This window comes from Rhinolophus sinicus, linkage group LG09 (assembly GCF_036562045.2).
Source record: "Rhinolophus sinicus isolate RSC01 linkage group LG09, ASM3656204v1, whole genome shotgun sequence".
Taxonomy (NCBI): Eukaryota; Metazoa; Chordata; class Mammalia; order Chiroptera; family Rhinolophidae; genus Rhinolophus; species Rhinolophus sinicus.
Genome location: NC_133758.1, coordinates 54,253,415 through 54,397,593, shown reverse-complemented (window position 1 = coordinate 54,397,593; position 144,179 = coordinate 54,253,415). Strand labels below are relative to the sequence as shown.

The 144,179-nt window shown below is 38.7% G+C and overlaps 1 protein-coding gene across 3 annotated transcripts; it reads left to right on the top strand.

Annotated features, from left to right (window-relative positions):
• Positions 1-33,173: 33,173 nt before the first annotated feature.
• On the top strand, positions 33,174-123,920 carry PTPN2 (protein tyrosine phosphatase non-receptor type 2). 3 transcript variants are annotated; one of them, XM_019711366.2, is made up of 10 exons: positions 33,175-33,350; positions 59,178-59,268; positions 80,694-80,794; positions 92,066-92,164; positions 95,051-95,188; positions 102,893-103,102; positions 104,040-104,192; positions 110,281-110,462; positions 115,674-115,775; positions 123,552-123,920. In XM_019711366.2, exons 1-10 carry the CDS (start codon positions 33,282-33,284, stop codon positions 123,571-123,573), a joined length of 1,167 nt encoding a protein of 388 aa, XP_019566925.1. In that variant the 5' UTR covers positions 33,175-33,281; the 3' UTR covers positions 123,574-123,920. The 3 variants fall into 3 exon arrangements, with proteins under 3 accessions (XP_019566924.1, XP_019566925.1, XP_074196506.1); XM_019711365.2 differs by lacking the exon at positions 123,552-123,920 and having other exon boundaries at positions 33,174-33,350; positions 115,674-116,029; XM_074340405.1 differs by lacking the exons at positions 33,175-33,350; positions 59,178-59,268; positions 80,694-80,794; positions 123,552-123,920 and adding an exon at positions 80,817-80,869 and having other exon boundaries at positions 115,674-116,029.
• The last annotated feature ends 20,259 nt before the right edge of the window (positions 123,921-144,179 follow it).

Here is a 144,179-nt window from a genome sequence, read left to right as displayed (position 1 = left end):
AAAAGGAAGGTGACCTTGCCTGAAATAATCAGCTCTTTGCTATAACTTCCTTGTCCTGCCTTCTTCTGCCTATAAAGTCTTCCATTTTGCACATCTCTTCAGAACTCTTTTCTATTTGTTAGATGGGATGCTGCTCGATTCATGAATCATTGAATAAAGTCGATTAGATCTTTAAAGTTGAATTTTGTTTTTTAACAGATTTGGTGGCAATGGTGAGATCCAAAGGACACTGCTAATGGTTTTAGGGACTGAGTCCCTGGACTGGATGGCTGAATGCCAATTAGCTTTTGACACAGTCAAAGAAAAATTCATGTCAGCTCCAGCTCTAGTCTTACCCAATCCCAGAAAGCCATTCAAGTTATATGTGCATGAGAAAATGGGAATAGGGTTAAGAGTCCTTGTCCAGATACTGGGAGACTCACCACAACCTATAGCCTACTTCTCCAAGAGACTTGATCAAAGGATATAAGGATGGCCACTTTTCCTGTGGGCAGTTGCAATTACCTGTGACATCCTGCAGGAGGCAGAAAAATTGATTCTAGGTCATTGAGTGATGGTATTTGTACCACACCAAGTCCTGGCCCTGTTGGAGCAGAAAGGAGGGTATTGGCTAACTTCTGGGCTCATGGGCTGATATCAAGCCATCTTACCAGACAATCCTTATGTGGTCCTGCAGACCACCATGACATTAAACCTGGCCACCCTGCTTCCAGCTACAGATGCAGACCTTTTTCTGGCATATGATTGTCTGGAAATTCTAGACTTAGTCTATTCCAGCCAACCAGACCTGTTTGATCTGCCACTACCAGACCTGGAATGGGAACTCTACACCAATGGGAGCAGCTGCATGTACAATGGACAGCGTAAAGCTGTATACACTGTAGTGACGCTGGACAAGGTAACAGAATCCCGTGCCCTTCCTGCTGGCATCTCTGCACAATAAGCCAAATTAATTGCTCTTATAAGGGCCCTAGAACTGTCCTAGGACAGAGGAGCAAACATATATGCTGACTCTAAATATGCTTTTATACTGTCTATGCTCACGGCACCATATGGAAAGAAAGAGGACTCTTTATCTCAGGAAATAAAGAGATTAAATATGCCAGAGAAATACTGGCCTTGCTCAAAACCTTGAACCTGCCTCACCAAATTACCATTATAAATTGCCCAGGGCATCAGAAGGGTGACACTCAGATCATTCAAGGAAACCAGGCAGCCGATAAAGCAGTGAAACAAGCTGCTTGAGACACCCCAATGTTAGGGGCTCTAATAACCCATGTAAACCTATCAGAATTTAGGCCTCAATATTCAGAAGAAAAGGAGGAACATGCTCAGGAATGGGGATTTACAAATACTGACCCCAACTTAATGTGGAAAATTAACACTCATGGCCTACTATTACTTTCTGAGGCCTTGGTATGCCCCATTTTTTTTTTTTTTTTTTTTTTTTTAAGGAGGGCACAGCTCATAGTGGCTCATGTGGTGATTGAACCGACAATGTTGGTGTTATGAGCACCATGCTCTAACCAGCTGAGCTAACTGGCCACCCTGCTATATCCCTTTGTAAAACATTTACATGAAGGAACTCACAGTGGCAGAGATGCACTAACGGATTTGATTCGGCCTCACTTGAAAGGACCACGTTTGTTTAAGTCTGTTCAGCGAATTACTCAAGGATGACAATTATGTGCTAAAAATAATCCAAAAACCCTACTGAAAAAGGGGTGCAATATGTCCAGGGCTTAGAGGTCTCCTGACAAAACTTTCTCCAGAGTTCTTTTTAAGCCTGATTGTCTCGTTTTACTTTTCCTCTAAGTTATACACCATTGGCAAGAAATAGGCTGAGTACGAGCCTCAATCACATCCAGCGTCAGTGGTTAAGACAGAGTAAGTGGCTCCTAAATTAATCAGGAAATTAACAGACTTACCTGTAATGTCAGGGGTCACCCACAGTTCCACCCCTGTGATGAGCATGGCCTTTTTCTTCTTGGGAGATTGTCAGGTGGGGTCTCTTCTGGGGTTTCTAGTCCTGCCCCCTGAATAAGATAGTCCCGCCCCCTGCATAAGAACGCAGGATATGGCGGGGCAAAAAAGGAACACCCACGGAGCCATAGGTAGGGGAGTCATACCACTATAGTCTTACTGGTCGCTGGGTTGGAGACCCAGGAAGCTGGAGCCACACGATCTGCAACCTGCCATCCGCTTGTCTCCGCCAACCAACCTCACTTGCTAGCTGCAATCCGCTTCTCTGCAATCCGCAATCCACACTCCGCCGCGCCACATCTCGCCACCACCATATCATGCTGCTTAGCCACGGCAGTTATATCAGTGGCTAATGGCTAACCGGTAACAACCGATGGCTAACTAGTCACAGCTGATGACCATCTACTACCTGAACCAGCACCTTTCTAAGTGAAGCCGAGAGCCTGGAAACTGCTCTCTGCAGCTCTGTCCCCACAGAAATGCTGGGACCCTCAGGCCCATTAGTCGATCACAGCCATTTGTGGGGAAGTAATTGATCCCTGCTCCCTTCAGAATAGGGGGCATCCCTCCTCCAGTGCCCTTTTAGTTTGCACATGGGGCACGGCTGCTTTGGAGGATTAGGATACTCCTTACTCCAATGGTCTGAGCGTCCACATCCAAAGTGGGCTCCCTTACCTGGTGTTCCTCTTCTGGGGCTGCTAGGTTGGCCCTGAGGTGACTTTGACCTTGGGCTGTCTATATCTGCAGCCAAAATTCTGGCTTGTCTCAGGCCTTGTTATTCTTGTCTTGGTTGTTAAAGACATTTAAATAAATTCCCTGGCCTTTTTAGGATCTGAGCTTCTTTATCAGGGATGTAACAGGGGGCCAGAACTATTATAATACCTTGAATGGTTAGGGAAAATATTAAGCTAAGCTTCCTTGTATTGGCCTATATCTGACACTGAGAAGGGAACATGAACCTTAGCAGTAACAAAACTTAGTTCTTAGATTTAGTTTTCCTGAGTAATCAAAGACCTAATTAAGATAATATAAAATATAGAAGATTATTTTGATAACATATATAATCTTTGTTTATTAGAAAATAAAACATTTTTATAATATTAGTAGTACAGACCAATAGTCTAACAAACTTTGTCTTACTTACCAGAGAGAGAAAACTTAACTCTAATTTTATACCAGCTTACTTTTGATATTCAAGTTTATTTACTTAATTAATCCATAATCTTTAGAACCTTAATTTTTACTGATAACCAAAAGCAAGCAATTTAGCATTTCTATTATCTAATCCAGGAATATATTTTGTAAACTTCAAAAGCGTAGGCTTTTGCAATAAAATATAAGATATATTTATTAACAGATCTTAATCTATATTTTCACGGTCCTGTGACAAGAAGCCAGAAATAAATGAACTTAGACCTATCTAATAATTAATATTTCAGCATTTCATTATTTTGAAATTCATAGATATTTAATAAATTTTATTATTTAACACAACTTAGCAAAACTGAAATCTTAAGTTACCAACAGAAGCTTGGAGACTAAGTCTAAGCATCCACATTATATAATTATTACTGAAAAGTTTTATCTAAAACTTATTTTAGTTACTTCTTATTAGTTCTTTTTTTGTTGTTTTTAAGATTTTATTGGGGAAGGAGAACAGGACTTTATTGGGGGACAGTGTGTACTTCCAGGCCTTTTTTCCAAGTCAAGTTGTTGTCCTTTCAATCTTAGTTGTGGAGGGTGCCGTTCAGCTTCAAGTTGTTGTCCTTTCAGTCTTAGTTGTGGAGGGCGCAGCTCAGCTCCAGGTCCTGTTGCTATTATTAGTTGCAGGGGGCGCAGCCCACCATCCCTTATGGGAGTTGAGGAGTCGAACCGGCAACCTTCTGGTTGAGAGCCCAGTGGCCCATGTGGGAATCGCAACCGGAAGCTTTGGCATTAGGAGCAGGGAGCTCCAACATGCCTGAGCCACCAGGCCGGCCTGACTTAAGATCTTTTAATTGCCCCTAATAGGACAGTTTCAAAGAGGCTGGAACAAAAGTGTGAACAAAATCTGGCTTGAGAGACTAGCTGTTTGTGTTTCTTTTTTAAAGTGCCTCTTTTTTTTTTTTTTTTTTTTTTTTTTAAGAGAGAGCAAGAAAAGGTTTATTGAAAGTCAGGCAGAGAGAGAGGGAGAAGAATTTGGATGGGGAATGAGTCACTGAAAAAAACTATAGGGAGTAGCCAGTGGGGAAGGGGACTGTGTGTCTTTGATTTGTGTGCCTGTCCAATGAGCAGTTCTTTGATTTGCGCCTGGTGAGACCTAGTCTTTAGTCCTGGGCCGCTACCAGGTCATCCTGTCACAGAAGACTTTTTAAAAGTGGTGGACGCCCTAGAGGTGTTTACATGTCTGTCCCATGCCCACTCAGACTGCAGCCAAGGTGACTCACCTGTTCCCCAAGAAATAAATAGAAAGGAGCCTCACACCGAGTTTAGCAATGGGATTCCCCAACTAACAAAGAGGTCGGACTTTCGATTCCACCGGAAAGTAGCCTGGAAACATCAATTTCCAACTCTCAAGGGAGGGGATCCCCAAGAGGGTCTGGAGAGCTGCCGAGGGAAACCCATGGTGGTGGAGAGAAGGAGGTAGAGTTCACCTCCTGGGTTTTGGTACCAAAGTGTCCTGGTATAGAATTACCCCTGGTCATTTGCAAAATTGAAAGAATTCACGAGACTCTACAAAGGGAGAGAGCAAGAAAATGTTTATTGAAAGTCAGGCAGAGAGAGAGAGAGAGAGAGAGAGAGAGAGAGAGAGAGAGAGATTTCTGTTTGCAAGAGAAATAATGGCAAAAGGAGTTTGCCAGGGTAGAGTCTGTTAGGGATAGCTGCAGAGGGTTTCTGTTTAGCTGGGGTTTTGTTTTTCCATGCAGGATGTAGGGTGCTTGTCAGCTTGTCAGCTGGGGTCTGCTATCACAATTGTCTTCTCCTGGGAACTGTCCAGTTCCTATCTATGATGGGTGTTTGTTAGCTTCCAGGGGATTGCCATTGTGATTGAGAACTGTTCTGTTCCCACCTATGATGGATATAATGTGCTTGTCAGCTCGCAGGTGCAGTGCTAGCCAAGGGAGTCAGAACCAAGCAGTTAACTTTTAAGCTCGTTCCTACTAGCTCACAAGCTCTCTCCTGTTAATTCTTTGCCTGTCCCATCCTGCCAGCTCACAAGCCCGCTCCTATTAACTCTTTACTTGTCTCATCACTTCCTTCATGCATTACTCTGATTTTATGGAAATAAAATGAACATATGACTGGGGAATGTAAGGGTGAAACTTGGAAAATTAATGACTTAGTTAGGCTTAGTTAGCTTACAGCTTGATTCATCTCATAGCTTTCTGTTCACCTGTTTTCTCTTTGTTTTTCCCCCATCACTGTTCAATTTAATGATTCTGCTTCGTTCTCTTTCTTAAGACTATACATACCTTGTCGATCTAATTAATCAGCAGAGCAATAACCTGGAAAGAACAACTTCTCAATTCTCAGGCGCCTGGACACTGAGATCCATGGTTACAACTCCCTTGCAGTTTTTGCTAATGACGCATAAAACACTCCAGCTATGAGTGCTGAGTTCAAGATAACATTATGAAGCAGAGCAGGCCCCAGGAGGAGATTTCTCAACTGTCAGCAATGAAACTTACATGACTGACTCACACTTTTCTTCATTCTTTCCCCACCTGCCTGCCTGACTATAAAACCTCTTGATTATTCTCAGTTCAGGGAAGATGGTTTTTCTTGAACAGTAGTCTGCCATCTTTCCTAGCTGCCAGTGTCTAGAATGAAGAAAATGCCTTTTCTCCTCACAACTCTTATCGCTCGAGTTTTGAGTTTCATGCAACAAGTGGCACTGAATGTATGTTCGCTAACAGACCTACTAGAAGGCATTCATGAATTAGGAATTGCTTCCTTTGGCAGGCCCATATCTTCCTGGTTAGGAATAGATACAAATGGTAATATGATCTCTTGGAGACATTGCAGATTCTATCTCTAAGGTGGTAGCTGCCCAGCAAAGATCTTTAGACTCTGTGACCAAAGTTGTTGATAACAGAATATCCCTTGATTATCTTTAGCTGAGCAAAGAGGTGTCTGTGCTATGGCCAACACCATCTGCTGTACTTGGATCAACACTTCTGGAGAAGTCAAAACTCAGTTACACCGGGGCCGGCCCGGTGGATCAGGTGGTTGGAACTCCATGCTCCTAATGCTGAAGGGTGTCGGTTCGATTCCCACATGGGCCAGTGGGCTCTCAACCACAAGGTTGCCGGTTTGATTCCTTGACTCCCGCAAGGGATGGTGGGCTCTGCCCCCTGCAACCAAGATTGAACACAGCACCTTGAGCTGAGCTGCCACTGAGCTCCCAGATGTCTCAGTTGTTTGGAGCGCATCCTCTCAACCAGAAAGGTGCCAGTTTGATTCCTCGACTCCTACAATGGATGGTCGGCTGCGCCCCCTGCAACTAACAACAGCAACTGGACCTGGAGACGAGCTGCGCCCTCCACAACTAAGATTGAAAAGACAGCAACTTGACTTAGAAAAAGTCCTGGAAGTACACACTGTTCCCCAATAAAGTTCTGTTCCCCTTCCCCAATAAAATCTTAAAAACAAACACAAAAAAAAACCACTCCGTTACATAAGATCATTGAGCAAGCCATTTAGCTTAAAAAGAATGACTCCTTCAATGAGATCTTTCTTTGATTGGTTTGCATCCTGGGTACTATGGTTCCAAAGTGCACTCCAAATATTGAAAGTTATCTTGCTTATAATTATCATAATAATCTCCCTGGCATTGTTGTATTCTCTCAAAAAGCTTTAAATGTTTATAGCCATTTACTGCCAAGCAAATGATCTCCCTAAGACTGGAACATCAAAAAGGGAACAAACAGAATTACTGATTTAAGAATTATGAACCTGGAACCATGTCCTTGTGAATGTCACAGAGATTAAGCAAAAATATCATGTCACACTGAGCATCAACAGAGCTACAGAGCAGTAGCTAAAAGTGACACTATTGCCTTAATTTTTTAATCACATCTCTCAGTTAAGCTGAGAGGTATGATCAAAAGAGTGGAATTGATATGGGCCAACAAGTAGTCCCCCCACTGAAACACTTTAAGTTTTCTTTCCTATAGAAATTTTAAGTTTCCATCTCCTTAAAGTTTCCTTTTTCCCCGTCCTTTAGATAATTACCCTAAAACTTGTGATTTACACTTGATTGTAATCATTGAAGTCTAATGTTCTTCCCAATCTGTTCTGGGCCCAGCTCCTGGACAATTGTCACCTGAATAACCGGTTAAGTGTCCACAGACTCCATAGAGCAGATGGATGTCCCATCACATAGCCACCTCACATGAATAGCTTCGAGCTCTGCTCTTTAAGAAATGTATTAATTGAAATTTATTTTTCCTCATTCAGGGCCTTGGGGATACAGAGGCTACCCCAGCAAGATTACCAATCCTAACCAGAGAATCCAACACGGTCTTCCAGGCAAGTCTCGAGACCTCTTCCTCTCATCTAAGATCAGACAGGGTGAGAGTTCCGTGAATTCCCCAGTAGGTAGGGACAGCTCTATGCCCCTGCCCAGCAGGAAGCAGACACAGAGGAAAAGACCTTCTGTCCCTCAACTTCCCATAGAGATTTTATGGGGATCCTGTCTCTCAAGGGGAAAACAAGGCAGTTAGAGATAGTCATCGGGTCTCTGCATTCTTGCATGTCCAACACAACTGACAGGATGTGACCACCCAAAAGATTTCCCTTCTCCACCTAGAACTTTCCCTTTTCATGGTAATTATCTACCCCTATGAAGAAACAAATGGGTACAAAATACCTAACTAGATTAAACCGGTCACTCACACCTGCGCAGTAAAGACACAATGACCTTCATTATACCTTCATTATAATATCATGTGTATGCCCAGGAGTTCATTAATATCATTATAACAGACTGAATTCTGGGAAGGAACATGTGCAGTTTAAAACGATGGGGTAATAGCCTCTTGTCAATCACAGATGTCAATCAAGTAACCCCATGTCCAGAAAGGAAAAGCCAATTCTAGAAAAAAAAAGGGATAAAAACTCCAAGTCCTCTCCAGTCAGTGTATCTTGAGCCTTGCCTTTGCTCGGGGCCAGCTCCAAACGCTTTGGAATGTACTTTTTCTCTTAATAATGCCACCTTGGGCCCTTGAGCCCCTTGGGCCTTTGAGCCTTGGAGTCTTTTGAACCCATCCTTTTGCTCAGCCTGCTCCAAACTCTTTGGATTGTACTTTCTCTTCGAATAATGGCCCTTGAGCCATTCTCTACTGCTCAGGTCCACTCTTATTTCTTTGGAGTGTACTATTATTACCTGAGAGCGGGCCTTCCTCGGCGCGGTGTCCAGGTTCTTTGTGCCTTGAGCAAAGAAATGATTGACACATGGTAATAAAGTGGTGAAAGAGTAGTTTATTAGAAGAGATAGTACACTCCAAAGAGTTTGGAGTGGACCCCGAGCAAAGGCAAGGCTCAAAAGGCACTGACTGGAAAGGGGAGGAGCTAAGATGGCAGAATAGAGGGGAGCTCTGCCAACTGCCTCCCAGGATCACACCAAAATTACAAATACTTTATACAACATTCAACCTCGGAATTCATTTGAACACTAGCTGAACAGAACCTCTAAACTAAGGATTTAAAGAAGGGGACACCACGTGGAGACTAGTAGGAGGACGGAGACATGAGGCAGGCTGACTCCAGGCCCACGGAGCAAGGACAAATCCTGCAAGAGGCTCCTCAGTGGCGGAGGCTTCCCCTGTTGGGCGAGGAACCCTCCGCCCCCATGTCGGGCTCCCCAGCCCAGAGTCCCTTTACCGGGAAGGAGAGTTCCACGACAGCTGGCAGTAGAAATCAGTGAGGACTCTCTTTGTTCAACTTGGTGGGGCTGAGAGCAACTAGAGAACCAGTCACCCTCCTGTGGAGCCAGCACACGGACTCGCTGGCTGGTGAGCACTCACCCGGTCCCTGGCAGAGGGAGTGACTCCGTGCGTGGGGGCCCAGGAATCCGCAGGGAAGGACTGAACTGAGCACCTGTGGCATGAGAGCTGGAGGTTTTGGGACCATTGTTCCCCCTGTGTGGAGCTTACACGTGAGTGGTATATAGGAGGGTGCCATCTTTTCAGGGTTAAGCCCTCCCATAGAGGTCAGGTTCAGGACCACATTGGTCTGGTGTGCGCGCATGCTGACTTGGGTCCAGGCTCTGCAGATGGCTTGTGTAGCAGTGCCAGGGTGGTGATTGTCTGTTGGGCTGCTCTGCCTGACCCACGGGCTGCTGATTGGGACAGGTAGAGACTGAGAGTTTTCCTGAGTGTTGGGCTGGGAACTGCGTGGCAGTGATCTGGCCAAGGCATTTGTGGTGACTTTGGGCAGGCTGGTTGCCTATGCAGGAGTGCATGCTGCTTGGACTTGGTGGGGGCCACTGACCACACCCAGTGGTGTCTTGGGGGCCTGCCCCGCCCATCTAGAACTGCGCTGCTGGGGACACCCTGGGCCCTGGTTCCTGGTCCCCACCTTCATAGGCCATAGCGGGTTTTTGCAGCAGCGGACACCCCGCAGCAAACTGTGGGGTGGGAATTTTTGGTGGTGAGCACACCCCCAGAGCCCACGGCAGCCAATTATGGGCAGCTCACTATAAGCCTGAGAGGGAGGCCAGTGCAGGAGGTGCTGGGTCCTTCCCCTCAACACAATTGGTGCAGAGTCGCCTGGAGACTCTCTATTGTTGAGCAAGTGGCCTGCAGATTAAAGTGGGCAGAGAACCTTTCTTTTTCTTTTTCTTATTTCTTTTTTGTTTTCTATTTTTTATTTTCTTTCTTTTGTTGTTGTTATTGTTGCTGTTGTTGTTTTTGGTTTTCTTTTTTCTTTTCTTGTAGTCCATCTCTTTTTTCTTACCCCCTCCCCTTTTTTATTATTGTTACTGTTTTTCCCTTTTTCATTTTATCCTTTTTTTCTTTTCTTTTCTTTCTCTTTCATCTTTTCTGTTCCTATTCGTTTTCTTTCATCTGTTTTCTTTTTGTTGTAGTTGTTTCCCAGGTTTGTTTATCTTGTTATTCTTTGGTTACTGTTTTTCGGTCTTGTTCTGCTGTTTTTGCCTCTTTTGTATATTGTTGTTTCTCCTGTCTGATAATTGTTTATCACGTTTTGGCAGGGGTGTATTTCTTTGTTGCTGTTGTTGGTTTGCCCAGCTTTGTTTTTGTTTTGAAAAGTGGACAAGGGCCTAGCACTGATTCAGGAGCTGAGACTACACCAAATTTGTAGAAACCACTGACCACAGCCTTTACCCATCTGTAACACCACCTCGCCCACCTACAGCTGCATTGTCAGGGTCACTCTGGGTGTCTGGGTGACTGAATCCACCCCCACAAACTGAAAAAGGTACAACAGCAGGTGGTCCGCAGAGTCCTGGGGTCATCTTCATGGTATTCAGCAACCCCAAACCTACACCACAGCCACCTGGGAGCAGCTCTTGGGAATTTGTGAGATTGAGGTGGAGGCTAGCTGTAGTGCCCTTGGGATGCTATACAAAGGGGTCACAGGCCACATATTGGTATAAGACCTGGATCTGCATTAACGTCTTAAAAACCACCAATCATGTCTCATAACTCATTTGAACTCCATCCTGCACAGCTAGTGCCACATTGCCGAGGTTACCCTGAACTCTGGGTCAAATAGCCAGGCACATGCTCCTAAAGAGCCTCTTTCAATAGTTGGACCTTACGGGCAACTGTAGGGTGGCAACAGGCCTAGGGGACTCTGGTTCTTTTGCTAAACTGCCTCAGGACCAATATTGGTGGCAGCCAGCCTCAATTCACAGAGATCACCCCTACATGACTCCAAGACCAGCACGGGCAGCATCCAATGGCATACAGCTCTGAGACACCTGTCAGGTAGCTACACCCCAGTAACAGACAGCGCTTAAACAGTCCTGGGTGGGAGCCTCGCCCAAGAGACACCGGAACCAATACACCCAGAAGCCAGTGACAGACCAAAGCAGAGTACTACCTGGTTGAACCTATAAGTGCACTCTCAAAGGAAATTTTCCACAGGCACAACAACCTGCAGGGGCCAAGCCTCCTCTGAGGGGATCAACCTTTACACAGCAGCTCATACACTGTGAGCAGTGCTAATTCTCCAGCTAATCAGCCTGAGGGTCAATCCCACCTCCAGACAAGCAATTAAAGATCAACTACAACAGCAACACCTTTGGAATACACAAGACAGAAGAATAGAGAGACTGTGCAATACAAATATAGAGGACACATACTACATGAGACCACCCAGCACTGACTGAGATGTAGGTGATCTACCTAATACATCGAAGCAACCACAAAGCGACAGCCAGAATAAGGAAACAAAGAAACATATCTCAAATTAAAGATCAGAAGAAACCTCTAGAAATGGAACTAAATGAAACAGAGGTATCCAATCTATCAGAGACAAAGTTTAGAACACTGATGATAAGAATGTTTAAGGAACTTAGTGAGGACATAAAGAAAGATAGAGAAATCATAAAAAGCAACCAATTAGAACTAAAGAATACAATAACTAAAAAGAAGAACACACTAAAAGACATCACCAGTAGAGTAGATAAAGCAGAGGATCGGATCAGCGATTTAGAGGACAACATAGCAGAAATCACAAAATCGGAACAACAAAAAGAAAAAAGATAAAAAGCAATGAAAATAGTTTAAGAGACTTGTGCGACAACATCAAGCACAACAACGAGCAATGTTCACATCATAGGAATACCAGAAGGAGAAAAAAAGGAACAAGGTATTGAGAACATATTTGAGGAAATAATGACCGAAAACTTCCTCACCCTGGTGAAGGAAATCAACATACAAGCCCAGGAAGTGCAGAGAGTTCCAAACAAGATGAACCCAAACAGGCCCACACCAAAACACATTATAGTTAAAATGGCAAAGGTTAAAGACAAAGAGAAAATCCTAAAAGCAGCAAGAGAAAGACAGCGGGTTACATACAAGAGGACTCCTATAAGACTATCAACTGATTTTTCTACAGAAACTCTGCAGGCCAGAAGGGAGTGGCAGGAAATATTCAAAGTGATGGAAAATGAAGGCCTACAACCAAGATTGCTCTACCCAGCAAAGCTATCACTTAAAATTGAAGGAGAGATAAATAGCTTCTCAGAAAAGAATAAGCTAAAGGAATTCATTACCACCAAACCAGCATTGCAGGAAGTGTTAAAAGGGCTTTTCTAAACAGAAGAAAGGGGAAAACAAACTAACAAACGAAGACCAGAAATATGAATAACAAAATGGCAATAAATATGTACCTATCAATAATCACTTTCAATGTGAATGGGCTAATCAAAAGACATAGAGTGGTGGAGTGGATAAGAAAACAGGACCCATGCACAAGCTGTTTACAAGAGACTCATCTCAGATCAAAAGACACACACAGATTGAAAGTAAAGGATGGAATAAGATATTTCACACAAATGAAATTGAGGAAAAAGATGGGGTAGCAATACTTATTTTAGACAAAATAGATTTTAAAATGAAGACTACAATAAAAGGCAAAGAAGGACACTAGATAACTATAAAAGGATCGATCCAACAAGAGGACATAACCCTGGTAAACATCTATGCACTCAACATAGGAGCTCCTAAATATATAAAACAGGTTATGACTGACATAAAGTCAGAGATCAACAGTAGCACGATCATAGTAGGGGACTTCAACACCCCATTGTCACCAATGGACAGATCCTCCAGACAGAAAATCAACACGGAAACAGTGGCCTTAATTGACATTTTAGACTAGTTGGATATAACTGATATTTTTAGAGCATGTCACCCCAAAGCTGCAGAATATACATTCTTCTCAAGTGCACATGGAACATTTTCCAAGATAGACCACATGCTGGGCCACAAAACAAGCTCAATAAATTTAAGAATCACATCAAGCGTCTTCTCTGACCACAATGCTATGAAACTAGAAATCAATTATAAGAAGAAATCCAGAAAACACACAAACACATGGAGGCTGAATAACATGTTACTAAATAGCAAGTGGGTCAATAATGAGATCAAGGAAGAACTAAAAAGATACCTCGAGATAAATGAAAATGAAAGCACAACTACCTAAAATCTATAGGATGCAGCGAAAGCAGTCCTAAGAGGGAAATTCATAGCAATGCAGGCCTATCTCAAGAAACAAGAAAAATCTCAAATCAACAGGGTATCTTTACATCTAAGGGAACTGGAAAAAGAACAGCAAAATAAGCCCAAAGGGAGTACAAGGAAGGGGATAATAAAGATCAGAGCAGAAATAAATTAAATAGAGACCCCCCCCAAAAAAAAAAAACAACCCATAACAATATAAAAGATCAATGAATCCAAGAGCTGGTTTTTCAAGAAGATAAACAAAATTGACAAATCCTTAGCCAGACTCACCAAGAAAAAGAGAGAGAGGACCCAAATTAATAAAATCGGAAATGAAAGAGAAGTGAGAGCAGATAACATAGAAATACAGAAAATTTTAAGAAAATACTATGAGCAACTATATGCCAAGAAATTAGACAATCTGTAAGAAATGGAAATTTTTTCTAGAAGTATATAATCTTCCAAGACTGAGTCAAGAAGAAACAGAAACTCTGAACAGACCACAGTTCTGTTCTATCAAAGACATTGAATCAGTAATCAACAGGCTCCCAACAAGCAAAAGTCCTGGACCAGAAGTCTTCACTGGTGAATTTTATAAAACATTCAAAAAAGAATTAGCAGCTATTTTCCTCAAATTATTCCAAAAAATCCAGGAAGAGGGAAGGCTCCCAAACACATTTTATGATGCCACTGTTACTCTGATCCCAAACCCAGACAAAGACATTACAAAAAAAGAAAACTACAGGCCAATATCCCTAATGAACATAGACACAAAAATCCTCAACAAAATACTAGCAAACCGGATTCAGCAACACATTAAAAAGATCATATATCACAAACAAGTGGGATTCACTCCTGGTATATAAGTTTGGTTCAATATCCACAAATCAATTAATGTGATACACCACATTAACAAAATGAAAAATAAAAATCATATGATCATATCAATAGACTCAGAAAAAGCATTTGACAAAAATCCAGCAGCCATTTTTGATGAAAACTCTTAGCAAAGTGGAAATAGAAGGATCACATCTCAACATAATAAAGGCCATATATGACAAACCCCACAGTTAACATCTTACTCACCGAGGAAAGGCTTAAAATCAGGAAAAAGACAAGCCTGCCCACTTTCACCACTTTTATTCAACCCAGTACTGGAAGTTCTACCCACAGCAATCAGACAAGAAAAAGAAATGAAAGGTATCCAAATTGGAAAGGAGGAAGTAAAATTGTCTTTATATGCAGATGACATGATACTATATAGAGAGAACCCCAAAGACTCCATCAAAAAACATTTTTCCCCCTTTTTCTGCCCCCCCCCCACTCTGGTTCAAGCCGTTGTTTCTCAATCTAGTTGTGTAGGACATAGCTCCCTGACCCATGCTGGTATTATGAGCCTTGCCCTCCCACCTGGCTGAGGTAGTCGGTCACCGGTCATTGGTTGGCCGCTCACAGCAGTTCACTGCATCTCTCACTGGCTGCCGGCTGCTCACACTGGCCAAAAAACTATTAGAACTGATAAATGAATATAGTAAAGTAGCAGGATACAAAATTAATATTCAGAAATCAGTTGCATTTGTATACACTAATAATAAACTATGAGGAGAAATGAAGAAATCAATCCCATTTATAATTACTTCAAAAACAATAAAATACCCAGAAATAAATTTAACCAAAGATGTAAAAGACCTGTACTCAGAAAATTATAAGACACTGAAAAAAAAATCAAAGAAGATACAAATAAATGGAAACACATACCATATTCATGGATAGGAAGAAATAATATAGTTAAAATGACAATACCTACAGCAATATATAGATTCAATGAAATTCCTATGAAACTACCAATAACATTTTTCTCAAAAATAGAACATATAATCCTAAAATTTATGTGGAACCATAAAAGACCCCAAATATCCATGGTAATCTTGAGAAATAGGAACAAAGTGGGAGGTATCATGCTACACGTCATCAAGTCATATTAAAAGGCTATAGTAATCAAAACAGTATGATACTGGCATAAAGACAGACACATAGATCAATGGAACAGAATAGAGAGCCCAGAAATAAATCCATTCAACTATGGTCATTTAATCTATGACAAGGGAAGCAAGAATCTACATTGGCGTAAAGACAGTCTGTTTAATAAATGGTGTTGGGAAAACTGGACTGACACATGCAAAAAAATGAAACTGGACCACCATCCTTATGCTAAATATGAGAACAAATTTAAAATGAATTAAAGACTTAAATGTAAGACCTGAAACCATAAAACTCCTAGAAGAAAATATAGGGAGTAAATTTGCAGACATTACTCTGAGTAATATTTTTACTGATATATCCCCTCGGGCAAGGGAAGTAAAAGAAAAAAACAAATATATGGGATTACATCAAACTTAAGAGTTTTTTCACAATAAAGGAAGCCATCAATAAAACAAAAAGGCAGCAAACTGAATGGGAGAAGATAATTGTCAAAGATACATCTGATAAGGGGTTAATATCCAAATTATAAAACACTCATTCAGCTCAACACCAAAAAAACAAGCAACCCAATTAAAAAATGGGCAGAGAACGTGAAAAGACATTTCTCTAAAGAAGACATTTAGATGGCCAACAGACATGAAAAATATGCTCAACCTCGCTAATCATTAGCGAAATACAAATAAAAACCACAATGAGATACCACCTCACTCCAGTGAGGATGGCTATCATCAGTAAATCAACAAACAAGTGCTGGTGAAGTTGTGGAGAAAAGGAGACCCTGGTGCCCTGTTGGTGGGATTGCAGATTGGTGCAGCCACTATCAAAATCAGTATGGAGGCCATCTCAAAAAACTGAAAATGGAACTACCTTATGACCCAGGAATTCCACTCTTAGGTATCTGTCCAGAGAAATCCAAGATGCTAATTCGAAAAAATATATGCACCCCTATATTTATTGCAGCACTATTTACAAAAGCTAAAACTTGGAAACAACTGAAATACCCATTGGTAGATGATTGGATTAAGAAACTGTCGTACATTTATACAACGGAGTGTTACTCAGCTATAAAGAAGAATGAAATCTTACCATCTGCAATGATATGGATGGAGCTAGAGAACTGTGGGGACAGAGCCCCAGAAAGTAGTTTACAGGCTCTCGGCCTCACGTGGAGGAGTGCTGGCTCGGGTAGTAGATGGCCGTCAGCTGTAGCCAGTTAGCCAATTAGCCGCTAATATAACTGCTGCGGCTACGAAGGAGAGCCGAGGAGAGTAGAGGAGAGTGAAAGAGAGTCGTCGGTGGGTTGCAGACAAAACGGACAGCAGGTCGCACGTCCAGTGAACCCAGCCTCCAGTGAGACCGTAGTGGTATGACTCCCCTACCTATGGCTCCGTGGGTGTTCCTTTTTGGCCTCACCATATCCTGCGTTATGTGGGGAGCGGGACCAGAGACCCTGCAGGCCTCCCCGCACGACAAATGGCGCAGCGAGCAGGGTATGGCGCTGGCCAAGGCTCTCCGAGGGATGGTAGAGCAGTTTGTGCGTGTGAAAACGCAGTCTCAGGAAGCCCATGAGGAGCCGCGCCAGAGAGGGGGAGCACAGTCTGCCTGGGAGAGACGTGACCCCTCGGTGAATTGGTGGTCCTCTCGAGCCTCCGGATGGCATACCGCCCTGTTGGCCATAGCAGGCATTACCGGCTTTTTGGTGGGCTGCTGCTGTAGGCTCCGAGGGCTGTGGACATCTTACATCGAGGCCTCCACCCACTCAGACACCTGGCACGGTGAGCAAGATTCCGACCAGGTAGGAATGGCGTCTGACTCTGGGCAGGAGGATGTATGGCCCCCACACAGTGTGTGGTGTCCGGTGGCCACTGTTCTCAAGGGTTGGACCCCCAAGGAGGGGTGGGAGGACATGGACGGCTCTCCGGCCAGCGTGGAGAGGGCCCTGCAGGCTCTGGCTGAGCAGTTGCCAGAGGAGGAGAAGGCTACAGCCGGCCATGTGGGCTGGATGTTCCTCAAGGCCTTGAGTCTCAACACGGAAAATGTGCTTAATGAAGTGGCCCGGGTGCCTGACCAGGTGTCCCGGTTGGAAGCGCTGGAAGCCCGGGTCCGCCTGTTAGAACAGGGGCCCCACAGTGGAGACTCTGAGGCAGAGGCGGAGGAAGCAAGTGGAGACAATGTAGCTCCCAACCCCCAAGCCCGGCCAATCTTGAAGCAAAGGGTAAAACGTGAGCAACCTTTGGGCCCCAGGGGCGTTGCTGCCGGCAACCCAGCTGTGACTGAGTTCACTACCTACACCCCATACACTCCCACTGAGTTGCAGGAGCTGGGGAGGCAGTACAGACAGCGCCCTGGAGAGCCAGTCTCGGCTTGGCTGTTACGTTTATGGGATGAGGGAGCAGACAGCATTCTCTGCTCCCCAGGCGAGATGGAAAAGCTAGCCTTCGTGACAGTGCATCCATCCCTGCAACAAAGGTTACAAAACTGCCTTAGGTTGGCCAACAACCAAGGCAACCATTCTCTAATGGCGTGGCTCACGGCTGCGGTACGCACCGTATGGGAACAGGCTGGCGAGCTGCCAGACACTGTGAGTCAATGGCAGTCATATACAGAACTTACGCAAATAATCCGTGAAATGGGTATGAGACATGCTATTTTTAACCTCAACATGCAGGGCCCAGATGACGAGCTTTTTACTGCCAGCATGAGAGATCTGGTTTTGGACACTGCACCTGTGAGTGCTTTTGGATCCTTGGTTGCTATTCTTACACCGTATGTAGGGCGACGGATCCATGAAGTTACAACTGCCATGGCCACCCTAGGGGATGTTGAAAGCCGGAGGCGAAGGAAGTTAAGACAGGAGGTCCGCACAGTTGAGACCTGGAAGCCCAAACCAAAAGTAAAGGGGCGAGGTCGTGGGCCACAGAGAGTAACATGCGCACAGATGTGGCGTGATCTCGTGGCAGCAGGGGTCGATAGGAAGAAAATAGACCAGCAACCCAACGCACTCCTGCTTGAACTTTGGAAACAGTTGCGTCCGGAACAACAATTCCGGAGAAACATAAAGGAGGAGTCTGGCAAAGCGCGACCCGTGTCCCTCCAGGACTTCATGCAGCCGCTTGAGGCCGACTCCTTGCAGCTTGATTAGGGGTGGGGCCAAGGTACCCGGTCAGAGGGGACGAGCAGGGACCGGAGGCCCCACGTGGAACTGTCCATACATTGGTCCCCTTCGAATGTACAGAGGGTTTTGGCTCTAGTTGACACTGGTGCTGACTGCAGTCTCGTTTATGGGAACCCAGAACTGTTCCCCGGACCAGCAGTCTGCATTGATGGCTACGGGGGAAAAACTGTGACTGTGAAAGCCGTTTCCTTACCACTGGGTATAGGAAGGCTCCCTCCTCGTACCTACAAGGTTTATGTCTCCCCCGTTCCGGAATATATTCTAGGGGTGGACGTGCTACATGGCCTCAGCTTACAGACGTCGGTAGGAGAGTTCCGTCTCCGGATCCAGGTGGTGAAAGCGGTGACACGTGGGCATGCTCACCACCCTCCTCAAGCATTGCCACAGCCCTGGCGCGTGGTTACAGTGCGACAGTATCGCCTGCCAGGAGGACAGGAGGAGATCGGTCGTACAATATTGAAATTGGAGAAGGCACATATTGTGAGGCCAACGCACAGTCCCTTTAACTCCCCAGTATGGCCTGTCAAGAAGCCAGATGGGACCTGGCGAATGACTGTGGACTATAGGGAGTTAAATAAGGTGACGCCACCCTTGCACGCTGCAGTGCCTTCAATTCATGATTTAATGGATCGTCTGACTGTCCGCCTAGGGACATATCACTATGTAGTGGACTTGGCCAATGCTTTTTTCTCCATTGACATTGCTCCCGAGTGTCAAGAGCAGTTTGCTTTTACATGGGATGGGCGTCAGTGGACTTTTCAAGTCCTTCTGCAAGGATACTTGCACAGCCCCACTATCTGCCACGGGCTTGTGGCCCAGGATTTGGCACAGTGGGATCACCCATCCTCTGTGGCCTTGTTTCATTATGTTGATGACATTCTGTTAACCTCAGATTCTCTTTCTGATTTAGAGCAAGCAGCTCCCTCTCTTCTCCGCCACCTGAAGTCACGCGGCTGGGCGGTGAATGAGGAAAAAGTCCAAGGCCCTGGCTTATCCGTCAAGTTTTTGGGTGTTGTGTGGTCGGGTAAGACAAAGGTTATACCTGAGGTGATTATTGACAAAATGCAAGCCTTTCCCCGGCCAACCAAGGTCTCCCAACTGCAGACGTATTTGGGTCTGCTAGGATATTGGCGGGCGTTTGTACCCCATTTAGCACAAATGGCAAGGCCCTTGTACAATATGATAAAAAAGAGGACCTCATGGGATTGGACTGAGGCTATAGAGCAAGCCTTCGTTGCCACGAAACGGGCAGTGCAGCAGGCACAGGCTCTGCAAGTAGTGGACCCAGGCCGCCCATTTGAACTTGATGTTCATGTAACCCAAGAGGGGTATGGATGGGGCCTCTGGCAACGGCAGGAGCGTCTCCGGTTGCCAGTGGGATTTTGGTCCCAATTATGGAAAGGAGTGGAGGTTCGCTACTCTCTAATAGAGAAACAGCTGGCTGCTGTGTATGCAGCCCTAGTGGCCACAGAAGCCATCACAGGAACGGCACGCGTATTGGTTCGAACAACCTATCCTGTCCAGGGGTGGGTCCGTACATGGACCCAGGGACCCAAAATGGGGGTGGCACAGACCACCACCCTCACCAAGTGGGGTGCCTACTTGGAGCAACGTAGCACCCTTAGTGCAAGCCCTTTGAGCACAGAGCTACAACAGGTCCTGGGGCCTGTGGAGCTTGTAGCCCAGGCTGAGCCAAGTGCTCTGCCTAGAGGGGAGGACTTGGAGCCCTCGCCCTACAAAGAAGGACAGTCCCCAGTACCTGAGGATGCCTGGTTTACCGATGGTTCTAGCCGAGGGGCTGCAGCTGTTTGGACGGCTATTGGTGTGCAGCCCAAAACAGACACCATTTGGTTTGATACTGGGATGGGCCAGAGTAGCCAGTGGGCTGAATTACGGGCTGTATGGATGGTGATCAGCCACGAGCCTGGGCCCCTAGTTATTTGCACTGACAGCTGGGCGGTGTTCCGGGGCCTAACGCTGTGGCTGCCTACATGGAAACACCAAAACTGGTTGGTGGGACACCGTCCACTGTGGGGTCAAGCCATGTGGCAGGACCTCTGGGACCTAGGGCAGAAAAAGGAGGTGACCTTAATGCATGTCACAGGTCACTCCCCCTTAGTGTCCCCAGGTAATGATGAAGCAGACGCCCTAGCACGGGTACGATGGTTAGAGCGGGCTCCTGCCACTGATGTGGCCCATTGGCTGCATAGGAAATGACAGCACGCTGGAAGCCGAACCATGTGGCAGGTGAGCAGACGCTGGGGCCTGCCTTTGAAATGGCAGGAGATAGCAGATGCCTGCTATGACTGTGCCATCTGTGCCCAGGACAGCCCCCAAAGGCGGAGGCTCCCCTGGGAGACACAGCAGATTACGCGAGGGAGGGTGCCCCTCACTCGCTGGCAAGTGGATTACATTGGACCCCTGCCTAAGGCCCGCAATGCGATATATGCATTTACAGCAGTGGACACTGCTACGGGGTTGATGTTTGCTTGGCCCTGTCCGGCTGTGGATCAGCGGCACACAGTGGTCGCCCTTACACGACTGTGCACCCTCTATGGGTGCCCCCAAGTCATTGAAAGTAACAGGGGTACCCATTTTACGGGGCAAGAAGTGCAGCGCTGGGCTGCCAGGATGGACGTGCAATGGTTGTTTCACACCCCGTACAATCCGCAAGCAGCTGGCATGATTGAACGTTATAATGGTCTTTTGAAGCAAGGTCTCCGGGTGTCAAAACACCCTCCCACGATGCGTGACTGGGCCTCGTGTCTATGGGACGTCCTGAGAGTCCTGAATGAGAGACCACGGAAGGGAGGGCCCGCGCCAGTAGAAGCTCTGCTACATCGAACGGCCGCTCCCATTCAATTACAAGTTACCACCAGTGAGACTCTGTTAAAGTCAGGCTACGGCAGAAATGGGAACATTTTGCTGCCAGCACCCACATGCTTGAAAGCAGGGGAACGGCAGCAATGGACTTGGCCCTGGCAGGTCAAAAGCCCCCATTGTCGGTGGTTGGGTCTGATAGCCCCATGGGGGGCCGGTTTGACTCATGATTTGCAAGTGACGCCAGGGGTGGTGGCTGAGTGGCCACCGCAAGTGACTGTAGTATACAGAGGTCCCGATACCGGGATGATTTTGCGAGGAAACTATGTGCTCTCACTATGGCCTATTATGGGGTCCCCTGTTCTGTTACATGTTGAAACTATGCAAGGGACCCCAAGCACTGCCATAAAGGTTTGGTACCACAAACCGGGAAAGGTGCCAGTGGCAGCAACCCTCCTTTCCCAGGACAAGAAGCTGGCATGTATCCTCCCAGATGGAAGGGATTTGCCATTGTTGGTTCCTAAGACTACCGTTTCTTTTCGTCCATAGGTGTCAGTAGGATAATATGGCACAGGGACCCTCGCGGAAGATGCTTGTCACCTAGATTGTGAGGCGAGAACCTGTAGGGGTGGAGTGTGGGGACAGAGCCCCAGAAAGTAGTTACAGGCTCTCGGCCTCACGTGGAGGAGCGCTGGCTCGGGTAGTAGATGGCCGTCAGCTGTGGCTGATTGGCCGTCAGCTGTAGCCAGTTAGCCAATTAGCCGCTAATATAACTGCTGCGGCTACGAAGGAGAGTAGAGGAGAGTGAAAGAGAGTCGTCGGTGGGGTGCAGACAAAACGGACAGCAGGTCGCACGTCCAGTGAACCCAGCCTCCAGTGAGACCGTAGTGGTATGACTCCCCTACCTATGGCTCCGTGGGTGTTCCTTTTTGGCCTCACCATATCCTGCGTTATGTGGGGAGCGGGACCAGAGACCCTGCAGGCCTCCCCGCACGACAAGAACATTATGCTAAGTGAAATAAGTCAGTCAGAGAAAGATGAATACCATACGATCTAACTTATATGTGGAATCTAAAGATCTGAATAAATGAGCAAAGTAAACAGAAATAGTCTCAGAGATACAGAGGAAAAACTGTTATAATGATAGTGTGGGGACAGAGCCCCAGAGAGTAGTTTACAGGCTCTCGGCCTCACGTGAAGGGGTACTGGCTCGGGTGGTGAATGGCTGTCGGCTGTGGCTGATTGGCTGTCGGCTGTGGCCGGTTAGCCAATTGGCCGCTGGTATAACTGCTGCGACTACGGAGGATTGCCGAGGAGCCGAGCAGAGCCGAGCAGAGCCGAGCAGAGCCGAAGAGAGCGGAAGAGAGTGGAAGAGGAGAGCCAAGAGAGAGGAACAGAGGAGAGAGTGGAGAAGAGTCGTCGGTCAGTTGGTTGGTGGAAAAGCGGATGATAGGTCGGCGTCCGGTGGGCCCAGCCTCCAGTGAGACCGTGGTGGTATGGCTCCCCTACCTATGGCTCCATGGGTGTTCCTTGTTGGCCTCACCGTATCCTGCGTTCTTATGTGGGGAGCGGGACCAGAGACCCCGCATGCCATCCCGCACGACAGATAGTAATAAACTTTCGGGCATATGCATGATATTATAATGATGATATAATGAGGCCCAGGTGAAATGAAGTTTGTTGTGGCCTTTACTGCACAGGTGTGAGTGACCGGTTTAATCTAGTTGGGTATTTTGTACCCATTTGTTTCCTCATAGGGGTAGATAATTACCATGAAAAGGGGAAGTTCTGGGCAGAGACGGAAGGTCTTTTGGGCAGTCGCCTTCTGTCAGTTGTGTTGGATGTGCAAGAATGCAGAGACTCGATGCCTATCTCTAACTGCCTGCGTTGTTTTTCCCTTGAGAGACGGGATCCCCATAAAATCTCTATGGGATGTTAAAGGAGAGAAGTTCTTTTCTTCTGTATCTGCTTTCTGCTGGGCAGGGGCATAGAGCTGTCCCTATCTATTGGGGGATTCAAGGAACTCTCACCCTATCTGATCTCAGATGAGAGGAAGGGGTCTCAAAATCCACCTGGAAGAACGCATTGGCTCTTTTGGTTGGGACTGGTAAGCTTGCCGGGGTACCGTTTGTTCCCCAAGGACCATGAATGATGAAAGATAGAATTTAATTAATAAATTTAATAAAAGTGTTGACTTTAAAGAGCAGAACTCAAAGCTATGAATGTAAGGTGGCTACATGATAGAAAATCCATCAGCTCTATGGAGCTTGTGGCCACTTAACTGGTTATTCAGGTGGCAATAATTATCCAGGAACTAGGTCCGGAACAGGTTGGAAAGAACATTAGGCTTTATGATTATAATCAACAAGTATGAATTTCAAGTTTTAGGGCAATTATCTAAAGCAGAGGATAGGACATTTCTATGAATTAGGTTAAGAACAATCTATTGTCTACAATTAAGGAAAAAACTATTATAATCAGGAGTTATAAAGTTAAACCACTGGGGAAAAGAAAGTTTAGAATTTCTATAATAAAAGCCCTCTTCATTTGGCCTGTATCACTATGTCGTCTAATAAACTACTTTTTCACCACTTTATTTCTGCGTCTTGTTCAGTTCTTTGCTCGAGACACCAAGAACCTAGACACTGTGCCTAGGAGGGCCCACTCTCTGGTAACAGAATTGTTAAAGAGAAAAACACAGGCTCACATGGCATCACTTGTGTTAAAGCCCATGATACCAAACCTAGATTTAATACCTGATCTAATTTCTGTTTCAACCTCTCCCAGAAACATAGTCTGGAATTTTCTGGTCAACACCAAGGAGGTAATCTGTCGAGTCGGTCTTCTCCCTCCTCCATAGAAAGAAGAGGTAATCTACATGATAAAAACCCTTCCCCCTTCTTCCAGGCTAAAAAAATAATTTTTTCTTTTTGTGTGTGTGTTAATTGCTTCCTTACCCCACCCTTCTTCCTATAAACACCTTCCATTTTATACAACCCCTTGGAGCACCTTTCTAGTTGCTAGATGGGTATTGCCTGATTCATGAATGGCTTAATAAAGCCATTTAGATCTTTAGATTTACTCAGTTTTGTTTTGTAACAGCAGTTAAGTAGAGTTTGCCCTGAAAGAGGTATAAATTCCCAATATTATTCATTTAAGAGAAGAGGCGCTTCTTAGATAGGAAACTAAAATTCAAAAGGCAGGCCTTTTTCCAGTAAGAAGGATTCTAAACTGTTGCCATTTCTCATTCCCTTTGGTCTAGACTAGTGGTTCCCTACCAGTGGGCTGCTGAAGCTGAAGGGACCAAGACATTACTATGAATTCTGAATAACCAATCCACCAAGCATTGTCTGTAAAATGAATAAATATCTCATATTACTGTTATTTTAAAATACACAGGGCCACTTTTAAAAAAAATTAAAATTCATTTAAAAATAATTTCTAGGGGCGGCCGGTTAGCTCAGTTGATTAGAGCGCAATGCTCCTAACACCAGGGTTGCCGATTCGATCCCGGCATGGCCCAGTGTAAGCTGCGCCCTCCACAACTAGATTGAAACAACTACTTGACTTGGAGCTGATGGGTCCTGGAAAAACACACTTAAAATAAATAAAAGTTTTTAAATAATAATAATTTCTAAATACTAGAATTTGCTCATTCTGTATTTTCTCAAATACATAAAAAGTTCGTACATAAAAGTATAGCTACCATGTTTCCCCGAAAATAAGACCTAGCTGGACAATCAGGTCTAATGCGTCTTTTGGAGCAAAAATTAATATTAGACCCGGTCTTATTTTACTACAATACAAGACTGGGTCTTTATAATATATAATATAATATAATATAATATAATATAATATAATATAATATAATATAATATAATATAATACCAGGTCTTACATTAATTTTTGCTCAAAAAGACGCATTAGAGCTGATTGTCTGGCTAGGTCTTATTTTTGGGGAAACGGTACTATCAAGGGGACTCAACAATTAGGGGATTGACATAAGAACATTCAAACTTGTAGAGAACTTTTATAAAGTTTATTTATTTTATTTTTAAATTTGACCCTGATAACCTAAATATAAAATTTATTTGGGGACGGCCAGTTGGCTCAGTGGTGGGAGCGCAGTGCTCATAACACCAAGGTTGCGGGTTAGAGTCCCACATGGGCCAGTGAGCTACACCCTTCATAACTACATTGAAAACAATGACTTGACCTGGAGGTGATGGGTCCCGGAAAAACACACTGTTCCCCAATATTCCCCAATAAAAATTAAAAAGAAAAATTATTTGAACCAAACAAGATATACCTGAAAGCAATCTCAACAGACTGAAAAAAGTGCTCACAGAATGATGGTTTGCATCTTCTTTCATGCATTTGGAATTAAGGAGGGAACATAAGGAAGATACATGAAGATTGGAGAAACCAAAGCAGGGATTGGATCACAGGATAGTTAATAAAATTATGTGCTCTTTTTGTTGCAGATAAACAGGTTCTTGTTCATGCTTAAGGAAAGAATTGAAGGACACACTGAATAAGCCAAGCAGTCAAAGCTGAGCAAGCAGTGGATTTATTGGGGGGAAAAGGAGATAGTACACTCCCAAAATGACGGGAGCAGGCAAGCCAGAAGAGCAACTGCCTGAAGAACAAAGAAGCTTAGAATTTTATTAGAATGAGGGAGAAAAATATTCAAAATGTAGGGGTGGCTTTACAGGCATTTCAAAGTGAGTCCTTGCTGACTACTCCTTCCTCTTGGAAAGTGGGATTCCCCGGTCCTTACTTGGCCCTTGTCAGAACTGTCGTCGTGACACAGAGGTGGGGTTGGGGGTGGAGATTTATCCCTATGCCCAATACTAATGGTATTATAATCCATTGCAGTTAGCTCGAGTTCACCTTGAGGGGCAAGATGGTGTCCTGGGTCTGTTCTTGGTCACCAAAATCTAGTTTGGGCCGGAATGGTAGATGCAGCTTTTCTTATGAATTATCTCGTCTCCTTTCTTTGTCTCCCCTAACATCTTTCTTCCTTTTCTCCCCCTCTCTCCCAGCGGCCCTATTCTTTCTGCCTATGGTAACATCTTGAGGGTGGTCTGAAAAGAGGGTTGTTTTTTTTCCAGTTTTTTTCCCTTAAATATTTTAAAAAAGTTTTTTTCTTGAAAAGATGTGTTAACCCAGGTGCACAGAAAAAATGGAAGGACTTGCTTAAGGCAAAGATAAACCATTTACTCTTCCCTTCAGGGAAATACCCCCTCACCACCACCAACTTTGCTAAACTTGGAGGAAATCAGTTGATTTTAAGGGGGTAAATGAGTTGCCTTCATTTATAGAGCAGTATATACTTTCCGGTTGGAAAGCAATCTGATGAGCTGATTGATGCTACAATCATGAGGTAACCTGGGAGATACCATGCTTTTAATCTAAGTAATCAGTTTTGTTTAAGAAAAAAAACATGGGCCCAAAATGGTGTCACTCCTGTTAAAAGCCCATGATACCAAACCTAGATTTAATATCTGATCTAACTGCAGTTACAACTACTCCCAGAAACATAATCTTAATCAACCTGTATGGAATTTTCTGGTCAAGCACAGTCAGGTAATTGTCCCGTGGGCCCTCTCCATCCTCCATAGGAAGAAGAGTCAATCTATATAACAATAACTCCTCTTCTCCCATAGAAAGATGTCCCAGCCCTGAAATAATCCTTTTTCTTTCAGGCTCTTTTGCCCCACCCTTTTTCCTATAAATTCCTTCCATTTTGTACAACTGCTGTAAATGCCTTTCTAGTGGCTAGATGGGATAGTGCCTGATTCACGAGCCACTTAAAAAGCCAATTAGATCTTCTAATATGCTCAGTTGAATATTGTTTTTTCAAGTTTCAATGACATAATTTCAGAAACCAGGACAATCAGATTGTGGGGTATTTCTGGAGGCGTTTTCATCTACAGTAAGTCCTCACTTAACATCTTCAATAGGTTCTGTGACTTTAAGCGAAACAATGTATAACAAAACCAGTTGTACCATAAGGTAATTGATATAAACAAGACTTAATTTCTTATGGTACTTCATTCATCAACCTTACAACGAAACGATGTTGAATGAAACATTATTCAAGGATTTGCTGTATTCCTAAATTGCACTGTTTAAAGAAAAAGGCTGAATGACTGCTTGATATTCTGTTACTAAGACTTCTAGTTACCATCGCTTACTATTCTTTCTGATCAGTGTTTCCATTATTTTACATGTATGAGGACATTTCTTTGCCCCAAGTATTTTAATCCTCTCAGGCAGTTCTGTCCCATAGAACTTTGAAGATATATGTGTTGCCATACATTAACCACTAGCTACATGTGGCTATTGAACATTTAAAATGTGACTTGTGTCATCATCAGAAACTTCCAAACCCATAGAGAACTTTTATGAGTTTATTTGAACCAAACTGATGACATGCCAGGAAGGAAGATCTTGAATGCTCTGGAGAATGACAGTATTGCAGTTTCTTTTATACATTGGTATTAAGGAGAGAACTAAGGAAGATTACTTGTTGACAATATTATGTGCTCTTTTTTAAGATTTTTTATTGGGGGGTGGGAACAGGACTTTATTGGGGAACAGTGTGTACTTCCAGGACTTTTTTCCAAGTCAAGTTGTTGTCCTTTCAATCTTAGTTGTGGAGGGTGCCGCTCAGCTTCAAGTTGTTGTCCCTTCAGTCTTAGTTGTGGAGGGCGCAGCTCATCTCCAGGTCCAGTTACCATCTCCAGTTGCAGGGAGCATAGCCCACCATCCCCTGCGGGACTCGAACCAGCAACCTTGTGGTTGAGAGCCCACTGGCCCATGTGGGAATCGAACCGGCAGCCTTCAGAGTTAGGAGCATGGAGCTCCAACCGCCTGAGCCACCGGGCTGGCCCCTATTATGTGCTATTTTGAGAGTGGTGTAGGGGTTCAGAACGAGCCACCCCAAGATGTGCCTCAGTGGTATGTGGATTGTTTTGAGCTAAAGGAAATTTTAGCTTCAATCTCAAGAGAAATTTCTGCCCCTCCCTTTAATTACCTAGAAAAACTTGAATTAGGGGGTCTTCTCCATAATAAGAGATTGTCAGCAATAACTTTTTTTACCCCCCCCCTCCATCTGGAAGGGAAAACTTTTATTTACTAAACATTTGCTCTTCTTATAATCCTGCATTGACCCTTTGAAGCTCCTCATTCCTAGCTCATTTCTAGCTCATTCCTAGCTCATTCCTAGCTCAGGATGTCTTATATGCCTTAAACCTCCTTTCTATCTCTGAAGCTCTCATGCAAGTGCGGTCTCCGCCTTTCTCATGTATGTGGGGTTCCTATACATATGTATATATTAAATTTGGTTATTTTCTCTTGCTAAGCTGTCTCATGTCTATTTGATTATTAGACCAGCCAGAAGAACTTTGAGGGTAAAGGAAAGTTTGTTCCTCCCCCACAGTGGTTATGCCTTTGAGGGTCTGAAAAAAGAGGATTAGTGTGGATTTCAAAGGTGTGTTAACCTAAATGCACAAGAACCGTGGACAGGGCTTGCTTAAGGCAAAGACAAACCTTTTTATAGGCCTGGGACATGACTAACAACCAGGACCTGCCCAGTTAGGAATTTTATGATTAGATAACCTTGTGAGCTTACTTTCAGTCCAATTTATTACAGAACCCCTTTTTTTGTTCACACCAGTGCAACTAAGCAAATAAAATTTTAATTTGTTAAAGAAAAAAATATTCATGATGCTTGTTGATGATGAGGTGAGGGAGACTTTATCCACGGGTGGAGGGGAACTACTGTTACAGTAGGTATAGTGAGATCGGGCTTGTTAAAAAACAAAATTTAACAAAATGGTGTCACTTGTGCTAAAGCCCAAGATACCAAACCCAGATTTAATACCTGACCTAATTGCTATTTCAACTGTTACTGGAGAGTGGGCCCTCCTTGGCACAGTGTCCAGGTTCTTGGCGTCTCGAGCAAAGAATTGAACGAGATACCGAGGTAAAGTAGTAAAAAAGCAGTTTATTAGAAGAGATAGTACACTCCGAGGAAATGGGAGTGGACCCGAGTAGTAGAGAATGGCTCAAGGGCACAAGGTGGCATTATTAGGAGAAAAAGTACACTCCAAAGGATTTGGAGCAGGCTGAGCAAAAGAAGAGGCTCAAAGGCCCAAAGGCTCAAAGGCCCGAAGGTGGCATTATTAGGAGAAAATTACACTCCAAAGGGTTGGGAGCAGGCCCCAAGCAAAGGCAAAGCTCAAGAGGCTCAAAAAAGAAAAAAGGGCCGGACTGGGGAGGACTTGGAGTTTTTATTCTTTTTTGTCTAAACTGGGCTGCTCCTCCCCCCCCCCCCTGCGTAGGACCACTTGATTGACACCTGTGATTGACAAGAGGCTATTATTACCTCATCTTTTTAGAATGCATGTTCTTTCCCAGAACTCAGTCTGTTATAATGAACTTCCAGGTGTATGTATAATGATGGTATAATGAGGCCCAGGTGAAATGAAGGTCGTTGTGGCCTTTACTGCACAGGTGCAAATGACTGGTCTAATCTAGTTGGGTATTTTGTACCCATTTGTTCCTCACAGGGGTAGATAATTACAATGAAAAGGGGAAGTTTTGGACAGAGACGGGAGGGCTTCTGGGCAGTCGCAGCCTGTGGGTTGTGTTGGACACTCAGGAATGCAGCATCCCAATGTCTGTCTCTAACTGCCTGCCTTGTTTTCCTGTTGAGAGATGTGATCCCCATAAAATAAATCTCTATGGGAAGTTGAGGGACAGGGAGTCTTTTCTTCTGTATCCACTCCCTGCTGGGCAGGGGCATAGAACTGTCCCTACCTATTGGGGAATTCACAGAACTCTCGCCCTATCTGATCTTAGATATGAGGAAGGGGTCTTGAGTCCGCCTGGAAGACCATGTTGGCTTCTCTGGTTGTGGCTGGCAATCTTGCTGGGGTATCCTCTGTATCCCCATGGCCCCTAAATGAAGAAAAGTAGATTTTAATGTATAAATCCATTAGCTCTATAGAGCCTGTGGCCATTCAACCACTCATTCAGGTGGTGTCAGTTGTCCAGGAGCTGGGCCCAGAATGTGTTGGAAAGAACTTTAGGCTTCAATGATTACAATCTGCCTGAGGGAATGTTAAAACCTATTTGGTCTCTGGGATGGACTTATCCAAAAGTTAGGTACAGAATGGCTTGGGGAATGTTGAGAAGGAAGCAGGGGTTTTCTAGGATTCAGAAACTGATTAGAAGAGTGTCATGCGGGGTGGCCTGTGGGGTCTCAGCTCCCGCTCTCCACATAAGAATGCAGGATACGGTGAGGCCAGAAAGGAACACCCACGGAGCCATAGATAGGGCAGTCATACCACTATATTCTCGCTGGCGGCTGGGTTGGAGACACAGGAAGCAGGAGCCACACTATCCACAACCTGCTGTCCACTTCTCTGCAATCCGCAACCCACACTCCACCGTGTTAATTGCAATCCGTGCTTGCCAGCCACCATCTTCTTGCTAGCCCCTATTATTTCTGCTAGCGTAGCCACAGCAGTTATATTGGTGCCCAATGGCTCACTGGTTACAGCTGACGGCCAACTAGCCACAGCTGATGGCCATCCAATCACAGTTGATGGCCATTTACTACCTGAGCCAGCACCTTTCCACGTGAGGCCGAGAGCCTGGAAATTGCACTCCTGGCTCTGTCCCCACAAAGAGTAATCAAAACCAGGAGCTAAGGAGCTATGAAACTACATATGTATAGGGAAAAGGAGACTTAAAATTTTCTATAGTGAGGGAGCTCTCCCACATCACAGCCTCTTCCAGAAACATAATCAGAGCCTGGAATTTTCTGGTCAGTACCAATGAGAAGGAATTACCAATGAGGTAATCTGTCAAGTGAACCCTCTCCATCCCTACACCCCAGAAAGAAGAGGCAATCTGCATTATAAAAACCCTTGCCTTTCCCTTCATCCAGGAAAAAGATATCCTGGAGTGAAAATAATCCTTTCTTTTCTTTTAATAGCACCGTTGCTCCAATTTCCCTTCTGAAAAACCTTCCGTTTTGTACAACCCCTCAGAGAACCTTTCTAATTGCTAGATGGGATCCTGCCCAATTCATTAATTGTTTAATAAAGCCAATTTAGATCTTCAGATTTACTTAATTTTTAACAAACCCTTCACATTTCTTAAGGAGATATTATTGTGGGGACAGAGCCAGGAGTGCAGTTTCTAGGCTCTCGGCCTCACGTGGAAAGGTGCTGGCTCAGGTAGTAAATGGCCATCAACTGTGATTGGATGGCCATCAGCTGTGGCTAGTTGGCCGTCAGCTGTAACCAGTGAGCCATTGGCCACTAATATAACTGCCATGGCTACGCTAGCAGCAAATGGGGGGCTAGCAAGAAGATGGTGGCTGAGCTAGCAAGCGCGGATTGCAGTTTGGATGGCGGGTTGCGGACAGTGTGGCTCCTGCTTCCTGTGTCTCCAACCCAGCTGCCAGCAAGAATATACTAGTATGACTCCCCTATCTATGGCTCCTTGGGTGTTCCTTTTTGGCCTCACCATATCCTGCGTTCTTATGTGGGGAGCGGGAGCTGAGACCCCGCAGGCCGCCCCGCATGACAGTTTGCTTCCTGTGTTTTGACCGGCTGCCATTGAGAAAATGTAAGCACCTTGACTGTGAGCTGCTGTTGTTCCAGCACGGTACCCTGAGAGGCCCAGAGAGAGTGGCAGTGCCCTGAGAAACCCTGGCTGAGTCCAGGAAGTCTGGCTTTGCCCAGAGAGAGTGGCAGTGCCCTAAGAGCCCTGGCTGAGTCCAGAAGGACTGGTGGTACCCTGAGAAACCCTGGCTGTGCCCAGAGACTGGCTGTGCCCAGGATATTGCATTCACCGCCAGGCTCCTCGCACAGGGCCCCTCGTGGAAGACACTTGTCACATAGATTGTGAGGCGAGACCCTGTAGGGGTGGAGTGTGGGGACAGAGCCAAGAGTGCAGTTTCCAGGTTCTCGGCCTCACGTGGAAAGTTGCTGGCTCAGGTAGTAAATGGCCATCAACTGTGATTGGATGGCCATCAGCTGTGGCTAGTTGGCCGTCAGCTGTAACCAGTGAGCCATTGGCCACTAATATAACTGCCGTGGCTACGCTAGCAGCAAATGGGGGCTAGCAAGAAAATGGTGACTGAACTAGCAAGCTCGGGTGGCAGTTAGCACAACAGATTGCAGTTAGTAAGCGGGGTTGGTTGGCAGAGAAGTGGACAGAAGATTGCAGATCGTGTGGATCCTGTTTCCTGTGTCTCCAACCCAGCTGCCAGTGAGACTATAGGGGTATGTACCCCCCTATCTATGGCTCTGTTGGTGTTCCTTTTTGGCCTCACCATGTCCTGTGTTCTTATGTGGGGAGCGGGACCAGAGACCCTGCATGACAATTATAAACACGAGTTCACCAACAATGAATTATCTTAATCTGAAGTGAGATGATTTCTGTAACCAGTGTGTTTGTTTGGTAAACGGTGATACGCTCTTTTTACACTTTTAAATTGTGTAACCTTTACTTAAGCTGTATTCTCCCTAATTCCAGGATAGGCTGCCTCTCCTTTTGCTATAATGATGTGTCAGAAAACCCCCAGGCATTAAATAGCTGGTATCAGGGCTGGTTTATATTCTCTGAAAAGGCTAAGAAATTTGTTCTAAAGTTGGGCACAGCCACTTAACTGAGGTAAGTGATGTTTAAAATAAAATAACGGGAAAGCAAAAAGGAAGGTTTTAGGGGACTTGCTTGGCCTGCTCCATTCATGTGAACCTCCTGTACTCCACATCCTCCCCGGGGCCATTTCTCTCGAGTCCAGCAGGCGGGCCGACTCCTGCCCAAGGATCTGGGACTACTGCCTCTGGAAGGGGTTCCCTTGGCTCCGCCCCTACCCACCTGGGCGCTCTCTGAACCACTCCTCCCGCAAGCGCCCCGCCCCGCCGCCGGACCCTGCGACGCGCCATTGGACGCGCTGACGTCATACGCTCCAGGTACTTTCCCCGCAGTCGGTCAGACTCGGCGTGGAGGCGGGGCGAGGCGCGCAGCGCGCATGCGCCACAGCGACAGCACGCTCCCCGGATCGTGCGGGGGCCTGAGCCTCTCCGCCGGCACAGGCTCCGCTCGCTCCAGCGGCCATGTCTACCACGGCCGAGCGGGAATTTGAGGAGCTGGATGCCCAGAATCGTTGGCAGCAGTTGTACTTGGTGAGTTGAGGGCTCGCGCGACAGCCGCTGTACTCCGCGGTGGACCCGGGCTCGCGCCCCCCGGTTCCCTCTAGCTTCCCCCGCCTCCCGCTCAGGGCGGAAGTGGCGGCGCGCAGGCCGCGTCAGGGCTGCGCCTGCGCCGACCGAATCTCTGGTCCCTTTTGAAAAAAAGACTTTAGATGGGGGGGTTCAGGGTGTGGGAAGGGGGGGGGCGCCCATCTTCAGCGCAAGCGCAGTGTTAGCTCTGGAATGTGGCGCTAACAGCGGCGCCTTGTGGCGGGCATAGTTCTGTTTCTCTGTCTGCGGGCATGGGGGCGGGGAACTCGAGTGGCCAAAAGGCGGGTGGGTGAGGGGATCGGTGAGGCCCGCAGGCGATCTGGGTGACCGCGGGAAGTGGTGAAATCGCAGGGGACCGTGGAGAGGGGCGGGGGCGGTGAGGCATTGGGGTCTCGCAGAGCCGGGCAACTGCCGCCTCGCGGTCGCTTTCCCGCCCCTGTGCCTGTCTTTGCCCGCGGACACTTTTTTTAGCAGGCTAGGTGTTTTGTGGTCGAGCCTGCCGTGACACCCATTTCCGAAGGTGCTGCCAGCTCTTGCCTTGGTTGTTGTGGGTGGTACCTGGGCCCCTCGAAATGGTAGTGCCTAAACCGTAGTGCTGACGAGAGCTCTTGGCGGATCAACACTGTTAATTATTTCAGAGCCCAGTGTCTCAGCGTGTGGGTTGTCTTCCACAAAGAGGTCCCAGGAACAAGCACCACCTAAATCAAAATAACCTTTGTCACCCCAGAAGGTGCTGTCATCCCCCCTCTCCATCCTATAGGCCACCACGGTCCTAGTTTTTTATCACCATAGAATAAACTTGCCTTGTTCTCGAACTCATGTAAATGGACTCATAGTTGAACTCTTGTGACTAGCTTCTTTAGCTCAACTAGAGAACCTTTTAATTCAAACAATTTGATTTTATCTCTTTTAAAATGACTTAATTGCCTGTTCCCTACTGTTTAATTATTAGCTTATTATTCCCAAGATTGAATTGAGTGGCTGTGAGTTAAATGCTGCTCCTGCTGTTCGCTTCACTGTACAGGAAAAGAAGGAAAAATAAAGGCTTTCCTGTAAATCTCGATGGGCCTGGGTTTTCCCCCATGCCATTTAATTAGATGACAGTAAAAAAGTTTTTTTTGTCACTATGTTCAGAATGTAACATTTTCCTCTTGAACCCATTAGCCGGTAGTAAATACCCTGGTTCACAGGGGTACAGAGTATGTTAGACTAGGGAACTAACTTTAAAGAATGCTGGTAAGGACTTTTCAAATTATAGAAAATTTGAACTGGAAGTTCTAGTAGGAATCTATGTGAGAGCCTGCCAGCTGTGACTTTTCCAGTTTTTTTTGTTTTTTTTTCTTAGTAGAGGCTACTGTCCAAGTTGTTAGTCATATGTACAAAATACATAATTTGAGAAGAGAAAGGTGAATGCTGCCAGTTAATTCATCTTAACATTTTGGTTAAGCGGTTTGATTGTGTGTGTGTGTGTGTGTGTGTGTTGGGGGGGATAGTATCCTTGAAAATTCAGTGAAAACTATAATCTTTCTCATAAAAAAAAATGCACTTACATATACTGAAAATTTCATATTTAGTTTCAGGGAGTTCAGAAAACCCTTCCATGGACTCCTGCCTAGGAATCCTTTAGAGGATTGGTCAATGCTCTTATTATTTTCTTCTTAATGGAAGAACAAGAGTATTAGTTTGGTCAGGTCAGGGGAGATCATGCAATGCACATTAGTGTTACAGTAAAAGTAGGTCACAAACCAAGAAAGTTAGTAATGGAAAGAAAACTTAGAAAGTTTAAGAGTGTTTTCTTTTGACTTGAGAGTATCCATATAGCCATTCTACCAATACATGCTGAGCACCCATGGAGTGCTAGCACCTGCTCTGGGTCTTAGACATTCAGCAGAGAACGTTAGTGACAAAGTTCCTGTTCTTTAGGACCTCACATTCTAGGACTTGTTCTCTTGAGGTCTTCATTGCAATTCATTCATTCACTCATAATGCATCTGTTATGTGCCAGTGTTAGACTGAGTTCCTGTTCTCAAGGATACAGCCTAGTGGGGAGTAGTAAATTGGTAAACAGATGAAAGTGTAAATGTAGTAAGTGCAATAGCTAGTGTTAAGCACAGGGTGCTTTATTTTCCCCAAAGGGGTGCACTGGGAGTTCTGGTGAAGCAAGTGTACGCTGCTCTTCTAAGACTCCCAACTTGATGGGATTGAGTGGGGAAAGGTAGCTAAAATGAAGCATGACTATGTGACTTCTCTACTTTCCCATTGCTGGTAATGTAAGTTTTAAACATCTCCTATGACTCACAACACCACAGGTCCTGCCTTCCTGTATTTCTTTCTTCTCTCTTTTCCACTAGGTTCTGTTCCTTTACATGTGCATGTCTGTTCTTCCCTTAGGCCTTTATAAAGGTAATTCTCTGCATTATCACAACTTTCCCCCTTTTGCTTAACTGCCTCCTACTCATCCCTGAAGTCTCACTTCCTTAGGGGATGCCTTCCTGACGCTCCCATACAGAGTATGACGTCTCCCCCCATATATTTATGTAGCATCCCATGACTTCCCCTTTCGTAGCAGTGCATTGAGTCTAATGTAGCAGCAGATTTTATTTAGGGAACACAATTTGCGTTTCGCAAACTACTTTTGCTTGAGTAGGGGAAAAGTGTTTAAGTGGGCTTTCTGCTTTGTATAGCACAACAGTGGGTGATATTTACGATAATGTTTGAGGAGAGTTGTGCTTTTTTGACAGTGCTAACTGGACTAGAAAAAGAAAGGCTTTACACGAGCAAAAACTAAATGTAACTAAAAGCTGGACTTGCTTAGTGGTATGACAACTTTTCATTTTATTGAAAGGCTTGCAGGAAAATGAATTTATTAGTTTGAGTCTGAAACTCTGGCCCCTTACTTCTTTTTACCTTCCTTAAACAGTTGCTTTTATAACAACATAACTTTTGATAATGGGAGGTTTCTTAGGAATGAATTATTAGGATTGAGCAAAACCGTTGATCATTTTGAGGTTTATCTTCTCCACGACCTCATCAGAGCTTCAGGCAGGCAGTGCCAATACCTTTCACAAAATCAGGCACCTAGTCGGCACTTGATAAATATTTGTTGAATAATGACTTCTTACCAAAGAATGGCGACTTGATACGTTTACATGATTGGGGAGGGTGGATAAGCATAAAGAGAGATTGGAGCGTGAAGAAGTAGGAGGGATGATTGTTGGAGCCAGAAACATCAGAAAGCAGGCACTGGTGGGAGCAAGAGAACACAGGTGGAAGAATTGGCCTCGAAAGGGCACAATTGGCAGAAGTGAGATTGCTGTAAAAGTCCAATTTGGTTGGACTGACTAATATTATTAATGTCATCTGACGTTAATTTTGGCTTTTTGCAGAATGTTCATGATTACTTTTTTGCCTTTCCTTTGGTCACTACTGATTGCTGTCTGAATCAGGCTGGGGCATGAGAAGGGCATAGAAAAGGAATGGAGTTTTGTAAGCCTGTCTGGAAACTGTAGGGAAATGGCAAAAAACTAAGTCATGGAATAATGTTTCTAGTACGTGGTGGCACAGAAAGAATTTGGTTGATTAATCAGAGTTTTGAAACCATGGAACTCTTAACTGACTGCTCATTTTTCTTTATTAGAAATTTGTAGTTCAAATATTGTGAGCGTAAGATCAATGTTTACCATTTGTGAGTCAGCTACTTTATAGAAGTTAACAAACTATTCTTCTAGTACTTACTGTGGTCAGCCAGTTAGGCAGGGTAAATCAAAGCTGTCTTATTCTAAAACACTTCCCTTCCAGTGTCTACTACATATTCTCCTACTATTGTTTAATCTTAGTGCTCAGTGCTTTTACATGGTTGCACAGTTTCTTGTATCACACCTTGGCTTTCCTTGAAAATCGCCTGCTTTCTCAGACCTTGGAGTCTGTTTATGTTGGATATATTCTGTGCATACCTTATCTATCTGGGAAACATCTTCAAGACTAACTGCAGTCTACCTGAGCAAAATTATATACTCTTCCTTCTCTGATTCCTGAGCTCTCTATATTCCTTTATTAGAGTTAATCACATTGATTTATTACTGTCTACTTGTCTAACTCCTTAAGTGTTACTTCATTTTTCTTTGTTTCCCCACCATCTGCCTGTAGTCCTGAGGCATGTTAGATGCCAGTAAGTATTCATTAAACAGTAGAATACCTCTCCGCTTTTAAATGTCAGCGCCTTGCTTTATTCCAAGCCCCTCATTCACAGTTGAGGAGATGCCTGTCCAACATGAGGTTATGACTTATGTAAGAGTGCCATATCCATTAATGACACAGCTGGGACCCAAATCTAGCCCTTGTGATTCTCATGTTAGCATTGTACTAATTCGCCAATGTGACTGTCTACATTTCTATCTTCTTATGAGCTACTTGAGATTAATGGCACTAAGGGAATCATTTAAATTTTTGATGGCAAGGAGTGAATGGAATGTGTTATAATAGGTAAGGGATCATTTTGGGACTGGAGGAGACCTTTAAAACAGTGTCTGGGATCGATGGGTCAGGCTGGAAAGGGATTTCCAAGTCTCCTGAAACTATGCTAAATTATATGTGTGTGTACACGTACCTGGGTATTTAGTTTCTAGGTGTTTCCATAGCTTTTTTGTCAGATTCTTACTAAATAGATCTCTGTGACTCTTCAAAAGGTAAGGACCATTGCTTTAAGGGAAAGGAGGCTTGGAAATGGTGCCCCAGTAGAGTATATATAACTAGAAATTACACTGTGTTTTGCCTTTGACATATGTTCTGTAGGTTACTGATATCTATAATGAAAATCCAGATAGTTGCATTTGTCCATTAGCCTGTCTGGCTTGCCTCTTGTTCAGTATCTTCAATATCTTGATTTTAACCAGAATGTCCAACAACCTTTTTTTATGGCTTCTCCCACATCACTGCTATTCACAGAATTCCTTATTCCCAGTTGGAGAAATATTATAGCCCTTGCAGTCTCCTGCTGTTCTGTGGTCTTGCCTGATCTCTTTGTTCTCTTACGCTGCTCACACTCTTCCAGAGAGCAAACTAGAAATATGGACAAATAAGATACAGAAAGACAAAATTAAAATTAACAAGCATGTTTTTCACTTTCTGAAATAAGCACACATTATTTTGCCCTGGAAATTATCTAGATTCTCTATGTTCTCTGTTTCCTGTGGTAATTCCACTTAGTGCTTCATTAAAGTCATTATTTCTTGTTGGAAAGCTCTTAGGGGCAGAGAATAGTTAAACCAACTAGTGAATTAGAACTTTTGGTAACACTCTCCATTACTTTGGATAATGGTGAGTAGCCGTATGCTAAGTCAGTTTAGTATATAAAATTTTAAAACAGCAGCTGGTAACAGGAAGAGAGACAGTCAGCAGGTTAATTTTAAAGACTATAAATTCTGACTTTACTGTTCTTAGTAGAATATAAACTTTTCTGTTATGTTCTTAATTGGAATGTTCTACCTTGCTAGGTAGTTGTCTGAAATAGCTATTAAAAATGAATGTAGTGATATTTTAGATGTATTTAATGTAGTTAATGTTCTATTTATGGGAGAGTAGTAGCAATGGGTCAGGAAGCTGTTTTGACTTAACAGTGAAATCTTTGTTTTTAAAATCATAGACACCTTTTGACACTTAAGATGAAACTGTGAAAGCGAGAAATGTCCACATACACAAAATCCTCCAAAATTTAGTGGTTTTGTCATTTCAGGGATTTCATAGGTCCCCTAAGTGGTTGGGGTTGATGACCTCCAGGAAAGAAATCCTGGTCAAGAAACTGATTTAAGATTCGATGGTTTTTATCAATGGACTTCTGGTATCTTTTTCAATGTAGTAGTTTGATGTTTGTTTGTTTGATTGTTTTAATGTGCTCTTATTCCTTTCACAATCCAGAATGGCTGATTTAATGTGCTCTTTGTTCTATCAGTTTTATTTGGTCACGTAACTTATCATTTGTAACTTTGATTCAAACCGCTTTCATTCCTCTGAAGAAAATGTTATACTGAATTATTTTGTTTCTTTCACTATGTTTAAACAGTTTTATGCTATGAAAGCTATCAGTTCCTCTTAACAATTTATTATTAAGTGCTTCTAGGAATTCTTTAGGTGGGTTGGAGTAAGGTTGTATGGCTCCTAGAGTGTGCACCCCTCTGTTCCTAGTCAAGGGCTGGTATGCTGGGATAACTTTAGAAAATTGCAATCACTCCTTGACAGTCGGAATTGTTTCTGCACTGATTTATGTTTTAACCAGTGAACTTATAAAACATAGGTTCTCATTTCAAATCTTAAAGATTTTATTCTTTAAATCTATTACTGTAGTAGGAATTCCATTAATCTCTATTACTGTAACTTAATTTCCATCATTGTCAGGGTGAAATGGTTATTTTATAATATTTTGTTATATAATATCAAATAATACTTTTGCACTTGGTACATAGCTTTGTTCTATGTAGTCTACAGAAAACTTTATATCCTTGTACTATGGAATATTCTACCTTTAACTGTTGTGATGGAGCAGCAAATAAGAATTAGGAAATTGGAAAAGAGTAATCTTAATCTTACAAGAAAAAAGCAGGGCTTTAAGATAATCCCTGCTAATCTTTAAGATAATCTTTAAGATAAGCATTGATAGATTTTCTACTTATGGGAGAACATAACCTAAATTTCTTATTTTAAATGTAATGTCCCTAAGTGAATACTGAATTATATGATTGTTAAGCATTTGCTTTCTTTTATTAGTCAAATGTTTATGCATATACTCTGTACAAAGATTGTGGAAGGCATACTTCCACAATATTTGGCATACTTCAAAGAACGTTATTTTAGTGTGTTTAGTCTTGGTTGTAGCCCTTAAAATGCCTATCGCAGGTTGGGGAGATAAAATTCCTGGTGCGGTAAGTTCTGTGCATCACACTTCTCTTTGAGAAGCTCTCATCTTTCAGGAAGAGAGTTTAACAAGAATTAAATAACTAATCTTGAATGAGCTCTTAGTATGTAGAGTCTGTGTTTTAAGAAATAAATAAATTGGTTAGAATTACATGAACATAGCAAAACTTAAAACAGTGCAGAAGGGTATGTAGTAGGAAATAAGTTACTGCCCCCGTTCTCCCTAGTGTCTTTATTTCTATAGGCCATCACTATAACCAGTTTCTTGTGTATCTTTCCAGAGATACTTGATCCATATATAAATTGTCCCCCACCTGCCTATTTGCTTTTTGCTCAACCCATGGTCCAGATGACTTTCTCCTAGGTTTTTCTTACAGAAGTCGTATAGTTTTTAGTTCTTTAGCTCTATTATCTATTTTGAGTTACTTTTTATGTATGTTGTGTGGTAAGGGTCAAAGTTCATTGGTTTTTTGCATTTTGATACTGTTTTCCCAGCATGATTATTAAAAAATTATCCTTTCCTTACTGAATTATCTTGGCACCTCTGTCAAAAATCAACCATTCCCTTTTACAATAAATATTATTTTACATTTTTGTATCTGCATTTCAAATTTTGTGCCTGTAGGTTTATATTTTATCTCTCTTCAATTCTAAACCTTAACAACTTCCATCATTTAAAAATCACAGTGTGGACTGGCTCTAGATAATCTACGGGAATAAAAGTTAGAAACCATATCATAATTTTGGGAATTGGAAAGTATACTTGGAACTTGGACTTCAACTTTTTGTTTTAAGTAAAATTATATTCTATTGTACTATGTGCACTGAGAATTTATTTTTAATTTATATTAGTATTTTCTGTGTTTAATATGCTGGAAATTAGAGAAACCCAATACATATTCCATCTCATAATATATTCAACATGTACCGAATTTTAATATAAGACCAGGTATAATATAATATAATATAACCGGGTCTTATATAATGTAAGACCAGGTCTTATATTAATTTTTGCTCCAAAAGACGCAATAGAGCTGATGGTCTGGCTAGGTCTTCTTATTTTCGGGGAAACACGGTACTATATTGGAAATCCTTCCATATAGATCTCATGTGTTCGTATTAACAGTTATATAGTGTTCGTTATTTAATCATTCATCTGTAATGATATGTAGGTTATTTCTAGTCCTTAGCTATATAAACAATGCTGTAATGAATAACCTTACAAAGAAGTTGTGTCAGTGTACACGTCCACCAATAGTGTAAGTGCCTGTTTCCCTATACCTTCACCAACCCAGTTATATTATCAAACTTTTGATCTTTGTCTGAAAGGTGAAAAATAGTCTTACTGTAATAACTTTGTAATTCTTTCATTATGAATGAAGTTGAACAACTTCTCTTATTTTTAAAAGCCATTTGTTTTTTTCTTTATTGGTATGTAGGAGGAGCTCTTTACATATTATGGATGTTAAGCCTTTCTTGTGTATTGCAAATATTTTTTCAATTTATTGATTATCTTTTGACCTTATTTATGGTATTTTCTATCAATCTCTGTGTTATGGGCCCAGCACTCTTCCACTGCGCTACTCTGCAACGGGATATTTATGGTATATTTTATGTAGAAAATTTAAATTTTTATGAAGTCAAATTAATCAGTCTTTTCTTATTTTTTTGTGCCATGGCTTAGAAAGTCCTTCTCTAGTCTATGATTACAAAAATTTTTCTCAATGTTTTCTTTATACAGCATTATGGTTTCATTTCTTTAATGTTAAAATCATTGCTCAACTAGGACTTTTATTTTGGTATAAGGAATGAGATAGACATCCAATTAAATGATTTTTGTGATATATATAGCAAAGCTTGACATTTTAACCATTTTTAAGTGTACAATTCAATATCATTGATTCCATTTGCAGTGTTGTGCAACTATTACCACTATTTCCAAAACCCTTTCAGCACCCCAAACAGAAATTCTGTACCCATTAAGCAATAACTCCCTCCCCCAGCCCCTGGTTTCCTCTACTCTACTTTACGTCTCTAAAGATTTTGCCTATTCTAGGTACCTCATACAAGTGGAATCATACACTATTTGTCCCTTTGTGTCTGGCTTATTTCACTTGTATATTGTTGTTAAGGTTGACACATGTTGTAGCCTATATCAGCTTAATTTTTTTTATGGCTAATATTTTTTTGTATGTATATATCACATGTTGTTTTATCTATTCACCTATTAATGGACACTTGGGTTATTTTTCCCTTTTCACTATTGTGGAAAATGCTGCTGTGAACATTGGTATGCAAATATCCATTGGAGCCCCTGATTTTAATTCTTTTGGATTTGGACCTAGAAGTGGAATGGCTGGATAATGTGATACTATGTTTAGCTTTTTGAGGAACTACTAAATTGTTTTCTAGAGTGGCTGCAGCATTTTACATTCCCACCAGCAATGTTCTAGGATTCTGATTTCTTCACATGCTCACTAACACTTGTTATTTTCCATTTAAAAAAAATTATAGTCATGCCAGTAGGTGTGAAGTGGTACCTCATTGTGATTTAGATTTGCATTTCCCTATTATTAAGGATGTTGAGTATCTTTTTCTTCTGCTTATTGACCATTTGTGTATCTTTGGAGAAATGTCTATTCAAGTCCTTTGCCTTTTTTTGTTTTTATTGAGACTTTTTTTTAGTACAGTTGTAGGTTCACGGCAAAATTGAAGGGAAGATACAGAGATTTCCTGTGTACCCCCACACGTGCATAGCCTCCCCCATTATTAAAAACCCCCACCAGAGTGGTACATTTATTAAAATTTACGAACCTACTCATACACTGACACAGCATAATCACCTAAAGTCCATAGTTTACCTTGTGGTTGACTCTTGGTGGCATACATTCTATGGGTTTGGACAAATGTACGTATATTCATAATTACGGCACCATACAGAGTAATTTGTTTCACTGCCCAAAAAATCCTCTGTGGTCCGCCTTTTCATTCTTCCCTCCCATCCCTCAATCTGTGGCAACCACTGATCTTTATACTGTCTCCATAGATTTGCCTTTTCCAGAATGTTGTATAGTATGTAGCTTTTTTAGGTTGGCTTCTTTTACTTAGTAATATGCATTTAACAGTCCTTCATGTCTTTTCATGGCTTGATAGCTCATTTCTTTTTGGTACTGAATAAGTATTTCATTGTCTAGATGTACCACAGTTGATCCATTCACCTGCTGAGGGATAGATATCTTGGTTGCTTTCAAGTTTTGGCAATTATGAATAAAGCTGCTATAAATATCTGGGTGCACGTTTTTGTGTGGACATAAGTTTTCAACTCCTTTGGGTAAATACCAAAGAGTGTGATTGCTGGATCACATGGTAAGATATTTTTAGTTTTGTAAGAAACTCAAATTGTCTTCCAAAGTGGCTATACCATTTTTCATTCCCATCAGCAATGAATGAGAGTTGCTGTTGCTCCACATCCTCACCAGCATTTGGTGTTATCAGTGTTCTGGATTTTGGCCATTCTGATAAGTGTCTTGCCTAATTTTTTATTGTTTTTGTCCTTTCATTGTTGAATTGTAGGAGTTATTTATATATTCTGGTTATTAATCCTTTGTCATATATATGATATGCCAATTTTTTTCCAATTTGTGGTTTTTCTTTTCACTGTATAGTGTCTTTTGATGCACAGTTTTTAATTTTGATGAAGTCTAATTTATTTTTTTTGCCACCTGTGCTTTTGGTGTCATAATTTAACAAACCATTGCCAAATCCAAGATCATGAAGATTTGCAATCCCTATGTTTTCTTGTAAGACTGTTATAGTTTTAACTCTTACATTTAGGTCTTTGATCCATTTTCAGTTAATTTTTGTATATGATATATGGTAAAGGTCCAACTTTGCTTTATGGTAAAGGTCCAACTTTGTTATTTTGCATGTAGATATCCAGTTTTCCCAACACTGTTGAAAAGACTGCCGTTTCCACATTGAATGACCTTGGCCCCCCTGTCAAAAATAAGTTGAATGTAGATCTAAGGGTTTATTTCTGAACGTTGTGATATTCCATTGATCTGTATGTCTTTATGCCATACCACACTGATTTGATTACTGTAGCTTTTTAGTAAGTTTTATAATCGGGAAGAGTGAGTCTTCCAACTTTGTTAATTATTTTTTGAGAGTGTTTTGACTATTCAAGGTCCCTTGAAATTGTATATGAATTTCAGGATGAGATTTTCATTTCATCCAAAATTTTTACTGGAATTTTGATAGGGATTACATTGAATCAGTATATAGCCTTGGGTGATTTTGTCATCTTAATATTAAGTCTTTCAATTCATGAACACAAGATATCTTTCTGTTTATTTAGGTTGTCTTTAATTTCTTTCAGCAGTATTTTGTAGTTTTCAGTGTACAATTCTTTCACCTTGGTTAAGTTTATCCTTAAGTATTTTATTCTTTTTGATTTTATTATAAATGGGATTGTTTTCTTAATTTCCTCTTTTGGATTGTTCATTGCTAGTGTATGGAAATACAACTGATTTTTGCGTGTTAATTTCTTTGTTTTGCAACTTTGCTGGATTTATTTACTAGCTCTAACAGTTTTTGTGTATGGATTCTTTATAGTTTTCCTACATATAAGGTCATGTAATTTGTGAATAGAGATAGTTGAACAACTTCCTTTCCAATTTGGATGCCTATTTTTTTGCCTAATTGCTCTGGCTAGAACTTCCAGTACTGTGTTAAATAGAACTGGTAAAGTGGGAATCTATCCTTGTCTTGTCCATGACCAATTAATTTTTTCCCTCAATAACTGTGTGCTTTTATCATATTGTTGAATAATCCATCCTTCCTCCCCTTGTCCCCCCATTTATAATGCTATTTTTGTAATTTGGAGAATTCCTATATGTGTGTTAGGTAAATCAAGCATGAATAGTGCCTGCGTAATCTGACCTCTCTGTACCTGTTCATCCTCATTTCTTGCATTTCCCTCTCATGGACCACAAGTCTTGTGTTGCTTATACTTCTTGCAAGACATCAGTTATTCGTTCTTTCATTCATTTTTTATGTACTTTCACATATTTGTGACTTTGTACAAGCTGCTTGGATCCATCTTTTCCTACTTGTTTATATGGCATACTCCTTCTTGTTCATTCTTCAGGTCTATTCATGAACTGTGCTCTTCACTCCCTTAGGCGAAAATAAGTCCTCTTCCTGTGTTCACTTTAAATGTGAGCATACTTTTTTTATGGCACTTATTATACTGGCTCCTTGAGTCTCAAGGAAAAGTCAGAGGTCTGATTTTAAAAAGAAAGTCATCAGACAATTGTACACATAGGTGTAAAAGCTATAGTAAGAATAGTTATGGAAAATGAGAAATAGATTTAATTTTTCAGGTCCTTAATCCCATGCAGTAGAACCTTTTTTGTTTTATTTATCATTGAAATGACTGAAACACAGTGATAAAAAAATCTGCATTATTATTTAACATCAGAGAAGGGTCCTAACCTGCATATTTGAGGTTTAGGAGATTTTGGTAGTAAACAGTGTGAGCATCTACAAAAGCTTGGGTAAGGGCTGATGCCTGTATTTTCTTTCTGGAAAGAAGAACAAACAAATATTAGACACATGAAAAACTCATCACTACAAAAAATGAGACTAATTGGATCATTTATAGCTTGTGAAATACTGAGGGTGCCAAAAAAATGTATACAAGTGGCTACTTTGGTCAATGTTGCTCAAACAGTAGTTCGCCGTGATCAGAAGTGTCTGGATGCTGATGGTAACCACTTTGAGCACCTCTTGTTGCTGAAGTCAAACATGACTTGTACTCATCTTTGTTATCGGTATATATTGAGTATTACAATTTTAATACAGTTTTTCTTAAAATGTGTATACATTTTTTTGGCATCCTCTGTAGTAGTACGAGAAATAGAGAATACTGGAATCCAGATTCCTAAAATGGTAAGAGCAGGATATAAAAATCAACTGAGAATTAAGAACTTGAAGAGTTCTGAAAGCTATAAAACGTAATTGTTAAAAGATTTAGGACTCACTATCAAAATAGATATTGCAGAATACCAAGTTAGCTTGAGAAAACTCAGAATTCAGGAAAAATATTTTAATAATTTTATGAAGAGTATTTAAACCACATGACAGTCTCAAATCTCTGTGATAAGAGTTCCTGGAAGAACAGGAAACTGAGATGAACTAGTGGAAGACTATCTCTGACCTAAAGAAAGTCTTGAAGTTCAAGATCAAAGGGAACGTAGGGGACTAAGAATGTATTTATAAAGCATGGAACACTGATGAATTTTCTTTTTTGTTTTTTTATAATTTTACAGTTTATCAAGAGTTTTAACATAGTTTATCATATCTTCACAACAACCCTATGAAATATATTACTTTTTTTTTTTTAATTAAAGTTCATTGGAGTGACAACTGTGTAAAGTTACATAGGTTTCAGGTGCATAACTCTGCAATACATCATCTATATATCCCATTGTGTGTTCACCACCCAGAGTCAGTTCTCTTTCCATCACCATATATTTGATACCTCTTACCCTCATCTACCACCCTCCTCCCCCCTTACCCTCTGGTAACCACTAAACTATTGTCTGTATCTATGTGTTTTTGTTCACTCATTTGTTTGTCTTGTTATTTTGTTGTTTTCAGTTTTATATACCACATATCAGTGAAATCATATGGTTCTGTACTTTTCTGATTTATTTCACTTAGCATAATAATCTCAAGATCTATCCGTGAATTTTCTAAGTACTCAAGATAAAGACAAAACACTACACTGCAGAAACAATAGTGATCTTTAGAGAAGAACAAATCAGATTTGCTCTAATATTGAATGCCTGAAGATAATGGAGTCATGTCACCCAAGTAATGAGAGAAATGGAATAGGTATAGGAAGTGGGTTTGCCAATAAAGCCAAGTAAAATGTAGAGTTAATGCTAAATAATTACATGGTTGTGAACCTTACTGCAAATGTTAAGAACTATTTTTGAAATAATTGAAAATGTAAAAGAAAATATGGATCCAAATTTTAGATTATTTTAAGAAAATATGGGGGGTTGGGCTGTAGGAAGAGGGAAGTAAAATCTGGCACAGTTCCCATATTAATAGGTGCTTTTCATGTGCAAAAGAAAGAAACTAGACTGCTGCCTGTCCTATGCACCAAAATTAACTCAAAATGGATCAAAGACCTAAATATAAGACCTTAATTGCAAAGAAGAAAACACCGGTAATAAGCTTATGGACCTTGGTCTTAGTGAGGATTTTATGAATTTGGCTTCAAAGGTAAGGGAAGTAAAAACAAAAATAAATGAAAGGGACTATATTAAACTAAAAAGCTACTGCACAGCAAAAGAAACCATTAACAAAACAGAGGCAACCATCTGAGTGGGAGAAGAGTTTTGCAAACAATGCCTCTGATAAGGGGCTGATATGTAAAGAACTCATACAACTCAACAACAACAAAACAACAATCCAGTTAAAAAATGGACGGAGGACCTGATCAGGCTCTTCTCCTAAGAAGACATACAAATGGTCAACAGATATATGAAAAAATACTCAACTTCACTAGCTATTAGGGAAATGCAAATCAAAACCACAATGAGATGTGTCACCTCACACCTGTTAGAATGGCTATTACCAACAAGACAAGTAATAACAAGTGTTGGAGTGGTTGTGGAGAAAAAGGAACCCTCATTCACTGCTGGTGGGAATGTAAATTGGTACAGTATTATGTAAAACAATATGGAGGCTCCTCAAAAAATTAAGAATAGGGGGCCAGCCCAGTGGCTCAGGTGATTGGAGCTCCGTGCTCCTAACTCCGAAGTCTGCTGGTAGGCTGCCGGTTCGATTCCCACATGGGCCAGTGGGCTCTCAACCACAAGGTTGCCGGTTTAACTCCTGGAGTCCCGCAAGGGATGGTGGGCTCCGCCCCCTGCAACTAATGATTGAACACGGCACCTTGAGCTAAGCTGCCTCCCGGATGGCTCAGTTGGTTGGAGCTTGGGCTCTCAACCTCAAGGTTGCCAGTTCAATTTCCTGCAAGGGATGGTGGGCACCACCCCCTGCAACTAATGATTGAACATGGCACCTTGAGCTGAGCTGCACCCTCCACAACTAAGATTGAAAAGACAACTTGGAAAAAATCCTGGAAAAATACACACTGTTCCCCAATAAGATCCTGTTCCCCTTCCCCAATAAAATCTAAAAAAAAAAAAATGCACTTATAAAAAAAAAAATTAAGAATAGAATTACCATATGATCCAGCAATCCCTCTTCTGGTTATCTACCCCAAAAATCTGAAAACATTTATTCATAAAGATATATGTACCCTTATATTCATTGCAGCATTATTCACGGTGTCCAAGACATGGAAACAACTGAAGTGTTCTTTGATAGATGATTGGGTAAAGATGATGTGGTATGTATACAATGGAATATTACTCAGCCATAAGAAATGGTGAAATACTGCCATTGGCACCAACATGAATAGATCTTGAGATTATCACACAAAGTGAATAAGTCAGAAAAAGTCAAGAGCCATATGATTTCACTCGTGGGATATGAAACTGAAAGTAACAAATGAAAAGACAATAAAAAACTCATACACACAGACAAGTTTAGTGGTTACCAGAGGGTAAGGGGGGAGGCGTAGAGGTAGAAGAAGGTAAAGGATGTCAAATATATGGTGATGGAAGGAGATTTGACTATGGGTGGAGAACACACAATGCAATATATAAATGGCATATTATAAAATTGTACATTTGCCTATATAATTTTATATAAATTTAATAAAAAATAGTGCTTTTTTGCATTAGTTAAAAAATACAAGTTCAAACATGGTTTTACAAAATTTTAAGACTAATCCTCATTAGAATAGAAACTGTATTTATTACTAGAGAGAAGGGGAAACAAACAACTTGATTAATTAATACAGCAAAAATAAAAACGGGAAAAGGAAATAAGGAAGCATAATGTATAGAAAACAGCAATCTTTATTAATCACTTCTGGGTGAAAGAAGAAATCAATACATACTGCCATTAGAGACACTCTAGAAAATAATGAGATGACAGTATTATAAACAGGATTTGGCCAGTTTTTAAAGCAAGAAAAGTAATGAATTAAGCATTTCATTCAAGCTAGGAAAATAACAGTGAAATGAAAGCTTTAGAAGGACTGATTGAATACAAATGAAAGGCAGAAATAAATGACTTAAACCACCCCTTCTCCTTCGAATGGGCAGTTCAATTTGACTTACAGTCCCAAGATTCTCATGTATCATCAACAGATATTATATAGAAATTTAATATAAAAGACCGTTCCCAAATTTATTCTGGGAATATAAAGATGGTCAATATGAGAGACTGTAATACTATGATTAATCCTAATTGGTTAAAGGAGAAAAAAAAAACATACACATATCAGTCAAAATAGCAACAAAAATTTTTCAATACTTAAGAATAAACTTAAGAAATCTGTCAGGTTTACTTAAATTAAAAAAAAAAAAAAACAAGGAAGACTTAAATGGAAGAGTTGGTATAGTAAAGATGTCAGTTCTCCCTAAATTGACATGTAATTGAAAAAAAAATTAGCCTAAAGAAGATTTAAATTTAAGGTTCATCTGAAAGAGTAAACACCGCAGAAAAAAACAAGGCAACTTTTGAGAACAAAGTAAAAAGGACTTTAGTCCAACTGGCAAAGCCTCGCCCCTAACCTTTCTTGAGAAATACTTGCAAAATATGCTCATGATCCAAGAGTTCCATTTTTAAAGGGTTATCAAGAAATACTTTGAAATGTATATGTAAGGTCATACTTAAGGATATTCATCACATCGTTTTTAAAACTTGTGAAGTTTTGGAAATCTAATTGTCTAGGGCAAAATAAATTATGGTATATTTTGGTACAGAACCTGTAACAAAAGGTTCTTGATTCAGAGTCATTAAAAATGATGGGGTGTATTGACAGGAAAAAATAACCATGCTATTTTAAGAGATTAAAGCAGGCATATAAACAGTATGCCTGTGTAGTTCATTCTTATTAAAGTTTATTTTTTTAAAACTTTTATTTATTTTAAGTGTGTTTTTCCAGGACCCATCAGCTTCAAGTCAAGTAGTTTCAATCTAGTTGTGAAGGGTGCAGCTCAGGGTGGCCCATGTGGGGATCGCACTAAACCAGCAACCTTGTTGTTAAGAGCACTGTGCTCTAACCAACTGAGCTAACCGGCCACCACTAATGTTTATTTTAAAGTATATATTAATGTCTACTTATCATAAAGTAAAAAGTCCAAAAAATTTAAGTTATCTCTGAATTGTGTGGTGTAGTGGATGATTTTCTTTTTTGCTGATCTATGTAGAGTCCTAAGTTCTGACAATGAATATATATTAAAAAGTAAATACATTTTTTTCTCTTATAGCAAATCACATATAAAAACTCAAAGTAAAGCACTTGGTGGCCACTTAGAATAGAGACAAACAACTGTATTCATTTTGATAATCCCCTAAGGCTGTAATTATGTTATTGCCTAGTAGATGATTGTGTGTGATGACTCTTGAAAAGGTTAAATGACATTTCCTATGTTCATGTTTTAGGAAACAAATATGTAATGCATTTTAGAAATATTGTCATTAAAATTTAAATATTTTGCACTTTTAAAACTATCAGTTACTTGGAAATTTTACTTTTGAAAGAATACCTGGGGCCGCTGGTTAGCTCAGTTGGTTAGAGCATGGAGCTCCTAACAACAAGGTTGCCAGTTCGATCCCCACATGGGCCACTGTGAGCTGCACCCTCCACAACTAGATTGAAACAACTACTTGACTTGGAGCTGATGGGTCCTGGAAAAACACACTTAAATAAAAAAAAGTTTAAAAAGATGAATAGGGGCAGCCTGGTGGCTCAGGGGGTTGGAGCGCTGTGCTCCTAACGCCGAAGGCTGCTGGGTCGATTCCCACATGGGCCAGTGAGTTGTGCCCTCTACAGCTAAGACTGTGAACAAAGGCTCTCCCTGGAGTTGGGCTGCTGTGAACAGCTGTAGGTCGTTGTGAGCTGCTGTGAGTGGCTGACCAACCACCGGTGACCACTGCCTCAGCCAGGTAGAGCGCAAGGCTCATAATACCAGTATGGGCCAGGGAGCTGTGTCCTACAACTAGACCGAGAAACAATGGCTTAAAAAAAACGGGGTGGGGTGGGGTGGGGTGGGGTGGGGACAATAAAATAAAATTAATTAATTAAAAGACCTTTAAAAAGTTTATATTAAAAAAGAACACCTGATAAGGCTAGGTGAGTGAAATCTTAGTCCGTTAGGGTTAACAAGATTGTAAAAGAAATTTTCAGTTACTTAAGAGACTAACATTTTATAGGCATATTCATTTAAAACTAAATGTTTACATTTTCAAATATATAACTTAAATCATAAAGATATTTAGCAGAAAATATTTGCTTATTTCACTTCCAGTAACTATAATGAAAATTTTCAAAGAGCTTGTAATTCACGCTATTTGTAACGCTGTTAGTTTATAAGAACTGTCTCCATAAGAAATACATATTAAACACTGCCTGGTCTTACATTTAAGAATTTCTCATTCTCTTAATCTTACAAAGTAAGGAGGTTTTAAAACTATATTTTCCCTTTTTGTCCAAAATATGTTACTGTTTTATATCCAGGAAAGTAAACTTTTTGATGAGTTAAATGGTTTTATATGGGGCTTGTAAAAACTTGCCATTCAAGCTCTATCAAAAATATGAACCGTAGTTTGCCATTTATTGCTGTGAATGGCATTCAAGGATTCATCAAGAATAGGTGATTATTGCTTATGAAATGAAGAGTAGCTGGATGCTACACAAGAAAGTGTCATATTCTTGCATTTCAGCCTAGCATTATTTGAGCCTCAGCAAATTTGTTTCTCTAGTACATAGTCAGTTTTCCTTACTTCAAACCATGTCAAAATAAATTTGAAGACAGATTAAATGTCATGTGTATAAAACTATTAAAGAGATGAAATAATAGGAGAAAGTAAATACGTTGAAAGTAAATATGTTCAGAATTTAAAATTATTATCTACTGATTGGAGATAAATGATAAGGCCATTGGTTGGAGTGGATTGTTTTATAATGTTCTAAAAATTAGGGTTCATAGAAAAGGAGGCGATGGGCAATCTTACTTAATCTTACTTAAGTGTCAACTCACATGGGTATATAAATTTCTAATACAGCCAAGGAGCTAAATGAATTTTTCTCCCAAATACCAAATAGTGGCTTAGTTGTTTGTATTGGTTTGTTATTCCTTTGTAATTATCATGTTATCATTCCAAGAGATTATATGAATTTATGCTACTACTGACATGAGTACCTGTTTTTTAAATGGCTGCATAATATTCAATTGTATGTACCACAATTTATTCAACCAAGTTTTTTCCCTGTCATTGGACATTTAGGTTATTTCTGTTCTTACAACATTCTAAATAACTCTGTGTAAGGTATGTTTGTGCATGAGTTACTTACATTCTGGATCATTGTCACTAAAAAAACAATTATTGAGTTATTCTTAGTTTTGATTTTGTGGGAAAATCATATAAAAATAAATTGGATTTTTAAAAATTTTGGTTAAATTATTTTTTTAAAACAAAGATCCTTCCCACTTAAATTTAACTTTAATTAAAGGTAAGAGTTGGTATTAGATTAGAACAGTGGTTCTCAACTGTGTGTTGGTGGGGGCATACTTGTTTTGGATTTTGCTGCCCAGGGACACTTGGCAATGCCTGAAGAGACTTGGTTGTCACAGCTGGGAGGAGGGACACTACTGACATCTAATGAGTAGAGGCCAGGGATGCTCCTGTTAAACATCCTGTGATGCACAGGACAGCCCCCACAACTAAGATATCAGTAGTGCTGAGGTGGAGAAACCTTGATTAGCAGGTTTTACTGCTGACTGGGAACATTCTTGATGTGATATTTAGGGCCTCTAGAAAACTGGGTCCTCTCTGCTATAGGAGGGGAATGTTTTAGCATCAGAACATCAGTAGAGGCTTATTTTGCCAAATATGGTAGAGCTAGGGAATAATTTAATGCCTGCTTCTCAAAGTGAAGAAACACCATGTATTTTATTGCTTACATAAAATGCTTGTAAAATTATTATTTTTTGTTGGGTATTCCTGAAAATCCGTCCTTAGTGTCAGATCTAGTTGTTGAGATTTGGCTATATTGTGTGAATTAGAGACCTGCATTTAGCTACATGGCAAAGAAAGTCAAGCAATATCTGACTTAACAAATAGGGGCTTATTTTCTCTTGTAATAATTCTGGAGATTGGAGTCTCCAGAGTTGTTAACTGTGGCTCCATGATGTCATGGATGACCTATTCTCCTCTATTTCTGCTTAGCCTTCCTTAGACTATGCTTTTTACCTTGTGGTCATAGGATAGCTCCTGCCCATTCCTATCCCTCACTCCCCACATCAAAACCTGTATTCTGGGCAGGCAAAAGTGAGGACACTGGTCAACTGAGCCAGCCCTTTCTATGAAAGCTTTCCTGCAGCCCAGCCCAGTGATTTCTGCTTTTTCCCATTGGCCAGAACTGTGTACCATGACCATTCTTAGCTGTCCAGGAGGCTGGGCAATACAGGTTTTCAGTTGGGCTTATTGTTCAGTCAGTAAATAAAATCAGAAACCTTTAGTGAGAAAGAATAGATATTGGAATAGGCAACTAATATGTACCTCTGGACCTGCTTTTAAAGTATTGGGTGTTCTCGTCTTTCTAAATGCACCGAAATTAGTGAAAGGTAAAGGAGAACAAATAATAACATTGGAGATTTGAGAGATCATACTTTGTAGAGTTATTTCGTTTTTGGTAATTAACCGAGTAAACAAAATGTTTCTTAACTCCAAGGACTTGGCTGTTTTAAGATGTTTTGTAAATTAAAATCTTCCCTACCCCTATACTTGGGCCCTACTCTATTTTAACTTATTTTTTCTTTGCAATATCAATTATTATTTGTTTCTTTAGGATAAAAATTGGAATCAGCAACTGACAGTGGACTTAAATGTGGAAAATAGGTGTATATGTATAATAGAAGTATTGAAGAAGGGCTGGTATGATGGAGGGAGTCATACCATCTTTGCCCATTGTTAATTTTTTTTAAATTGTAATTCTTTGTATATTCTGGATATTAATCTCTTATCAAGTATTTGATTTGCCACTATTTTTTCCCACCCCATGGGTCACACCAACCTTTTGATGTGATTTAAAAACTGTATGTTAGCATTAGGACTGATATTATACTGGTATTTATTAGTATTTTAGCTAGTTTATTTTAAAGTAATATATGAACGAAAGACTATATGAATATGTGGTTTAAAATTCAAATGGCACAAAAGGTCTCCAATAAAAAGCAATTAAAAGGACAAAAGGTTACTTTGGAAAGAATGAAAGAGGGGCAGGGATAGGGAAAAGCCTTTAACTGTATCTGATATGTTTTATTCTTTGCCTAAGAAAAGCGATTGGAAGCAGATATGCCAAAAGTGGTAATACATGTTTAATCCCACTAGTGGGAACATGGGTGTCACATTATGGATATTTTTCTGTTTGAAGTATTTCATAATTGAAATATTTTTTAGTTACATAAATTTCTATCCTTCTCTAGATGTCTGGTTCCCCCAGTCTTCATCCCCAGAAGTTAGTAATTTCTTGTCTCCTTCTATAATTACTCATTGTATTCTCAGGCATATTTATGTTTGAGTGGAGTTTCCCTCCCTCCCTGAAATGGGACATACTAAACATATCCTTTGTACCTTTTATTCACTAGGCAGTATATCTTTGAGATTGTTTCATATCTGTGTATTTTCATGGTTCCTATGTATTCCACTGCACTAGTGCATTATAACTCATATCACCAGTTCACTCCTGAAAGACATTTAGATTGTTGCCAATTTTTCACTATTATGCAGAGTGAACATCCTTGTGTATAAATCTTTGCACATAGGTATGTGACTATATGTGATTTAAATTTCTGGCAGTGAAATTGGTGGTCAAATTTATGATCTTACCAAATTGTTCTCGGAAAAAACATTGTGCCAATGTATATTCCCTCAGTAATGTATGAGTATCTGCACTCTCTCTCTCACCTACTTAGTGTTATCAGAATTTTTTATTCTTGTCAATCTGTTTTTTCTGCACTTGATGCAGAAGAACTGTCAACAGATGGTGCAGCCACTATGGAAAACAGTATGGATGGTCCTCAAAAAATTAAACATAGATCTACATTATGACCCAGCAATTCCACTCCTGGGTATTTGTCCAAAGAAATGCAACATTAATTCTAAAAAATATATGCACCCTTATATTTATTGCAGTGCTATTCACAATAGCCAAGATTTGGAAAAAACTGAAATGCCCATTAATAGGCGATTGGATAAAGAAACTGAGGTACATTTATACAATGGAGTATTACTTGGCCATAAAAAAGAATGAAATCTTACCATTTGCAATATGAATATGATGCTAAGTGAAATAAGTTAGACTGACAAAGACAAATACCGTATGATCTCACTTATATGTGGAATCTAAAGAACAGAATAAATGAGCAAACAAAACAGAAATAGACTCAGAGATATAGGGAAAAAACATGGATGGGAATAGGGGAGAAGATGAAGGGATTGGAAAGTACAAATTGGTAGTCAAAATATAGTCACGGGGATATGAAATACAGTATGGGGAATATAATCAATAATGTTGTAAGGATTATGTACTTATCAGGGGGTACTGGACTTATCAGGGATCACGTCATAGACTCTGTAGATGCCTGACCACTGCGCTATACACCTGAAGCTGAAGTAGAATAATATTGAATGTCATCTATAATTAAATATATGGTTTTTTTCCCACAGGATGTAAAGTAAAGCATAGGGAATATAGTCAATGGTATTGTAACAGCTATATACAATGTCAGAGGGGTAGTAGATTTGCAGGGGTTACCACTTTGTGAGGGGTGTAAATGTCTGTTACGTAGCTTTGTACACCTGAAACTAATAAAAGGTAATAAAATCTGTCAACAGAAAAATGTATGTGTTAATTACTTTAAATTAATATTTTTCTTTTATATCAGTTACCAATTTGCAGTATATTAAAATTACCTATACCTTGCAGTGTTTTAGCTCTACATAGAGTGTTTGAGGTTTTGCAAACAAATATAAGCCTAGACCTGAATTTTAATTTTACATATACTTTTTTTTTTTAATTTTTTATTGGGGAATATTGGGGAGCAGTGTGTTTTTCCAGGATCTATCAGCTCCAAGTCAAGTTGTTGTTTTCAGTCTAGTTGTGGAGGGCTGGCAACCTTGGTGTTATGAGCACTGCGCTGTAACCAACTGAGCCAACCAGCCACCCAACATATATAATTTATTATTTGACATTATAAAACGTTTAATGTGTGGAAATGGTTGAAGCTTTTTTCTCTTTTCAGCCGGTAACAATAATTTGTTATAATATGCTTTCATGGAAAAATATTTGAAACTGAAAGATACTATTTCTGACTTATATGATGAGGCTGGTGTAATTTTGATACTAAAACTGAATAAATTGTATGATAAAAAAATATTAGGGCCGTCCCGGTGGCTCAGGTGGTTGGAGCTCCGTGCTCCTAATGCCGAAGGCTGTCGGTTCAATTCCCACATGGGCCAGTGGGCTCTCAACCACAAGGTTGCCGGTTCCACTCCTCAACTACTGCAAGGGATGGTGGGCTCCACCCCCTGCAACTAAGATTGAACAGGGCACCTTGAGCTGAGTTGCCGCTGAGCTCCCAGATGTCTCAGTTGTTTGGAGCGTGTCCTCTCAACCACAAAGGTGCCGGTTCATCTCCCGCAGGGGATGGTGGGCTGCGCCCCCTGCAATTAACAACAGGCAAGTGGACCTGGAGCTGAGCTGCGCCCTCCACAACTCAGACTGAAAGGACAACTTGACTTGGAATAAGTCCTGGAAGTACACACTGTTCCCCAATAAAGTCCTGTTCCCCTTCCCCAATAAAATCTTTAAAAAAAAAAAAAATATCAGCAGTCAGTTCAACTTAAAAATACAGATGCACATATTTTAAATAAAATAGTGCTGGTACATCCAGACAATGAAATGTTATTCAGCCCTAAAAAGAAACAAGCTAATCAAACCATGAGAAGATGTGGAGAAACATTAAATGCATATTAGTAAGTGAAAATCTATTACTGTAATTCAACATATTACCAGATTAAAGGAGAAAAGCTATATGATCATCTCCATGAATGCAGGGGAAAACATTGAATGAAATTCAGTACCCATTCTTGATGAAAAATGTTTAGCAAACTAGAATTTTTTTTGTAAATTTGAAACTAGAAATTAAAGAGATATCTTGAACAGCGTATCTCCTAGAAAGCTAAAGCAGTATTACCTTTAATGGTTAAACTTTAGAAGCAGTTCTTTCAAAATCAGGGGAAAAAATATTTCTATTTGACATTGAATAGGAGGTCCTAGTCAGTGCAGTTAGATAAGGCAAAGAAATACAAGGTATGAATAAATAAGAAATATGAAGTATAAGGAAGAGACAGAAGTATCACTGCTGATACTGTAAACTTCACAGAATTATCACTGCTGATACTGAGAAGTTCAGAACCAGCTAAAAAATGTTCCAAAGGTCAGCAAGATTGCTGGATGTAACCTTAGCATTAAAAAGTCAACAGTAGCAATTGTTACATGTGTACAGTGTGTATTTCTGTTTGTGTATGGCAGATTGCATTTTCCAAAATGACTGTACCAACATGTTGCATCCCACTTGCTTTGCAAAATGTGAATGAGATTCCTCCCATTGAGAGGTAGTCTGTGTTACCTTCTCTTGCACCTTGGAAAGCCCAATGTTAAAAATATGAACTAGAAATTTACCATTCTGGGGCTGGTAAGGGTGGTGGCAGGCAAGACAGTGGGGAACCCACAGTAAGGGTGTTCAGTAAGAAATGAATAATTTATGCTTTATATCTGGTGCTTAACTTTTAAAATGCTTTTTCCTCATGTGGTAAATAGTATGAGCAAGAGCACAAATTAATTTTTGCTGTTAATGCATACTTTTTTGGGTTATGTTTCTGTTTTTACTTGAATTCTTAGAATTACATTTCATTTGGGAGAAAAAAACCTGGCCATATATACACCAAGTAGCTGAGTGCCTAGTCAGGGATCCCCTCACAGAATTTGTTCTCTGGTGGATTGGAATACAGAGAATTGGAATAAGGGTCCTAAAATGAGCATCAGGCCTACACTTGTTGCTAAATATTTATAACTCTAGAAATAAAATTTGAGGATATTTCTGGCCTCAAAATAAAATAAAAGTTATAGGGCATGAAGCTAAATAAGTAGGTTAAACTTTTTAGATAGAAACTCTAAAATATAGGTAGATATTATTAAGAGAATTTAGTCAGAAATTTCAGTATGATATAGTAGTTAATCTTAGGTACTCCATGGCATTAATTTTGTGTTACCTAAAGTGTTTAATGTTGCTTGTAGGTGTTGAATATAGAATGGCAGGCAATAAATATATCAAGAGCAGAGACTTTGGTTCCTGAAGGACTGAGCTCGATTCAGTCCTGGGGTCTGCTGCTTACTAGCGTTGTGACCTTTGTCAGATTGTTTAACCTCTTATAGCCTGTCATCCCTCACATATAAAATGGGGAAGGTAATCGTTCCCATTGGTGTGAGAATTGAATGAGATAAACTAGATAGTATGCTTTGCATAGTATTTGGCATATCATAAGTGCTCAATAAATGTTATTTTATACTGGCTGGGAAAATATCTGTTTTGCTATATAAAATTTAAGAAGAATATTGAAATATATTTTTGTTACTTTAAGGAAATTCGCAATGAGTCCCATGACTATCCTCATAGAGTGGCCAAGTTTCCAGAAAACAGAAATCGAAACAGATACAGAGATGTAAGCCCATGTAAGTACTTGTGGGTTTGTGTTCATATGTATGTTTGTTGGTTTATTTAAGGAGGCAGGATACAGTGAAAGAAAAGGTTTGGTGTCAGGGTTAATAAGTACAGTAATTTTTTTCATATTAACTTAATGTACATTCTTGAAAGAAAACTTTGAAGGCATAGAATAGTAGAAGGAAGGAAAACTGTCCATAATTATTTCATCCACACAGCCACCATTATTTTGATGTATTTCCTACCAATTTTTTGTATGTATAATTTTTCTTTTAAAATAATTGTAGTCACGTATGTGTGTATGTGTAGTCATATATATATATATATATATATATATATATATATATATACTTTCCACATTATTCCATAGCCTTTGTTAATATTACTTAAAATATTTATTGATGTATTGTTTGTTTTCCCCAAAATTACAAAAGTAGTATGTACTTATTGTAGAAAACTTCTAAAATATAGAAATGTGTAAAGGAAAAAAACCCCACGATTTAAAAACAAATAAAAATTTGGGGGTTTATATTCTTTTGATATTTTTTCTGTATAAGCATAAATTCAAAATTAGAATCTTGCACATACTAATTTGTAGCTCTTTTCCTACGTAGCAATACATTGTAAACATTTTCCTATCATAATCACTCTTTTTAATGGCACTAATAGTGCCTTTTGATATGCTATTCTTTTATGTAACAGTTCCTCTTTAGATTCCCATGTGTACACACACACACACACACACACACACACACACACAATTTTATGAATAATTGTAATATCAGGGCTTTTTAAATGTGTTCATCATTAGGTGATTTTATTTTCATTCTAATTGATACCACTTGTTCAGATATTAAATTGGGCTGTGTTACTACATAATGTTTCCCCATGTTTGATTTTAGTCGGCTAAACAGGTATTCTCTTTATGGCTGCTTGTTAATAGAAATTTTTTAAAAACTATTGAATCCTTTGCATTTTGATTTCTGCTCATTCGTGGTTTCTCCCTCTAGTTGATGAGGGTATCGTGCTAGATGCCAAGGCTTCTTGTATAGGCTGAATAATCTTAACTCTGCTCAAGGCCACAGACATACCTTTATAGACATTGTATTCCTTGTTAGGTGGGTGTGGATATACCACTGAAAATCTATCAATTACTAGGGAAAACGTGCATACTTTTATTTTTGTATGAACAGAATGGTTTTTATGTTGATCAAGTACATTGACATGAAGAGTGTATTGGCTGATTTTGGACAAATCAAATAAGAAGTAATTTCTTAGTGTTTATTATAAATTGCTTATTAAATGTTATGTTTCTTTTACTTTTTTCCTTGCCAACTAGAAGTGTTTGTAAAGATTAGTAGCTGGAAGAGAGTGGTTTTCCATTCTATTTCAGTTGTAGCACACTTGAAGATATGACAAACTTCCTCTGAAACCTGTGGCTCACTATGGCAATAGTTCTGGTATAAGTGTGTGTTTGGGGAATGGAGGTATGGGCAGTAGTTCTAACACTTAGGTACCCTTTCACTACCACCTCCACCCCCCAAATTTTTGGCTGAGAATCACTGAACTAGAGAGACTGATTCTCTAGTGTTTGCCATGAGTTTTGAAGACAATATTTTCCAATTGTACACCTTGCTTTGTTGCTTTTAATTAAAAAGAACAACTTTTTATTTTGATAATTCTAGATTTGCGTGTAGTTGTAAGAAATAATACTGAGATCTTGTATACCCTTCATCTGATTTCCCCCAGTGGTAACATCTTGCATAACTATAGTAAGGTACACAACCAGAAAATCGACATTGATACAATCTATCCAGTTTTACATGAACTCATTTATGGATGTGTTTAGTTCAGTGCAGTTATATCACATGTGTGATTTGTGTGATCGCCATCTCAGTCCGAGTATAGACCATTGGAATGGTTCCATCACAAGGTCCCTCCTACTATCCTTGAATGGCCACAGCCACCTTGCTCCTTTACTCTATCCCTCAGCCCCGTGTTGTGTTTAATTTTTACATATCTGTTGTAATTGCAATCATTGGTTGTGAATAGCTACATTTGCATCCCCTCATTAGTTTTATCAAATTGCTCTAAATGGAGGAATTTTTGAAATGGAACTGATGTATTTGTTGTCAGCTTCAGTCTAGGCTTAGTTATAGTTAAGTTCTGTTTACTGTGTGGCTGTATTTTTTAATTACCTCACAAATGATCTGGTTATTTCTGGCATTATGAACTTTTAGTTATTTTAGGAGTTGCTCATAATAAATAATTTTAAATTTTGTTGAATGGAGACAATTTTTTTAAACTTGGAAACATGAATTATGCCTGTAATAATTTTTTAAAAGGCCATGAACACAAATGTTTTCAGCTACTGTAAGAGTTACCTAAAGCCACACTTTATTTTCCTCTTCTCTGTATTCTTTGTAACAGAAATCAACACACTTTTAAATATAATTGTTTAACCGTTATAAAAATAACGGAAAGATTATTTGAGACTATGAAATCTATGTACAAGTAAGTCAGGCTTTTTAAAAAAACAAAACAGGCTTCTTTTATTTAAAACAAGGATAAGGTTTCTAGGCATCTTAAAATGAAAGTGCATTGTTAGGCTTATATTAAATTACTTTTCCAAAATGATGGCCATCACAGTCACCTAGAACATGTTTATTGTGCCCTCTAATTTACCCAATAAAGCTCTTGAGATTTTCATTCTCAGTTTGAAGAGTCTAAGAAAGGTATTCAGCATGTACATTCTTGACAACTGTTAACCACAGCTCAAGTTGCTATAGAAAATTTCAATACATTTCCTCAATTTCTTCCATGGCTAATTTTGTTTTTGATAATTATAGGAGAGAATGTTTTAAGGGAAGAGCCTTTCCCCCTTAGATGCTAGTGTAACATGTAAAATTTAATGGTACAAGGTTTCTTTTTGGGGTGGTAAAAATGTTCTAAAATTGGATTGTGGTGATGGTTGCATAACTCTGAATATACTAAAAACTATTGAATTGTATACTTTAAATGGGTGTGTTTTATGGATGTGAATTATATATCAATAAAATTGTTAAAATTAAAAAAAATTGGAACTGAGACATTTGCAACTTAAATTTCTCTCAAATATATGTCAGTAAAACTCTTGTGATTTTTCTTCTAAGTGTTAAACTTATATAACTGACAGCCTGTTGTTTATCTCCAGTTGAAGGCTGCAAGGAGACCTCTGTCCATGTTCTACATATCAACCTTGATTCATACTCATTAGCTCGGGCTCTTCTTCCTGTATGCCTTCTCAGGAAGAGAGCCGTTCACCTTGTGTCAGTACCTGGTATTAGGAAAAGGTGTTTCTTCCTTGGAGGAGATGCTGCTGTGTGCCTTCTTTTGCCACCTGGCCTCCCCTGCTGCCTTTATTCCACAGGGTCCCCTGGAGCTACACTGCTGTGAGCGTGCCAGGCAGTGAGTGAATCCTCTCCCCACCTCTTTGTCCTAGTTGAAGCCTGACTCTCCCCTGAGTAAAATGTCTTTCTATTTTCTCAGGTGGAGGCTGCTCATTACTATTTCCCATGTAACCAGAGCGTTCGTAGTCTAAGCCATTATTCTTCAATTTACAAATTACAATGATTTCCTCTAAGGCTGAGGCTGTCCAGACACATCACATTACCACTCTTGGATCTATCCTTTCCCAACTTCATAGTCAGTCCCTGTCTTGCAGCCCCTTCTCACATGTTTGCTGTAGGCTTGAGTGCTGAGGATGTTATTCACTACCTTTCTCTTTGCCCTCCTCTTCCCTCAATACGTTCTTCGTCTTGGGTGATGTCATGTCTCTGGGAGAGAACCACATGATGCTAGATCTCAAGACCTCTTCAGCTCTCATCCTTCAGTGAGTTTCAACCCAGAAATCTTAAATGCTACTACTTTGAGGGCTACTTTCTATCTTTCCAGATCTTTGACTTCATTAAGATCTTTAGGTCTTTGACTTTTGCATTTATTGTAGTACATTCCTTCCCTACTCTCATTATTTAATAACTTTCTTACATTCTTACATATTAAAAAAGTAATCTCTGTGGATCTTTAATTCTATCCCCCTTGTGAAACCCCAACCCTGGAATAGTCATTCAACTTCTCTAACCTTTGGGTTACGGTGTGTGTGCCTTGGGTAGCTCCTGTATTAGCTGGGCTTGGTGTTGCCTTGCTGTCCTACATACATACCTTTACTAATCCCACTGCCATTCTATTCTGGTTCTTCCCTGAGTAAACCCCCTCTCATTCCCCATCCTCTCCCTCTCACCACTCTCATACTGTGATGTTGCCTTCAATTCTGCAGGAAAAAAATTTATATTAGAAAATAACTCTTCAACTTCATGTTCTACCACCTGGAAACTTATTTCTGTTTGCACTCATCTTTTCCTGAAGTCCCAGGAGAAAAGCCTTCCCTCCTTCATCCTAGCTTTGTATCCTGATTCCTCATTCGTCCTCATGGACCTTACTGTCCGCTATCACCACTCTTTGTGTCTTCAACCTCTTTTCTCTAGTAACTCTTTTCCTGTACTATATAAATGTGCTCCAATATTTTTCTATCTCAACCCTCAGATCTCACCTCCGTCCCTACATACCCTGTCACCTATACAGACACATGCACTTGCATGGCATGCACATACACATGTACACAGAATCTTAAAAGAATACACCGAACGATTTGTCCTTCTGTCCTTATCACCTGTGGATTCTTCAGCCCATGATTCCACCCCAACCTCCCCACTGGAACTTTTATTCTAAGGTACTATTGGGTTACTAGTTTTCAAATGAAATGAGGGACTCTTCGTTGGTTTCTTATCCCTCTGACTTTTGACGTTGTTAACAATTTCTCCCTTTCTTAGCTGTATTTTTCCTAATTTTGCTGCTATTGCTTCTGTGGCTGATCACCCATTCTCAGAGCTTCTCTTCCTCAGTCTGCCTTTGTCTTCTTCAGGGTCTGTCAGTCTCCCTCTCCTTCTCTTTCCAAGATTTGTGTGAATGATCTCATCTTCTATGCATTCAGTTACCATCTCTCTGCTTGTGACCCTAAATCTCATCTGCAGCCTAGGTCTTCTTAGCTATAGACCCATTTATGCAAGTCACCCATCTTTGTCTGGGTGTCCTACAGCCACCTCAGACTCACTATGTGTAGACACTGAGCTAGCATTCCTTTCCCACATAATCCATTGATTCCAACCCTAAAACCTACTCTTGTCACATTATTCCCCATGGTTCCATTATTCACGCATTTGCTACAGCTGGAAACTCAGACTTCTCTCTCCTTCAGCTCCCATGTCTAGTTAGTAACTAAGTAATTATAATTCTATTTCCACAATATATTTGACATCTGTTCTATACTCTGTTCATACTGCCTTGGTTCAGGCCCATACTACTTTCCTGGGTGATTACAATAGCCTTTTGACTAGTGTTCGTGTCCCACTTCAGTAGTATTCTATTCCCACTTCAATCTATTCCAGCATAATCTTTGTATAATGCACTCCCCTCTCCAATAGTGCTCCACAAGTTTTATGAAGAGTTAAAGTTTTTTAGCATTATCGTACATAGCCTTTTTGGAACTGACCCTTTACACACCTTTCAAGTTTTTCTAGCCATTTTCCTATAAATTAATTCATTTTGGTAAAACTGAATCACTTGGAGTTCTCCCAGTGTCTTGAATATGTCATTCCCTTTTTGGAATACTCTTCCTCTGACTTACTTCAATCAAAGCCCTCTTCCTCCAAATATCATCTCAGCCACCACTTTCCCATGGGTGTTATTCTCACACAGTAGAGGTGGTCATGGAAGTGGTCCAGACTCTCTTTCACTAAATCCAAATGGGCCCAGGAATGTGTATTTTTAAAAGCTCTCATGATGTACCTTTCCTGATGGAGAGTCATTATATCACTTTAAAATGTATTTCTGTACATAGTATTTTTAGTTGTTGGTTTGGTTCAGAAAACATGTATTGAAAACCAGCTACATGTATGACAGTAGGCTATGCCCTGAGAATACCATAAATATATGCACTCTGCCCTTTAAAAAGTTACAGCAAAGTGGAGGGGATACATACTACCTACTGTGTTGTATAAACATGAGATATGACACTGTTTTGGAGCTAAGAGGCACTTAGCTCTGCCTAAAACATTAGGAATGGCTTTTAAGAGGATAAATGGTAGCCAGCTAGGTAGATAAAGGGGAACCAAAAAGGAATTGTTTTTTCAAATTCAGAGTCCCTGATATTTTCTACACATAGATTCAGTAGGTTTGGAAATCTATATTTTTAAAGTGTTTTTCATGATTCTTACATACATAACTTGACACCAGTCCTTAGACTGACATATAGAAACTGACAGTTTACATAGCGCATCCCTTACTGCTACAAAACAGAGAGATTCTCAGTAAACATACTTTTTAAATAAGTTGCTAGGTATGGAGGAAATAAGACTTCCAGGCTTCTTCTGCCCTCCCCCTCCTAAAAAAAAACCAAAATACTCAGCAGATGGCAAAGCTATTCTGATTACAAATGCCAGTATCAGCTCTGAGATTTTATTCACCTAATAAAATAGCTTCAAGCTATATTAAGCAAAAATAAATAGAATTGTTAGAAGAAATTGACAAATCCATATCTGTGGACTTCTTAGTAAGACAAAATATTAGTAAAGAAATAGAAGATTTGAACCACACAATTAAGCTTAATGTAATAATAAAAATACACAGATCTTTATATCCAACATTAGAGAACCCACATTCTTTTAGGATTTCCTGGAATATTTATAAAAATCGGACCATCAACTAGACTGTAAAGTAAATCCTAACAATTTAAGAATTGCTGTCTTATAGGCCATGTTCTTTTACTGTATACAATTAAATTACAGATCGCTACCGTGTTTCCCCGAAAATAAGACTGAATCTTATATTAATTTTTGCTCCAAAAGATGCGTTAGTGCTGATTGTCCGGCTAGGTCTTATTTTCGGGGAAACACGATATTTACACATGTTAGAATAGATGCTATTTTATTATAAATTACTTTCCATTTTTCTTTGCTATTTCAGTTGGGGCATTATTGATGTTCAAAAAATTATAGTTTATCTCTAAATAGTAGGGGTATTAAAGATATCATTAAGTTTCCCCTGCTCTCTCCCTCAATAATTTCAATCTACAAGTCCTTGGTGTTTCGGTCCCACATGTGGAAGGCATGTAAGTAAGTGTGGTGTCCTAGAAGGAGGGGCCTGTGTTTGAAGAGTCAAGGAAAGCTAGAGTGAACCCTGTGATGTTGGAGTGGAATTAGTGTATTAGCATGTGAACACATGGTTTTCAGTGAATATAGTTGTACAGATACATAGAGATAATAGGTGTGTGTATATACATATATTTCTTTGCCCTGACCACTGAGAGTCTTGTGAACGATGACAGCCTAATAGCATTGTGCATACCTAGCTTTTGATATACAAATTGTATTCTTCACTAAAGAAAACAGGCCTCCTTGGAAAAATGGCTGATTCCAGGGTTGTGGCAAGGAAAATATAAGAATAGTTTGGAATGTCTTGTAGTCCCAGAAAGTAAGGACATACTCAAGAAATGATGAGGACATGTCAGAATGACAGCGAAACCAGCTTGAAGCCCACTGGCCAAATCTGGGGTTAATTTGAGCCTTGAAATAAATGACTATAACCTACTGAATAAAATAGGAATCCATAAGTTTATACTGATATAAAGAAACAAATTAAATGGGGAGATAGAAAAAGATACACCTTAGTGTAGGATGGCAACTAATCCATGTTGAAATAGATATTAAATTTGGTGTGTGAGAATTTGATGAGAAACAAGATTCTTACATAGTCTTAAAGTGTCCCCTCTACAAAATGCTTACCAAATACAAGATGGGAATAGTAACTGCACAGTGGAGAAGTCTGGCAGACACCAACTTTAAACAAGTGATGATGACCAATAATACAATATACCACATTGAAATCCAGAACCACCCCATAGATGCGCTGAGCACAGAGCATCTCTCTGCTGAACCTGCCAAAAGTGTACAGTGAATGAGTATTCATGGGGAAATATCAGGCAATCAAAGGGATTGTCACTCTATAATCTTTAAAATGTTATAAAAACCATTCCCAGGAAAGACTAAAGAATGGTTTCAGGTTGAAGGAGACTAAAGAAATATGACATCTAAATACAACATGTGATCCCATATTGCATCCTTTTGTTTAAAGGACATCTAGGTTAGTAAAGCATCACTGTTAATTTTATGATTCTTTTTTTATTAGTTTCAGGTATACAAAGCAACGTAATAGACATTTAAACCCCTCATAAAGTGATAACCCACTCCCCTCAAGCTTTTACAATACCATCGACTATCTTCCCTATGTTGTACTCCACATCCCGTGACTATATATACCTATATATTTAGTTATAGTTGACATTCAGTATTATTCTACTTTAGCTTTTCAGGTGTATAGCACGTTGGTCAGGAATCTATACAATCTATGACGTGATCCCCCTGATAAGTCCAGTGCCCATCTGACACCTTACATGATCTTTACAACATTGTTGATTATATTCCCCATACTGTATTAACTATCAACATATTTCTTAATGCCTTCACCTTTTTCACCCTGCCCCCAACCCCATTCCCATCTATCACCCTGATAGACCTAGTACCTATCTGGCACCTTACCTAGTTATTACAATATTGTTGACTATATTCCTTATGCTATAACCTACATCCCCATGTCTACTGTATAACACCCAATTTGTTCTTAATCCCTTCCCCTTTCACCTGTCCTTAACCCACCTCCCATCTTAAGTCCCTCTAAGAGTCCTTGTAATACTGGTTTGGTGGTGATGAACTCCTTCAGCTTTTTCTTGTCTGGGAAGCTCTCTATCTGTCCTTCAATTGTAAATGACAGCCTTGCTAGGTAGAGCAATCTTGGTTGTATGTTGTTGCTTTTCATCACTTGGAGTATTTCCTGCCACTCCCTTCTTGCCTGCAAAGTTTCTGTTGAGAAATCAGCTGACAGTCTTATAGGGGCTCCCTTGTAGGTAACTAACTGCTTTTGTCTTGCTGCTTTTAAGATTCTCTCTTTGTATTTAACCTTTGGCATTTGAATTATGATGTGTCTTGGTGTTGGCCTCTTTGGGTTTATCTTGTTTGGGATTCTCTGTGCTTCCTGAGCTTGTATGTCCATTTCCTTCACCAGGTTAGGGAAGTTTTCTGTCGTCATTTCTTCAAATAGGTTTTCAATTCCTTGCTCTCTCTCTTCTTCTGGTACCCCTATAATGTGAATGTTGGTATGCTTGATATTGTCCCAGAGGCCCCTTAAACTCTCCTCAATTTTTTGGATTCTTTTTTCTTTTTGCTGTTCTGAATTTTACTATCTAATGATACCATAGATCCATAAAATGATACACAATGAAAGCAACAAACACAATATACTGTACTGTAAAAGCAATAATAAACAAACACAATGTAAAAACAGTACTGTAGATGATAAAAATGAAAATTAATTTTTTCTTACCTGCCATGATGATAGTCATGGTTTGGATGGGGGTCCCCTTCAGTAATCACAATAGGTGACTGTTCTTCAGATATTCTGTGGTCCTCTTCCAGAATTGCAATAGGCAAGTGTTGTTCAGGTGTTCTGTGGTCCTCTTCCATAATCACTGTAGGTGATTCCTCTCCTGCCATTCCTTCCCTTGATCTTTTTACACCACTGACACCTGGTTTAGACTCAGTGGATCTTTTCCTCACTAAAAGTTTTTTAATTGACATTTGCTTTTTCCAATGTTTTAAAATTTGTCTGATGTGAGACATAGCGTTATCATTCAGAGTGTTAGTGGCATGACTTATAGAAGCTTCATCAGGGTGATTTTTTTTCAACAAAAATTTGCACTTCAACCCATTTTGCACACATTTCTTTGATCAGTGCAGTAGAAACACTTTCTCTTCCCTCCCCCTCTGAAGACAATTCCTCAGTTGCCGTCTGTTGCTGCTCCGTCAGAATGTTTTGAAGTTCTTCTGTGGTGAGTTCAGTCTGTGGTCTTCTACTAACTCCTCCACATCATCACTACTCACTTCCAAGCACATGGACTTTCCCAGAGACACAACATCCTCAACAATAGGAGCATCCTCTTCAACATCCTCAAATACATGTTCAGGGACAGCGTCTGGCCACAGTTTCTTCCATGCTGACTTCATTGTTCTGTGAGACACAACCCTCCATGCTTTGTCTATGAGACGTAAGCAACATAGGATATTGAAATGATTCTTCCAGATCTCTCTGAGGGTTAGCTCTGTGTCCAAAGTCACCTCAAAGCACATTTGGAGCAGTGCTTTGGTGTAAAGCTTCTTAAAATTAGATATGACCTGCTGGTCCATGGGCTAGATGAGAGGAGTCGTGTTGGGGGGCAAAACCTTTACATTGATAAAACTGAACTCTTCCATCAACTCATCCTCCAAGCCTGGGGAGTGAGCTGGAGCATTATCCATAACAAGAAGGCACTTCATTGGAAGACTTTTGTCTTGGAGGTATTTTTTTACACTTGGCCCGAACACTTCATGAACCCACTCAATAAAAAATTGTCTGGTTACCCAAGCTTTGCTGTTTGCCCTCCACGTCACGTGCAATTTGCTTTTTATGACACTGTTTTTCTTAAATACCCTGGGGTTCTCAGAATGGTAGATGAGCAAAGGCTTCAACTTAAAATCCCCACTTGCATTCCCACAAAATAAAAGGGTTAGCCTGTCTTTCATGGGCTTGTGTCCTGGCAATGATTTCTCCTCCTTTGTTATGTAGGTCCTCTTTGGCATTTTCTTCCAAAAGAGGCCTGTCTCATCACAGTTGAAAACTTGTTTGGGAAGGAAACCCTCTGCCATGCCTCTACATAATCTTTAAATTCCAAAACAAATTGGTCAGCATCTTCTTTGTTAGCACTGGCAGCTTCACCATGTCTCACCCCATCGTGTATGCCACTTCTCCTCTTAAACTTTTCAAACCACCATCTACTTGCCTTGAAAATATCACTCTTAGCACTTGTTCCAGGGGTGTTTTTGATGAGGTCAGCATGAAAATGTAAAGCTTTTTCACAAATTGTGCTCTCAGAAATACTGTCACCGGCCAACTATTTTTCATTTACACATGTGAAAAGCAATTTTCCCACGTCTTCAATTGTCTGTGTTCTTTGTCTTGTAAGTGTTTTAACACCTCTTGCAACATTAGCTCCTTTAATGGCTTCTTTATTTTTTAAGATGGTACAAATTGTAGATTTGACAGTACCAAACTGCTTTGCCAGATCACATACAAGGACACCACTCTCATGTTTGGAAATAATTTCCTTCTTCACCTCTATTGTTGTTCTGTTAATGATTCTCTTGGCTTTGCAGCTTTTATCCATTTCTCACAGCAAAGGGTGATTAGCAGAGGGCGCCTGAGATGACATGAACACAGATTGATTGCACACAGTCATAAAGATGAAAGTTTAAGAGGAGAAGAGGCTACTTAGATTAGATGAACACAGATTTATGCACTGGGTTCCACACAGGCACAAAACCAAATTGGTTGCAAGAGTGCTCTTGAGATGAGATGAGCACAGCTTGATCGCACAGTCACCAAATAGGCCCAAATATCATCTCCGTGTTGCACAGGTGCTCAGGACTCAACAGCTGACAGCTAGGCCTCAGGATCTTGCACTCAGCGGAAGTCGAGTGACATGTTCGACTTCCGAGGTGTGTTCGAAAACCGACGCATTTACTTCCAGGTTTATGGCGTCGACATTCATAAACCAAAATGTTTGTCAATGGAGACGTTCGAAAACCGAGGTACTACTGTACTAGTAATGAACATGTGGGAACGAAGATTAAAAACACAATGCCATTTTATAGTTGCTCTAGGAAAATGAAATCTTTTGGAATAAATCTCACAAGACATGTATAGGACCTATATGTTGAAATAAACAAAACACTAATACCGTGTTTCCCCGAAAATAAGACCTAGCTGGACCATCAGCTCTAATGTGTCTTTTGGAGCATTTTGGAGCAAAAATTCAGACCCGGTATTATATTATCTTATATTACATTATATTATATAAGACCAGGTCTTATATTTATTTTTGCTCCAAGAGACGCATTAGAGCTGATGGCCCAGCTAGGTCTTATTTTCGGGGAAAACACAGTAAGAGAAAGCCAAGGAGATCTAAAGAAATGGAGAGAGATGCCATGTTCATGGATTGGAAGTCTCACATAGTGAAGATGTCAGTTCTCCCAAAATTGTTGTATAGGTTTAACACAATTCTTATCAAAATCTCAGGAAGATGTTTTCATATATATAAACAAGTTTATTCTTAAATTTGCTGTTTGCCCTCCACATCACATGCAATTTGGGTGGAAAGGCAAAGGAACTAAGATAAAATAGCTAAAACAATTCCGAAAAAGAGTACAATGAGGAGGAATCACTGCCCAATTTCAAGACTTACAGTTGACCCTTGAACAGCACAAGTTTCAACTGCACAGGTCCACTTATATGCAGTTTTTTCCCAATAAAATACTGTAAATGTATTTTTTTATTAAAATGTATTGGGGTGACAATGGTTAGTAAAATTACATAGGTGTCACGTGTACAATTCTGTATTACATCATCTATGTATCACATTGTGTGTTCACCACCCAAAGTCAGTTTTCCTTCCATCACCATATACTTGACCCCTTTTACCCTCTTCTACCACCTCCCTACATCCTTGTCAATGTATTTTTTATTCCTTATGTTTCTCTTAATAACATTTTCTTTTCCTTAGCTTACTTTATTGTAAGAATTCAATATATAATACTTGTACAAAATATGTGTTAATTGTTATCGGTAAGGCTTTCGGTCAACAGTAGGCTATTAGTAGTTAACTTTGGGGGAGTCGAAAGTTATATGCAGATTTTTGACTGAGCAGGGAGGATCGGCACCCGTAACCCCCACATTGTTCAAGGGTCAATTGTACTGTATAATTATAGTTATCAAGGCAATGTGGGGAAAAAAAAAGACAATGTGGTGTCGATAGTGGGTTAGAAACATAGATTGGTGAAACAGAATAGAGAACCAAGAAATAGACTCATACAAGTACAGTGAACTGATTTTTGACAAAGGTGCTAAGCATTTTAATGGTGGAAGGACAGTCTTTTCAATAGTTGGTATTGGAGCAACTGGACATTTACGGGGAAAAAAATGAATCTCAACCTAAACCTGACACTATACAAAAATTAACTTAAAGTAGACCATAGACTTAACGTAAAGTGTAAAGTATAAAACTTTTAGAAGAGAACAGGAGAAAATTCAGGACCTAAGGCTAGGTGAAGAATTGTTAACATTACAACAAAAGCACAATTCAGAAAAGAAAAAAAATCAGTAAATTGGACTAAACAAAATTAAACACTTTTGGTCTGTGAAAAGATCCTGTTAAGAGGATGAAAAGACAAGGAGAAAATATTTATAAATCACAAAGAATTCATATCTAGAATATATACAGAACTCTCAAAATTGAACAGTAAAAAACCAGTCTAGTTGGGGGATGGGCAAAAGATTATGAACACAGATAGCAGATAAGCACATAGGCATATAAAAAACATCATTAACCATTAGGGGAACATCATTAACTATTAGGGAAATGCAAATTAAAAACTTGATGGTGAGAGATCACTACACACCTACTAAAACAGCTAAAATAATGAGGCCGCAGTACTCACAGAAAGATTTGAGGATGCAGAGAAACTGTATCTCATACAAGGCTAGTGAGAACGGAAAATGGTTATGGCCACTCTGAAAAATAGTTTGGCAGTTTCTTAAAAAACTAAAAATAGACTTACCTCATACAACCCAGTCATTGCACTCCTGGACATATATCGCAGAGAAATACAATCTCATGTCCACACAGATATGTGTACAGCTTTGTTTGTAATAGCCCCAAATTGGAAACAACTCAAATGTCTTTCAGTGGTTAGCAAATTGTGGTATATTCACACCATAGAATACTGTACTCATTAATAAAAAAACAGACTATTGACACACGCAACAACTTGGATCTCAAAGGACTCATGCTAAGTAAAAAAATCCAATGTCCAAAGGTATTGTATGATTCCATTTATATAGCATTCTTGCAGTGATACAATTGTAGAGGTGGAGAGTTGCATAGGTGTTAGGGGAAGAGTGTGGTGACTAAAGGGGGAGCACAGAGGATCTTTGTGGTGATGCAACAGGTCTGTAACTTGATTGTGGTGGTTACATGAATCTACACATCATAAAATTGCCTACAAGTGCACACATACACACACATAAACGAGTGCCTGTAAAACAGGAAATTGGAACAAGGTCTGTGGGTTATACCAGAATCTTTCCTGGTCTCATTTGATGGCCTTCTTGAATTGGGTACTGGGCAGGGCCCTGCGCTAGGTAGTGGGAATACAAGGTGAACATGACGGTTGCCGGTCACAAAGAGCTCAACCCTAGCAAAGAAGGCTGCAAGTGGCTGCCACCCACTGAGTGGGCTGAATGGATCAAAATCTTGCCATAACAGTAGCCTTTAACATAGGCCCATAGTGTAGTCAGAGCTCATCACTTGGGAAGCTCTCCTGTAAAGTACTTATGCTGGAGACTGGAGTGAGGATCAGAAGTGTACAGGAAGAGTTCTTCAAGTCATGGGGGAAACATGGCACATCTTCCAGGACCATCAGTTATATTCAGAATTGGAGGGGGGTAGGTTGGTTGTTTATGTATTGAAATACAGATACATAATGAAGTAGAATTTTTGTATTCCTGTAAATTTTTAAAATAAAATAGGACTTTTACAGGAATTTTGCACTTGATACTTTTAGGGTATTAATGAGGGTCAGTTAGTGAAAATATTAATAATTGAGAAGGATGGATCCAGTCTAGCCATTTTATTTTACAGGCAAGAAACCTGAGACCCCAGGGGCACTAGTGATTTGGCTGTTATAGGTCATAGTGTGTAAGTGGCTTGGATACTAGTAACGTTTCTTGGTTGCTGTTTTCTGTGTCTGTAAGTCACTTATGCTGGTAGAGCCAGAGCAGACTTCAGAACCCACAATTTTAGGTGCCTTTAGCCTCTCCTCACCCATTTTCTTCCATCTGTACCACAGGATTCCAGTTATCTATACTAAAAAGTCCTGAAGCTTCCTTTCTTCTTTTTTGCTGAATTAGGTTTCCTCTTCAAGTCAGTTAACATAGTTTCATCTGCTTATGTTTCACAATGTTTAATAGTGACTTGTTATTCTGACAAAATTGTACCACAGCTTAACAACTTGATTATGAACATTTTCTAAAATTCATTATATAAACAATGCTTGAACATTTGCCAACCTAAATCGTTATAACACTGTACTAGGTAGGTACTATGAGAAAATGAAAGTAGAAACCCTTTTCTCTGATAGTCAAATTTAGGACGTGAGGCTAATGAAATAAGACTAATGAATCAGTATAGGATTTCTCAACTCTGAACCTAAATTGCAAGCTGCTTTGCTTCCCTTTGTTTACTGGGCTCAAACCACATTCTTTGTGTTCCTCAGACACTTTAGACATAACCCACCTTAGGGCATTCGCTCTTCTCTGTGCATATCTATCCATATTATGGACCTCCTCCAAATCTTTCCTTAAATGTCACTGTCTCAATAAGGCCCACCCTGACCACCCTATTTAGAATTACAACCTGCCCACCTCCCCAGCACAACTTGACTCTGCTCTTTTTTTCTCATAGCACTTATAACTGTATAACATATACTAATCTACTTAGTTGTTTTGGTTATTGTTATCTCCCGTTCTGAGAAGGCAAGCTCCACAAGGGTATGGATGGGTTCCAAGTGACTAGACCAGCACTTGGAAAGTAGAAGATATTAAATATTAAATAAGTATTTGGTTTGCATGGTGTCCCATGGACTTTTGGATGTAAAGAAAGTAACAGTCTTTACCCCAATTCCCTCTACCCTCAATTTTTAAGATTCTGTCTCTCCTTGAAAGAGAGATTCTGAGTTTCAAGGAGAATGGTGAGATGCTTAATGATTACTAAGCTGGAGCTTAGTATGTCTTATTTTATACACTCTACAAAGAGGAAAGGTGGCCACATTCCAGACTACATTAATGAATTTTACCCATTTTATAAGGACACTTCCCAGGTGTTCTTTTCATTGCAGAGAGACTTGGGAATAATTAAAGAGGCCCTTTTTAGTGTGAAGATATATGGAAACCATTTAATCAATTGACATTCTCCTATCAAGTTTAGGAACTTGAAATCATGATGGATTGAAAGAGATCGAAGTCATCAAAAACAGTCAACCTATTGTTTGTAAAAGGCCGAACCTACCAGATGACTCCAAAACAACATACACTTTATTAACAAGTCCATGATGGTGGGTACCTGGGAAATGCTTTGTTAGTAATGCTTTCCATTCTCACTGCCACTGCTTGGTTCAGTACTCATCTCTTCTTCATTAAATTGTTAGTGTGTCAGTGTATTAAGATGTCTTCCTCCTTGTTTCAGCCTATCCTCAACACTGCTAGTAGTTTTCTTGAAAATCAGACATGGTTGTGTCAGTCCTGTAAAGCGCTTCACTGAGGTTGCCTGTGCCTGCAGCCCAACACATAAGGTCCTTAGAGCCCAGCTTCAACATATTTTGGGACTTCTCTCTTGTCCACCCAGCTCTTTGACCTTTCTGAATTTGCCAGTCCTTCACAATCTGCCATTTCCTTTTATTCCTCTTTATGTGCGCTCCTTCCGCTGGAATTTATCCTTTCTTTCACCTAGGTAACAAAGCCTGCTCATGTCACTAGGCATACTCAGGCAGGCATCGGTTTGTTAGCTTTCTTCCCACAACACAATGCAATAAAGTACAGTACTGGGAGTTATTACTTAATCGATTTTTTTTTTTCTTGTAAAAAGCTTTAAACAAATAATGTCCCTGTTGTCTGGCTCCCAAAATATATTTGTTAACGGAAAATTGTGTGTGAGTGTTGAAGGTATTAAATACAAAGAACACAGTGGGGGGTTCCATCAAAGAGGCTGTATAGAGAAATTAGGTCATAGGCTGGACCTTCAAGGAAGTGAGATTGTGTGACAAGCGATGAAGATAGAAATCATACCTGAGGTGAAGAATAGTGTGAACGGCAATACAGAAGGAGCTCTAGGTGTGCAGAAAGGATGGTAAAGGAACCGGCTTGGATGTGTCCAAGAGAGACCATGTAGTATGGGAAATATGTAGTCTCTTAAGTCACACAAATCTAGGTTTGAATCTGCTCTTGTGCTTCTCTAGTATGTTATCTTAGGCTAATGACTGCCCCGAGTGTCAGTAAAATGAGCATAATACCAACTTCATTGAGTTGTGAGGATTGAGAAGGGTCAGTAAGGTGTGTCATCAAGTACCTGACACATCATAGGCAACTAAAGAAACAATCCTATACAGTGGTGGTATTTGGTTATGTATGTGGTCAGTAAAGGAACCATTCATCAAATAAAGTTTTCTTTGCAGAGTAAACTAAGGTTTGTTTTTCTTCTGTGTTAATATGGTAGTGCTGTGGCGACTTGGGTTTTAGTTCTAGCTTTGCTTTTGGCTCATTGCTTGATTTATGAGAGAAAATTCATATTATTGCCTCAAGTATTTTACGTGTAGGATTGAAGAGGGTTGACTCATCTATATAATGCTTTGTGTTCTTGGCAGGGAAGTACCACAAAAGTATGAACATCAGTGTTTAAAAACTTACTGTTTCCCCCCATGGTTGAGAATAGAAGAAAGGGGGAAAGTCTGTTATGTTAATGCTGTATTGATGAAGTCAGTCTTCTCTTTGCCCAATTTATGTTAATTATTCTTGATCTTTGCCTTAGTGTGAACTGTTGAGGGTGGTTATGATGAATGTGAATCCTCCATCCTATTTAACCTGGAAGATTTTCCAAAAGGAAGTATCTTTACAATAGTGATAAACTAGGTGGAACCAGAGGAGCGGGGTGTTAAGGGGGAAAAAAATGCTTATTGTAATAGGATTGAAAGAGGAAGCAAATCTGTATTGTCAGCTCAGGCCACAGTTAGAGCTAGTCGTTTCTTGACAGATGAAACCATTTCTCAGAAAACATACTGTTTGAGGGTGGGAGGTGAGGGAATCTTCATCAGAAGTTTAATTTTTATCCAATTTACAAGGTACAGTTCTACTGAGTATTGCATTTCTTCATGCACTCAGTGTCAAGAATTAAGAGCAGATGACACTCCTATAGAACAAAGTATATATTGCTGATAGTTCTGCTGTTGGTGTTATTAGATGTTGAAAAATAAGATCTCCTGTGAAATGTGGTTTGGTTGCTTTTGTGGTGTATCATGCAATACAGTTTTAACCATCATCATTTTTTTCCCTTTGCTGGATCCTTTAAAAGATAGGAAAGAAGGAGATAACCATAAAGTACTGTGAGCCTTGGGACTTACTTATAGCTCAAAGGTTATGGGCCTCTGTCATTTTGATAATCTCATTTCAGAGGTTCCTAAGCAGAGTAAACTGTGGGAGAGAAGAAAAAGCGTGTGTGTATATGTGTGTGTGTGTCTGTGTTTTAATTAAGAAGTCAAAAGTTTGGTTTGGAATGAACAGTTCACGTATTTTGGGCTAACTGTTAGTAATGGGTCAGTAAAAGGAGACATTTGACTCTCAGTTGTAAGGGAATGACCTATGTCCACGCTCACAGATATTTTAACCCAGACGTTAAATTATTTTTAATTGGAGAAGAGGCGTTGTTCCTTTTTGTTATCTTTGCTAGAGAATATAAATCATAAAATCACAGTTTCTCATAAAAGAGCTTTGATAGTTTAAATTCCTGAAATGTATATACTTAGCTATCTTTGTGGATAGTTTTAAAGTGATATGTTTTATTTAATACCGGAAACTCTTATATTTTTTTGTCTACACAGATTCTCTTCTGAATCAAAATACACTTTTTAAGTTTTTATTAATCATCTTAATAGAACAGAAGAAATAAAATAAATATCTAATGATGTTGGTGTATTTCAAAGTTTTGTTTTTAATCAGTCTTAAGGAGAAAATATGAGTAGGTTCAGCCAAAACTCTATAGGCAGTTCTAAATAGCTATAGAGTTTTCCAAAGGATTACCTTCCTTTTTCAGTCTTATCTGCTAACAAAATTAAAAAATAAGTTTTTTTCCTAAGAAAATTCAGTGTTCCTTTGCTTCTACTGTCTCTATGTGAATAAATGTAAGAGAAGCAGGGCCACTGCCTGGGGCCAGGCTCTGCATGACCATGTCAGGTAGCACCCTGCTCCCCATTAGTCAGACACCGGAGTAGACCTGCGCTTCAACAGTGTGTGATTCCAGTGTGATTAATGAATTAGAGTGACACCTGGTATAGATTCTAAAGCAAAGGGAAAATAACAGTAAATTCAGAGTCCTATGGGCAGGGTATCAAATACTCTTAAACACAAACTGCTGAAGGTCTTTCTCTAGGCTTATTCCCTCCATAGCTGTGGAAGGGCCTGGGATGATGGCATGCAGGATAACTGAATTCCCAGCACCGTGGAGAGGAACTTCCCAGTGTTTTTTTGTTGTTGTTTTTTATGGTTTCTTGCTTCTGTTGGCTAAATGGGTTTTTTCTGTTGTTGTGCAATAGATATGGTTAACCTTTGGGGTTTGTGTTCTTTTCTGCGATTACAACATGAGGAAATACATTCCTTTTGTGTTATATTTTAGGGATTCTGTAACATTCTAAAAACATGCATTATTCCCCTGATATGTGTTATCTAGGAGAGAGTTGGTCTTTATTTTTTATTAATTAGGTAGCTGACCTTTTTACTACTTCACATAATATAACAGTTAAAGGGTGATTAAACTGTTAAAAAAAGTGATTGTTTAAAAAAACGTGCTTGTTGACATCATCTTTCCGAGAACACTAGTGTAAGTAATTTACTATAACAAGATCTTAGTTTTTCCTGTTAGCAAATGACATGTAATATTTACAGAGGTCTTGGGTTCACTCCAGCAGAAACATCTCCAATGAATTGATGTGTGAAACTAAAGCCATTTAATGTTTTCTTTAATATGGACATAATGTAAACAATTTTTTTTTTAGTTTAAAAGTAGGGAGAGAATGGATATTTAGTATAGATTTCCTTAAGTGAAGCAGCTTATAATAGAATGTGTCCTCCAAAGTTAAATATCAAACGTGTTCAGTTTATAATTCAGTTATATGCTTCTGATAGTTGTGTATTTAGTATTCTAAGTTAATGTTAATTATGTTCTTATGCATGTGCTTTCTCTCCTTGTGTCATGCTTCTCCTCCTTTCCCATCAAAATGATAACAAGGTAAAGTTTTGTACTCCACATGTTTCAATTAGCATAAATTCTAAATCTATGATTTTTACTTTAAAAAACTAGAAATATATTTATACTATTATAACACAAGTAATGAAGCATCTTCAGTTATCTTTTGAAGAATTGGAATATTCCAACTGTATTTAGGTATTTTTAGCATTTAATCTATCATTAAGTACCAAAAAAATTATTTAAATATACGGTAGTCCTCCCTTTATCCATGGTTTCTTTGAGGTTTCAGTTACCCATGGTCAACCCTGATCAGAAAATATTAAATGGAAAATTCCAGAAACAAACAGTTCCTAAGTTTTAAATTGTGTACCTTCCTGAGTAGCGTGATGAAATTTCATGCCATTCCGCTCCACCCTACCCAAGAAGTGACTCATCCTTTTGTCCAGCATCTCCACAATGTAGATGCTACCCACTATATTGTTATAATTGTTCTATTATTAGTTATTGTTAATCTCTCAGTGTCCCTATTTTATAAAATAAACTTTACTATAGGTGTGTGTGTATAGGAAAAAACATACTATATATAGAGTTCAGTACTATCTGCAGTTTCAGGCATCCACTGGGGGAACTTGAAACATATCCTCAATAGATAATTGGGGACTACTGTAGTTGAATGCAGATCTATTGAGGAATGAAGAAAATGAAATGCAATTACTGTGGAAATCTAGTCTCATCTGTTTGAGGCCAATTGTTTTTTTGCTTGTTTGTTTGTTTGTTTGGACCTATCAAGTTGTAGGCACCAAGAATCTAAATGATCCTTTTACTTTTAGGAAGGCAGCTGCTTTATTTCTTTTACTATATTTTACATCCTGGTTGGTTTTTCTAGTTACAGTCGCTAATCTATAAACAAAGGCACTTTTCCTTCCAACACCACAGTAACAAACAAAAGGATTACATTTTTGTACTTCCTTTTAAAAAGAATAATTTGAGATTCGACTCAACTCTCCTGTGGTGCTAATTTATTTTTTCTTTGTTTCTCCTAATATTTTATAAATACCTAAAACAGTAATATTAAAAAGAAATTACAAGTTTGAAATGACAGTTATGGCTTATCATTGTCTTTTTCAGATGATCACAGTCGTGTTAAACTACAGAATGCTGAAAATGATTATATTAATGCCAGCTTAGTTGACATAGAAGAGGCACAAAGAAGTTACATCTTAACACAGGCAAGTGGTGTGATGTGGAGCAGATGCCTGACAATGCAGTTTCTGTGATTGGTCTGCTTTAAAACACAACCGAAAGTATGTCTTGACTTCTTTGGGAAATGAAATGCTATTTCAGTTTCTTCTGTTATTATGTAATGAATGAATTGTAGACATAATGTTTTGCAGCTTTGCATATTTAAGGTGAAAGTAAAGTTATTTTTAATGTTATACATTCCATAAAGGAACATTTTTTTAATGAAATAATTTAGGCCGGTTCTTTTCAGGCAAATGATCTTCCTTTGTATTTGATACAAAGCCTTTGTTAATATTTTGTTAACTTCTTCCATTTCTCTTCACATAACCTGTATTATATAACCAGCGACTCTTTGAAAGCTTTTCTCTACCCCCCTCTCTGGCATATATTTTCTGAGAGTACAGATGCCCTAGATGGTGTCTGGCCTTTCTTCAGGGCAGAGTGAGGATGCTAAGACCAGCTGCCCAGAGGACTGACTAGGAGACCAGAGAGAGCCTGGCAGTTCCTTTTGGCATTCTGCCTGATTGCTTCTTGACACATTGGCCACACCCATATTCCAGCACTGCTTTTCTTCCATTCTGAGATAATAGAAATTATTTTGGTTTATCTGCACCAGCTACCCTTTATTTATCAAATAACAGAGACTTAATTAACACTGATGTCATTTCCCTCCGTTAATGATTTTTTTTTTTTAAAGATTTTATTGGGAGAGAGGAACACAACTTTATTGGGGAACAATGTGTTTTTTCCCAGTACCCATCAGCTCCAAGTCAAGTTGTTGTCCTTTCAATCTTAGTTGTGGAGGGTGCAGCTCAGCTCCAAGTCCAGCCACCGTTGTTCAATCTTAGTTGCAGGGGGCACAGCTCACCATCCCTTGCGGGAGTCGAGCTGGCAACCTTGTGGTTGAGAGCATGCGCTCTAACCAACTGAGCCATCCGGCCTCCTGGGAGCTCAGCAGCAGCTCAGCTGCAGCTCATTAATTTCATTCTAGTTGCAGAGGGCATAGCTCGCTGGCCCATGTGGGAATCAAACCGGCAGCCTTGTTGCCCAGAGCTTGCACTCTAACCAACTGAGCCACCCGTCTGCCCCCAGTTAACGATTTAAATACTCAAAAGATAAGTTGTATATTCATAATACTGAGATTTTTAAAAACCAATTTGAATCAGACTATGGAAAAAAGATACTCAGAGAAATGTAACTCTGAGCTATTAGACTATTTCTAATTCACAGGAACTGAAAATTATTTTACTTGAAGTAAAACATTTCCTGTAAATCAAAAAGAAAAAAAAGAAACAATCTGTGGAAAAAAAACTGGTAAAGAACATAAATTCAGAATTCAAAGAAAAAAAAAGTGGACAGTATACATATAAAAAAATCTTCAGACTTCCGGAAAAATGGCGGAGTGAGGTGAGCCTCTGTAAAGCTCCCCTGGAATTTACAAAGAATCGAACAACAAAAACTCCACAAAGGACTCCCTGCACAGCAGACAAGCAACACGAACAGACCCACTACCGACTGAAATCACCTACAGGTGGGAGATTCGCGCGAGTGGAGGGAGGAGGAAAGGGAGAAGCGCGCGGAGACGGAGCCACGCGGGCGCAGGACGCAGACCTAGCTCAGTGCGCCGAGCTCGCTGCTTCCCGGAACTACCGCAGCTGCGGGAGAGGGAAGAACTCGGACTGCTAGGGCTCCACCAGGGCTCCACAGGGCTGAGGGGACAGCATATAACACGGCTGAACCCAACGCTCACGGCAGAGACCTCGGAGAAAAGACTGAGGGAAAAAGGCTGAAAACGGTGGTTTAAGCCCGCACTGCCGAGCAGAGAACGGAGCCTTAGGCACTGAGACTAGCCGCCCCCTCCCTCCCCTCCTAGAGCTTGCCCCGCCCCCACCTGCCCGGTGCTAGAAGCGAAACAGTAGCAGTGTCAGATCAAAACAACAGAAAATTTGCTGTTTTGAGATCTGTGGCCCACAGACACAAATTCACAGCCCAACTAGTTCCAGCAAAGGGGAGAGAGCAGTGGAAGCACGACCGGCTGTGGTGGTGGTCGCCGCCATTGCTCTGGGCCACCTCTCACAACTCACCCCGCCCCTGACCCCACCTATTTGGGCGGATCCCTGCAGGAGTAAACAGAACTGCTGAAATATACGGGCTCTGAATCAGCAGCTGGAAGAGCTTTCGAACATCAAAAGCTCTCCGCATACCCACCGGGACACTGCGCCCTGTGACCTAGACGAACTTAACAGAGGAGAAGCCCGTCTCCCAGGGAATCCCCCCATTGCATGAGAAGTTGGAATAGTGCAGAGAAAACATAGCACTACTGTGTGGGAGAAGAAAAATAAGTTGCAGTTGGAGAAATAATAAAACATTCTACCAACAAGTACTGGCAAACAAAAGAAAGACCGCTTTCTATCAACCTGTTGCAGAAGTCACTCCTGTAGATGTCTAGGAAGAGAAATAGTAAACCAGTAATCGCCATGAATAACCAAGGCAACAAGATAGCTCAGAAAGAAAGTGAAAAATCTCCAGAGAAGGCACTTAAAGATACAGAAATATGTGACTTAAATGACAGAGAATTCAAGATTGCAGTTCTGAAAAAACTCAACGAGATACAAGAAAACACAGATAGGTAGTTAAAGGAACTCAGAAACTCAATCAAAGAACAGCATGAGCATTTTACGAAAGAGATTGAAATCTTCAAAAAGAACCAAATAGAATTTCTGGAAATTAAGAACTCAATAGAAGAAATTAAGAATGAAATAACCAGCTTAGGTAGTAGAGTTGACCAGATGGAGCAAAGAATCAGTGACATCGAAGATAGAAACCTGGAAATGACACAAATTGAAGAAGAAAGAGACTTGAGACTTAAAAGAAATGAAAGAACTCTACAAGAACTTTCTGACTCCATCAGAAAGAGCAATATAAGAATAATGGGCATACCAGAAGGAGAAGAAAGAGAGAGGGAACAGAGAATATATTCAAACAAATTGTCGATGAGAACTTCCCAAATTTGTGGACAGAACTGGACCCTCGAATCCAAGAAGCAAATAGAACACCTAGTTACCTCAATCCCAACAGACCTTCTCCAAGGCACATTGTATTGAAGCTGTCTAAAATCAACGACAAAGAAAGAATCCTCAAGGCAGCCAGGGAAAAGAAGACGGTAACTTACAAAGGAAAGCCCATTAGATTATCATCAGATTTTTCAGCAGAAACTCTACAAGCCAGGAGGGAGTGGAACCAAATATTCAAACTATTGAAAGAGAGAAACCATGAGCCAAGAATAATATATCCAGCAAAGATATCCTTTAGATATGAAGGAGGAATAAAGACCTTTCCAGACATACAGAAGCTGAGGGAATTTTCTAATACACGACCTGCACTACAAGAAATACTAAAGGAGGCTATTCGACCACCATCAACAGGGACAATTTGTGGCAAACAAAACTCAAAAGGGGAGAGTAAAGGCCTGAACCGAATATGGGAATGGAGAAAGTAAGCGTGCTGAAGAAAATGGAATACTCTAAATATCAAACTTTCTTTTACATAAACTTAAGGGTAACCACTCAAAATAAATCCAGAATTGAAATATATACTGAAATAAAAGAAGAAACAGAGGGAAACATCATAGAATACCACCACACAGAAATAATAGACAACAAAAAGGCAAAGAAACAATGGAGACACAACCTTACCAGAAAACTAAAGATAGAATGACAGGAAATCCTCACATATCAATAATCACCCTAAATGTAAATGGACTGAACTCACCAATAAAAAGGCACAGAGTAGCAGATTGGATCAAAAAACTAAACCCAACCATATGCTGTCTCCAAGAGACACATCTCAGCTACAAGGACAAGCATAGACTCAAAGTGAAAGGGTGGAAATTGACACTCCAAGCAAATGGTACCCAGAGAAAATCAGGTGTAGCCATAATGATATCAGATGAAACAGACTTCAAGGTGAAAAAGATAACAAGAGACAAAGATGGACATTTCATAATGGTGAAGGGACTGTACAACAAGAAGACATAACAGTCATCAATATTTATGCCCCCAATCAGGGAGCACAAATACACCAAGCAACTACTAACAGAACTAAAGGGAGAAATTGACCAAAACACAATTATACTAGGGGACTTAAATACATCATTGACAGCTATGGATAGATCATCCAAACAGAAAATAAATAACGAAATAGTAGCCCTAAATGACACATTAGATGAAATGGACATAATTGACATTTATAGAGCACTTCATCCTAAAACATCAGACTATACATTCTTTTCTAGTGTACATGGAACATTCTCAAGGATAGACCATATATTGGGACATAAAATCAGTCTCAACAAATTTAAGAAGATTGAAATCATACCATGCATATTCTCTGATCACAAGGCTTTGAAATTGGATATCAACTGTAAAAAGAAAGCGGGAAAAACACAAATACATGGAGACTAAACAACATACTTTTAAAGAAGGACTGGGTCAAAGAAGAAATTAGAGGAGAGATCAAAAGATACATAGAAACAAATGACAATGAAAATACATCCTACCAAAATTTTTGGGATGCAGCGAAAGCAGTTTTAAGAGGGAAATTTATCTCATTACAGGCCTATCTCAAGAAACAAGAAAACTCCCAAATAAATAACCTCATGTTACACCTTAAAGAACTAGAAAAAGAAGAACAAGTAAAACCCAAGGTCAGCAGAAGAAAGGAAATAACAAAAATTAGAGCAGAACTAAATGAAATAGAGAACAAAAAGACAATAGAAAGAATTAATATGACAAAGAGCTGGTTCTTTGAAAAGATTAACAAAATTGACAAACCCTTGGCTAGACTTACTAAGATAACAAGAGAGAAGACACTGATTAACAAAATCAGAAACGTAAAAGGGGAAGTTATCACGGACACCACAGAAATACAAAGGATCATCCAAGAATACTATGAAGGACTATATGTCACCAAATTCAACAACCTAGAACAAATGGACAAGTTCTTAGAAACATATAGCCTTCCAAGGCTGAACCATGAAGAACTGGCAAATCTAAACAGACCGATCACCAGTAACGAAATTGAATCAGTCATCCAAAACCTTCCCAAAAGCAAAAGTCCGGGACCAGATGGCTTCACTAGTGAATTCTACCAAACCTTCAAAGAGGATCTAGTGCCAATCCTGCATAAACTCTTCCAAAAAATTGAAGAAGAGACAGTACTCCCTAACTCATTCTATGAGGCCAACATTACCCTGATACCAAAACCTGGTAAGGACAGCACAAAAAAGAAAACTACAGACCAATATCTCTAATGAATACCTATGCAAAAATCCTAAATAAAATTCTAGCAAATCGAATACAACAATGCATTAAAAAGATTATTCATCACGACCAAGTGGGGTTCATCCTCAGGGCACAAGGATGGTTCAACATCCGCAAATGCATCAATGTGATACATCACATAAACAAAATAAAGGACAAAAATCATATGATTATATCAATTGATGCAGAAAAAGCATTTGACAAGATACAACATCCATTTATGATTAAAACACTTAATAAAATGGGTATAGAAGGAAAATACCTTAACATAATAAAGGCCATATATGAGAAGCCCTCTGCTAATCTCATAATTAATGGAGAAAACTGAAGCCCTTTGCTCTACGTTCAGGAACACGACAGGGATGTCCCCTATCACCTCTGCTTTTCAACATAGTGTTGGAAGTCCTTGCCAGAGCAATCAGGCAAGAGAAAGAAATAAAAGGCATCCAAATTGGGAATGAAGAAGTTAAATTATCACTCTTTGCAGATGACATGATGCTATATATAGAAAACCCTAAAGACTCCACCAAAAAGCTATTAGAAACAATCAACGAATACAGTAAAGTTGCCGGCTACAAAATCAACGCACAAAAGTCCATTGCCTTCCTATATACTAACAATGAAATCTCAGAAAAAGAAATACAAAAACAATTCCTTTTGCAATTGCAGCAAAAAGAATAAAATACCTAGGAATAAACTTAACCAAGGATGTGAAAGACCTATATGCTGAAAACTATAAGACATTTTTGAAAGAAATTGAAGAAGACACAAAGAAATGGAAAGACATTCCGTGCTCATGGATTGGAAGAATCAACATAGTTAAAATGGCCATATTACCCAAAGCAATATACAGATTCAATGCAATCCCCATCAAAATCCCAATGGCATATTTTAAAGAAATAGAACAAAAATCATCAGATTTGTTTGGAACCACAAAAGACCCCGAATAGCCAAAGCAATCTTAAGGAAAAAGAACAATAATGGAGGTATCACACTTCCTGACTTTGGCTTGTACTACAGGGCTACAATAATCAAAACAGCATGGTATTGGCAGAAAAACAGACACATAGACCAATGGAATAGAATTGAGAACCCAGAAATAAAACCACATAAATATGGACAGATAATTTTGACAAAGAAGCTAAAACATACAATGGAGCAAAGACAGCCTCTTCAATAAATGGTGCTGGGAGAATTGGATAGCCACGTGCAAAAGAATGAAACTGGACTGCTATTTGTCACCATGTACCAAAGTTAATTCAAAATGGATCAAAGACTTAAGCATAAGACCTGACACAATAAACTGCATAGAAGAAAACATAGGTACTAAACTTATGGACCTTGGGTTCAAAGAGCATTTTATGAACTTGACTCCAAAGGCAATGGAAGTAAAAGCTAAAATAAACGAATGGGACTATATGAAACTTAAAAGCTTCTGCACAGCAAAAGAAACCATTGACAAAATAAAGAGGCCACCAACTGAATGGGAGAAGATTTTTGCAAACAGTGCCTCCGATAAGGGCTAGTATCCAGAATATACAAGGAACTCATGCAACTCAACAACAAAAAACAAACAACCCAATTGAAAAATGGGCAGAGGACTTGAAGAGACATTTCTCCAAAGAGGACATACAAATGGCAAATAGACATATGAAAAATGCTCAACATCACTAATCATCAGAGAAATGCAAATCAAAACCACAATGAGATATCACCTCACCCCAGTCAGAATGGCTATCATCAACAAGACAAACAATAACAAATGTTGGAGAGGCTGTGGAGAAAAAGGAACCCTCATACACTGTTGGTGGGAATGCAGACTGGTGCAGCCGTTATGGAAGGCAGTGTGGAGGTTTCTCAAAGAATTACGAATAGAATTGCCATATGACCCAGCAATCCCTCTTCTGGGTATCTACCCAAAAAATCTGAAAACATTTAGAGATAAAGACACGTGTGCTCCAATGTTCATTGCAGCTTTGTTTACGGTGGCCAAGACATGGAAACAACCAAAATGTCCTTCGATAGATGAATGGATAAAGAAGTTGTGGTATATATACACAATGGAATACTATTCGCAGTAAGAAAAGATGATATAGGAACATTTGTGACAACATGGATGGATCTTGAGAGAGTAATGCTGAGCGAAACAAGTCAGACAGAAAAAGCAGAGAACCATGTGATTTCACTGATATGTGGTATATAAACCAATAACAACAAAAGAACAAGACATACAAATGAGAAACAGAAACTCATAGACACAGACAATAGTTTAGTGGTTGCCAGAGGGTAAGGGGGGCGGGGGGTGGCGGGTGGGAGATGAGGGTAAGGGGGATCGAATATATGGTGATGGAAGGAGAACTGACTCTGGGTGATGAACACACAATGGGATTTATAGATGATGTAATACAGAATTGTACACCTGAAATCTATGTAATTTTACTAACAATTGTCACCCCAATAAATTTAATTAAAAAAAAAAAAAATCTTCAATGTTTTTAGTAATTAGGGAATATAAATTTAAACCATCAATGAGTTATCACCTGTTAGAACAGCAGAGACTTAAAAGTTTATAATACTCACTGGTCAGATATGTACAGACATAAAGATATATGTGAGGGTGCTTATTTTAATAGCATAGGACAAGAAATAATAGGACTGAAATGGTCCGTAAGGGACTGGCTAAATAAATTATACGTATACCATTAATACTGGTTGTTTTTGGGAACTGGGAATAGAGACTTAATTTGCCATTTGCTGCCTTTTTGTAATATTTGAAGTTTTTCTTAAGAGCATTAATGATGTTTTTAATAAACCCCATTTTTAGAGTAAAAAAATGTACTTTCTATTTGGAAAAACTATAATGTTAAAAAACAGAAAAGAATTAAAAAGAAAAGAATAATTATTCTAGATCTTTATCAGAACCCTTTCTATTTTTTTTTCCTGCTCTCATTTAGTGTTTTTTCATTGTTTTTTTCCCGTCATCTTAGTCCTTAAAAATGTAGGTGTTTCTCAAGATTCTGGTTTCGGGTTTTTTTAATCCCCTTCCAGTCTACACTCATGACTTCAGCTCTCTGGAACTATATTTTGAACCTTTGTGTTTTAAGAGGGAGTGATGCAAACTTTGGAATTACAGTATCCTCAAATCCTGGTCCCACTACTTCACTGGATATTCATTCATCAGATTTATTGAGTATTTACTTTGTGGCAGGCATTGTTCAAATAAAACAGGCGTTAATAAAAATCCTGCCATTATAAACTTTATATCCTAGTGGGAAGTAAAATTAATAACTGCAAACAATTTTGTAACCTTTTCTTGTATTTTACATGTTTCCTATAGTTTCAGCCTTATGATAACCTTCTGTGGTAAATACTGTTACTATCTGTATGTTATACGTGGGGAATCATCTGAGGAGATGCAGGGATATTAAATAACTTTACCAAGGTCCTACAAGTCAGATGAGGCCTGAATTTGAAGCCACAGTCTCCACAGGATTCATGGTTTATGCTCTTAATCATTCAATTCCATTACCTTAAAATTGCTATGTGACCTTGGACAAGTTACTTAACTCCTCAATCCTATGTCTGTATTAGTGCAATATATATGTTACCTATAGAACAATGTTGAGAGTAACTCGTATAGTGCCTGTTGCTATGGTAAGCACTCCATGGATTATTTGTTGTGACATTTGTTACTGCTTTTTATTAGTAGCAGTAATAATGTTATTAATGTTAATAATATTCCTTTTATAAAACACTGCAAATCCCATCACGATAAGGAAAATGCCTGATTAATACCCTGATGATTGTGTTTAAACCTCCTGTCGCAGTTGGTCTGTTTCTTTGTGTTCTGACAGAACCCCTTCACTTATTTCGAGCATGAGACCTCAGAAACCTATCTTTAGCTTTTTGCCCCACTTCTTCCACCTCCCCCAGGCTGAGACAGTCGGTCGCCAGTTGTTGATGAGCCACTCACAGCGGGTCCACCGCTCATGACGGCACACGGTAGCCCATAGCACCTCACGCTGGCTGCCAGCCACAGCTGCTCACGCTCGCCCATGGCAGCACTCAGCAGCCCTCGGCAGCCCTGCTCCAGGGAGAGCTGTTGTTCACAATCTTAGCTGTAGAGGGCGCAGCTCACTGGCCCATGTGGGAATCGAACCGGCGACCTTGACTCTAGGAGCGCAGTGTTCCAACTGCCTGAGCCATTGGGCTGGCCCCGGCTTTTCTGAATTCCTCCCCTATATTTTCCAGGTCTCTACTGGATATTTTTACCCCAGATGACCCAATGACATTACAAATTTCACATTTTCTTTAACTCTTGTTTTTGTTTTTGTTTTCTTTTTACTTTTTTTTGGTTAACCTATTTTTACCAAGTTTTTTTTTTTCACACTCATTTTTCTATTTTTTTTCATCTGGGTTAAAGTTATTCTTATTATCTACCAAACCCTTTGCTTTCTTTTGCTGTCCCTGCCCTTTTTCAGATCTCTGTTAAATTTTATGTGTACTAATACAGCAGTTTTGTAACTTATTTCCTTGCCCATCAATCCATCTTTAACAATGCCACTAGAATTGTTTTTATAACACACAAATTTAATCATATCACTTTACTTCTTAAATAAAGTTTAGTGAGTGTTTCCTGAATTGAAGACCCATCACACTCTACAGGTGTAGTTTTCTATTGCATACTTCCACTTCGCTCTCACCAATCTATTTGTCTTTTCTGGGATGTGCCTTAAACTTGCATGTGACTTGCTGTGGGGACAGAGCCAGGAGTGCAGTTTCCAGACTCTTTGCCTCACGTGGAAAGGTGCTGGCTCAGGTAGTAAATGGCCATCAACTGTGATTGGATGGCCATCAGCTGTGGCTAGTTGGCCGTCAGCTGTAACCAGTGAGCCATTGGCCACTAATATAACTGCTGTGGCTACACTAGCAGCAAATGGGGGATAGCAAGAAGATGGTGGCTGAGCTAGCAGGAGCGGATTGCAGTTAGCATGGCAGAGTGCGGGTTGTGGATTGCAGAGAAGTGGACAGCAGGTTGTGGATAGTGTGGCTCCTGTTTCCTATGTCTCCAACCCAGCCGCCAGCGAGAATATAGTGGTATGACTCCCCTATTTATGGCTCCGTGGATGTTCCTTTTTGGCCTCACCGTATCCTGCGTTCTTGTGTGGGGAGTGGGAGCTGAGACGCCGCCTGACGCCCTGCATGACACCTGCTATGCTTAGAATGGCCCTGACCTCCTTCTCACCCTTCTCCTACCTGTCCCTGTGTCAGTGCCCTCCTCATATTAAGACTTTGCTGTAATAGCCTTCTTACTCCCAAAGATCTGATGGTTTACCCCTTACTCTTGTGGCACTGATGTGTTTCAGTTTAAGTGGAAGGAAGAGCTGAGAGATAAACCCTGGGCCCCTTTTAGAACCATTAACAGAAAATGGGGTGGCAGGGGCAGGGTGGTAGAGCACGTGCACACACAACAAGGAGTGATTTCACAGGTGAATGGATACATCCATTTTTTTTAGCTGAAACAAAACGTATTCACTTTACTAAGGATTTATTCATTGCTCTTTTGTTTTGTAAGTGGATCAAGCAGTAGATAATACATGTTGAGTGAGAACAGTATCCTCAAACATTAGGTTGCAGTTTCTCTGGATTCCCAGTAGATGTCTAGTATTTTCATTCCCCAGCCCTCAACTCTGAAAGCCACCTGATGGCCTGAAAAATTCCTTTTCTGCCTAAGTAAATAAAAGTCGGTTTTAATCATTTATAACTGATAATCCTAACTAATACAGACATATTTTTTAATCAAGTGGATTTAAAGTCTTAATTTACTTACTATGATCCAATACATTGTTCTCAAACCAGAAGTATACTTGAAGGAATTTTCCTTGAGTTTTACTCCATACCCTTTCTCTTACCTACTTTTTCTTTGCTGTTTTACAGGGTCCACTTCCTAATACAGCTTGTCATTTCTGGCTCATGGTTTGGCAGCAAAAGACCAAAGCAGTTGTCATGCTAAACCGAGTTGTAGAGAAAGAATCGGTGAGTAAGACTTAATGTTTGCATCTTACTGTACTGCTTGTGATCATTAGCTCATAAATGTTTTCATATTTCTTTTGGGATATTCATTCATTAGTTTTGACCTGTAATTACTAAAGGCTAGTAGTGGTCAGGGTGTTTCTGACCCAAAGAACTAATGTATCCTTTTTCCATTATTACCTTAAATATTTAAGTAACAGTTGCAGACCACTACCCTCCAAGATATAAATATGATGGAACTAATACTGACAAGTAGTGATACACTGACATTTCGAGCCCCTAAGCTTTGTTAGAATCCTTACAATTTATTATTATAAAAATAGTCTTGGAAATTTTGTAAAATATCAGTGACATGATTTTTTAATCTTTAGAAATTATCATTGGCTCTTCAGTCATTAGACAGTAAGTATAGGAAAAATTTTGAAATTTGAAGTATAATCTAAACAGTGTTAATTAGTGGTATAACTTTGGTTAAGTCTTAACTTCTGTAGCTTTAGGTTCCTTTTCTGTCAAACAAGCAAATTGGAAAGGATTATCATTAAAGTCTCTTTCAGCCTTAAGATCTTGGATTGTTCTTCTTCAGATTCCTGATTTTTACTTTTCTTTAAATTTATAGTTGCTGGTTTTTAATGGTGATGAAATTTTTCCCATTTATTTCTAATCTGAAGTGGTAGTAATGTACCAGAATGTCCAACAGTCTTTTACAGTTTTTCATGGTTTCCAGTATGATTTAAAAATTAAGTGATGATGACATTGTCAGTTTGAACAGTTTCAGCAGCATTGCAAACTAGATGATTTTTCTAAGTTTCACCCCTCACTTTGGAATATTATTACTGTATTAATAAGATAAGATTGCCACCAGAAACTAGAGTGGCTGGATCTAGATGCTTAATAAGATTCACGTTTTAATTATTTTGGGCTGATTACTTTATAGGTGGTGGTGTGTTTATCAGGAGCCCTATGATGATCTTTCTCTTTATGATGTTAGCCATTGTTCGTCAGTCCTTAGTTCCTTAATTAATTAGGGGTTACAAAATAGTGATATTTCAGTTTTATCATTCCTTCTTGAGATTTTGTTGGACCATATCTACAAAAAAATTTCCCAGTCTAGTTAGTTGACCACTTTTATAAAAAAAGCGGTTTTCAAAACAGGGCTTATTCCCTAGTGTCCTCAACAGGTGATCAATTAAGTTTCTTTGGTGTCGGAGAGGGATATGAGGGGATCAATTATTATGAACTCATAGATTTAAACATACTTTTTGTTTTCACTCCATTGTAGTTACTATCCTTATTAGTAGTCAAATTGTCCCTACATTAGCTAGCAGGAATCTCTTCAAGTTGGACCCAAAGTCCTTTTAACACAAACCTGAGAGTCTTTAATAGCATCTTCTATCTGGAATAACTACATAATGAGGGCTCATCTTAAACTCTTCATAAAATCAGCCATTTCTTTAAGGAAGCTGGCTACTGGATTGGTCATTGTTTTTATAGTTTTTCAGTAAACAGAGCTAGGAAAAAATATGTTTGTGTGTTAAAATAATGATACCTCAAGAGTTCATACTGGTATTTCCAATTCAAAGTCAAATGAACATCTTATTTCCTTTATAAATGACTTGTTCTTTTCACCTAGGCTACCTAAAGGATTTTTTTCCCTTCAAATTCCATTAATTTTACCCAAATATGTCTTAGTGTTGGTCACTTGGGGTGAGTTTTGCCAGGTGCTTAGTGTACTCTTTCAACATGTTATTTCAAATATTTTTTTCTTTTTTAAAGAAAAATTTATTGAATCATACTTTTAATATTTATTTTGTTCCCTTGCATGTTTGGTATTCTTTGCCTTCTCCTATTTATACATATGCTAGATTTTCTTTGCCTATTTTTATATTTGTCACAATGTCTTCCTAATCCTATTTGTCACTGTCTTCATTTCTTTTTTAAAAAAATTACCTCCTTTTCCTCTTTTTCTGTTAAGGCATTATCCTGTTTATTACTGCCTCTGTTCTCTAATTAGTCTTTTCTGAAATGATGTGTTTTCTTATTTCTAATTCATTTCTGTCTTCTATCCCTTCATTTCTGAGTTGCTCTGATCTCATTTATGCTTTCACTTCTTGCATCATTTTTGAAATGTCTTAACACCTTTTGAAGTAGTAGCTCATAGTATTCATTTGTTGTAGAGCTATATGTGTTGTTTGTTATTTGTAGCCATTTGTGATTTAGAAAAGGAGAAATGGCCATATTTTACAAGCATCTTTTTTTGGTGTTTTTTCCTAATAAAATGACTTTAATTTACCATGCCTCAGTCTGCTGGCTTCATAATTTGTCTTTTGGGAATATGCATTTATTGTCACAAATATGTATTTCATGTCAGTAGTTCGGCCACAATGTAACAACTCTAGGTAAAGGGGACTTATCTTCTGGTTCTTTCCACTGCCTTAATTTTAGTAAGTAAATATGCAGGTTATTTCTAGATATATAATATTTAGTAGCAGACTCACAGGTATTTATGGAAAATACTTGTAAAATAAAGCCTTTTCAATACTGTTTGAAGATAAGATTCGTGCAAGAGTTTGATACTTTTGGAAACAGTGAATGTCAGCATGATATTAAAATATAGGTTATCATGCTTTAGAGATGACAAATTCATTTTTACTTTATGAACATATCTGTATATGGCTTTTTTAGTGTATAAGTTACAGGAACATTTCACAAAACTGCTTTTATAGAATGTCAATATAATTAAAATAAACATCAAATATGGTGTGACTGTTCTTAGATTTGGGTAGTTGAAAAAAAATAGCATGTATATGTGGTTTGTTTGTTTTTTTTCCAACTTTTTATGGTTTCATAATGTCTATATACTAAAAAAAAAATACATATTCTTAAATTTAGGTTAAATGTGCACAGTACTGGCCAACAAAAGACGACCGAGAGATGCTGTTTAAAGAAACAGGATTCAGTGTGAAGTTCTTGTCAGAAGATGTGAAGTCATATTATACAGTACATCTACTGCAATTAGAAAATATAAATGTAAGAATTTTCATGCCCAAAAGATTGGACTTTATATGATGATTTTAAGAATTACTCTGTTATTAGATTGTTTTTTAAAATTACAGTTGACATACAGTATTATATTACTTTCAGGTGTTCTTTGTTTCTAAGTTTGAAGTTTAGGGCAGCTTATACATTTTGATAATATACAATAGTATGTAGTCATAACCATTTGTTTTTAGATTGTGTTCCTCTTTGAGGTAGCTCTCTAAGGCCTCTCAGGAAATCCTAAAAATTAAGAATATTAAAGTTTAGGTTGAAATTTAAGATTGAAAATAATTTATTAAAATTGAGGATTACGAGAGATGGCTTTAGAATCAGGCCTACCTGGAATCAAATCCCAGCTCTGCTACATAGTAGAAGTGTCCTTGGGATCGGTTGCTCAACCTCCCTAAGCCTGTCCTCATCTGTAAAATGGAGATAATACCTTGTGGAGATCAAATGAAGAGTGTCTGCAAAGCACCTGAGGGCGAGGAAGGACCCAATAAACAACAGTTCCTGGTACTTAACCACTGTTCAGAGTAGCAAGCTGGTTAAGAAAATAACTTACTGGAATGTTGTTAATTCAAGTTATTCACCACACAGAAATTTGTCCTTATTGAATTGGGGAAAATGGTGCGTATGGTCTCACGAACATATAGTTGAATTTTCTCCAGAAATGTAAGAACTGTGCTTTGATACTTGGTTGAGATACATGTACGTGTTGTTAATCTGGGGGTAAAGACATTTCTCTCCTTTACCTCTTTTGCCTTCTTTATGTTGTAATTAGAATAACTAGAAAATATGAAATGAGAGTGATACTGAAATGCTACTAGAAACTAGGAAAACTAGAAAATAGGAAAATGTTTGTTTGCCAAAACATGGCTTTAGGTATGGAATGCATCTAGTCTATAAAGCAAGATAACTGTTTTAGTTAACCATTAAGTAGATTAAGCGATTAATATGATTATTAATTTAAAAAAAGCTCTATAGAGAACAGAAGGGATATACATAAAAGTACTTTTTAGATCTGTAGAATTATCTTTTATGGCTGATCTCTTGGAACACCTCTGTTTTTATTGCCTGCTGTAAGCACAGGTGCATACTAGGTGCTTAAGATCTAGCTTCCCATGACCTCCATAATTAAGCTTATTATGTGATCTCTTTAGGTCATCTAAGAAGGCCTAGGGTTGGGAATTATAATGCTTAGAGTTACGTATAAATTTTCCTTAACTGTGTTTTATCTGCACCAACTGTTCATTTACATAAGTCTTAAGCTGCACTGAGCTACATCACCAGCTATTTGATACTGGATTTACATTGCTTATTCCCAGAAATAGAACTGCATTTTCATAAAATTCTCATGGTTCTCTGAATCATCTTCTCTTGGTATTTATCCCAGGTACCTCATCTACTTACAGCCTTAAAATTGATTTAGATGGAGAAGGGCATAGATGTTTTTCTGTTTCCGAAACCTAATTGAGAATTGATTATACCTCAAATAATAATGAAATAGAATGATTTCTGTATTTTGTTTATCAGTTTGCAAAGCACTTTTTTTAAAAACAAATAATGGATCTTTTTTTTTAAGTTTTTTGTTTTTTTTTTAATTGAGGAAGGGGAACAGGACTTTATTGGGGAACAGTGTGTACTTCCAGGCCTTTTTTTTTTTTTCCCCCAAGTCAAGTTGTTGTCCTTTCAGTCTTAGTTGTGGAGGGCACAACTCAGCTCCAGGTCCAGTTGCCGTTTTCTAGTTGCAGGGGGCACAGCCCACCATCCCTTGCTGGAGTCGAACCGGCAACCTTGTGGTTGAGAAGACTCATTCCAGCCATCTGAGCCATCCGGGAGCTCAGCAGCAGCTCAGCTCAAGGTGCCCTGTTCAATCTTAGTTGCAGGGGGTGGAGCCCACCATCCCTTGCGGGACTCGAGGGATTGAACTGGCAACCTTGTGGTTGAGAGCCCACTGGCCCATGTGGGAATCGAACCGGCAGCCTTCAGAGTTAGGAGCACGGAGCTCTAACCGCCTGAGCCACCGGGCCTGCCCCTGCAAAGCACTTTTCACATACATATCATTTGACCCACAGTCTTCATCACCATATATTTGATCCCCTTTACCCACATCTACCACTCCCCTCCTCACTTAGATTTTTGGTTCTAAAGCATCTTTTTGAAACTGAGGTCACCATGTGAGCTGGCCAACCAGTATGTTTTAGTTTCTAGTAGCTGTGTAATTTCTTACTGGCCTGAGTTCAGAGTCTACCATAATTAAATAGCAACAGTTTATTTATGTTTTACTTTACAATCTTTAGGAAGAACTAGAAATGTTAGAAGAATAAAGTAGCATTTCAGTATGAGAGTCAGAATTCCATTTGGTTAAATATTTAGACTCTGGAACCAGATTGCTTGAGTTTAAATCACAGCTCTACCACTCCTGGCTGTGCGAATGGTCCCATTACTTAACCTCTGTGCCTTAATTTTCTCATCTACAAAGTGAGGGTAATGATGTACCTACCTCATAGGGTTGTTACTAGGATCAAGTGAATTAATACTATAACAGTGCTTACGACTAAATGCAGGATCCACAATTATTAGCTTTAGTTGTCTATATCTGTTTCCTTTGTAATGTTAATAAATTGGGAAGGACTGCAAGAGCCAGGGCAATTGAAAATAACAAGTTGAGGGAGAAAGAAATAACAAGGAGAGAAGGTGATGATGAAGTAGGGAGTGATAGCCAACCTCACCTGCAGATCTTTGCTGGGATTCCTGAGCTGCAGAGAAGCAGTTGGCTTCTGAAGGAGTCTAGCTTGTATCTATTCACAGATCTAGGGCCAGAGCTGTCTGTGCAGACCCTGCTTTTTTACAGAATTTTTGTCTAATGGAGCAGTAAAACTACATACCAGCAGTCCTTTCTAGTGTCTTGATTAGAGCTAAGAGTTTGAACTTTTGCCCCTGAATGAAGAGATTCCATCTCTGCTTTTAAAGTGGCCCTTTATGTTTATCGAGTTCCAGGAATACTGTTGTAATGCTCACTGCTTTCTGTTTCTCTGTCCCTGTAGATATGCCCAAAACAGGATGAGTGCCTAATTATTATGAAGCTCAGCTGGGATTTGAGTCAATATAGCTTAAAGGGTTTATCCCACCTGGAATGTTGTCTCTTTATAGCCTACCCATCTTTCAGGTGCTACCACCTTGTGCCCCATTTCTTACTTAGGTCTTTCTTAATGTATCTGGGACACATTCATTTCTAACATGATATTCTCTCCATAATTTTAATTTTAACATTTTACTGACTTGTTCAATACTTACATATGTATATATTTTGACTCCATAACAAGATTTTCTACTCCTCATGGGCAGGGTCCTTACCTGTTGCTTTTGAACTCTCCTCTGCTGTTGCACTGAGTACATTGTTAATCACACTACACCTGGGTTATTCTAAAACACAGGCATGGTACGTCCACCATGCTTTTAAAAATCCTCCTGTGGCCAGTGCAGAAGTCTGTGACCCACCCCATCCTGGTCCTTTCCTCTGTGTCTGCCTCATCTCTTTCAGGCACTCAGGATTTGTTCTTGCTAAGAGACTTAGACTTTCTCAAGTAGGTTGTTCCTGGAGGGCCCATGCCTCTGTATATTGCTTTTTTCTTTGCTTAGAATGAAAGACCCATGCCTAGCTATTCCTGTCACTTTCCTCTCCAGATCTGGTGAGTTAATTAATCTTTTCAAAATAAATTACAGTAAGTAAACACTAAACATGGACAGCATAATGATCCTGGCAAAAATTAATTAGAGACTGAACTAAGTCAGTGACAATGAGGGTACAGATTTCATATATCAAATCTGTATTTAGGAGGTATGGTTGACAAATTTTGCTATTCTTCACGTGTAGAAGAAATAGTAAGTGAAGAGATTGAAAATGCAGAGTTTTACAACTGATTGGAGCTTATTCAGGGTGACAATAAAGGCCATTAGTGAGTATAATATTTTCAGAAATAGCTAGTGTCTGTTAAGCATTTATCATGTGCAAGCATATGTTAGGCACTTTACATTCATTATTTTATTCCTCACAATAACTTTATAAGGTTAGGACAATTTTTAACCCCATTTACAGATGACAAAATTGGGGCTTATGAATGTCTTTTGGAAACATAATCTTGGTAGCTTCTATATATGCCTAAAAGTGTAAAAATAATTAGGCCTGGAGGCATAAAGCTGTATAGGTTTTTATAATATTAGAAAATCTATACTCTTGTGTATATTGATGATAAAAATAATAGTTAACTTGAATGGCTTTAGACAGCATACACTTAAATTGCCATAAGCCTAACAACTCCCTGTTGTCTTATACCTACTCAACTCAGAGATTATCTTCTTGGCCTCCATATATAATGAGCTTTATATCCTTAGTCAAAGACTTTAAATTTAGAATTCTCCTTCAAAAATGTAAATGAGATTTTTGCCTTAAAAAGAACGGTGAACCACTGACATTTTGTGTAGAGTCTAGTATACATAATTGTTGTGTCCCGCACCACAAGGGTTGTGGGGAGAGAGGAGGGCGGCGCAGGGTTAAGAAAAGACAGTAGCTGAATAGAGTTAAGCAGGGCCGAATTGGGCCTACGCATTAGCTTTTATTAGGTGAGGATAAAGCTTATCAATCTCAAGATCTGTGAATCCTATACATCATAATAGGAAACTGATTCAAGCCAATCACCCTTGCCTGCAGACAGCTGAATGGTAAGTCCCAGGATGTATGTACTGCCCCAAGGGACAAAACTTTATACATATGAATAGATGGAGAGCACATCATTGAGTCTCTTCCCTTGCAGGATGTGGGAAGGAATGCAGCCACAGAGGCAGAGGCTCTCCTTAGCCAGGGGAACGTGGGGGGCTGTGCCCACCTCTATGAACCCCGTGGATTCTCCTGTTGGTCCTCACTCGACTGCACGGGGGCTTCAGTTGTGTCCCCCATGGGGAATTTTACTCATCATTGGCTGACCAGCCATCTTTCTGGGGCCAAACAGGGAGACATAAAGTGCAAACACAAAGGTGAAGCAAAGTCCCTGAAAGGATCCGTCTCACAGACTTCTCCTTGCTTTAGGGGCAGGTATGAGGAGACAGACAGGTAGGCTGCTGCGTGGCTACACATAATGCAACTTTTTGCAAAGAAACTTGGTAGGCATGTATGGAGCAGCTAGAGAAGGGGACAGCTATGCAATTGTGGATGTAACCTGGGTGTGTGTTGGCGTGAGGTGCAGCAGTGGGAAAGAGATGGGAGGTACCTATTGGGCATCACAGAAGGAGAACTCATGTGACTTAGGAGAAGGAAAGGGTGCTTCCACAGTTTTGAAATAAGGAGTTTGTCAAATATTGTAAAGTCTAAATGTGGAGCTTGTTTGGTATAAAGATGAATTTTGTTTTAGCTCTCCATCCTTGGGCAACCTTTTTTACCTCTCATTTTTTTTCCAGCATGAAAAAGAGGGAGCGGAGGTCCAATTATGTAAACATTTATTTTATACCGTAGAGTGAACATATGGCTCTTATTGCTTCATGTAGTCTTTTGGGAGTTACATGATTTTATGTTTTTAGTCTGTTCTGGTAGTGGAAGAAAAAGACTGTTTTTCAAAAATCTATTAATGAGGAAGACTGTATTATACAAATAGTCGTGAGTATTTCTGGGAACTGGCTTTGTGTATCCCAGACAGCGTGACCTGAATTTGAAAAAAATGAATAAACAAGGGACCACTAGTCTTGAGCCAAAATCATACAAGCAAAGAAAAAGCAAGCAATTGCTCAGGACTGTAGGGTAACCATAGGTTTTGAGCCAGGAGGTGATGCAATAATTGAGCATACAACCACAGAGGAATACTGGGCCACACCCTAAAGAGCGCACACAGCTCACATGCAAGCAGGGTCCTGGGGCCACCTCCCACTGGAATCTTAGACCCCATTTAAAGGAAAAGGAGACTTTGAGTTGACTGTACCTTTAAGCTAATCAAGAACCAGCCTCTTTATCCCATTCTTATCTTGGTATTATGTTGTTACCTGTCCACTTATGACTTTGTAAAGCCTTCTTAGTTTGGAATGTTTTATATATCTTTTTTTAACACAGTAAATTTAATTCCCTTTTTACATACAGTAAGATACAATCTGTTTGGTATATAGTTCTATGAGTTTTAACAGTGCATTCAGTTGTGTAACACCCCCCCTGCCATCAAGATATATAACAGTTCTAATACCACTAATCTCCATCCTTGTTTTCTCATGCTCTTTGTGTATAGTCATGTCTACTCCCTACTCCCAGATTGTCGAGTAAGTGCGATCATACAGTATGTATCTTTCAGAGACTGGCTTCTTTCACTTAGCATACTTAATTTGGAATTTAAAAGGAAATGTTTTGAAATATAGTCATCATAATGATCATTTCAATTAGTGATAGGGAAATCTCGTACCTTCAGTGTATTGAGAACCTATGGATCATGTATATTTGGAATTATGAAAACTGGATGTTAGGAAAAATTAGTTACTAAAACTATATTATAAAAAATGTTTAAATATACTTTTTAAATTCTTGTATGTGTTTTATCAATGCTATACCTGATATAACTGAGTCTGGGACTTAGGACTCTATAATGAAAAATGAAAAAGGGATGTCAAGTAAGTGCAATCAAAAGCAGGATACTTATAACCATGAAAAATACCGTGTTTTTTTATGTTGCTTCTATGGCTTCGCCCTCAAAAAAAGTCTTATAATAAAATGAAAAACTGTGCAAAGGCATGTTAGAGGATTACTTCTTCATTTACAGAAATGAAGAATATAAGGCACAGAAGTGCTTCTTGGGTCAGAAGGCAATTGGCAAAAGCTAAAGAACATTTTCATAATTAGTTAGTCAGAAATATAAGATCATCAGGAATATCCAGGAAGTGATAGTGAATGCCAGGCAGGATTTAAGAGACAGGAAATATTTAGTATGTTGGTAAACCATTTTAGCACATCAGCAGAGGCATAGAAACAGTTTTATGATTGGAAATTATTACCATGGGGAAAAGCAGCAATTAGAAGAGAAATTTCAATTAAAAATGTAAAGATTGTTTTTTTAAATCAATTCTTGAATTGTTCCTCTGTGCCAGTATAGCAGAATCTAAAAGATAACTCATAGAATGGGAAAGATTATATCTGAAATAATTTTGGAATTCTTAAAAAGGAAACTATTAAAGAATGTAAAATTATACTGGAAATATATGGAAAAAAGGAAAAAACATCCATTTATCATGTAGGAATTAAAGAAAATATTGGCAACACACATGGTACAAGTTAGCAGTTAAGAATCCAAGTGCTACACCAGACTGCTTCTTCAAATCCTGGCTCTGCCATTTCTAAATGTGTGACCTTGAATAAATTACTTAACCTTGTGTCTCAGTTTTGTCATCTGGAAAATGGCCTTTAACAGGATTGTTGTATCATTAATACAGAAAGCTTAGAACATGCCTGCAAGCTAATGTGTTAGCTTTTGCTAATATATTCTAAATTCTCCTAAAGGAAATCTTCCAAACTTGTGTAAATGCTTATTAAAAACCAAAGAGGAAAATCATGGTACAAAAAGTCCATGGGATTAAAAGCATTACACAAAACACAAAATCTTTCTGAAGTGGTTTTTAAAAAGAAAAAAAAGTAGAATTAACTTTTTCCCCTTTATTTTTACATTTTAGAGTGGTGAAACCAGAACAATATCTCACTTTCATTATACTACCTGGCCAGATTTTGGAGTCCCCGAATCACCAGCTTCATTTCTGAATTTCTTATTTAAAGTGAGAGAATCTGGTTCCTTGAATCCTGAACATGGGCCTGCAGTGATCCACTGTAGTGCAGGCATTGGGCGATCAGGCACCTTTTCTCTAGTCGATACCTGTCTTGTTCTGGTAAGTGCTTCTTATGATCTAATTTTAGCCTTGTCTACTTTTGGTATTCCCACTGGCAAAAATTAGCTCTAATGTCAGTATCCCAGAACTGTGTTTTTCAAACTTAAACTTCTGCCTTCTTTTGGAAAAACCTAAAAATCTCGTTTATACTCTTTAATTAGGGTATAGGAATCGTTAAATCTTAACACATCTACTGTATTTACCACTCTGCCTATGTATAGTACTTTAATCAAAAATTGGATTGTTACATTAAAATAAACTTTGACATGTTTAAAATTCTGTGTATTTTGTTAGTGGTGAATATTAAAGATGGATTGTGTTTGTGCTCGTTCCCTGCCAAATGTAACTCCAACAACTTTTTTGCTTTTTCAGTTGCGGAGGGGGTTGTGGTGGTTTTAATAACAGATCAGTAGTCCAGGGCGGGTGCAGTGGCTCAGCAGTATCATTGTGGACGTAGACCCTTTCTGTCTTCCTTCTCTACCATGTCCATATGGCTGCTGTGCACAGAAATGGAGGTGGAAGGGCCCTGGACAAAAAGATTTACTCCTGCCAAGACTGTAAAAAAAAAAAAAAAAAAGGCACGGATCTCAGTGGATTTATCCTTACATTAAGCCAGAACTGGTCATAAATCCTTCCTTAGACCAAACACTGGCCAAAGTGAATTAGAGGTACTGTGATTGGTTTGGAATGAATTGTGAATCAGCTAAAGGACCAGACGTCCTCCGTCTACTACTTGAACAGTTGAGGTGTGGGGAGAATGGGTGTTTTGGGATGGTGGTTTTGGACATAAAGTTACAGCTTTGGTGGTAAATTATCCTTGTTCTTGAGGAGGAACGCAACACGTAGCAAAACTGTTAGCAAGTATCCTGTATTGCTTCTCTTTCCTGGGCTCTGTGAACAAAAGGATTGAATAATTTTCTTTCTACTTTTCTTGTAGATGGAAAAAGGAGATGATATTAACATTAAACAACTGTTACTGAATATGAGAAAATATCGAATGGGACTTATTCAGACACCAGATCAACTCCGATTTTCATATATGACTATAATAGAAGGAGCAAAGTTTATAAAAGGAGATTCAAACATACAGGTAAACCTTTTTAGGGGAAAAATAATACTTGTGTAATAAATACAATTAGTATCAAATAACTCCTTGCCATTTAAGCACTTAATGTTTCCCTTCGAAAACATATTTACATTAATGTGGTAAATCCAGCTGGCCATCTTAAAATTATAAAATTTAAGCTCACTTCCTCATATATACCTCAGCCTCATGTGAAATCCTTTCTGTTACTCAGAAGCCCTACTGGGAACAAGATTTCATTCAAGAAAGTGAAATTTTCGTTTAAGATGGGTTTATCCATTTAATCATTAAAATAAACCAAAAATTGTAGGTATTTTTACCCCATTAAAAACTTGACCTGGGATTATAGAATACTTAGTTTATATAATAGATACTTTATAACAAGGAGCAGCTTGAGTACTTACAACAGACATGAAATTCCAGTAGAATGTTACATTTTCTCAGGTTGATGGCTTTATTCTCAAAGATAGTCTTACTCCACATTTGCAAAAGCAAAGTTTAAAGACTGATTATCAGAGTTGTGTTATATAGTACTAACGTGAAATGTACAATAGAAACACAGAAGCAACAATTGATCCCCATTTCTTCTCTGATCTAATCACATAGTATTGGGCAAAAGTTGATAAAATCTCTTTATGTTTCTCTTTTATGAACACATTTACTAGCTCTGTAATATCTGTGATTACTAGCTAAAACAATAATTTTTTTTTTTTTTAAGGAGGGTGCAGCTCACAGTGGCCCATGCGTGGATCAAACCGGCAACCTTGGTGTTATTAGCACCATGCTCTAGCCAACTGAGCTAACTGGCCACCCAAGAATATTCTTTATAAGCCTTTTATAACTTAGGTCAGAATCTATCGTAATGGAATTAAGTATAAGTAGTTAAGTGTTACGTATTTCAAAAGCATATTAAAATATTCTTAAGCAATTCTATTTATCAGTAGCTAAAAACTTTTCTTGTTCTGATCATTAATGTTATTTGAACTAAATATTTAAGACAACTACTGATCAATACAGTTTTTAAGTTTCGTTGAAAAGGTTTTTTTTTTCAAATCTTTAAACAGCATTAAGAATATTTAAAAAAAAAAAAAATTATGTAAGTGTGGTTTTCCAGGACCCATCAGCTCCAAGTCAAGTAGTTATTTTAGTCTAGTTGTGGAGGGCACAGCTTACAGTGGCCCATGTGGGGATCGAACCAGCAACCTTGTTGTTAAGAGCACCACGCCTTAACCGACTGAGCCCCCGGCCACCCCTAAGAATAATTTTTATTGAAGAGAAACATTAGGTTACTCAGTGCCATCAGTCAGTAAAATAGTGTGTAGAAGATTAAGCTCCACAGAAGTCAGACCCTACTTCAGAAGTCAGACTTTAAACACATTGGATTTGCTTGGCAGTGAACAGTGATTTAGAAGTAAAAGTTACCTCAAATGTTTTAAGATTAGGAAAATGTCTCTCTTCTTTTTATCTCAGTGAGCTTCCACCACTTTAAATCTGGAATTTGAAAAAAGTTAAATAGTTACACTAAAATTTTTCCACCTACTTTTGTAGCTTCCCTAGTGGCCGTTATTTCCTGGTTGTTCTCACAGACTAATTGCAGGGAAAGTATGCTATCCTTTGGATAGTATCCCTACCTACACTTTAAATTTTTTTCAAACTTTGTTTTTTTAGTTTTAGACTATATATGAACTTTGAGGATCTTTATGAAATACTGTGAATTTGTTTTATTATAAAAATAATTAGTATATGTTGAATTATAAAAGAATTCACAGAATATGGAAGTATGTCATGTACAAAGTGGAAGTCCTCGTTAACTCATCTACCCCAAAGTTGTAATCCTTTTGGTGTGTATGTATTCTTCCAGGAATGTGTATTTATGTATATGGATTTGTTTATTTTACATAGATATTTTTCTCCTCCTAGAACTCCACTGTCCGACTCTATAGCCGTTAACACAGCACTACTGAGTACAGGTTTCCATGCTATGTGAAAGTAGAGCATTCCTGTGAAACCTTTTGTAAGCCAATTTGGCGTAAAAAGAAGAAGCAATCACACATTAATTTGTATGGAAACATTTTGAGCATTCCCAGACCCAAAAAATAACCCACCAAACCATACAAAATAACACATAAAACCTAAAATAACACTAACATACAGTAAAAGCAGTGCCACTTTTGCTGCTTAGGGTGTACACTGCCTATAGCCACTCACTGCAAAACAAACACTGAATGCTATTTTCATAAAAGTGAAAATCCTCTTCGGATTTTTTTTCAGTAAACAGAAACAAGTACTGATGTAGGTATTTCATAATAGTGAAGTGGCGTAATACAAATTTTTGAAAAGTGGGGAGGAAGGGTATGTGTATTGGAAATATGGTTGGTCTGAATTGAGATCTGCTTAAAATGTAAAATAACACACCAGATTTTGAAGATTAAATACAGGGAGAAAAAGTAAAATATCTCAATAATTTAAAAAATATTAATTATATGTTCAAATGGCGATATTTTTATGTATTGAGTAAAATAAAGCATTGTTAAAATTCAGCTTTTTTTTTAACATGGCTACTATAATTTTAAAATTATACATGTGGCTCACATATTTCATTGGATAGTGCTGAACTAGAACCTTAACTTAGAATAGAAATCTAAGAAAAGTAAAGTTCTCTGAAACCTTAAATCTTAAAACTTCACTGTTACAAAGATCTAAATTTACTTTTTATGTGTAGAAACCCCAAACTGCATAAATATAACTGTAGCCCATTGAAGGTATCCCTTTTGACATAAACAGATGTGAGAGCCAATTTATGAAACTTTTATTTCTCTTCATCTAATTCCTCCTCTTTGCTCTAGTTTTTAGGAAAAATTAATATTTGTAAGAAGAATGAAGGAATCTTCTTTTTAGTGAGCATGATGGCTGTGGGTGGGGGACAGGGGATATTTCCTGAACCTGTGTATCTCCAGAGAACTGTCTTTTTATTGGCACCCGACCCATGTAATTCTTCATTTCTGGTACTTTCTCCTAAAAGGGGACATCTGTTTTCACCTTCAGTCTTAATTTAGATTTTTATGATGCTAGTGATATTTTTATTATTGCAAACAGTTTTAAGTGAAGGTCTCTGGCATATGTGGACATAAAGTGATTTAGAACCTGTTGGGACAGGAGAACTGTTAATATTCACATCTAAAGTATATATGAAATCAGTAAATATCTCTCCTATCCCAACAGGTTCTATAATTATAATAACAGCACATATTCACTTATAGAAATCTCCAATGACCTTGACCTACCTAGATTAATATGGATAACTTTTAGTTGTCTCTCATAATGATATCATTTATCTTACATCTTTCTTGGCATAAAGTCAGACATAAATACACAATGTAGTTGCTGATATTACCGCATACTTATTAGCACACTCCCAGTATCAGTGATGACAGTAAACCTCGCAGAGTCACTAATCTAGTTTGGCAGTTCAGAATTGGTCTTGTAAGATTTCTAGCTGGTAGTTTGACACTACTAATAAAGTATTAAGTGAATGATATACTTTCAATGAATTACAGTGGGTTTCAAGTTTAATCATATCACTTCTCTGAGGAGCTTTCTTCGGTGAGAAATGGGTAGGATTGCAGAGAGTGGATGGGGTCTTATTGCTCAGTAGCACGTGGCACGCTGGCGTGTGGTTCAACATGAGTATAGAGTTAGAAAGATGAAAAACTGTCCATCTAGATAGCTGTACTTCCGGCCTCAGAATGAGAGCTTGGACAAGGTTGTAGCTAAGTGCAGTATTGATTCCTTGGTTTCCCCAGTCAGTACTGACAAGCCAAGACAGGTGATACTGGAGTGCCTGCTTAGTTGAGTGAGTTTGCTGCCAGAAAATGGCAAAATAATGTTGCCTTTTTTTTTTTTTTTTAATTCACTAGCATTAAATCTCTCTTTCGCTGTCCCCCACCTTTGCTGAGTGCTTTCCTTGTTGACATATTCTGAATTTGTTGCATATGCTGGGACGTGGTCCAGTAAGACTTGATTTTTGGCATCATCAGTTTATTGACATTGTTTGAGTTTTGTCCAAGTATAAGGCCAAGTTGCTGTAACTAGGTCTTGGTAAAGGATGGAAACTTCATAAATTGACCAGCATAAATTCTGGAGACAACATTTTTACTGGGTGTTTTCTTAAACTATATGGTGTCTGAAATTGATGAACTTTTTACTGGGGGGTTATTCACAAGGGATTATAGGCTAGTTAACCCAAACTACCTGAGTTAAAATTCTGGTCCTACTGTTCACTAGCTGTGTAGCCTTGGGCAAATTACTTCAACTCTCTCAACCCATCTCATCTGTAAAAAGGGTATTATAATGATAATAATAGTGGTACCTACCTCCAGTGGTTCTTGTGAGGATTAAGAACTAGTACATTTGAAGCATTAGAACAGTGTGGGATGTAGTGAGTGCTTAGTAAGTATCTTGTTTCCCCACTTGCATCTTCTTCAATATAAAAACAAATGCTATTTGGACTAAGTAACAAAAATTGAAAACAGGGAAGAAAGCAAAATGACAGCCATCTAAAGTGAAAACATCTTACTTTTATGTTTCATTATAGTAGTTGCTCAACTGTTGGCAAAATATTCTTTCTGGATGTGGCTTAAGTTTACTTAGGTCCTTGCTCAGGAGAGTTCAGTTCCACCTCAGTTGTTTCTGAAATGAAGTTAGAGACCTCTTGCCTTGAGGTCTGCTTCCTTTCTGAGCTTGTCTCAGTCCAGCTCTACGTGCTCTCACCTTCTAGCCAGCATATTGACCAGCATAAATTCTGGAGACAACATTCACTGTCTTCCAAATATAACAAATTAGAGAATTTTACATTCTATAAGTTTCCTGTGAATCAACCACTATAAAACAGACATTAATATGCAACTTAATAAAATAGACACATATAAGAAAGATGGACTGTAGTAAAATGCCTTTTTCTTTTTACTTCCTCTGTTGTATGATAATGACAAGCTAGAAACTAGTTTATCAGTGTATCAATAAACTTATCAGGGATTTTTTAAAATCAAAATATACAAGCATTGTTTTTAGCAATGCCATTTTGCACTAAAGTAACTCCAGGAATGAGCTTTTCATAATTCCAGAAAAGTGTAAGTTGCACTATTAACATTTCTGTTCAAATCATTAAAATCCTGAGACAATAAGCTATAGAGTTCCTTATTCATTAGATTCGAGACTCCATCCTGCCATGATAAGATCTTCAAAGAACCACCCGTCTATGCCAGCCATTTTATGCCAGTGTCAGAGTTATAAATAATCCAAACCATTGGCTCTCTCTGCTGCCTCCTTTATTACTTTTGTTATTGGCAAGGAGATAGATAGTTGTGTTCCCAGCCCTTACGGACTTGAGAGCCAGTGGTCCTCTGTGTTGAGGTTGTACTTGCCGCCTTCTCTCTCTCTGCACCTCTTCTTCCTCTCCCTCTCTCTCTAGGGATGGTGGCAGTGAGGGCAAAACAAAGCAAAACAAATTAATTGACGTTTGCTAGATGTGATGCTAGGCCTTTTCACATGTCATCTTATTAATCACAACAGGCTTCCAGGGTAGGTGTTGACATTCCTGTTTCATAGATGAAGAAAATGTAATTTCTCTTCATCATGGTCTAAATCCTGCCTGTTTTGAAGTCCAGACATGCTAGAGTTTTCCCTAACGCGGAGGTGGGCTAGCTGCCTGGCACTACTTAGTACTTATGGTAAGGACAACCAAATTAAAGTCCTGGCATCATGGGGACCTGCTTGGAGATCTCACCGTAGGTTCTGCATTCGATTAGACAATGGCAGTGACAAAGGAGATACACTAGATCACATTTAAATGCCATCTTGGTCATCGTTTCCAGTGTTACATACCTCTGGATCTAGGAGGCCAGCAAAATCTGGCTTTAGCTAAAATCTTCCTACTATGACTAATATTTTAGTGAGATCTTTTTTCATTCATCTGTTTGCATCACGGGGTTTTCTTAAAGTTAACTATTGAATTTCAGTTCATAAATTCTTTTAATATTAAGGAAAACCAAAATTTTAGTGTTTGCATTTGTTTTTATTTCTCTTCCTTACCTAGAAACAGTGGAAAGAACTTTCTAAAGAAGACTTATGTCCTGCTTTTGATCATTCACCAAACAAAATAATGACTGAAAAATACAATGGGAACAGGATAGGACTTGAGGAAGAAAAACTGACAGGTGACAGATATACAGGACTATCCTCTAAAACACAGGATACTGTGGAGGAGAACAGTGAGAGGTAAGAATAACATTCTTGAAAAGACAAGACTTTATTTTAAAATGGTTAGTAGATGTGAACTAATATAGGCCCTTTGTTTATCGAATTAATGTACCCTTTATTACGTAAGGGTATTTTAAGTAGTATATGATGACATTAATTTTAAAGACCTTTTATTCTATTAAGAGGCCAATATTTATAGACAGATACCAGTTGGAAAATGGTTTAACAAAATAACTAATTGAGTACAAAGTTAACAAAATAACTAATTGAGTACATATAATTAAATGGTAAAATACATAGTATGGTACCGAAAATAAATGGTATGAATACCTGCTGTTTGTAGAATTATGTAGTGTTCATAGTATAGTTATAATGTATTTGTAATATGCCTTTAATAAAACTATGAAATGTTTATTGAATATTAAAACTTTATTGCATTACTGGAAGAGGAAAACCTTTTTTTCCCGAAAAAAATCATATGAAATGCATTTCTGTACCTTTTGAGTTACAGAAATGTGTAAACTATTAAAGTTTTTAAATTTAAAAAGTTACATTTCTGAGACTAATTATCTCACATATTCTGAGGTGTGAGTCACTTAGTAAAGTAAATGAGCTCTTTTACTGCCTCTCTTGTATCTGAATGACCTTTTTCTTTTTGTCAAATACGCTTTTTATTGGGGGGAAATCTTATGTTGTAATTACATCTTTTATATTGAGATCTTGAGATGTGCTGTGAAAATCATTAAGGTCTCCTATATATATGGCTTCACTTTCATATTTCCCCAATATAAAAATTACCTGAATTTTATAAAAGGTAACATTGCAATACATAGCATATGTGTTATTATATATTATATTGAAGAGTTTATTATGACTTAGCAGTGCTGTTCCTTATTTATGGCTTTTGAGGTTTTAGACTACAAGTTAAAGCATAAAGTTGTTTATTTTTCCCTTCTTTCACCTTAAATATTTATATCAAGATATAGTATTGTTTTAAATTACCTTATCTCTTTTAGTAATAAGATTCTCAGGTTCCTGGTGTTGTAGTTTTGACTCGTATTACTTGGAGAATTTAATAGAAAACAGGCTTGATGATAGATAGAATTGGTGCCCATAGCATTTCAGTGGTGTTGAGTTTTAATCTTTAAGGACACAGGCCAACCATATTAACAGTTGCAGCAAGGTAAATCACTCACCCAAGTTTGACAGTACAGAGTAGATCAATAAAACCACTCAGGAGTTATAGAGTGACTGCAGAAGGTGGTTTTCAGAGGTGAGGGGGCAGTGTATGCATATGTTGTGTTCTTCCTTCGGGATAGCCGTAGCCAGAGCCTGTTTGAAAGCAAACGGAGGGTCCTCATGGGAAAGTAAGGATTGTGAGCGGAGGGGACTAATTGAGGGAGCAAGGTTATAGAAAAGTGAAGAAGCATAAAATAAAGATTACCCTGAAAATTTTTGTTGTTCAGTCCTAGTAAATTTTAATACTGATCTACAGCTTTGCATTAGAGATGCTAATAAGATAAATCAAAATTTTATTGAAAGGATTTCAGTTTCAAAGGAATGAAACACAATACTTTCTTCATTTTCATTATTAAATATCCTCCAAATCAGTGTTTTTTTATATTAAAGATCACATTCCCATAGTCATGAAATCTACTTAGTTATAAAAAACATTTTTAAAATAATAGAATACATAAAATAGAAATCAGAATTAAATTACAAAATAAAATAGGTCAGAGCACACAAATAGTAACTAAGTATTTTAACATTTTTATATATGTACATGTTATGTAAATTATATAGATAGTGTACATATTTAAAAGTGTGTTTGTGTGGGATTACTCTGTTGAGATGGTAAGATATTTCTTGCTGTAGGTTGCCATCAAGGTTTGAAAGCCAGTGTTCTCAATTATAGTACAACCCATAAACCCAGATGACTGAGAGTGGTGAACAGTTTGGATAAGTGAAAGATTATTTGGATCCTTCCCCAGTGAATTTGCATAGTGTAAATGACACCTGTTGAGACATGTATCGGCAGGAGCCTGCTGTGTGTGCCACTCCACCATGAAGAATTTCACATGTTCTTTCATAGGCAGGGATCCACAGGAGGCATTCCCTGCCAGTTTATGGCCTACATTGTATAAACATATAGGAAAACCTGGCCAGGTCCCACTTGGCATATTGTATTACATAGACCCAATTTCCTTAGGCCTACTTTAAAAAAATGTTATTGAATCATAAATTGAGAATAGTCCTTACTTCTCTGGAATTGCATTCTTAAACTAAGTAATGGCATCCCTTGGTACTTGTATTCATTCCATTCCTGAAAACATATGTATAGTACATTTTTGGAAAGCCGGAGGCTTTGTTTTGTTATTTCAAATGGGAAAATTTGTGTGTTCTCAGCCCAATCAAAACCATAACCAATTCTCCCCAAATCATAAAAATCCTCTTAAACACCTAGAGAACAAAGTATTTAAAGTATAATTATATAATCATGTAACACTCAGTGAACTCATTAGGTTTATATGGTAAATGACAATTGTTTTCTACGCTGCAATGTTAGAGATTCCATCAAAATTGAAACCTGGTTGTTGATGGCCCCAGGTTCCTGGCAGAAGTAAATATAGGGACCTATGAAAGGCTATCCCCTTGGGTCAGAGCTCTGTATTTTTACATATTTTATGTATGTTTTGCCTACACTTGAATACAAGTTAAATTTTTTCACTGACAGGTACTCACATATTTGTTATAGTGAATTTTCAATTCAGAGAGTGAATTCTGGGTAACAATTTTTGCAAGTCATTATAGCAGATGTTCAGGTTGACAGACAACCAAAGATACCTGTGTTTATAATAAATAAAAGTGGAAAAGACATTAGAAATCACTACAGGGCATACAGAGATAAGCAAAATAAAGTCTCCAAGTTGCTAATATATTATAAAACAAGAACCCAAATTAACAAATTATTTACTATTAGTTAATTACCATAAGATAAAGAATAGAAGGGTTCTAAGAGAAGAGGGAGAGTTGAAGAATAGAATTGAAATGAGAGGACCAGGAGAAGAAAACGTTTCTAGTTTAGAGGGTAACAGATTCAGATAAAAGCAAAAACCGTTTGGACAAGAACAGAGTTGTACACAGCAGAAAAATATTAGAAAGTTTTTGCGTGGACATATATTTTCAGCTCTCCTGGGTATATACCTAGGAGGGCAATTACTGGGTCATATGGTAACTCTATGCTTAAAATTTTAGGAACTGCCAAATAGTTTTCCACAGCAGCTACATCCTTTTACATTCCCACCAACAATGTCCAAAGAAAGTTCCAAAAGTCCAAAGAAATTTAACGTTGATAAAATAACATATAGTCTATATTCAAATTTCTCTAGCTGTCAAAAATCCACATAACTTTATTGAGATATAATTTGCATACCATAAATTTCATTCATTTGAAGTGTACACAATTCTATGGATCTAGTATATTTAGAGAGTTGTGTAACCATCGCCATAATCTAACTTTGGAACATTTTCATGACTCCAATCTCTATCGCCATTTAAAAAAATAATTCAAGATCTGATTGAGAAAAAAAAAAAAAAAGATCTGATTGAGGACCATGTTATTTGGTAACATGATTCTTTAGTCTACTTTAATCTGGAACTGTTTGCCACTTTTTTTTTCCTGGCTTGACAGTGGCATTCTTGCAGCTTCTAAATTTGTTACCGTTTCGAATGCCCCACAATATGGATTATTCTGTTTCTCTATTATTAAATTCAGATTAAATATTTTGGCTAAGAAAAAAGTTGGCTCTTAATGCAGTAGAAGACACTGAAAAGGTACTCAAGATATTTGATCAAGCTGTGTGATCAGAGCTATGCTTTAGGGAAATTACTGTGGTGATGTTTAATTTGGAGGCAGGGAAACTGGTTAGGTTTTTGCTGTAATACTGGCAGTAGTAACTTACATGTTGCCATTAGCCATTCTTTCTTATGTAGTCCTAGGACCATGTATTTTGGGATTTAAGGAAACAAAAATTCTATTTTGAATAGGAAAAGGGGAGTTAGAAATATATATATAGAAAAACAGAGCAAAACAGAATATCTTATAGAAATATTAAGTTAATAGCTTTTATTAGGGGCCTTTGTCAAAAATCAAATGTAAACACAACAGGATCAGATGCTAGGGGACTCGCTTGTCTTCCCACTATTGCTGGCTGGTTAACAAAGAAAGAAAACAGACAGTCACCAGTTCACATTTCAAAAAAGACAATAGGAATGAAAAAGGATCTCTCAAATATATTCATGATTCATTTGTTTCAAGAGCACTAAATCATTGCCTTCCAGTGCTCCACTCCTGCTTGGTTTACTCTTAATGTCCTACTAATAATGCACAACTCAAAGACAACTTGAGTTTATATCTTAATTGTTTTTTCAAAAACTGGATATTTAAAGACTGGATAAAAGTAAATGTGAAGCAGCGTGTTTTAAATTGCTCCAGTTGTATACTTGAGCAAAGTATGAAGGATCCTGCTATCTGGAATATATTTACATCACCTTTGTAATACCCATAGCCTATGGAATACTATTCAGCCATAAGAAAAGATGAAATAGTGCCATTTGCGACAACATGGATGGATCTTGAGATTATTATGCTAAGCGAAGTAAGTCAGATAGAAAAAGTCAAGAGCCATGTGATTTCACTGATAATGTGGGATATAAAACTGAAAGCAACAAAGGAACAAGACAAAGAAACAAAATCTCATAGACACAGGCAACAGTTTAGTCATTACCAGAGGGTACGGGGGAGAGGGTGGTAGATGAGGGAAAATGGGGTCAAATACATGGTGATGGAAGGAGAACTGACTCGGGGTGGTAAACAATGTGATATATAGATGATGTATTACAGAATTATACACTTGAAACCTATGTAATTTTACTAACCATTGTAACCCCAATAAATTTTAATTAAAAAAAAAAGAAACCACCATGCTTATTTTCAGGTCCTACTAAAAGTGTTTATTAATATAAAACTATTATCAGAAATTGTCACTGAATTATCAGAATACATCTCCAAGCCATTTAGAATATTGAGGCTTTTTTCCTTCTTTTTTTGCAATATTTGAATGAGTTGAAAAATGTATGGGGGGTTAGATATTTGAGCTCACGTCCATCCTCTATATTAGAGTAATTAAGTCCTGCCAAGCACTTCCTTTTATTTGTTTTTATTCATAGTGTTCTACGGAAACGAATTCGAGAAGACAGAAAAGCTAACACGGCTCAGAAGGTGCAGCAGATGAAACAGAGGCTAAATGAGACTGAACGAAAAAGGAAAAGGTGGTTATATTGGCAACCTATTCTCACTAAGATGGGGTTTGTGTCAGTCATTTTGATTGGTGCTTTTGTTGGCTGGACACTGTTTTTTCAGCAAAATGTCCTATAAATAAACAATTTTGCCCAGCAAGCTGCTGCACTAGTAGCTGACAGTGTTGCGTTAATATCAAGGGTTTGTCTATTAGCAAACTCCTCATAACCCAAAAATGGAGCGGTAGAATAGACACCAACCAGGTAAATGATATATTCAGTCCTCAGCCCTACATCTCAGGGCACTGCCCCCAAACTGTAAACGGCTATCTAAAATAAAGACTTTAATACCTGTTAAAAACTGGTACATTTTGGAACTGTATTCATACATGTTAAACGTAATATTTCACCCGATCAGATTGAGAAATCCTTTGTCACAAGGATTTGTTTTTGAGGCTATCTGGATTTTAACCTGCACTTGATATAAGCAATAAATATCTGGTTTTATCTACATTATTACTGGAAAGAAAATGACCTTTAAATAATGCGTGTAATGTATAATGTACTATTGACGTGGGCATCAACATTTTATATTCTTAACCGTTTCAAGGTAAATATATTTTATAAGTATCTATTTAATCTTTTGTAGTTAAATGTACTTTTTTAAAAAGCTCAATTTGAAAAATCTGTTACCATAAAAAATAAATTGTATGTTGATTTATTTGTACTGGATACATTTTCATAAGGAGAAGTTTGATAAGAGCAGTTAGAACTCTGAATAAGCATTTTCTACTACATATTTGCATTTGTTTTATGTTTTACAGTTTTCCCAATTTTAAAAAGAAAAAGAAACAAAAATTTTCCCTAAAAATATCTTTGAAAGAAAATCTACTTACTGGCATAGTCAGGTAACAGTTGGTCAAGACTTTGTAAACAATTGGTTTCTGTAAAGCCCATTATTAATACTGTTTATTTTTCATGAAAATTGAATATAACTACTCTAATTTATAATTGGGGTAAATCATGATTTAGGAAATAAAAATAAGGAGCAGCATTTTACTATCCATGATTTCAGTTTACTAGACTGAAGTTTTGAAGTAAAATTTTTTTCAAGTTCTTTCTACATCAATAAATAGTATGATGATGTACAAGCCTCATATTGTCCCTTTAACTTCTTAATGGGTATTTTAAAAGTATATTATTTAATTAATTTAACTGCTCGTTTGAATGCTAGCTTTCTTCAGATCCCAACATTCCAATAAGTGCTTAGCTTGTTTAACTTAATAGTTGTCATAAATTTAATTGCTGAAATAATGAAATCACATTATTTCAGTGGTTTTCAAACTATGCTCGTTGGGTTCCTAAGGGATCACCAAGAGGTGTTAGGGAGGACTCCAAGCTATCGACTTGGGCTTTGAACCAGACCACCTCGCCTTCATTTATTTTATAGACTGCATAAGATTTCTGCATGAGGTTTAATTATTTAGCAGGTCAGTTGTAATTTAAAAAACAGTTTGAAAACCATTGGTATAGATGTTTTTAATTGACTTGAGTGTCCTTGAATGTGTTAAATTATGCTGCAAGTATGAAAGAGGATGTAGGTGGTACTACATATTAAATAAACTTGTGCCTGTGTCCTAATTCAGTATTATTGTGTCCTGTAACGTTTAAATGGAGAGGAGGTAAGAGGGACATTTTCTTATGTCTGTCTGCATTACACCTGTGTTCGGGCGCCAAGACCTTTATGTGTAAGGTCACTATTGGTTTAAAATCTTTCTTTCCAATTTGCCTGGGTTTGCATTTGCTAAAATACAGGATATTATTCTGCAAGTCAAATATGGATAGACGCTATTAAATTTCTAATTGAAGATAGCCTTGCTTTAAACAAAAAGGTAAAGACTTCTTAGAGAAACGATGCTGATAATGAAGCACATCGCCCCTCCGCGTGGTGGGTGTGCTTCCCTGGATTCACTCTTGCAGCTTTGCTTTTTGTCTGCCTTCTGTCCTTCTGGGTGGTATTTGTTGTAACATTTTTAATCATAGTGTAGTAAACATTTGTTGATGAACTTCTGCAATGGTTAGTCATCTTACCTCTTCCAAGCAGATCCTTGAGGATAGTATGTTAAGTTTTTACCAGTAATAATATTTTTGGTGGGTGCCATGTACTAATTATTGAAAAGATACGGCAACGTGCTGTGGTGCCTATTATCATCATCCTGATCCTTTATTAAATGAGGTGTTCTAGTCACAGAGAGGAACCAGAACTGGCTCCTGCCTGCTTAGGTAACAGCCAGAGGAAAAAGTTAGCAATTCTTGATGGGTTCTACATCTTTACAAAACTTGTGTATCCTTAGGTCTTCATAATATTTTCTAATTATAACAAATTTTAAAGTCAGTTGTGTAGTTTGACTTTACTGAGGTAATATTTTTTAATAGGTTAAGGAAGAAAAAAAAGGTTTTTTTAAAAGCCAGAGGCTTTATTATTGACATTAACAAAAGGATATTTACATTGATATCTAGTTCATGTGTTTTTATATCTATCCCTGCACTAAACTGACAGCAACCTTGGATTTAACGCCATCTTCTCTGGCTACACAAGCTGGTTACACACATTTCCAAGTTTAGCCGAGTATTTTATGCTGTCCTACTACTGATTTTTATTTATACTTGCACATATATGTAAAAATATAATTCTCCATATTTAGTTTATCCATATGTAAAAATTAAAATAAGACTGTTTGCCTGAATTCTTAAAGGGTTAAAAAATGTAATATACAAGTGCATAGGGAACTTTAGAACAATATAAAGACAATTTTTGATGTTCAGAGGATTTTTTATATATGTAAATTTTATTGGGGAACATTAGGGAACAGTGTTTCTCCAGGCCTATCAGCTCCAAGTCGTTGTCCTTCAATCTGGTTGTGGAGGGTGCAGCTCAGCTCCAAGTTCAGTCGCCGTTTTCAATCTTCAGTTACAGGGGACACAGCTCACCATCCCATGCAGGAATTGAACCAGCAACCTTGTTAAAGACTCGCTGTCTAACAGGATAGCCGCCCCTCCAGAAGCTCAGCAGCAGCTTGTTGTCTTCAATTTAGTTGTGGAGGGTGCAGCTCACTGGCCCATGTGTGAATTGAACCGGCAACCCTATTGTTCAGAGCTTGTGCTCTAACCAACTGAGCCACCCGGCCACCCCGTTCAGAGGATATTTTATATATTTGCTCTGTCCTTTTCCTTTTTTATCTTTTTTGTCCATTTCTGTATGTATGAATATTTTTTACCAAGGAAAGAGAAATGAAATTTAAAAAAAAAAAAACTTGTTTATTAAAAAAAAAAAAATAGATCTGCTTAACAGGTATGTCAGATGAAAGAGTTTTAACTCTTAATTTTTTGTGCTTGTCCCTTTGTTTTAAATAAACTAGAATTAATGGTGTGATTCAAAAACTACATATTGGTTTAAAAAGTAGTTTATGACATGGAGCAGTCCTCCAGTTTTAGTACCAATTCCTTCTTTGCTTTCAGCAGCAATTCATAGTGATGGTTGCTGCCATTTATTGATTGTTTACTGTGTGCCAGGCACTGTGCCGAGCACTTTCTATATATTATCCTTTCTAAGCCTCACAAGTTTGAGGTATGTAAGTATTGTTATTATTAAGCCATAATCAGCCTGAGACTTGACATTTCCACGTTCATTTATGGTGCTATCATTGAAAAGTCTCAAAGAAAGACTTACCTTCTGGAAGTCATATCCCTCTTAGAAAAATATCTCTGATTAGATTCTATATAGAATACACACAGGCCAGAACCTGATTATATTAGAAATATTTTTATTAACCATTATACACTCTATTTTAATGAGTACGTCTTTCTCCAAAGTGCCTGCCTGGTTATTGTACAGATTTTTAAATCTAGTTGTCATTGATTTTTACTTTTAGATACAAATATTACAGAGATTTTTTTTAATGTAGTCTATTATAAGTCTAATGCCATTATGTATATCATCCATTTCTTCCTGTGTTCAGGAAGAGTCTAGGAGTCACTCCTTCTGTCAACATTGATTGCCCACCCCACCCCCCAGCGGGTCCATGTGGGTTTGTCAGTGGGGTAGAGAATGTGGATCTCCTAATGTGCTGCATGGTATAGCAGAGTTTGAAGGGTGGCTGAGGTCAGAACTTGGAGCAGCGATCCCAATCTGGAACTAAGTATATACCAGAAATGTCTGTTCTGTGTTCTCGTTTCTACATTAACAGTTAATTAAGTCTCTTACTTTAAGATACCCTTGTTTGGCTTTGACTTACTTAGATGATAGGGGCACAAAATCTTATAAAATTTTGAAAATTAGAAACATAGTAATTTTCCACATAATAAAATTACATTCTCCTGTCTTAAAATAGAGGTCTTGGTTGGTCATTCTTTGGATGATTTATTCCGGAAGCGACCTGTTTCTTTCATCTTTTTCTCTAGTTCATGTGTTTGGATTTGATTCAATTTTTCTTATACCTATCTTCAAAGCACTGTTTATGGGACAACACCAACTGCTCCTACAACAGTGGATATGTTAGAAATTGCAACCATCTCTTCCATTGAATATGTATAAGTAATAACATGCCTTGGTGGGAAGAAACTCAGGTTGTGTAAGCTCCGTACTGCCTCTTCTACCCAGGAATCCTCAGTGCAGATACTGCTATCCACTTACTGGCTATATTCCATGTACCCAGCCATAATGTAGTCATTTCATTATTCATCACTTGGGAATTGAACAATTTAAGCTTCTAAGATCTGAACATTTTATGCTACCCACTTTGATAGGCAGTGTTCTAAAGAAAAAACCATTTTCTAGGAAAATGGTATGAATTTGGCTATCTCAGTTTTGCCTTAGCAGTAGGAATTTTCTCCATATTCACCACATTCAGAGTGCTCCAAGAACAGCATTGAGCAATTCTACACAAATGTTTTTCTCTCAGCACTCTGCAGAGAAACGGTTATCTCCTTTTGCTACTGGATTCTGGGAACTTCATTGGGGAGAATTTTTCCTCACTGTCACTGCCGATCCTTTTCTCTTGTTGTATGCCATTTACTCCATCACAGAGTATTGCCAGGTATAAGCAGTGAATCAGACAAGAAGCCACTGCTTGGTTTGAGAGGCTTTGTCTTTATTAGTAACAACCTGACAATAAAAACAATTTTAAAAAGCTCTGACAATCACTGTGCAGTCCATTGGGAGGATGGAAAGTTCAATCTTTTGAATTCTTTATATTTTGGTTATATAATTTAGAGTGGAATATGGAAATTATAGGATTTAGTGAGGGTATTACTTATAGAGTCGACAACTGTCTGGTTTTCTAGTACCTAGTATGTTTTCGGTAGGCTGTAAGGAGAATTGTATAGGATTTTTTTTTTTTTTCTTTAGAGAGACCATTTCTTAAAGAAGAACATCAGTTCTTTATTCTAATTTGGCGTAGATGTTTTAGACTCATGCAATATATCAGTTTACTCTAAACAAAAGTTATTTTGAGTTTGGTAAATTCAGGAGAGGGAAACTAGGTAAGTTAATTTTGTTTATAAGGCAATGCTTTGCTCACCTTAGAGAAGTTTTTGTTATTTTTCAATAAAATATTAGTGTGAATATCTGGTGGCAAAAAGTATTTTGGGTGCACTTTTGACTTCTTGTTAAGTCAGGTGTGGAGCCAGCTTAGGAATGTTTTTCTCTGCCTGTAAAAGCCACACCTCTTACCCATCCCAGCATTAGGATTCTTGGCAGTGTGTGAGGGCCACTTCTCCAAAGAAAGTGCCTAGCAGGGCAAATTCCACTTGATTTGTTCGAACCCATTTTACTTTTGCCTTGTTAAATAAAATGGCAAAAAATGATTGAGGTGAACATATTTTTTTCCTAAAATGAAACCCATTTGTCTTTTCAGTCTTGCAAATAAACAGTCTTTTAAAATAGTTAAGACTACCAATGATTTCATCTTATTTTCTTATTTCCCAGAATAATACAAAGAAAAAAATAAGTGAATCTTTAAAAACCTGTCAAATGTTAGTTGGAAATTAACACATGGAAATTTTAGTTGTTGTAAGTGGCCTTTCATCCTTGGTAAATGTGTCTTTAACACCGTGCTAGGGAAGGCAACATTGTAATGAACAGGTCTGCCAGTTAGTTTAAATACGTAACCTAAATTTAACCCGGTAACACCTTTTCTAGATACATCGTGCTATCCTAATTTTCAGAATAAGAAAACTGTGTCAAAGGATAAGTAACTTGCCCAAAATTGCACAGCTAATACATGACAGAGCTGAGATTCAAACTCCAGTCTGTAGAATTCCAAAACTTCAGACCTCATACATTTTCCAGTATGTCACACTGATTCTGTTTTTATGCAGTATTTAAACCAAATATTTAAATTGGAAAACATTAGACAACTACTTTTACCTGTTAAAAATTAAAATAACCCTCTATTTCTTAAGTGAAACAAAGATTTTTCCGTCTAAAAAATTTAGTGACACGGTTTGCACTACCTACCACTGGACCAGAACATCAGAATGTTCTCCAAACTATTATTTTGTTTACTTTGATTGGTTGGATTAGGTTTCTTTTAATGAATAGTTTTCTGTATGCGTGGGAAATAAATATGTATTTTACAGTAGTCAGAATCATTAATAACCTTTCCTTCAGCCACTTGGGTTCAGGGTTTTATAGATCCTGCATTAAGCAGCCCACAGACATCTAATGAGAACAATTTCTTGATTATTTGACATGTCTCTATCAGAGCTGGAAAATCAGAGAAAAGGGTATTCAGAACACTCAGGTGCTTGGTACTGTTATTCTTTACTTCAGTAAGGAGCCAGTATTCAGGAAAAAGCTCAATTCATAGTATTTGGGGATTTTTGACTAAATGTTTTGGCTAAATATATGGATATGATTTATATTTCCTGTTTATATATGTGGAGATACAATAATGGCGAGTATTTAGATTATGGGGTTATTTTGTCATAGTGAGGGAAGTTGGGGGAAGAATGGAAATACCATTTACCTCCTCAAACGTTCGGCTATTTGCAAATATTGTGAAAATAACATCAGAAACTCAACTGCCCTTAAAATAGTTATTTCATTTGTCTATCGCTTGTTTAAACTCTCATTTATCTTTACTTTTGGCATTAAAATACAATAAATCTGTCAATTACCTATGTCTGTGTTTTCTTTTATATTGATAGTAACTAAATTGTGTCACTTCCATTCTGTGTTGCTATAATCATTAGTATTATCCTTCAGGACAAAAAGCATGCTGGTAACAGTCCTTGATTTAAAGATATAAGCCAACTTTATGTTCAAACATTACGCTCACAATATTTTTAGCAGTATGATACAGTGGAGGTCCAAATTGGACTAGACTTTTGAATTGAATGCCAAAGTATTGGTAAGTCTTAGCATATACCGTATAATCTTGCTAAACTGTTGTGGATACATTTTTTTAAACCTGTCTGTCTGTCAGTATCTCACATGGAGGTCATTTCTTGAGTATACAGGATGACCTACAAAATTCATAATTAGTAATTCTTGAAAAATAATATGAGTTATGGTGCTTTAACGTGAGTCTACCACACACCACCAATTCTGTCTGAAAATTGAGCACTTAAGCAGTTTTACCAAGATGACAGTGAAGCACTTAGTGTGGTTGAATGTGATATGTTGGAATGTTTTTTGGTTGCCTTTTTTAGTTCATTGTTAGTCCTTTTATGTTTGTGTGTATCTGTGTACGTCTGTGTGTTTGGTAAATATGAATTGAATAGATGACTTCTTATTTTATGTTTTAGGCCAAGATTGACAGACACCTAAATATTCATGACTTGAGAATATTCTACAGCTATAAATTTTGAACCATTGATGTGCAAAGCAAGACCTGAAGCCCACTCTGGAAACTAAAGTGAGGCTTGATAAATCTGTAGATTGCCTCACACATGTCTGTTTACAAAGTAAACTTTACATCCAGGGAATGAAGAGCACCACCAGCAGAAGACTTTGCAGAATCCTCTAATTTGATGTATTGTTAAGTTTTTTAATGCGTGTATGAAATGTGGAAAGATGTAAAAGAAATAAATTAGGAGAGACTACTTTGTATTGTACTGCCATTCCCACTGTATTTTTATACTTTTTGGCAGCATTAAATATTTTTATTAAATAGACTGTGTTGGTTTGTGTGCATTATCTTAGGGCAGTTCTGTTTCAAATGATGTTTTAAGGATTTACTCTCAATTTTTTATAACAATTGGCATTTAAATTGAAATTGGTTCATAACGCTGGTCACTTGCTTCTTAAGATTTTTTTTTTTTAGTTGCCCCTCAGTAATCTATTAATATAGGTTAGGTGAAAACAACAAAAGAAAAGTTACCGTGTTTCCCTGAAAATAAGACCTAGCCGAGCAATCAGCTCTAATGCGTCTTCTGGAGCAAAAATTAATATAAGACCCGGTCTTATTTTACTATAATATAAGACCAGGTCTTATATAATGTAATATATAATATAATACCGGGTCTTATATTATTTTTTTATTTATTTTACTATAATATAATTTTTTATTTTACTATAAGACAGGGTATAATATAAATAATGTAATACCGGGTCTTATATTAATTTTTGCTTCAAAAGACACATTATAATTGATTGTATGGCTAGGTCTTATTTTTGGGGAAACACAGTATTTCTTTTGTTGCTTGGAAAAATACCAATGTGGATAGTGGTATTAATTTCAAGGAAGTACAACTCAATGCAGTTTTTAAAAATCACAGTGTTATTGTTGTGTTAGATGTTGTGCTTTCCCCCAAACATTTCCTGTTATAAAGAGACCAAAGATTTCCTTCCTGAGTGAGGCTTTTGACTTCTTCACCATTAATTTTCCAACTAAGCAATGGGTTTGGGCTATGTATTCAGTCAGTTGTCAGGTAATTGGTGATATTCTTGTTTTCCAAAGATACTCAAGCCTCTGCATCACACAGACATCCCCTTAACGGTATAACAACTCAGTTGTTTTGCACATTGAAAGTTTTACACTGTTCATTGAATATGTCTATTTCATCTTTAAAAATTTACGAACTCACATTGTTTTTCAGGGGTTTTTGGTCTATTTTAGGAGTAAGCAAACTATTATCCCTGCTAAATCTATCCTAAAGAATGCATGGAAAGTTTATTGTACCCCAAAGGAGTGTAGCAAAGATAATCCTCGCATTGTGTTAGCAAAGCTTTAAAGCGTTATCTGCATTCAATTACGTATTTCCTCACTTCCCATGTTTACCCCGTTATTTTAGGAGCAAGCAGACTATTATCCCTGCTAAATATATATATATATATATATATATATATATATATATATTCATCCAGTATTTCACTTTCTGTGACCTTATCTTGTATCATTCCAGAAATGACCCAGAAAAGTCATCTTAACTCATACTGTAGCCAAATGCAGTTGACACGCTTCAATTCTACCTTATATGTCTTGACAGTGATATTAAGAACTCCTTTTCTGAAGCTTTCTTTTTAGACTTAGACCTCCCTCTGGATTTTCTTCATCTCAGTCTTTTGCCTGACTCACGCACGCACTCTCTCTTTTGTTTTTGGTAGGAATACAACATGAAATCTACCCTCTTTACCAAATTTTTAAGTGTACACAATTGTTGTATAGTTACAGTGTTGTACAGCAGATCTCTAGAGCATTTTCATCTGGCTTAACTGAAATTTTACGCTTATTGATTAGTAACTCCTATTTTTCCCTCCCCCCAGACCCAGCATTCCACTCTTTGATTTTATTAGACTGTTTTAGATACTTTACATATAAATGGAATCATCTAGTATTTTGCTTTCTGTGACTAGCTTGTTTCACTTAGTATAGTATTCTTAAGGTTCACCCATATTCACATACTACATAATTTCCTTTTTTAATGCTGAATAGTATTCTATTATACGTATATACCACATTGTCCATTCATCTGTCTATGGACTTTCAGGTTGTTTCCACATCTGGACTATTGTGAATTGTGCTGCAGTGAACATAGGAGTGCTGATACCTCTTAGAGATACTGATTTCAATTCTTTGGGATAAATACCCAGAAATCGGATCGCTAAATCATGTGGTAGTTTTTAATTTTTTGAGATACCTCCATTCTGTTTTTCATAAGAGCTGTATCATTTTACAGTCTCACCAACAGAGTGCAAAAGTTCGAATTTCTCCACATGCTCACCAACACTTTTTTTTTTATAATAGCCATCCTGACATTAAAAAGTGATATCTCATTGTAGTTTTTGTTGGCTTTTCCTGATAACTAGTGGTGATGAGTATTTTTTCATACATTTGTATGTCTGTTTTGGAAAAATGTCTATTCATGTTTTTGGGCCTTTAATGGGTTAATAGCTTTTACTGTTGTGGAAGTTCCTTATATATTTTAGACAAACCCTTTATCACATATATGATTTGCAAATATTTTCTCCTATTTAGTAGGTTATCTTTTCACCATGATTGTTTTTCTTTTGCCTGACCCTTAATATTGGAGTTCCCAAGGACTCCATCTTTGGGCATTTGATTTTAATTTTAATGCACTTACCCTTGGATGATCTCATCTTTGCCCAAGTTAATACCTCTGAGCTGGTTATATGCAATTTCTTTACCACCCAGATGACACTTCTGAGTTTTAAACCATATATCCCATTGACCTTAAACAGACAACTAGATATTTCTTCAGCAAAATGGGTTTATTCGGGAATAACATTGAATTGCAATTCGGACACATGGTGAACCATGCACAATTCCAGAGAAACTAGAGGAATGTTCTTATGGTTTTGGTAGGCTGTTGTAAGCTTAAGAGTCCATTGAAGGAAACTGAAAGTTTGAAGTATAGTGACTTTTTATTAGCTGAGTTATGGCAGTCTCCCATTGGCTGAGCTGTTAACTAGGCAAGGAGGAATCTTCCTCCAGAGGTAATAAAGTAGTATTACCTTCTGTTTGAGATGCAAGATACATCTCTTCCTGTTGGGGTCAGGAGTGCGTTGAGTGAGAAGTATGGGAGTTCTCTCTTCTAGCCTCCCAACTCCATTTTAAATGAGGTTTCTGTTCATTAGTTTTTCCCATTTCCCCCTTTTGATCAAGATCATTCTCCAAAAGCATCACTGATCAAGAGTCAGGTTTTCCGGATTCAGTGGCCTTTTGCTTCTCAGTGCCTGGAAGGAACTTCTCTGGGTGTTTTATCCCATGTCAGAGAGAAAATGCAAAAATTGTGATCACATTTGAGTAACGAGGAGTAGAAGGAAGATCTCTCAGGCATTTCCCAACTAAAGTCTGTGTTGTAGAAGAGTGAAGGTGGCAAAGTACACTCAGAACTGAAAGAATTAAGCTCTTTGGGAAGATACAGTGCAGGAATAAAACAGGAAGCAATTAAACTATTATCTCAAACTGTTTGGAACAAAATGCCTTAATAATACAGCCTGTAGTTTGCAAATTCAGAGACTGAATTTGGATAAGAGTCCAGTTAGTTAATAGTCTAGATCAGGGGTGTCAAAACTTTTTTCAACGGTTTTCACCAAGGCCCATATGCGGTAAAATACACAAACAGCCGGGCCACTCACTTGAGGTGAAGTACGTATTGCCTCACCTGATTTATTTAAGTAAACTATATTTTTGGAATTTGCTGCGGGCCAATTAACAATGGATTGTGGACCGCAGTTGGCCCGTGAGCCGCAGTTTTGACACCCATGGTCTAGATGAAAGACTTCTGTGAATTTTAAATCTTCACCTTCAGGTCACCAGATAGTGTGCAGGTTCAGTCAGAGTTAGGTGCTTTCTCTAGACGTGTCGTGAATCCAGGAGTCTTTCCTGGAGTTTGGTGGCACCAGGGTTGGTTAGCAGTAATAGGGGCCTTCCCAGTGAGGTTGAAGAATCAGTCTGGAAGTGTCTTCCAATAGACCAGGTTGCAAAGTGTTGCTTAAGATCTTCATTTCCCTGGAGTGCACTGTGAAAAGATTGCCAGAATGTGGTTAATGTTGATAGAAGCAATTAGGTCTTTATAATATTGAAGTATATCTCATCAGCTGCAGATCAAGAGGGGCAGAAGCCAATTGCATTGGGTGCCCTGTCACTGTCTCAAAGGGTGAGAGTTTGAGTTGCAAAGCGGTGAATCTGAGATTTAGAAGAATCAACAGCAGTGCTTCTGGCCAAAGTATTTGGAGGGTCTCTACATATTTTGCCAATTGAATCTTAATAATGCTCTTAGTGTGTGCTGCTAAACCTGAGGGTTGAGGGTGGTAAGCACAGCGAAAGTGTAAAAGCAGGCAAACAGCACAGACTTGTCAAAGCACCTGACCAGCAAAATGGGTTCCTTATCACTGAAGTATGAGAGAGGAGTCCCCCAGGTAGGAATAGTCTTTTCCAAAAGGCCTTCAGTTGCAGAAGAGGCATAGCCTGTCTACAAGGGAAAGCTCTAGTCCAATGAGAACATACAGATCATGACTAAAACATTTATATCCACGAGACAGGAAGCTGTATGGCATCCATTTGCCAACCCTCGAATGGTCCGTGAGGCAATGTAAAATGTCTGGGAGCAGTGCAAACAGGCTTCTCTGGTTGCTGATCCGAAAAGGGCAAACGAACCATATAATCCCACCTTCAGCTATAGTGCCATCAGAAATGGAGCAAATAAAATATGTTAAAGCATTATTTAATTCACTTGATTGGCTATTTTTGATGGCTACTATCAAATTCTAGACTTTTTCCCCCCTTTTGGGAGAAATTCCTGCATGATACTTTTCTAAGAAGTCTTGGCTAATGAATAGGGGTGGAGGAACTAAGGAGAAAAGGGTATCTCTCAAAGGGCCCAAACAAAAGGATATGTTCAGAGACAGGAATCTGTTGAGGTTTATTAGAGATCCCCACAATTTGTACTGTTTACTCCAAGGCACAGGCTGCTTTTTAACAATGGGGTTGAACACTGAGAGAGTAGATCTGGTGTCAATAAGGATAGAGATTCATTCCTAAACTGGAGAGTGGTTTCTCAGCAGATTAAGAGGGAGGATTAGGAAGAGCTCCTGTAGTTCCTCAGAGCCCTGTCATTGGGAATTAGAAAGACATTGGAAGGGCTGGTTAGAAGGGAGAAGGTGCCTGAAACATTTGTGACAACCTCTGTTCCAATGTCCTGGCTCTTTGTAATAATAGCAAGAAGTAGGAGGTTTTTGGTTTCGTATAGAAACCTGCATTTGCTCGAGTTGAAAATTAAGAGTTTTAGTGGTTTTTTTCATGCAGGTGACTCACCTAGGGTGTGAACTAGCTGAATTGTCAAACTGACCACATCTGAAGTGGACACGGTCTCCCATCCCATCGTGGACCAAACTAAAAGAGAAAGGTCTCAGTTCAGCCAGTTAATAAACAGAGTTAAAAGCTACCCAAGTAGAATCGATCTGTAAAGAAAGACCAGAATTTTCTTTGAAAATCATCTGAAGTATAATAGTCATGAACAGGTTCATCAGACTTTTATGAGCAAGCTTGAATTTTGTTCCAATCAACAGGCTTTGGGAAAGCCCCAGGAATTGCCTGAGCCTGATCATATAATAAATCAGGATTACAGCTGGGAGTGGCTACCCAACTCTTAATAAAAGATTGTTGTAATGCAGCCAAGAGTTTCTACTACTTTCTACCAAAAATTACTTGTATTGATCCATTGAAATTAAGTGAATTCTACAGTTAAGTTTTAATCTGCCATCTAGTTTTAAAACGCAGAAATGGGTTTCGTTCTATAGGGAGATAGAAATTTTAAAACATACTAAGTATGAAGATAACCAGTAGAAGACTATTACATATACTGAAGAATGTTAATGGAAAGTATTGAGCAAAGGGGAAATCAGTCGTTTCGGAGAAAGAAAAATAAGTTAATAAGAATGTGTAAAGTTGGTGAAATCAGGAAACTGAATACTTTGTGAAGACAACAAACTGAGGCACTGTTGAAAGTGGAAATAGAAGGGCCAACCCATCCCTCAGAGCTTAGGAGAGAGGAGTAGGAGGTGCAAGGAGAGGCCTTGTGATGGGGGAGGCTCACGGAGCCCTGGGAAACCATCATTCCTGAGATCCCGGCCAAACCATGTTGCCATTCCATCCTTGGAAGTAACTTACAGTGCCTGTCTAGGACCGACTCAGTGGGCTGAAAGAGACCGCGTGACAGCAGGAAATCAAATGAGACATGCAGAGTGGGGGCGGGGGGTGGGTACTCTACATTTCCAAGGGAAGAGAAATAGAATCAGATTTTGATGTGTTGCTGCTCAGAATAGTGAGCCCGCATATGAAGATGTCAGCTGAACTCTAAGAGGAGACCAAACTCTCATAGCCTTCTCACCCAAGGAAACCAGTGGCCATTTGTGGGAGTGACAGTAGAATGGGTCAGGACTGTCCCTTTATACAGTTAACAGCCCAATGCTGTTAGTTAACCTGAAACATGGGAATTCCTCAGAGTCACGTAGCGTATCAGTTAACTATCATGGCTACCGTCACTAACAGATCAGAAAAAGAATGGCCTGTGCAAATAAATAGGTTCGTGCAAAACTAATTGATGTTTAAAAGGTTAAAAATAATTGCAAAAACCACAATTACTTTTACACCAACCTAATAGAAATTCAGATATGTGTAGTTCAGAACTGATAGGGCAACTCGGGGACCCATGTACTACCTACTTTTCTACTCTACCACACATGGTTCTTCTTCTCAATGTTAGCTCAAGGTCCAAGATAGCTGCTGGAGCTCTAGTTATTACATTCACGTTCTAGGAGAGCAGCACCCCTCCTGGCTCAGTCAGCTTTCATTAAGCACTTCATTTTGAAGCTGGTATTCCACTTCCACTTCCATCTCATTTGCCAAAATTTGGCCACATGCATGCACTTAGTTGCAAGGAAGTCTGAGTATTGCAGCTGAGCATATTGCTGCTCTGTTTAAATGGAGTTCAGCCACCACACACAAGCTAGTATAGACAATAAAAATGAATCCATTACCCTTTTCTGCTGAGATCCAACAAGGAAGCTGATAAATGTGTTTGATTCAGGGGGAAATCTCTCAGTACGTTTCTCGGTACAGTGTACCATGTAGTGTAAGAGGAAGTGTCTATATTTCACCTTTGTGGTGCTCAAGCAATAATCACAATGCAAAATTGGAAAAACTGACATAGCATATTTTGTCCATGTAAAGATTTGGATTTTTGCACTGAATTTTCTATGCTCTCCTGTACTTTCTCTAATAAAAAAAGCGTAAAGGATATCACTACCCACAATTCGGATGCAGGGTAGTAAACAGATATAAGGTAAACATTATAATGCAACTGATAGTGTATTATAATTCAGATGCACAGGTGTCTTTTGTGAATTGATTCTTGTAGAACCCAGACATTGTTAGAAATACATACCAATCAAAAGAAATTTTTCCACTGAAATTTTTTTGGGTAAAGTTACTCAAGAATCTGAATAGTTCTTAATTTGCTTGTGTTTCTGGTATTCTTAATTGGCTTTGAGGAAGTTTGAATAATAAAATACCAAGGTAATATCTGTATCAAAATCTGTTGAGAAATTGAAGTAAGTCCAACATTAATACCTTGAAGTCATAAAATGAAGAGTTGGAGAAATGCAGAAAATCTCAAACACATTAGTTTTCATTTCCATTGTTTTCTCTATGTATGGATGTCTATCTGCAAAGCTGGAGTCGTAGGCCTTTGTAACACTAACTGCCCTGTATTTTTCATTTCTTTAATAATACATTGGACAGAGGTTGGCTAATGATACTGCTAAGTGGTTAATAGTGCAGAGCTCAGCCTGAAACACCTAAGCAGGTAAATTTCTAAAATTTTCCTAGTTGCTATTATAATTGCCGAGTCTCTGAAAAGCTCCCACATGCTATTATTTCCCAGTCTGCAGCAGTGAAGTGATTGGTTTTCTTGAGTTTGGAAAAGCTGCTGAGAATGTCTTCTGTGTCCGCACATCAAACCACAACTGCCCCTTGAGTATAATGGCCTCAGCTTTGCTTCCACACTCAAAACTTTCTGGGTGTTTCTCATTTACAACCTCTAAACTGAAACTATACAGGTAAGGAGATTCTAAGAAGTGTCATTCTCAGCCTCAAAAAGTATTGGTGGCGATGCCACATCAACAGCAGACAGCCCAGCACAGGCATGTGGACATCCACAGTAGTGCCACACACAAACATGCGAGTTGGAACATGCTCTCATCTTCGAGCACTAGAACTTCCAGGATTACGTTGACTAGAAAGAAGCCTTCTCCCTCTCTTAAAGGAGCCTAAACGTGCGCTGAATATGGGCTACAATATGCCTTGTGTCCACTGAGGTCAAGAATGGAGCAAAATTGTGACCTTCACATGGCCTGTTCTTGGTGCTGTGCATGGAAAGAGTGAGTTCTCTAAAGTCTCTCCTTGTTCTTATAAAGACACCAGCCCTATTGGGCCCCACCCTAATGACCTTATTTAACCCTATTTACCTCCCCAAAGACCCCGTCTCCAAAAACAGTCACATTGGGGGTTAGGGCTTCAACATGAGTTTGGGGGAACACAATTCAGTTCTTAACACCTTCCAACCCCATTCTTGGCCTCAGTGAGAAGCAGGATACAGGGTGTCTTCCGAGAAACAAATATTTTTTCTCCTAGGCTGTAACATTTTACATCTACTTGAAAACATTTTAATGTTTAAACTCTATGCTGTAATCTTTTTGGGTTCTTAGGCTTTTGGAACTCAAAAACCCTTTTTCTTTCTCAAAAGCCTGACTCCTTTCTGGATGTCTGGGAATGTTCCATATCTTAATCTTAATCACAGGTGTTTATATATTTAAAACTTAATCAAGCTGTAAGTTTAAGATTTGTGCACTTCATTATCTGTATGTTATTACACAGTTTTATTTTTTTTAAAACCCAACTGTTACTAGGAAAAAACATTTTCTTTCGTGATGATGCTGTGGGTCTCAGAACCTAGATTTTATTTCTGACATTAAGTATGGGCTCTTTCTTATTCCATTCCTCTCAGACCCCTTCTTATCCTGAAGCATTGGATGTGACTGGCCAAAAGGGAAGATGGTTATCCTGTAATTTGCAGAGGGATTTGGGCAAATTTCAGTTAATGTCTAAATAGCAGAGTGTATCTTTGGATGGATTCACCAACAAAAAAAAGAAAAACCTCAAATAGCATGGCTGCTTCTGGACAGGAGAACTGGCAGCCTAGGAATGTAGGGATAAATAACAATTTTTTTGTACTGTTTACTTTTTTTTTCTTTTATCATGAGCATGTATTACATAAAAAATAAAATCTGCACAATTAAATAATTCTTAAAAGTATCCACAAAAAATGACTTGGAAGATGTCCATGATATATTGTGAAATCAAAAGAGAAAGTTCAACAACAGATTACATACATACACACATGCACAAACAATCAGCTGGAAAGAATCACTCTTAGTGTTACCCTAGGATCTGAGATAGAATTGGGGCCTTATCCTTTTTGTTTCTACACATATTTTCTGTTTGAATTTTTTGCAAAATTGGTGTTACTTTTATAATTAAAAATTCTACCTAACAAAAACATTTTGCCAGTGTGAGTGATTCCGGGTTTGACCTTTTCCTATTACCCTAAATTTCATTAAGAAGTTTAAGCTACAATTTGGTAGTTGATTCAAACCCCTTTACATTTAGGAAAATTCTACCTATGAAGTAATGCATGACAGGTAAGACCAAAAGAACCAAAACATGGGCTAAAAATAGAACAGGCCTGTGTCCACTGAGGTCAAGAGTACAGCAAAATTGTGAACTTCAATTCAGAGTTCCTCCTTTAAGAAAGTTTGTGGGGTTCTTTTTTTTTTTTTTTTCCCCATTTTCAAGAAATTTGAAACTGTAGAAGTTTTAGAGCAGATTCTTTAATGAGACTTGGCCAGGATTTCAAGGTAATGAGAGAAGGGAGTAACTCTTATAATGATAAAATATCATTACACAGAAAACACAGAGAAAATGTTTTTATGCCAGATACAGGCTGTGGTGATAGACATTTTAAAGGAAAACTAGTAAAATGTTTATAGAATATAAAACAGATTTTAGAAAGAACTCTATTCTGATGTCTTCTTGCCTCAGAAATATTGACACTGAGACTGTTTTCTTAATATTTCGTGGTGTTTTATTTTTCATTATTCTTTGACATCTCTATATTTGTGCATTCAGAAGGCAAGTCTTATCATATTGCATTAATAGGTTTCTCTTACATATTTTATTATTTTGGTGATGTGACATTGGGGCTGGAGGTTTATGGGCCGTTACCAAGGGGTCATTCTTCTCCATCTTCTGAGACAGTCAGCATTAAATGACAGAGAAGACACACTATATAACCAGTTATGTTTACACAGGGATGGGCTGGGGGACACAAAAAAAGACATGTGAGGTTTGTTTTACCCATGCACATTTTTGAGTGCAGCGTTAGAATGAAGAATGAACAGGTGATCTGGTATCCTCTGTTCTTTTACAATTTAATACAATTTTTTGTAGCTTTTTAAAAAGACCAGTACAAATCTCTCTAGACCCATCTAAACTTGTGGATGAAATCAGCATACCAAAGAAAAAAGGAGAGTAGTAAACTATGTTTGAGCTTAGATGAAGTTGAAAAACAGTTTTTCAGAGCTTCAAAGCACAAAGAAAAGATTTTCCTTGATGCAAAGAGGACAATCCAAAACCTGCTAAGAAAATAACTGCATATCAATCTCCTGACTTCAAGTATCACTGTTGAATCAAGAGCACATCAGTTTTTTCTAACAAGAGTATGTAGAAAATGGACAAAAATAATTTTAGATAACTGTGTTTTTTTATAGTTTGAAATTCACCTTTATTTCACTAGACTTAAATAAAAATTATCATATAAACAACACACTAAGAATATACATATGTATACCTATAATTTATATATGAGGTCTGACAATTACATTCGCGAACTCATCCTAGAAAAAGTGCTACATGCCTCATTGCTGAATATCACTACGGTCACTTTCGAAGTACTCCCCTTGGGAAGCTATGCAGCGATGCCAGCGCCTAGTCCACCCTTCAAAGCAATTTTGGAAGTCTTTTTTCTGGAATGGCCATCAGAGCTGTGGTTGTATTACCCTTGATGTCCTGAATGTCATCAGAATGTCTTCCTTTCAATATTTCCTTCATCTTCAGGTAAAGAAAGAAGTCGTTGGGGGCTAGATCAGGTGAGTAGGGAGGGTGTTCCAATACAGTTATTTGTTTCCTGGCTAAAAACTCCCTTTGCTTTTGTTCATTGGTGAGCTCTTTCAGGACCATTTTTGCACACACCTTTTCATACCAAGATTTTCAGTTAAGATTTTCCTAACTGTTTATCAATGTTTACTTACTTGGTCTACTATGCTCCTCACAGCCGACAATTCTGGTGCACAATTTGACAAGTTTTGCAATGTTTTTATCAGTTCTGCTCGTTACTGGCCGCCCTGATCTTCATCGGTGACCATACTCTCCCCTCAGAAAAAAATGCTTAATCTGTTTGTACACTGCCATTTTCTTCATGGCATTATCCTCATAAACTTGGACTAACAAGTCCCTGATTTCACTTTCACTCTTGCCAAGTTTAACAAGAAATTTAATGTTTGTTCATTGCTCTAATTTCAAGCTAAGACATTCTCGCGACAGCACACAAAAACATGCAACAATAATGAAAGCCACCCAGCAAGACACCGCTACATGTCCACACAAACACAGCTGTGAGACACTGATATACCAAGGTTATGAAACCTTACTGAGCTGTTTGTACAGCACTGCCAATGTAAGTGCACAATGGCAAGTTCGTGAACCTAATTGTCAGACCTTGTATACTGTAATTTCATTTTTCTTATAATACATTCAAATCATCAGAGACAATTACAACTCATCTTTATCTGTGTTGGTAGGAAAGGGAAGAATATTCCATTTGGATTTTTTAATCAAATCTATTGGGGTAGCATTGGTTAATAAAATTATGTAGGTTTCAAGTGTACAATTCTATAAGAAATCATCTGTATATTGCATTGTGTGTTCAGCACCCAAAGTCTTATTCCATCACCATATATTTGACCCTCTTTACCCCCTCTACTTCCTTACCTCCCTCCTTATCCTCTGGTAACCAGTAAACTGTTGTCTGTGTCTATGAGTTTTTGTCTTGTTTGTTGCTTTCAGTTCTATATCCTGTATATGAATGAAATCATATGGTTCTCAACATTTTTGGTCTGACTTATTTCGCTTAGCATGATAATTTCAAAATCCAACCATGTTGTTGCAAATGGCAATATTTCATCTTTTCTTATAACTAATATTCCATTGCATATATGTACCACATTTTCTTTACCCAATTATATATTGAAGGACACTGTGGTTTTCTGACCTGTGTCATTTACCTTATCTCGGAAGAATTTCTTTTAACATTTCTTGCAAAGCAGGTCTTCTTACAACAAATTCCTTCAATTTTTGTGTACTTGAAAAAATATTTTTTCAATTTTTTCTGCATTTTTATGGTAAAATACACATAACAAAATTTACCAATTTAACTACTTTTAAGTGGTATATTGTTGTGCAACCGTCATCACCATCCATCTCCAGATCTCTTCGTCTTACAAAACTGAAACTCTATACATGTTAAACAATAACCTTCCGACTTCCGGAAAAATGGCGGCGTGAGGTGAGCCTCTGTAAAGCTCCCCTGGAATTTACAAAGAATCGAACAACAAAAACTCCACAAAGGACTCCCTGCACAACAGACAGGCAAGATGAAGAGGCCCACTACTGACTGAAATCACCTACAGGTGGGAGATTCGCGCGAGTGGAGGGAGGAGGAAAGGGAGAAGCGCGCGGAGACGGAGCCGCGCGGGCGCAGGACGCAGACCTAGCTCAGTGCGCCGAGCTCGCTGCTTCCCGGAACTACCGCAGCTGCGGGAGAGGGAAGAACTCGGACTGCTAGGGCTCCGCCAGGGCTCCACAGGGCTGAGGGGACAGCATATAACACGGCTGAACCCAACGCTCACGGCAGAGACCTCGGAGAAAAGACTGAGGGAAAAAGGCTGAAAACGGTGGTTTAAGCCCGCACTGCCGAGCAGAGAACGGAGCCTTAGGCACTGAGACTAGCCGCCCCCTCCCTCCCCTCCCAGAGCTCGCCCCGCCCCCACCTGCCCGGTGCTAGAAGCAAAACAGTAGCAGTGTCAGATCAAAACAACAGAAAATTTGCTGTTTTGAGAATTGTGGACTGCAAACACAAATTCACAGCCCAACTAGTTCCAGCAAAGGGGAGAGAGCTGTGGAAGCAGGACCGGCTGTGGTGGTGGTCGCCGCCATTGCTCTGGGCCACCTCTCACAACTCACCCCGCCCCTGACCCCACCTATCTGGGCGGATCCCTGCAGGAGTAAACAGAACTGCTGAAACATACGGGCTCTGAATCAGGAACTGGAAGAGCTTTGGAACATCAAAAGCTCTCCGCATGCCCACCGGGACACTGCGCCCTGTGACCTAGACGAACTATTAATAGAGGAGAAGCCTGTCTCCCAGGGAATCCCCCCATTGTGTGAGAAGCAGGAATAGTGCAGAGAAAACATAGCACTACTGTGTGGGAGAAGAAAAATAAGTTGCAGTTGGAGAAATAATAAAACATTCTACCAACAAGTACTGGCAAACAAAAGAAAGACCGCTTTCTATCAACCTGTTGCAGAAGTCACTCCTGTAGATGTCTAGGAAGAGAAATAGTAAACCAGTAATCGCCATGAATAACCAAGGCAACAAGATAGCTCAGAAAGAAAGTGAAAAATCTCCAGAGAAGGCACTTAAAGATACAGAAATATGTGACTTAAATGACAGAGAATTCAAGATTGCAGTTCTGAAAAAACTCAACGAGATACAAGAAAACACAGATAGGCAGTTAAAGGAACTCAGAAACTCAATCAAAGAACAGCATGAGCATTTTACGAAAGAGATTGAAATCTTAAAAAGAACCAAATAGAATTTCTGGAGATTAAGAACTCAATAGAAGAAATTAAGAATGAAATAACCAGCTTAGGTAGTAGAGTTGACCAGATGGAGCAAAGAATCAGTGACATCGAAGATAGAAACCTGGAAATGACACAAATAGAAGAAGAAAGAGACTTGAGACTTAAAAGAAATGAAAGAACTCTACAAGAACTTTCTGACTCCATCAGAAAGAGCAATATAAGAATAATGGGCATACCAGAAGGAGAAGAAAGAGAGAAGGTAACAGAGAATATATTCAAACAAATTGTCGATGAGAACTTCCCAAATTTGTGGACAGAACTGGACCCTCGAATCCAAGAAGCAAATAGAACACCTAGTTACCTCAATCCCAACAGGCCTTCTCCAAGGCACATTGTATTGAAGCTGTCTAAAATCAACGACAAAGAAAGAATCCTCAAGGCAGCCAGGGAAAAGAAGACGGTAACTTACAAAGGAAAGCCCATTAGATTATCATCAGATTTTTCAGCAGAAACTCTACAAGCCAGGAGGGAGTGGAACCAAATATTCAAACTATTGAAAGAGAGAAACCATGAGCCAAGAATAATATATCCAGCAAAGATATCCTTTAGATATGAAGGAGGAATAAAGACCTTTCCAGACATACAGAAGCTGAGGGAATTTTCTAATACACGACCTGCACTACAAGAAATACTAAAGGAGGCTATTCGACCACCATCAACAGGGACAATTTGTGGCAATCACAACTCAAAAAGGGGGAGAATAAAGGCCTGAACCGGAATACGGGAATGGAGAAAGTAAGCGTGCTGAAGAAATTGGAATACTCTAAATATCAAACTTTCTTTTACATAAACTTAAGGGTAACCACTCAAAATAAATCCAGAATTGAAATATATACTGAAATAAAAGAAGAAACAGAGGGAAACATCATAGAATACCACCACACAGAAGTAATAGACAACAACAAAAAGGCAAAGAAACAATGGAGACACAGCCTTACCAGAAAACTAAAGATAGAATGACAGGAAATCCTCACATATCAATAATCACCCTAAATGTAAATGGACTGAACTCACCAATAAAAAGGCACAGAGTAGCAGATTGGATCAAAAAACTAAACCCAACCATATGCTGTCTCCAAGAGACACATCTCAGCTACAAGGACAAGCATAGACTCAAAGTGAAAGGGTGGAAATTGACACTCCAAGCAAATGGTACCCAGAGAAAATCAGGTGTAGCCATAATGATATCAGATGAAACAGACTTCAAGGTGAAAAAGATAACAAGAGACAAAGATGGACATTTCATAATGGTGAAGGGACTGTACAACAAGAAGACATAACAGTCATCAATATTTATGCCCCCAATCAGGGAGCACCAAATACACCAAGCAACTACTAACAGAACTAAAGGGAGAAATTGACCAAAACACAATTATACTAGGGGACTTAAATACATCATTGACAGCTATGGATAGATCATCCAAACAGAAAATAAATAACGAAATAGTAGCCCTAAATGACACATTAGATGAAATGGACATAATTGACATTTATAGAGCACTTCATCCTAAAACATCAGACTATACATTCTTTTCTAGTGTACATGGAACATTCTCAAGGATAGACCATATATTGGGACATAAAATCAGTCTCAACAAATTTAAGAAGATTGAAATCATACCATGCATATTCTCTGATCACAAGGCTTTGAAATTGGATATCAACTGTAAAAAGAAAGCAGGAAAAACACAAATACATGGAGATTAAACAACATACTTTTAAAGAAGGACTGGGTCAAAGAAGAAATTAGAGGAGAGATCAAAAGATACATAGAAACAAATGACAATGAAAATACATCCTACCAAAATTTTTGGGATGCAGCGAAAGCAGTTTTAAGAGGGAAATTTATCTCATTACAGGCCTATCTCAAGAAACAAGAAAACTCCCAAATAAATAACCTCATGTTACACCTTAAAGAACTAGAAAAAGAAGAACAAGTAAAACCCAAGGTCAGCAGAAGAAAGGAAATAACAAAAATTAGAGCAGAACTAAATGAAATAGAGAACAAAAAGACAATAGAAAAAATAATGTGACAAAGAGCTGGTTCTTTGAAAAGATTAACAAAATTGACAAACCCTTGGCTAGACTTACTAAGATAAAAGAGAGAAGACACTGATTAACAAAATCAGAAACGTAAAAGGGAAGTTATCACGGACACCACAGAAATACAAAGGATCATCCAAGAATACTATGAAGGACTATATGCCACCAAATTCAACAACCTAGAAGAAATGGACAAGTTCTTAGAAACATATAGCCTTCCAAGGCTGAACCATGAAGAACTGGAAAATCTAAACAGACCGATCACCACTAACGAAATTGAATCAGTCATCCAAAACCTTCCCAAAAGCAAAAGTCCGGGACCAGATGGCTTCACTAGTGAATTCTACCAAACCTTCAAAGAGGATCTAATACCAATTCTGCACAAACTCTTCCAAAAAATTGAAGAAGAGACAGTACTCCCTAACTCATTTTATGAGGCCAACATTACCCTGATACCAAAACCTGGTAAGGACAGCACAAAAAAAGAAAACTACAGACCAATATCTCTAATGAATACCGATGCAAAAATCCTAAATAAAATTCTAGCAAATCGAATACAACAATGCATTAAAAAGATTATTCATCACGACCAAGTGGGGTTCATCCCCGGGGCACAAGGATGGTTCAACACACGCAAATCCAGCAATGTGATACATCACATAAACAAAATAAAGGACAAAAATCATATGATTATATCAATTGATGCAGAAAAAGCATTTGACAAGATACAACATCCATTTATGATTAAAACACTTAATAAAATGGGTATAGAAGGAAAATACCTTAACATAATAAAGGCCATATATGACAAGCCCTCTGCTAATCTCATAATAAATGGAGAAAAACTGAAGCCCTTTGCTCTACGTTCAGGAACACGACAGGGATGTTCCCTATCACCTCTGCTTTTCAACATAGTGTTGGAAGTCCTTGCCAGAGCAATCAGGCAAGAGAAAGAAATAAAAGGCATCCAAATTGGGAATGAAGAAGTTAAATTATCACTCTTTGCAGATGACATGATGCTATATATAGAAAACCCTAAAGACTCCACCAAAAAGCTATTAGAAACAATCAACGAATACAGTAAAGTTGCGGCTACAAAATCAACGCACAAAAGTCCATTGCCTTCCTATATACTAACAATGAAATCTCAGAAAAGAAATAAAAAACAATTCCTTTTGCAATTGCAGCAAAAAGAATAAAATACCTAGGAATAAACTTAACCAAGGATGTGAAAGACCTATATGCTGAAAACTATAAGACATTTTTGAAAGAAATTGAAGAAGACACAAAGAAATGGAAAGACATTCCGTGCTCATGGATTGGAAGAATCAACATAGTTAAAATGGCCATATTACCCAAAGCAATATACAGATTCAATGCAATCCCCATCAAAATCCCAATGGCATATTTTAAAGAAATAGAACAAAAAATCATCAGATTTGTTTGGAACCACAAAAGACCCTGAATAGCCAAAGCAATCTTAAGGAAAAAGAACAATAATGGAGGTATCACACTTCCTGACTTTGGCTTGTACTACAGGGCTACAATAATCAAAACAGCATGGTATTGGCAGAAAAACAGACACATAGACCAATGGAATAGAATTGAGAACCCAGAAATAAAACCACATAAATATGGACAGATAATTTTTGACAAAGAAGCTAAAACATACAATGGAGCAAAGACAGCCTCTTCAATAAATGGTGCTGGGAGAATTGGATAGCCACGTGCAAAAGAATGAAACTGGACTGCTATTTGTCACCATGTACCAAAGTTAATTCAAAATGGATCAAAGACTTAAGCATAAGACCTGACACAATAAACTGCATAGAAGAAAACATAGGTACTAAACTTATGGACCTTGGGTTCAAAGAGCATTTTATGAACTTGACTCCAAAGGCAATGGAAGTAAAAGCTAAAATAAACGAATGGGACTATATGAAACTTAAAAGCTTCTGCACAGCAAAAGAAACCATTGACAAAATAAAGAGGCCACCAACTGAATGGGAGAAGATTTTTGCAAACAGTGCCTCCGATAAGGGCTAGTATCCAGAATATACAAGGAACTCATGCAACTCAACAACAAAAAACAAACAACCCAATTGAAAAATGGGCAGAGGACTTGAAGAGACATTTCTCCAAAGAGGACATACAAATGGCAAATAGACATATGAAAAAATGCTCAACATCACTAATCATCAGAGAAATGCAAATCAAAACCACAATGAGATATCACCTCACCCCAGTCAGAATGGCGATCATCAACAAGACAAATAGTAACAAATGTTGGAGAGGCTGTGGAGAAAAAGGAACCCTCATACACTGTTGGTGGGAATGCAGACTGGTACAGCCGTTATGGAAGGCAGTGTGGAGGTTTCTCAAAGAATTACGAATAGAATTGCCATATGACCCAGCAATCCCTCTCCTGGGTATCTACCCAAAAAATCTGAAAACATTTAGAGATAAAGACACGTGTGCTCCAATGTTCATTGCAGCTTTGTTTACGGTGGCCAAGACATGGAAACAACCAAAATGTCCTTCGATAGATGAATGGATAAAGAAGTTGTGGTATATATACACAATGGAATACTATTCGGCAGTAAGAAAAGATGATATAGGAACATTTGTGACAACATGGATGGATCTTGAGAGAGTAATGCTGAGCGAAACAAGTCAGACAGAAAAAGCAGAGAACCATGTGATTTCACTGATATGTGGTATATAAACCAAAACAACAAAAGAACAAGACAAACAAATGAGAAACAGAAACTCATAGACACAGACAATAGTTTAGTGGTTGCCAGAGGGTAACGGGGGCGGGGGGTGGGGGGTGGGAGATGAGGGTAAGGGGGATCGAATATATGGTGATGGAAGGAGAACTGACTCTGGGTGATGAACACACAATGGGATTTATAGATGATGTAATACAGAATTGTACACCTGAAATCTATGTAATTTTACTAACAATTGTCACCCCAATAAATTTAATAAAAAAAAAACAAAAAACAATAACCTTCCATTCTCTGTCCCCCACCTCCTTGCAACCACCATTCTACTTCCTGTCTCTGTAATTGTGACTATTCTAGGTACCTCTATAAGTGGAATCTTACAGTATTTGCCTTTTTGTGATTGGCTATTCTCACTTAGTAAAATGTCCTCAAAGTTCATCCATGTTATATAGCAAGTGTCAGAATTCCCTTCCCTTAAGACTGAATAATATTCTATTATATGTAACACACACATTTTCTTGTCTGTTCATTTGTCAATGGACACTTGGGTTAATTCCATATTTTAGCAATTATGAATAATGCTGCTATGAACATGGGTGTACAAATAGCTCTTTAAGACCCTGCTTTCAATTTTTTGAGCATATACCCAGAAGTGGAATTGTAAGATCACATGGTAATTCTATTTTAATTTTTTGAGGAACCAGCATACTGTTTCACACAGCAACTATACCATTTTACATTTCTACCAACTGTGCACAAAGGTTCAAATTTCAACATCCTAGCCAACGCTTGTTATTTCCTGCCTTTTTTTCAAAGTAGTCATCCTAAAGAGTATGGGGTGTTATCTCATTGTAGTTTTGATTTGCATTTCTCTAATGATTCGTGATGTTGAGTATCTTTTCATGTGCTTATTCACCATTCATATATCTTTGGAGAAATGTCTATTTAAGCCCTTTACCCATTTCTTGAATCAAGTTGTTTGTTATTTTGTTGTTGAGCTTTAGGTGTTCTCTATATATTTTGGATATTAATCACTTATCAGATATATGATTTGCAAATATTTTCTCTCATTTTGTTGACTACTTTTTTACTCTGTTGATAGTTTTGTTTTTTTTACAGGACTTTATTGGGGAACAGTGTGCACTTCTAGGACTTTTCTCCAAGTCAAGTTGTTGTCCTTTCAATCTTAGTTGTGGAGGGTTCTGTTCAGCTTCAAGTTATTCTTTCAGTCCTAGTTGTGGAGGGCCCAGCTCAGCTCCAGGTCCAGTTGCCGTTGCTAGTTGCAGGGGGCACAGCCCACCATCCCTTGCGCGAGTCGAACCGGCAACCTTGTGGTTGAGAGGACACGCTCCAAGCAACTGAGCCATCTTGGAGCTCAGCGGCAGCTCAGCTCAAGGTGCCATGTTCAATCTTAGTTGCAGGGGACAGAGCCCACCATCCCTTGTGGGACTTGAGGAATTGAACTGGCAACCTTGTGGTTGAGAGCCCACTGGCCCATGTGGGAATCGAACCGGCAGCCTTCGGAGTTAGAAGCACGGAGCTCTAACCGCCTGAGCCACCGGGCCGGCCCTGTTGATAGTATTTTTTGATGCATAGAA

Coding starts and splice junctions, on each gene's coding strand:
- PTPN2 (XM_019711365.2), top strand. CDS start 33,282: ATGTCTACCACGGCCGAGCGGGAATTTGAGGAGCTGGATGCCCAGAAT. Junction 80,795..92,065: donor GAAGTTACATCTTAACACAG/GCAAGTGGTGTG, acceptor GCTGTTTTACAG/GGTCCACTTCCTAATACAGC. Junction 92,165..95,050: donor GAGTTGTAGAGAAAGAATCG/GTGAGTAAGACT, acceptor TCTTAAATTTAG/GTTAAATGTGCACAGTACTG.